Here is a 125865-nt window from a genome sequence, read left to right as displayed (position 1 = left end):
AATCGCCCTATAATGCATTGCAAACCCTTGATCATTGACTACGTCATGTGGGCCTAAGGATTGTTCTCTTTTAAGGGGCTATGGTACCCTAAAATATGGCGATGTTCATGAAAAATTCAATTTCTTGGAAATACAAGACTTAAGACCCTTGAGGACTTGTCAAAAACATTTTTAAACGATCTTGCCGAATTTCCTTCCAGAAGAGTGTGAAATTTAAGGAAAGTACACAGTAGTATAAGTTTTTTCACGTGGCAACAGCCATAGCAACGACTGTTTACTATAAGAACGTGACCAAAAATATAGATTATTTTTAACTTATATGAACGAAACTATTTAGAAAAAACTTTTAAGACATGCACAACTCAATTGGTATAATTATTTGTGAAAAGCTTTGCCTCGAATTGCCATCACAGGCTCATTCATTTCCCTTATGACAAGGAATATTTCCCACAACTGTGGTAACTTTTTACAAAATAGAACAACCATTGCACCCCCTCCCCTGAGATCCAATCTGCACCCCCCCCCCCACTATTTGTGGCTCGTTAAATGCGTAATACTTCGTGTAAGAAACTTAAAGTGCATTTTTCTCAAAAGTTTACTTTTGTGCCGACTGACTTCACACCAACATTTCTACTTTGCAAGGTTTTTAAGTAGAATTTCTGAAACTTGGGCTCAACAAAGACCAATAGTGTCATGATGATATAAACCAAAAAAATCGTAACATTTTAAGGTCTGTCACGTGACATGAGATGATTTGTCCACAGGGTGTGGTAAAAAATAAGGTTATTTCCAAATAAAGCTGTAAAAAGCACTGAAAATAAGAGTTAACTGTCAAAACTTAGGTTCATATCACAGAACAAAACAGAAACTTACATGATGTGCTTATTTGACAGTCAATTCTTGTTTTGTAAAAGAGCAGGAAGTGTTGGCGTCAATACTATAAAACACTCTTCAAAAGGCTGTGGTTGGTTTCCATAGCAACCATTTTGAGTAAAACTCTAGAAATTTCATTTCTCTTCTTGAGTGCAATAGCACACAATTGATCTTTCTTCACCATATTTAAACAAACTGTTTGGTCTATATTGAGGGTACCATACCACCTTAATGCATGGATCCTTCATACTAGTATCTGATTCAAAAGGAACTTTATTGAGTAGAAACCTTTCAAAAAGCACTTCCTATTAAATTTTATCATAGATCCTAATAAACTGCTTTATTTTCCTTGGTACCCTGATGCATTTTTTCCTTCTGTAGCTTTCAGTTTATTGGCCCCATTCCTAAAAAATTGGCTCCTAAAAAAGATCTTCAGGGGCCACTTTGGCCCTCAAGTAAAATTTTCTGGCTGAAGCACTGCGAAGTCATGTTCTCGAAACACAAACTTCAAGCGAGCGCTGATTTCAAGACCGCGTTTTTCGGAAGCCATTTGACTACTTAACTCTGATTGGCTAAGTGATTCAATCTGAACGGTGATTGGTTATATTTTCACATGGGAAGAACGCTATACGCGAAGCTGATTGGACGTATCACTTTTTTCTCATGTGGAAATATAGCACATATAGAATTCTATTTGCAAGGTTTATTGCCTAAACTCTCGCTATTTGTACAATAAAGCCGTGTATAGCCATGTATAGCCTTGTATAGCCATGTATAGTCATGTATAGGTGCCTATAGCCATGTATTGCTCTGTACAGCCATGTATAGCCATGTATAGCCATGTATTGCTATGTATAGCCATGTATTGCCATTTATAGCCATGTGTAGCGATGTATAGCCGTGTATGGCCATGTATGGCCATGTATGGCCATGTATGGCCATGTATGGCCATGTATGGCCATGTATAGCCATGTGTAGCCATGTATAGCCGCGTATAGCCATGTATAGCCGTGTATAGACATATATAGCTGTGTATAGCCGTGAATAGCCATTTACATCCATGTATAGCCATGTATAACCATGTATAGCTATGTATAGTCATGTATAGCCATGTATAGCAATGTATAACCGTGTATGGCCGTGTATGGCCATGTATGGCCATGTATAGCCATGTATAGCCATGTGTAGCCATGTATAGCCGCGTATAGCCATGTATAGCCGTGTGTAGCCATTTATAGCGATGTATAGCCGTGTATAGACATGTATAGCCCTGTATAGCCCTGTATAGCCATGTATAGCCGTGTATAGCCATGTATAGCCATGTATAACCGTGGATAGCCATGTATAGCCGTGTATAACCGTGTATAGTTATGTATAGCCGTGTATAACCATGTATAGCGATGTATAGCCGTGTATAGACATGTATAGCCATGTATAGCCGTGTATAGCCATATATAGCCATTTATAGCCGTGTGTTGCCATGTATAGCCATGTATAGCCGTGTGTTGCCATGTATAGCCATGTATAGCCGTGTGTAGCCATGTATTGCCATGTATAGCCATTTATAGCCATTTATAGCCATGTATAGCCATGTATAGCCGTGTGTTGCCATGTATAGCCATGTATAGCCGTGTATGGCCATGTATAGCCGTGTATAGACATGTATAGCCCTGTATAGCCGTGTATAGCCATGTATAGCCCTGTATAGCCGTGTATAGCCGTGTGCAGCCATGTATTGCCATGTATAGCCGTGTATAGCCATGTATAGCCATTTATAGCGATATATAGCCGTGTATAGCCATATATAGCCGTGTATAGACATGTATAACGTTCGAACGCAGACGTATTTCCTGCTGTCACTTGGTTCGGCCGAAAAATAACGTCTGCGAACCCTAGCCAGAAAACGATTTCTGTGACCTGGGAATTCTAAGCCAATCACAGTTTAGCTCAAACAACCCTAGAGCTACTGCGCGAGGTATTCGCTGGGAGCAGCACTCGAGTTTCATTCTATCATGGAATCTGATTGGCCAAGGAGAAACAAAAGTCATTACGTCACAGAAATCGTTTCCTGGGTCGGGTTCTCAGACGTTTTTTTTAGGCGGAACCAAGTGACAGCCGGAAATACGTCTGCGTTCGCAGGCTAAGACATGTGTAGCCGTGTATAGCCATGTATAGCCGTGTATACCCATGTATGGCCATGTATGGCCATGTATAGCTATGTATAGCCGCGTATAGCCGCGTATAGCCGCGTATAACCATGTATAGCCGTGTATAGCCATATATAGCGGTGTATAGCCATGTATAGCCGTGTATAGACATGTATAGCGGTGTGTAGCCATGTATAGCCATGTATAGCCATGTATAGACATGTATGGCCATGTTTTGCGGTGTATAGCCATGTATAGCCGTGTATAGACATGTATAGCGGTGTATAGCCATGTATAGCCCTGTATAGCCATGTAAAGCCATGTATAGCCCTGTATAACTATGTATAGCCGTGTATAGTTATGTATAGCCATGTATAGCCATGTATAGCCGTGTTTAGACATATATAGCCATGTATAGCCATGTGTAGCCATGTATAGCCGTGTGTTGCTATGTATAGCCATGTATAGCCGTGTGTTGCCATGTATAGCCATGTATAGCCGTGTGTAGCCCTGTATAGCCATGTATAGCCGTGTGTAGCCATGTATTGCCATGTATAGCCGTGTGTAGCCATGTATAGCCGTGTGTAGCCAAGTGTAGCCATGTATATATTGTCATGTCTAGCCATGTATTTCCATGTTTTGCCATGTATAGCAATGTATAGCCGTGTGTGGGCATGCCATATAATAGACATTTTATTAACTGAGCTTACTCAGTCTGTATGAGAGAATCTATACCTCGGTCGTGTGTAAAGACCTCACTGCGTTCGGTCTGTACTCACGAGCTCAGTGATGATTCTTCCACACAGATGACTAAGCTATGTTAATAACAGCTAAATGCAATTGATGCCTACACATGGCTAAACACAGCTATACATAGCAATACATGGCAATACATGGCTATAAATGGCTACACCTCGCTATATATAGCTATATATGGCTATAGATGGCAAAACATGGCTATAGCTGACAATACATGGCTACACACGGCTACTGACACATGGCTATACATGAATATGCATGTTTATACGTGGTAGTGATATCGCTATAGAATGATCTTTCCATCTATCTATACATCTATCTGTACATGGCTTTCTATCTATCTTTCTATATATCTATCTTTCTTTCTACATATCTATCTATACATGGCTATACATGTCTTTACATCACTGCACATAACAAAACATGGCTCTACCTGGCTACACATGGTTGTAAATGGCAATACTTGGCTATACATGGAGCTACGTGGCAATACACGGCTATACATGGCCATGCATACCATACAAGGCTATACATGGCTATACATGGCGAATCCGCTCGATTTACCGCAAAAATCCACAATCCATGCGCTTTTTAAGGCCAAATCCGTCAATCCGAAAACCTATTCACCCCCCCTCTTGAAAGCTTGCATAAATTAAAATTTTGTCCGTCTGTACTCTTATTGATGAAAAAAATGAACCAATCAGAGCAAGAGAAATTAAGCAGTTATTGTAAAAACCCTATTTATGACCAAAACGGCTGAAAAACCGTACCCTTTGGGGCCGCACATACCTATACATCCCATATAAGGGAGTACCCCCCAAGGAAAACATGTCACTTCACGATCTAAGAATATTATATTATTAAACCATTTTAAAGGTGTGCATGTAGACGAATAACGGCCATAGACAAGCACTTCATTGATCACCAATCGGCAAGGACGGCAAACGACCTTTGCTTTCTTACCTTTCCTTTGTAGAGTAGGTTTTGCACTTTTTACAGGTCTGCCGACTGATGCTTTTTGTATCTGCTTGAAACTATGTTTACTGTGTGCTTGGTCACGGCAAGCTCGGACAAGAGTTGAAGCTACCTCGTTTCAGAAGAAACGAGAAAACATTTGACAAGAACTTCGCATGGGAGAGTGCAATAATATTAGCACAAATGGTACGTGACCGTTCATTAAGTTTTTCACAAGCCAGTGGCATTGCAGTTTAATCATTTGCAGGCAGAAATTTATCATGTGTCACGGAAGTTTTTAAACAAAGACCAACACGATCTCACACTTGTGGAGAATAGTCGGAAAGATCCGAAGTGTTTAGAAAAATATGCAACATCAGGTGTATTGTGTAAACGAACAATAGACAGGGATATTTTCATACAATAAAGTCATTATGCATAAAGCTGCATGATTAGCACCATACTTAGGATCAAGGATTCAAGGATCAAGGATCAAGGATCAAGGATCAAGGATCAGTTCAAAATAAATCAGATAAATTAAATAAATTAATAGACACGATTGATTGCTCTCCTACGTGACTCAGTAAAGATCTCTCGTATGCTCTAGGGAAATAAGAGAAAATAAGCGAAATCGGCTAATATATAATAAATATAATAAATATAAATATACTAAATACTGAAAAAACCATACCACTTTGGGAAGTGCCAATTTTCGCCTACCGCGATTAGCTCCGATCTACTAGGACAGCTATTGAAGGCTGACAGCTACAGAGCGGGTTCACTTGTGCATATGCTATATTGAAGAAGAAGTAACAAACGGAAAATAATCCCGAATGTGGGTATGTGGTTCCGTATCTGACTTCCGGTTCAATTTCAAAATTCACGAAGCCGTTTTTGGCGACTGCCGGAGTGCACAGCTGAACAGCAAATTTTCAGCTGCTTTAACTTCATCTCTTCAAATTTTTGCTGACGTCATATCCTAAAAGGAAAAGCAGATGGAATGCATCTGAAGAATCACTTGCTTAGAAGAAGACGTTTTAGTTGTTTTTCCGACGGGATTTGACAAGAGACGTTTGATAAAATTGTATCGCCCCACTGAGTTGTTGTTGTGAGTCCTCTGGGGCCCGTTTCTCGAAAGCCCCGGAAACTTTTCGGGCCCGGAAAGCTATAGCAAAATCTCGAACCTAACCATTACAGAGCTGTTTTATTCACATATTTTTAATATGAACAGAGGTTCCCTTCATACAAGAAGTTTCAGGCGTATACGCTTCTCGTTTTTAGATACAGATGAGCTAAAAATGGCTTTACGGGCCCGAAAAGTTTACGGGGCTTTCGAGAAACGGGCCCCTGGTGTATACACGAAAGTAACAAGTCGAAAATCTCAAGAACACACATTGGAGAATTGAGACAGTTATTGTAAGAAACTCCATAGAAATACAGAATTAGCACGAGCTGTTGATGTAATGATGGCGGAGCAGAGAGAATTTACGTTTTGATGATCAAAGTAAACAAGTTGTGTTTCATTTTTTCGTCGCGGTATTTCTAAAAAGTTTGGGAGAACTCGTGAAAGTTTGGGAGAATTCGAAGAAGCTGTGGAAACCCTCGTCTGTCGGCTCGTGGTCCCACAGCATTTCTTGTTCTCCCAAACCTCCATTGTGTTTCTATTAAGTAATTAGGTTATGAGCTTGAGATCTCTATTGCGTGATAGGTGATGAGGGCGCAGCCCAAGTCAATTGTGACGCATAGAAATGGGAGGTCCTTACAGCTGTCCTTATGAGCCAATCAGGTTTCTAGTCCAGATTCTGGACTAACAGATTTAAACTGACTCGTCATTGGCTCGGCACTGTCAAAGAAATCGCGCTCTGCTCCAGAGGCTTTTCGCGCGGGTCACAGTAGAGACATGACCGGCACCAGAAACCGCGCAAGAAAAACTTCTGGCACCCAGGGTACAGTAATAAAAAAGCGATTGCATAAATTTTAAATCCACTGTTCCCGAGTCCTCGAATTTCCAAATTTTATCGCAAGGCGACCATTTCCGGTCCTGGGATCATTTGCGGTACAATTTGGGGATCATTTGCGGGCCTGTACAGATCAATGGAATCGATGAGAAAGGAAGAAAAAAAATCAATGGTAGATTGAATAACTTACCCTACTATAACTTTTATACAATTCAACGTGAAATGCAATTCGGCACTAAATCTCGTAAAGATCACATGAAGCTTTCCAAAGTTTGTGATACACTATGGAGACAAAAAGAAAAGACCTACGACATGTTATGACGATGACTGGCCAGGGAGATCAGGGCCGGCTTGTTCAAAGCCCGATTAAGCTAACCCAGGATTAGCAAGAATTTTGATTTCAATTTAGTTTTGTAACTTTGCGGTAAGGTTTCCTGTTGTTATCGTTTTGCCTTCTGTTTTGACTTTGATTAATCTCAAAGTACCGAAAACATAAGCAGTGAAAAACATTTACAAGAACAATCAATATATATCAGTTAATCCTGGGTTAGCGTTAACCGGCTTTCGAGTCTCGACCAACCCGGCCTAAATGATATATTTTGTCATTTGGCGAAACAAAAATAAGAGATTAAACTTTAGTGGGTATTTTTTCGTCTTTTGCACAATTAGAGGAATGGTTTTATTCTTCTGTGAATGCTGGAGTAGATCAGTCATGCTCAACAAATCGAGCAACAAGCACCATTTCAAACTTCACAATCATGTTTCTCAGAACATAATTTTCACTAAGTTTAAAATACCCAAGGACGACCTGAAACAGAGTCCTGGATTTTTAGGCGTCACGCATTTTCTGTCTAATAGCTCAACTCCGTGCTTTACTATATAAAGACACTTCCCCACTTTCGTCACTCTTTGCGTTGACGAAGTTAAGGCCTAGCGCTCAAAACGTCGGCTTCACCATATAACTCACTATGGCGGTCAAACTACCTTAACCAACTTCAGGTTGATAAACAGCTAAGTGTTTCACTGGCCCGCCGTCGCCGCTCAACAGTTTCTTTAGAAACCAATAACTTTGCAGACTTTGTTTAGTCTTGATCGGAAAGCACTGACACAAGGAAGTGAACATAGTGACAGAAAAATAGGGGACAAACACGAGCAACAGGGGAATGATTGTCTTCTCTTCTTGCTTCTTACGTGTTTATAAAAGAACAAAGTGCAGTTGATTTTTTTATTTCTTTTACCATTAGGTCCACTATAAAGCTGTAGTTTCATTTGTGGAAGAATTTAGTTTCAGGCATTTTTATTATCAATATAATTAGAATACGTGCGAAGAATACTAACACGGGTGGGATGCAAGGTTGTCAGCATATTCGTAGCAGTGCTTTGTTTTTTATAAAGAGCGTCTACATATCTATCAGACACGACAGGCACCCTTTGAGGTTTGCTCACTGATTTGTGGTACGGTTGAGTTACATACTTTTTTTTTAGTCACGTGTGCGGATAATGACATGTTATGCCACCGTAAACAAAGTAGTTCATCATTTTCCAAGAGTACCGCTGATCTGAAGAGCTATCGCTGTTGTCATCCATCTAGTCTTGAGTTTCATCAAGAAAGGTGAGAACTGAGCTTCTTTCGCGATTGAATACATCTCGGGCAACGGAAAACTATTCATTACGAAGGAACACAAACAAACAGGTATTTATTCTTTCAATGTCAGTAATAATATCAGTTTTTCCTTTCGGTTTCATGCTTTGCGTCTCCTTCGCTTTCTAATCTTTTCATCACGTCTGGTAGGGTTCTTACATGGATGGATGATTGCTCTGAACAAGAAGGACAAGGGGTAACCCGTACAAGAAGGTTGGCTTTGTCTCTTTTCAATAGTAGTAGAGAAGTAATAGAGTTTATTTTCAAAATGTTTTACTGATTTCGTGTTTGAACTCAAGTCATAGCGGAGAAAACAGATGTATTTTTCACATGGCTTTGAGCCCGCAATGGCTCTACGATTGACCAAAATTTCACTTAAAGAAGACTAGCCTGAGACAATAGATGGCACGCTGGATTATGCCACATTGCTCATGGAAAAGTTTGGAAGCACTGAAGTCAACTTGCTACCCAGCTATTACATTACAACATATGTTTTACAGGTTCTAGTTTCGTTTCCTGAGACTACAACTAAGCGCTGCATACATGCATGTTTACCTTAGACGTCTGAACAATGTGAGCTTACATTCACCGGAACATGAAACAATCAGACTTTGGTGTGGTAATTGTGATTTTATCGCTCTGTTGTGAAGGGGTTTTGCGATGTTTTAAATGACATGTTAAGGAATAGGTGGTTTCAGTCAAGTATTTTCTATCAAACACAGTGTGTTTAAAATGAGCTGATGGTGCAGTAATTCCCTTAGAACAATAAATGGCACATTTCCTGCTGTAACAAATATGTAAAGATCGTTACAGTATATATGTAGCTTTACTGTAGGTTTGGTGTGATTTGATTGCAAATAACAAAGATGGGAAGACGTCGGAAACAAATATATTTTACTACTGAACAAAGCAAAGCAATGCTTAATTTAGCAAAGAAAAACAGCTTGACAGTGCTTTGTTCTGGTTGTAAAGCATGTGAGATAGTGACAAGAGTACAAAAGAAATGCAGGGTGAAACATAAACCACAGCAAAGTGTTCCTACCTACCTCTTGAGTACTCACATCACTTCCTTGAGTGCTTCATGTAAAAAATAGAAAATTTACATTTTCCTTCTGTCTATCAAGTTATATAATCAAGGTTGGAAGTTCAGAAGAATAAGGAATGTGGTGGGAAGACAAGCTGTGTTTTCAGCGCTAAACTTGAGTATTCATATAATTTGATAGAAAGAAAAGGAACATGTTTTCTATTTTTTTTAGAAGGCACTGTGAGAAGAAGGAAGGAAAATCCCCTCTTAAATTCTTGTATGAAAATGTAAATTATCTTTGTACACACCATCATTAAGTCAACAGCTTGAGCTAGTTCTGTATTTCCGTCAAGTTAGATATTCTTATAGGCTGTTTTCTAAAACAGGACAAAACAAGGTTGAACATTTACATTTGTAGAGATTGGCTTCAACAAGTTTTAATCTGAATTTGCGGACACAGGATGATGTCACAGATCATATGATACAACTGTATCAAAACAGTATTTTGTTTTGTAAATCTTTTGAAAGAGTGTCTGAACTCCTTTAATAAAAACACACCACTTGAGGTCTCATATAGCACGCTGTTGAAACCAATGACAGTCATTTTTATACTGACAATTTATTGTTGATTATTATAAAGGCCATTTAGAAAATAGTCCAAATTAATGATCCTCTTTCGAGGCCTGGTCTGAGCTGCCGCTAACGGTACTACATTTAGGAAATAACACACTGGCTGTGGGTAAATTTGGGTGGCAGGGAAGGACGACTGGGGAGTAGGGGCCCAGGAAGGGGGCCCTCCTGGGGGAGTACAGATCGGGTGGTACCGGGGGTAGCCACCCTGGAATAAAAGTTCCAGACCTGCCTCCAGGGGTGAGGCCCATATCCCACAGTCCCGGGGGACTGAGGGAACCAGGAGGGGGAGCCCCTCCTGGGGGGAGTACAGATCAGGTGGTACCGGGGCTAGCCACCTTGGAATAGGAATTTCTCTGGACCTGTCTCCAGTGGGCTAGAGCCTTACTGTGGGGTAAAGTGCAGCTAATGGGTGTACTTCCCTGCCACCGTCCTTTAATAACAAACAACAGAAAGTCACCAAAATACAAAGTCTGTGTTCATTGCACCCTGAATGACAAGGTCTAAGGCTTGCAGAGAGACAGATAGCCATAGCCTGTAATCATTAATGGTATAATTATTATTATTATTATTATTATTATTTTTTTTTTTTTTTTTTTATTTATTTATTTTTTTTTATAATAAGCAAATGATATCATAAGTATCTACGGATATATGTTTTTCTAAAAGTAGTGGAATAGTAATGTTCACTATCTATACATGACATTCTAAATTGTAGTGTCAAAGGTTGCGCCCACTTTGTGTGTGTGTGTGTGTGTGTGTGTGTGTGTGTGTGTGTGTGTGTGTGTGTTGGGAGAGACAGATTATTAGCCTTATTCATGACGAACGTTTCTATAGATCTAAATGATTTGTTTATTTGCTGGAAGATGGTCCTAAAGCGTAGTATCAGGGGTTCAGATGTGTAGAGCAAGGGTCCCAGTCGTGGGAGGGTGGGAGGGAAAAGGAAAAATCAATGGCGAAGGATTGGCACAAACAAGAAGACTGAATACAACGAGGAGCGTGTACTTGACTAGAGGTCAGGGGCATGAGGTGGACATGTGAGAGACATGACTGGAACCATTGATACACTGTCTTTTACAGATGTAGATAACAGTGGCCTTACTTAGGAAATGAAAGGTTTGTTGTGATATCTAAAGGGGGTGATTGTTTTCAACTAGGAATCCCTGATGGACTTTGAGATCAGGAATTGGTGGCATGTTACCCATATTACTGGGATTTACTTATGCGTGTGACACAAGGTTCATAGTGTTACATGTCTTTGAAATAAAGTGTTACAATGCAGAATGTGTGTGCCTGTCTTTGAGATATTGTCTCTCAGGTCTCATTAACATTAGTTCATGGATGCCATAAACTTAAACAAAAATATGCGTGCTGACTGGTTTAAAATTGTGTTTCTATTTAACAAATTGACGTCATTTTTTTCATGCGTCTGTCCTCTTATTGATGATAAATTACATCATAACATTGTCAAAGTGGCTGGGGAACCACGAGCCACAGGCGAGTGGTTCTGCAGTAAACTTTGACAATGTTATGATGAAATTTATCATCAATAAGGGGACAGACGCATAAAAAACTGACATCAATTTGTTTTTTACAATAGCAAGACCCCAAAATGGTCAAATGCTGGGAATAAATGAGGGGAAAAGATGCTGTAAACTTGCCATAAACAAAGATAGGTGAATTTTATTCAAAATCATGGGAACATTGTCAATAGCTTTTCTCACTTTTTGATTGGCTATTTAAAAAAGTCCATAAAGTCTCATTGGTTAAAAAGTTGTCAGTTTGACAGCTGAAAGTTGGACTTGAAATCTTGCATAAATTAAAGTTTTTTCTCTCTGTACTTTTATTGATGATAAAAATGAGCCAATCAGCTTGCGAGAAATTAGACAGTTATTGTAAAAAAACTCCTTAGAAACAAAGAATTGGCACGAGCTGTTGATTTAATGATGGTGGGAACAAAGAGAATTTACATTTTGATGATTAAAGTAAACAAGTTGTGTTTCATTTTTTCGTCGCAGTATTTCTAAAAAGTTTGGGAGAACTCATGAAAGTTTGGGAGAATTCAAAAAAGTTCTGGAAACCCTTGTCTGTTAGCTTGTGTTCCCACAGCATTTCTTGTTCTCCCAAACTTCCGTTGTGTTTCTATTAAGCAATTAGATTATGAGCTCGAGATCTCTATTGCGTGATAGGTGACGATGGCGCAGCCCAAGTCAACTGTGACACATAGAAATCGAGAGCAAATAATCTAATTGTTTTAGTATAAATCTACTATTTGTTCAAAACTTTATCTAAATAGTCTTCACAGAGACCTCGAAAATGCAAAAAAAAGTGGCCATCTGTCTGTTAACAAGCACACACTTCTACGCTACTCATTATCTGTCACAGAATAGATAGCGAGTAACGTAGCCAATAAGAGAATGGCTTTTGTGATAGAACGCTATTAGATTTATACAACTACTTGATAGAAACACGGTACATGTTTTCTATTTTTTAATTAAGGTAATTCCTCAGTGTTGCATTGTGCATCCCTACTGCACACGATTTTAGCATCATTAGCGTGAGCGCATGAGCGCATGCACACATACAACTTAAGAGATTTCCATCAATTAGCTAAGCTCGACAGCAAAATAAATGCTTGTTTTCTCTTAAACAAGCACTGTAAGGTACCTTTTTTTATTGCATTAAATTAGTCTATAATTCATTGCCTTTCCACTGAATAAGTAAGAAAAATTTTTAATGTCAGGTAAAAAAATTACTGTCAAAAATGGTTATTTACCCTTTCACTTGTGACCTGAACCTTACCACCCCTAGAGGATGTACACTAGAAAGACTTTTTGTCAACTCTGATCCAAGATGTACATTTTTGCCAAGAAACACATATCAAATTGTTCCTTTAAGATGATGCAATGTATCTATGGAGACTTTTTAATATCAAATCCATGTGTTTGACTACTGATATCCTAAAACACACCAGTATTCAGAAAAAAAGATAAACACACTTAATGGGTGCCATTGCACAGATTTTTGATGCACCTTTGGTGAGTTATGACTCTTAAATGGGCACCGTACCATGTGTTTTTTTATCGCACATTTCGAATGCCTGCATGATTAGGAACAACCACAAAAAGTTTGAAAAATGTAATGTCAAGTGCTATTTTTAGGGAATCACCTTAATACACTTGTAAGCTTTAGGTTAGTGTTTTCCATATTTTTCAAACTGCTCTCAAATGGTCATTCTGTTTTGTAACAGAATAATACGCGAGTCTGACATCTTAAATTTGTGGTATATGGTACAGGTGTACCGTAATTTCCGGCAGTTTACCCGCACGGCAGATTACCCGCACCGGTCGTTTTTTGCCAAAATGAGAAAAAAGATTCAGCAGATTACCCGCACTGGCAGATAACCCGCACCAAAATACAAAAGAAAGTTATGCTAAATAGTTCAAGAACTCACAAATTTGAAGTGATCAAGCGAGACTAAGCCTTTCATGTTCGTGTCCATTTGGAATAAGATAAAAGTTTCTGCCACTTGGCCACCAATAGGGCAGTTAAAAGCACTCTCCTCAGCATTACTTTCTTAAGTTTGATTTTACAAGTTAAATATCCAATGTATTGATGTTTAAGACTTAACAGAATGCAAAGCGTTCGTTGTTGGAGCGTGCAATTAATCGATATTCATTGAGAGTTGAATGGACTTGTAAAATTCGGCTTGCAATTTTCTCAAAAAAACAATATCTCGGGATCTACTTGGTCTTAGAAATCGCTTGAAACAGGAAAATACTTTTTAAATCAAGGCAGTACTAACTGTAAATTTTCCACTGATGTGTCGAGTATTTTTGTATTATTTCTTCACTTGTCAGTGTTTTGTTTACACTCGTGCCGACAATTATATTTTTTATCACGTTCCACTAATTATGCGGCGCCATGAATTCAACAGATCACCAAGATATTTATGGTATCTCAGGTTCTACTGGGTCTAAGAAATTGCTTGAAACGGGAAAATACTCTATAACTCAAGGCAGCGCTAGCTAGGAATATTTCGCTGATGCGTCGAGCATTTTTTTTTTATCACAGTCAATGCTATTTTTTCACTGCACGCGTGCCGACAAATGTCGGCATCATGTTTCAGTTAGGCTTTGTGTTTTCCACAATAAAAGACACGTTAAAAGGTTTAGGTGAGAATTTTTCTAAGCAAAAAAAAAACTAGCTGTGAAATTGACAAGGTAAGAAAACTATCAAAACACAAACGCGTAGCGAAAAATTTGTTTGTATGGAATTTTTTTTGTATGATTTCATCCAACTTGCATCAGCTATAATCAATCAACGTTTAAAAGAATTTCATAGCAAATAAAGCACGATACAAGAGTTGATAGGACGTGTTTCTCGTTTAAACAAATGAGGCATTACACAGGTTTGTGGCAAGCGTATATTTAATGACTGTTATCTTTGTTTTATCTTCTGTCAGTACTATAATAATTACTGTTAAATACTTACGGGAAGATTAAAAAATTATCAGATAACCCGCACCACCCTATTACCCGCAGCAACAGTAGTTTACTGGAAAATTAACGCATTACCCGCGGGTAATCTGCCAGAAATTACGGTAATGTGCTCAGAAAGATGGCTTGAACACCCTTTTAACTCTGCTAACACTCAATCTGACTCTATTTGGGCAAAACTTTCCATATAGAACAAGGCACTCCTGAAAAGAAAAAAATTGAAAGATTGATTGATCTGCATTTAGTGGGTTTTGTCTGTTTTCTTGTTCAAATTGTTTGGCACTTCGTTGAGAGTTTTGTCTATTTTTAGACATTATGTTTGTTTTCTTAGTGATAAAACCGATCACGCGAGATTCCCGCCATTTTTGCTTTAGTAGCCAATCGGATTATGGCTCTCGTTCGTGGATTGGTGCGAGTAGGATATCAAGAGATCAATAGAAAGTAATCCTGATATCGAAAATAGTGTGTTTGTGCTCTTTGTACAAAAGAAGGAAAATAGCGTGTCTTAAACAGGATTATGCCTTACAGAATTGTGAGTATATCGACAATATGTTGGAGAATGTTTTGCTGTTTCGTTTTTTAGGTTAGATCCGATTTTTTAGAATTGCTATAGTCAACCCACATGTATGCCTTTGCTTTCAGTTGACTAGCTAGCTTGTGCTGATTAAACTAGTTCAAAACAACTGGTAGATCCCGTGGACTTTATTTTCCTGGTGTGTCTTCAATTCGAGTAGTACCCTGATCCGTGGTGCGAAACACAAATTTACATTGGCTTTCATGCCTTTTATCTTTTAAAGTTGAAAATAATTTAATATGATTGTTGAAATGGCATGCAGAAGAAGATAATGGTGAACAATAAAGACAATAGAGTGTTTATGTTTCAGAACTATTGGTCTAAAAGTTGCCCCCTGAAAATTTGATGTTCTTGAAACTAGCATACTTGCCCTTAAAGCTTTGGTTCTTTGGCAAATATTTGTGTTAGGAACATCAAATTTCCACAGGGCAACTACTGTATCAGCTGATATTTCCTTGACAGAAGCACTCTTTACTGTTGTTTAAACAGAAATCTCCAGCTCATCATGTAAGTTTTTAAAAGGATCACAGAGAAAATGTTGTCTAATTCTTTTTGAAATACTCCGAGAAAATAAAAAGGATAATTACTAGCTTTTGATTTTTGAAATGTAACATCTCTTTGCTGGTTTCCTTCTTATTTCAACAGCTCATGGCAGGTCTGTGTTTCTGTCGAGTTATTTAAGCAATAAACCACTCTTTCTATGGGTTTACTGGGGCAATAAACCATGTAGGATGTTGGGAGAACAGCTTTGTGAGTGTTTTCCCAACATCCCAAGTGGTTTATTGCCCCAGTAAACCCATAGAAGGAGTGGTCCTATTGCTTTTATGAAATAACTATTGAAAATGTTTGTCAAAGAGAAGAAAATTTAACGCACTTTCATGATCAAGGTTCTTATTTTCAACACATTCGTGAGATGGCACAAAAAAACCAATCACAGAAGCTGAAAGAATGAAAGCACAGACTCAGCATCAGGCACAAAATCTGCAGAGCAAAGCTACGAAAACATTTAGCGCTATAAATATTTTGGAAAAGGAAAGGAAAAGGTTATTGCTGAAAGACAGCGAGTGTATTAATTAGTTTTAAGGACCTTGATGGGAAAATGCAGGAATTCATGGCCGGAATCAGTCATCACAAAAGTAAAAAACCATGCAAAAACATGGTTTGCAAGTGGTGCAAACTTCATGTTCTTGGCGAAGTGATTCAACGACAACATTCAAAACTTTGAATGGGTTAGTTCTAAAAACGCTGCTTCTGAAATTTATTCAGAATTTATTTCCTTATGTTGAAGGCTATGAAGTGCGTGTTTCTCAGTATTTTGCTGAATGGAATTGAAGGCTACTGCTTGAATGTGTAATGGAAACTAAATTTGTTTATTGTGTTACAAATTCATGCGTTGAATTTAAACTGATAAGCTTAATGTTAACTTGAAAGAAATCTTTTACCTGCTTTTTTAACAACCCAAATTGACCATTCAATCCCAGCTGTGGTCAGAAGTGCATCCTCCACAGAGAATGGAAAGCACTGAAAGTGCTTAAACTTTCTTCTAAACTCGAGCGTAAACAGAATCGGCCTAAAATTTTGGCCATGGAGATTAAAAAAGATCATTAAACAAGCATTATATCATGACCAAATTCTGGTCCTGTTTTCCCCTACAAATTTCCCTGTGTATGTTGAATTAAGAGATGTTTGTGTTAATGATGTCTCTGTCAGTGAAAGCGAATATATATTTAAAGCTTATACATGTAATATGTTCTCACTAGACTGTTCTAAGTTGTCTAGTTCTCACATAGTGCTGCGTATTGGAACCATGTCTTTGCTAGCACAATAAATGATAGGTTTTTGGCCAATCAGAGTTTGCGAAGTATCTCAGTTATTTTTAAAAGAAGTATATAGTTTTTCAAGTTATTTTTTTGGAACTGATGCAGGGTTGCTATAGTTACAAATCATATACCATTTGTATATTAATGTTTTTATTGACTCTTTTATTAAGGAATAAACTGCAAGGAAAAAGAAAAGGGTCAACAACTCAAAGTTCTTCTAACGAGGTGGATAACAAAAGGTAAAAATGATACTTCTACAGCTGTGGTAAGATATTTTCATGTACATGATGTGTTATGTGATATATCAAACATGAAAGACTGTGTGTGACCACATTTCCAAAACAGAGGAGAGAGTTGATAATACAGTGTAAGTTTCAAATGTGGTCAAACAGTGTGTTGAGTGTTTTATATAATATCTTCAGCCCAAATTAAAGCTAAAACTAAGGAAAAAACAGAGAAATATAATCTTAAAAGACTATGCTAATAAAGATCTGATATCCAAGCAACATCATGGTCACGACTTCAACTTCAACATGTTTCAACTTGAAGAATTAGTGAAATAAAAATGACTTTGAGAAGTTGTAATAAAACTCATTATTTAATCACTGAGGACTACACTGGGTCACAACTGTGCTACACAAATCAACTTAATATTCATTTATGAAATGAAATGAATTAATTACTCACCATCCTTTTTTTTTTATTTTGAGAGATCAATCCACAAAGCTTTTTATCATTGATGTGATTGAAAGATTATCAGTTCCAAATTAAAGGGGTTAGTTTTCCCTGAGAAGAGATAGAACTTTCATAAAAGGAGGAGAAAAAGTCCGTTCTGGCTGAATAGAACTTGTTAAATGTATTTATGTAAACAATGCTAAAAGTTTATGGCTTCTCTTTTGGATTTCAAAGTCAAATCAAAGTGCACACAGCTTTTTGGAGTTGCATGGTAGTAGTCAATAATTGTCAATAATAATTGTTATTCACTATCTGTTCATGAGTAGATCCAAACCAAGCCAACCTAGGCGATCGTCTTCGACAAGCAAGCCTCCAACCACTGTCAACTGTACATACAAGTAAGTCATACACTTGTCAGGGAATTCAGGGCTCGAAAAAATATGTAAATTCCAGTTTGCCTTTCAAGCTCCTACAAGCAGCTCTCAAATTTTGCTTGCCCTGGGCAAGTCTTAGTTTACATTTCTTTTTGGCCCAACAGGCAAGTGAGAATGTAAAGTTACTTGCCCGGCAGGAAAATCTCCTCGGTCTCAATGACCTTATGGCACTTGTTTCAAGCCTTGGAATTTGTTGACTACACTAAGTTGTGTTTGTATTGAAACCATGGCTGCTCAGTTTAGAAATACATTGTTCATGCACTTTAAAATTTCTGTTACTACCAATGAAGTCATGCATTTTAGCCCTTGCCACATTCTCAATTTTATTTCTGAGACTCCTAAAATTTCAAGTTTACCATAAATATACAACAAAAAATTATTTTGTAAGATTAAGTTTTTTTCTAGCATTTTAATTCAGAGTGGATATCCTGGCTGATAATTTATTATTTCTACTGTGGTAAAAATGAAGGGTCTAGATCTTTTTCTCCTTAGCAAAGAGTAAATCAGGGATGTACATGTATGCATGTATGCAGGTTAAAATTTTCAAACTATAGTAGTTTTAATTATTTATTGGGGGGTTCTTAAAAATGAATAACATGCAGACCACCCAACCCCTCTGTTCTTTATTCTACTCTACCCTACCAGAATACCATATCAATCCCTGAACTCCTAGATGTTTTTTTCATCTTGTACTCACCTAGACATGAACACTTGATCTCTGGCTTTGTAGTCCACCGTCATCTCCACTAGGCCACACAATCCACAGTTGCAAGTTTGCTCATATTTGCTGGTCTGATAAGTTATTGGTTCCAGACTCACCCTTCTCCTTTGACACAAATTAACCTAGGTTGAAATCATTCTGACCTAAAGAACAAATTGACCTATTAAATATACAGATCCTGACTTTCTTTCTTTATTTAATACTTATTTATTTACTTATTCATTTGTTTATCTATTTTTGTGACCACATTTGATAGCAAGAATTGAAAGAACTGAAAGTGAACCCTGTGCATAAAACTGTTTTATTCTATTCTGATTAGTATGGTGTTGGCAATACTTAAACTTGCTTGACAACTAAATATAGAATGTTGATTTATTTCATGCGTTGTTTAGTTTAAGATCTCGCAGTTCATCAGCAAGTCCTCGTACTAGCAACAGTGATTGCACAATCCTCAGGTATCTAGATTGAGTCTTTTCAATCAGACTGTTTATTTAATACTTTTACTACAGATATATTGTATAAACATAGGCACCCAAGGCGTGCAAGAGTTATTTTTTTGTGTGAAGTGTCGGAGATAGGAGCATTCATGGTACAGTAATGATTTGGTTAATTCGACAAGTTTTTTTGGTTGAGATGTTACATCGGTCGTGGTAAGATAGCAAAATAGTAAACCATAAAATGTTTGACTGAACAAACTACAGTAATCTGACATGTCTCCAGATTAATGTAGATACCATCTTATTTTCTAACAGGCAATTTGATTCGTTCTTTGATACAACCCACATTGTGATTGGTGTGACACGCGCTCATGCATAACTCCCTCACTCACCGATCACATAACCCTTCCAAACCCAAAGGGAATTTTTGCTCAAAAATACTCAAGTTAATTTAGAGACTTTTTCGCATTTTCTACGAGTCGTAAGTTTACCTTTTTAGACAACACAGCACAACACAACACAACTTCTCTGAAAATAGAAAGAAAGAGAAAAAAACCTCTGACATGTTGAAAGTCTGATTTAATTAAATTGCACTTTAACTTGGTGCTGCGCAGTCTTCAAAGAACATTTGAACAGCTTTCATACTTTTCACCTTTAAAAATACCAGACTGAAATGAATGTCGTCAAATAAAACTATTAAACTGCTACTGCAGAGATGTAAAAACCATCCAGAAATGAAAGCTTCTTTTTTGTTTAATATCCTGGAAACAATAGCCGATAACTTGTCAGCTCTAATTGAATTTACTCCCATATAACAAACAAAAGTGTTAAGTTACCATTTGTTACTAAAGATAGCAAACATCTTGTGGGAAAGAGTGGTGACGATTCGTCCACTCTAATTGAATTTACTCCCTTGTGAAAAACGAGTGTCAAATTACACAAAAATATCTCGTTATATTTGCAAGCAACAAGAACAAAATAATCGTTACCTGCACTTACTATTGTAAATGTTAGAACTGTTTCAAATCTAAAGTCTCGTCCCCTCTAAAACATGTCCTAAGAACTAGAAGCAACGATTCGTGACCTCTAATTGAATTTACTCCTTGTGAAAAACAAAAGTATCAAGTTACCTTTGTAACTAAAAATAAAAATATCTCGTTGCATTTGCATACTGCTAACTCACGAACTGTTTCAAACCTCAAGGCTCATCTCGTTCATTTAACTAAAATCCTCAGCTTAACCCACAGAGAATGTCAAAGTAAACCCAGTATATGAATAATTCCTCCTCTTTTATAGAAGAATAAATATGGTCATTCTGAACTCTTTCGGGATCAAATCTTCTCACATACCATTTACCTTTACAACAAGAAATTTGATTGTAGATCCAATCTGATTGGTGTGACATACATACATCTCTCTCACTCACTCACTCACTCACTCACTCATTCACTCATTCACTCACGTACGCATGCACACACGCATGCATGCATGGTCGCTTGCTCACTGACTCACTCACTCACCGTCAACTAAGAGGGATTTTTTGTACAAAAAAATAACTCAGCAAAAGTGTACAGTCATGTAATTAACTGGTGCGATGGTAAGACTACTCTCTTTCCTTGTCTAACTTAGTCATGTTTTCATGAGAGATGTTTACCTTGGTTTTGTTTTAAGTTTACGGAAGTGAAATTTTTTAATTGTGTAAACACACTAGCAAACCTCGGTAAATGGTGGCAAAATCAAAAATAAACCAACCTAGGTTTGTCGACAGTTGAACGCCTCATCAGGGATGGTTTAGCTCAGTAACAGATGGTAACCAAGGAAAAGCAGACGTTGTTGCAATATCTTGGCAGCAAGTGTTCATGCATGCAGTGCGTCAAGAAGAGAAAAATAGACAAAGATTCCTCGTAATGTAAGTAGGTTTCAAATCAATGGGCAAAAAAGCTAAATAAACTCATGTTTCAGGGCTCAAAATTGACTTTTTCGTTTGGGAACCAGCTGACGACTAATGGAAAAATTTTGGTCGCCAACTTATTTTATACATAACCTACACAAGAACACGATTTTATATGTTACTTTGCATGCAAGAAAAGTCACAATTGAAGAGCGGAAACAATTAGAAACAAACAACACGAGTAACACTTAGTTATAAAGCTACCGTTGTTCTCAGGTGATATGTCTCTGGTCCGAAGGTGATGGTTGTCTCTATAGTCATTTTAAATGAAGCAAAGCATAAAATGTTTTAAGTCCATGGTTTTCATTGTGAGACAAACTCAGGTCCTTGCATATTTTCCCTTTGGTATTTCTTTGAAATGCCGATGAAGGATTCAAAGTTTGGATTAACCTTTTGGCTGAATCTTCATTCCCTGCACATAAAAACTCATGTAATTCCTTCAACTGATTGGTATCTGCAGCCATTTTCACAGCAAATGAAAAGCACATGGTGTCGAAGTGCGTCTTCGATCCCAGTTTTGGAAGAAGCCGCTGAAACGATATAGTGCGCTGTGAACGCAGTATCGACGTGTCGAAATACATTCAATTTTTTCGATTATCTTGTAATATTCAGACATTATTTTACTGGGGACTGAAAGGTGAGTTGTATACTAGCCACCATATCTGATTGCTTTCCTAATATAAAGATTTAAAAACAAAAGTTGTCGTGGTTTTCTTTAATTATTGGACAAAACGCAAGCCGCCAGCTGGTGACCAGTTCTGAAAATTTAGTCGCCAGTGCTCAAATTTTGGTCGCATTGGCGACCAGTGAGTTGCAATTTTGAGCCCTCTGTTTAGGCAAAGAAATCCCAGACTACTGTTTCCTGTTCATCGTCAAATGCTGTAAGCGTTTCCTTTCTGTTAGAAGCTCAGTAGCTTAGTAGCAGTGTACAGGCAGGTGCAACTAGAAGAAGACATACCACAAATAGAGAGAAAAAAATCATAATTGAGGTCTATGGAGAAGAAAAGCAAATGTTCAAATTTAAAGCGGCTCCAAATAACAAGAAGTACCAGTAAACATTTATGTAGCCCGGGCTCCATGGCAGATGTCGTTTCAGCTTTTTTGCGGGAAGAGGCTCAGTGAGATATCAGTTAAAATTTTGTCGAGGAAAAGGTTGTTGTTATTCTTCGTGGTAGATGCAATAATAAAGTGTATTATCGTTTGTCTCATGATGTAGTCACTTGAGATGTAGATCGCGATGTTTCGACTGCTTACTGCTAGTCTTCTTCAGGAGATAAGGTCGACTGATTGCACGGTATCATTTATGTCACAAAGGTCGGCTGTGATTGGTGCATTTCGATCCTCCTATTGTTCCATTGTTCCGGCAAGTAGCTGTTCCCTGAGTGGTCCGCTGTTGTACTGTTCTCCTATTGTTGTGTTTCTTAATCGAGGGTATCCATGCTTCAGGAATTTCAATTCCACTATCCCTGTTGATGTTGTTAGGGTGAAGTCTTATGTGAATAGCTTCCTTGACCCTACGTGTGTACCAGTGAGGATCTCGATCAATAAACTTGATCTCATTCCAGATAGGATAGTGGTCAGTCTCGTGGGTGTGTTCAGAAACGGCGGAGGTCTGGGTACGGACGAGTCATATATCCCTGTCATGTTCTTTGATCCTCTCCTGCATAGATCTCCCTGTTTCCCTGATGTAGACTTTGCCACACTCACAGGGAATCCTGTAGACAACACCATCTTGTTTAGCTGGATTGATGGTGTCCTTTGGTCGCACTAAGTGTGACCGAAGTGTCGTGTCGGACTTAAAGACGGTGCGAATGCCTTGTTGCTCTAGGCAGCGGCGGAGAGACTCCAAAACTCCTTGGACATAAGGTAAAACGGCGGTAGATTTAGATTCCACGACAGGCTCTCTTCTTGGGGTTGTTCGTGCCTTTGTGATCTTCTGTACAAAAGAGGAGGGATATCCGTTAGAAACAAGTACAGATGACAGATGTTTCTTCTCTCCAGCGATTACTGATGGTTTGGTCACGAGACGTTTAGCCTGGTCGTACAGACACTTCACAATACCGCGCTTTACTGACTGAGGGTGGTGTGAATCATACGCTAGGTACTGATCAGTATGTGTTGGTTTCCTGTAGACACTGGTGGTAAGGCGGCCATCAGGTTCTCTGTAAACTGACATGTCGAGAAAGGTGATCTTGTTGTTCTCGATCTCCATGGTGAAATGGATTGATGGTTGTTGACTGTTCAGGTGTTGCAGGAAGACGTCAACTCTATCCCGATCCAGGATGGTGAAAGTATCATCTACGTAGCGTTTCCAGATCTTAGGCTTGCAAGGTGCGGACTCTATTGCTTGTTCTTCAAATATCTCCATGTAGAGATTAGCAACAACCGCGGATATAGGGCTCCCCATGGCTGCGCCGTCTCGTTGTTCGTAAATCGATCCGTTGTACTGGAAGTACGTAGATCTTAATACGAAATCCAAGAGGTCTGCGATTGGAACTGGTGTAAGTATCGTGTGGTCAGCCAGGCCTGTGTCATTCTCCATTTTTTGTAGCGCGGCTTGTACGACACCCTCTATCGGTACATTGGTAAACAGTGACTCTACGTCGAAAGACACCATGATCTCATGGTCCTGGATCTCTTCACTGGCGATGGTGGAGGCAAAGTCAGTCGAGTTCTTCACTGTGAAGTTCGAGTTACCTGCAAGAGGAGATAATACGTTAGCCAAGAAAGCAGACAGGTCGTATGCAAAGGTGTTGACACATGACACAATTGGCCTAAGCGGTGTGTCGGCCTCATGGATCTTCGGCAAACCATAGATCCTAGGTGGTTGTTTGTGTCGGGGTCTGATCTTATTATAAACCACCTCTGATATGTGCCCACTCCGTTTCAGGGTTAGCAGCTTCTCAGATAGCTTCTGGGTCAAGCAGTCTGTCGGATCTTTGTTGAGCAACTGGTACGGTCCGGAATCAATTAGCGCTGACATTTTTGCGTGGTATGTGTCAGCGTCCAGGATTACGCTGACACGACCTTTATCGGCCGGAAGGACCATGATGGAGTTGTCCTCTTTTAGGCTTTTAAGAGCCTCCTGCTGTTCCTTCGTGATGTTGGGCATGGGTGGTTGTGCCTGTTGAAGGATGGTGTTGATGGATCTCCTGACTGTGTCTGTGTCTTCTGTCTGCTCGCTCCGCATCTAGGGGCCTGACTGCTGATTCAATCTTGGCGATGATCTCGGTGGCTGGGACGCTCATAGGAGTCACGGCGAAATTTAGGCCTTTCTTCAGTAAGGACACCTCAGCTTCGTTAAGGGTCCTGGATGACAAGTTGATAACCCACTTTGTTTTGTCAACAAAAGTTGTAGGAGAAACAGAAGACTGTTTCTCGCGCAAAAGTTTCTCAGACTTGCGCTGTTGATGGTCTTTGGTGGTATTAAAGACTTGCTGGGTAGTGGATTTAACCTTGTCAAGTACCTCTGCAGCGTCATCCGCAGAAAGAGCAGATGTTATGCTCTGTGCTGTTGATTCGGCTTCTTTCTTTGTATCTCCCTTGGCTCTCTGCGTCAGTCTGATTCTTTCCCTCAGGAATCTCATGGATGCTAGTTCAGCGACTTTGCGTGCTCCTCTGGTGGGAACTGGTGGCCGAACTTGCAGATCTCTTGGAACAATGTGGTTCTTAATACACCTTGTGAGAAAGGTGAGATGGTTGATATAGCATGTGAACTTGCGTGAGCAATGCTCATGTCGACGAATCAACCTTAGGGCTGTGCGCCCATATTTCTGGTCAATGTCGAGGAAAAGGTTGTTGTTCATCGTGGTAGATGCAATAATAAAGTGTATTATCGTTTGTCTCATGATGTAGTCACTTGAGATGAAGATCGCGACATTTCAACTGCTTACTGCTAGTCTTCTTCAGGCGATAAGGTCGACTGATTGCACGGTATCATTTATATCACAAAGGTCGGCTGTGATTGGTGCATTTCGATCCTCCTATTGTTCCATTGTTCCGACGAGTAGCTGTTCCCTCAGTGGTCCGCTGTTGTTAATTAGTTTCATGTAAACGGCTCTTTTAATAACTGCGGTTTAGTTACGAAACCTCGGTAAGCAGTAACCGTAGTAAACCTCTCATGAAAACACGGCATTAATTAGTCATATGTTTGCTCACCATTTCATCTACTCTACTGACTGTATTACATGAGTACTTTCCACTATTCATGAATATACAAAGCTTTACATTTAAGGAGAGTTTGGCTCGACATCACCGCGAGCAAATTGACGACAACCTGAGTTCGGCATTGGAGTAAAGACAAATTTTGTAATTTTCCAATAGTTTCTGAGCAACATTGCAGTACTTGCTTTCTGAGAAAACCTCAAACCGTCCATTGTATGCAGCCTACTTTAGTTAATTAGTTTCATGTAAATGGCTCTTTTAATAACTGCAGTTTAGTTACGAAACCTCGGTAAGCAGTAACCGTAGTAAACCTCTCTCATGAAAACACAGCATTAATTAGTCATATGTTTGCTCACCATTTCATCTACTCTACTGACTGTATTACATTAGTACTTGTCATATACAGCTCATTAAGAAGGTAATTATTAGGATACAGATGAAGTAGCTAAAACATAACGATAAGAATATGCAATAAACTGCTAACCTGCTGGTACAAATGACATTTAGTTTGCTAAACTTGATCACCTATTGAATGAAGGTCACAAATTAAAGTTAATACACCCCGGCAAGCTGAGACAAGAAGATCAAAGTCTTTTATTTACAAGTACACTGTAATTAAGTGGTGTTATGTATGTAAACTATGTACCGCCAAGTAAGGTCAGGTTAAATGTACTTGGTTCATTATGTCAGCAAACTATTTTGTTTAGTTAATCGGAAACACAGAATCAAATTTCTATTGATCTTTTTATTGTTCTTTCCCCCCCTAAAGTAGCAAGCACCTATCCCAGGAAAAGCAAGAAGCCAACAGGAAGCCTGTAACTGTGCCATCATTTGCTGCAACTTTCACAAAGTCTAAGCAAACTCAGCCATCCTTGTCAGCCATTGGTAATTTGGTGACTTCCCATTCATCTACACCTCATCTCAGTAGTTCATCTTCATCAGCCATTGGTAACTCATCATCAACCTCTAAGTCTTCCTCTCGTGGAAGACGTGCTGCATCAGCATCGTCACTCACTGATAAGACTGCAGCAACAAATCAATCCACTTCCCAGACCACCTGTGCACCATCACGAAGTTGGAGAAGAAGTGACCCGCCTGAGCCTAGCACAGGCTTAAGGCGGTCACAAAGACTTAAAGAGACAACGGGATCCTGTGCTAGCAATAGGTATGTGTATGATAGTTTTTTTGTACATTGTAACTATTCATCCATCTTCTCAGGCTGGAGTATGTTGTCTTGTTGCCCTTTTTTTGTAACTTTTTTCCCACTGCAATAAAATTGTGTATACCTCTTATTATTTGAGCTTGAGCTCCATGCTGTAAGTTATGGACTGAGCTCATTCCCTTTCAATTTATGGCCCAAGCACAATGCACGTGGGACATAAATTGAAGGCAAAAAAAACAGGATCCTAATTTACAGTTTGGACAGATTAGACAAAGTTAGTAAGATATTTATTTCTATCTTTGCCATATTATATCTTTGTTATTCTGGATACATATACTTCATCTGCTGGTAAATTATGGTTATAACAGATACATGTATTGTTGTTTTTAGTCGGCGTGGACCGCAGGGAAAGAAGCAGTCGTGGACACGCCGACAATCACCCAGTATGTCTGCAGACAAGTAGGTGGTGTAATGAATACTTAACACTAACTCTGATATAAGACTATAATTATTATATAGACCATAGAGAACTTATCTATAACTTCTTAGTTGAGAGTGCACGCTTTCACTTCAATTAGCCTGAATAACTCCCCGATTTACTCTGTGTATGGTTAGGATGCAATAAGTTATGGAATTAACATGAGGTATACTTAAAAAGTCTGTAGTCTGCAGACTAACATTTCAACTTTGCTTTTAACAGTGCACCTCAGGACCCTGGTTCTTCAGATGCAGGTATGTACAGGTACAATGTATGTGTCTCATGTAATATTACATGTACAGTAATAGCAGACTTAAAGCTGTCATGGCATAATCCATTAGCCCTGGTAAAAGAAGACACTGCTGTTGTTGTGGTCAGCTTGACATGGCTGTCATTAGTGTGTGAGAAAAGACATTTATTTTTGTACAAAGTAATGTCCGAGCATAGCTAGTGTAAGTTATAACACTTTTTCACATTAGTCAGAATGTGAATGTTTTTGTTTGTGGTATTCGTTTCATTCTTTGGTTTTGATACACACTAGTAATGAAATCCTTGACTCAACATTTCACGATTATCAATAATTATTACGGTATTTCATGCAGGCATCTCCACACTCTGATTTTAAGTGTTTGCTTGTGGTTCGTGCACGGCTTTATCACTTACATGTAACAACTAGTATTGCTTAGTAACAACTTCTCTATTTGTCCACAAGCTGTTAAAAAACTGAGCATAATGTGTGCTTGACTATCCATTAGCTAGCTATAGGAAATTATATGTATTAATTTAAAGTTAAAGTGTAACATTCAATAATGTTTACTGTTAATTAGCGTATCATTTTTTTCAGCTCATGGTAGTGTTGAAGATTCAATTCCTTCAGCTAGCGGTAATTAAAGAGATTTCTTGATTTTATTTTCTGTCAATAATCTACTGTTGCAAATATTAACTTTAACTTTGTTTTCACCACAGAAATGTTAAGTTAGCCTGGTTGTAGGTGATGTTGTGGATCAATGCTTGAAATTTTTCATACCAGTTCATTTATTTTTTCACCTTTTGCCATTGGGGAGTTCTTATTGCATCCAATAAGAAATCAAGAGTTCTTGATATTTTTTACTCCTGTTTCATTTGAGCTTATCCTCCACACCACCCGGCTTCCTTCCTTAGTCCCTAATCCTACACTTTTTTCACTGTATACACTCAAAAAATACTTGTTACATTATGTTGAGGAAAAGGTTGTTGTTATTCATCGTGGTAGATGCAATAATAATGTGTTTTATTGTTTGTATCACGATGTAGTCACTTGAGATGTAGATCGCTACATCGTGAGACAAACGATAATACACATCATTATTGTTACATTATGTTAGCACACAATGGTTGAGATAATTTAATGCATTGTAATATCAACCCAATTCAAGATTTGACTCTTTACTCAAATCTAGATATTCAATTCCCAGTATTTAATACTCAATTCTCACATGTCTATGAATCAAGAATTAAGACTTGGCTGTGAACTTACTTTTGTAAATTATACAAATGTACGTGTATCTTGATGGACGTTCTAAGCATAGAAGTATCTGACCAGTATCACAGTAAACAAACTCCCAATGGGAAGATTTTTTGCTGGGCAAATTACCAGCCTAGATTTGAGTTTTACGTGTTCAAGGTTTAGAATTTACCCCTAGTTACTTTAAACAGCATTGGAAATGATTTAACCACTGATATTTAAGTGTTATTTGCCTTGGTCATGGATGTATGTACTGATATTCCTCCATAATGTGTCTTAACTAACACAAAACTATTATTAAAATCAAAGTGCCTTTTGGAAACCGGGAGGATGGAGGAGGTCAGAGTGTTATGTAGGCATCAGGTTTAAGGTGAAGTGTAATTTGCCCTCAGTAACAACAAAATTTGCACTTTAGGTGAGGCATCAAGAAGTGAAGTGGAAGGCCCTGGCAGCTTTGAAGATATGGAGCTAAAAGATGGAGAGTTATCAAGATTGCAAGGTAAAATGCAGTTAAAATGTTTTCTATTGATACTTAACATTATTCACCAAAGTGGAGGTGGTTACATCAGTAATATTCTCCAAGAATTGCCAAGGCAAAGGTGGTTTCTTGTTTTACTATTAACTGGGCTGGCATGAACATGTCCAGTAATGGTCTCTTGGTGGAGTGTTTCACTCAGATCACTTTTTGAAAAGAAACTCTTACTAGTTCTTAAACTTTAACTCTTGAAGGTTTGAGAAACAGCTACTTTTCATTAAGGGAGAAATTTTTTTTTCAGTGTATAGAGCACTATAGTCTATTAAATGTCTTGTTTCAGAGTTGATCCACAGAAAATACTACAACATTTTTTAATGCAGATTTGAATGTAGATTTTGAAGTAAATCAGTTGTCAATATTGGCTACTTAGTAACCGAGAGTGAGATCTTTATCAGAAAATCTCAGACCGAGACTTTGCCGTATTGACTGGGCGATAGTGAGGTCAATACGGCAAGGTCGAGGTTTGAGATTTTCCCATTAAGACTGAACGTTCGAGGTTGATATGTTGTTTATCATACGGCTTTTTGCTTTGTTTTTGCAAGCCTGTAATTTGCCCCTGGGCATCATGAGAGAATAATGCCCTACAATTAGACAATCAGAGCACGCGTTATGTCGGCTACAACAGTGAGCCATATAATAAATATGGTTACTGACAAAGCATGAGGTCAAGATGGCTAGATATTGGCCAAGTTTTTTTTGTTTGTTTATGGACCGAGACAGAGTTGAAGCCCATAAACTGGCAAAAAAAAGAGCGAGGCCAATATCCAGCCATCTTGACCAAACAAGCTTGGTCAGTAAAGGATCTAATATTATGGCTTTCGTGGGAATTTTTCTTGCGGGACACAATGGGTAGTCCAAAGTGGGCAAGATAGTCTTGTCTTACCCGCTTGGGTAGCCAATCACAGCTCAGGATTTGGTTCATCTTGCCTGCTCATGGAGTTGGCCATATGATAAGAAGAAATTTATTTGTTGGTAAACTTAAGCATGGAGGCACCACTGTAAATAAATTTACTTGATGTACACCTAAAGGTGTCAGACCATCAAGGTAACTCCATGGATCATCTTTTGAATCACTGCTCCCCAGCATATACTGCAGATGAATAATCCAACTACTAGATATCCTGGGCATTAGAGAATTTCTGAGTTATGAAATGGAGGCAAAATAATGATCTATCAAACTAATAGAATTGTTAGCCATTTTGCTGCTGGATAATATAGCAAACGATTCTCAGTGACTAATAAATTCTAAAAGGGACATTGATCCTTCTAGGAAACAAGATATAGTAAGAGGTGTTAATTTATCTCGACCGTTGCTTTCCTCAAGGTTGCACATTACATTTATACATAAACAAAGATATGTGTGTTAAAACGCCTGTCGCTTTGTAATAACATACCCTATGTTTCAATTGAATCACAGCTCTTCTTGAAGCACGGGGTGTTCCTTCTCATCTGATTGGTTCACTAGGACCCCGCATGCATCAACTGCTGCATCGAACTATAAGTTCCAGCTCAGGTAAATGACTCCATGTCAAGGAAAGCTTTGTGTAGCTCATGTTTTAACATGTAGTTATATTTTTGACTGCGGATGTAATACTTAAATACAGTGTACATGTAAGCTGTGAAATTAAATAAATTAAAAGCAGCACCAATTTTCTTTCCCTGGCAAAGGAGAGGCTTCAAATGTTTCATCAACTTTATCAGAAAATTTGATTAAACTCACTTTTTCTGTTCAAAATTAAAGTTTTTCATAATATGCAGTTAAAAAAAAAAGTAGTGATAAAATCTCATGGTTGTTAGTAAATCCCAAACATATAGCGACTCTCTGAAAGGAACATCTCCCTGAAAGTAGTGATGCTCTGAAATTGGTGAAGAATATCTTACAAGCTAGAGTTTTTTTAATTATTGTTAATTATGACATTTACATGTATGATAGGAATGTTGTTTGTATTCTTCTTTAGTCCTCAACATTACTTACTTTGTAATGCTATCTCATAATACTTCATTACAGTGATGTTAATGCTTTTTTTTTTAATTGACGTTTAGGTGGTAAAGTCCAACAAATGTTAACAGGGATCCAGTCATCTGATGAGGGACAGCAGCTTCAGTCTGTTATTGAAATGTGCCAGGTAAAGCAGGGGTTATAAATTATTACAAAAAATAATTTATGCCTTGAAATTCACTCATAGAAAATAAGAATTTTGCATTGCAGAAGGGAGGGACAAGGCTACATACATGTACATTTCTTACGTTTACATAGGATATCAAAATTTGTTTTATATTCTATTTATAACTTAATTGCTTTCTGAGACTTCTTAATTAGTTTTAATTACAATTGTATGGTGTTTGTTTCAACTTGATGCTAGCTAGCAAAGTGTGTGGGGGAGATTGTAAACGTTGTAGACCTCATGCACATTCATTGCTTCAAACCTCTGAAACAGTTTTACATACACCAACTTATGATACACAGTGTAGAAAAACTGCTTTTAAGCCATGTTTCGTTTAGAAATTTTCCAATAACTAAATTACCACACAGACTTGAAATTTGGCAATTTGATCACATGGAAGTTTCCTAGATATTTTTCACTCAACAGAGAGGGATTAATTTAATTGCTCAGATAACTTCTGTGACTCAAGTTTGTATTTCTTTTCCTTTTAATGCCTTGGATGTATGTACTCTGTACTTCAGTGTGTAAAGTTGATATGCTTACATTTCCTTTTTTGTTTTAGTTCCTAGTAATGGGAAATGAAGAGAGCCTTGTTGGTTTTCCTGTGAAACAAGTTGTACCTGCTCTTGTGAGTAAATTGGTTAAAACTGGACATACAGTGCAGCAGTGCTAAACACTTCGACACTTAAATAAAGTGATTTATGTATTTTATTTTATTTTATTTTATTTTATTTTACATCTCCTGGTAGTAAAGTCAACAAAACCAAACTTCTCACATTGTACAGTGAGGCCTATAATATTGTTCACTCAGCATATTATTTTAGCACAGGATTTCAGAACAATCAAAGATGATTGCAGACAAAAGTTACTTGCAACTACCAGCAAGTGAAACAGTTTTCTGTATAAAATGTTGAAAAGGAGCTTTGATCTGAACTTTAAGGCATTGTGCTGAAAGTGTATTTCAAATTATTGTTTTTTTGAAGGTAAACTTGCTTTCAATGGAACATAACTTTGATATGGTGAGTACAGTATTCCTTCCAGTGTGCATAATTTTTTTTTGTTAGTAACACTTTGATTTAGTTAATATGCAAATTCTATGTAAGTTACAAGCAAAGATACAGACATGTACCTGGGCCATACATGGTGTACATTTATATGTTTAGACCATATGCATAGTGCAAGGTTATCTTCCTATTGGAAATTTTATTGTAGGGCCTACACTGTAGTTCTTGATGAAAAGCAGTAGAAATTGAATAACAAAAAAATTATTATTTTAAAGTTGACAGTTGATTACCTGTCCCCTGCTCAGGTCTGTCACTAAGTTTTCACATAGGGAAGTTATTGTTGGAGTAGGTGGCTGATTTTGCCATCTTTTCCTTAAGAATACAAATAGCCCAAGCCCAAGGTGTTCAAAAGGTGGATAATGCAGTATCCACTGGATAAATCATTATCCAGCAGATAGCGGGGTTTGTTTTGTCAACACTTAACCACTGGATAGCGATCTATCCAGTGGATAGCATTATCTACCCTTCAAACAACTGGGACCAGCAGACTAACTGACCAAATGAAGTAGGTGGTGATTTCTGTTGGCTAGTGCCCACTTTTGACAACCCTACCAGCTTAGCAACATTTCTTACTTACCAAAATTATTCAGTCAATTTCCTTGCAAAACCAAATGTCTTATTGCCATAAGTCTTGAAGGTAAATTTGTTAAATTACTGTATGTTTATTTTCCTACAGATGAATCATGGCTGTCGTGCCCTGACCTATCTGATGGAAGCTCTTCCAAGGTCAACGGCGGTTGTAGTGGAAGCAGTACCTGTCTTTATTGAGAAGGTAAACCAACGGTTGGCTAAAATACAGAAACAACTTGGAAAAAGCTGATCATGTACATGAATATCCAATAGAGGAGTAGAAGTAAAGTGAGGGAAGCCAAGATTGGGTCATGAAGCTTTAGGGAACACTGTTTCACTGTCTGGAGTTTCCAAGCAGTTCATCTGTTGTGTTACTGGACATGACAAACAATTTTTTTTTTTAAATGTTTGATTCTTTGAAAGTTATGGTTGAATAATTTATAGCATTCAGATTTATGTTTAAAATGCAAATGAAATAATCCTATGTATTAGAGTATAAGAAACAGATTGGTCAATTTTAGTTTCGTTAGCTTGATGCTTAAATGTATAAATTTTGTCTATTTGCTTGATGTTAGCGATAAGATGTTTGTTATGTGGGGGGGGGGGGGGCAGAAGGAGGGCAGGAGCATGGGAGAATAGGGGATGGGAAGCAGGAGTTCTAAGAAGGCAGGAATCATTTATTAAGTGTTAAAATACTGTCAAAAACAAGACCCAAAATGTTATATGACTTACATTAAGCTTATTATGAGACTTCTGGGCGGACTGAAAAATGATAATTTGCCCTTAGGGTAAAAAACTGAGGCTTACTTCCGGTAAAATTGGAAACCCTTTTACAGTGGTTACATCATAGGTCATGAAATATTGCCACTTAAGCTCTCAAAAGATGTGAGGAAGAGCGGCAGGGCTGAAAACAAAGGAAAAGAAATGCCTTAGAAGAGATTGTGCAGCAAAATGACCAGGATATGTTTTGAGCATCCTTATTTACAGGGGAAGGGAGCAAGATGGACAAGGGCGGGAGTTGGGAGAGCAGGATAGAGGAAGTGGGAGGTTCTGACCCCCCTACTTCCCCCCCCTACTTGTGGTTAATTGGTGGCATCAGTTTTAAAGACATTATTTGGATCTAGGCAGTTGAGCTTTTGCAGCATTGCAATTCATTTGGTGTTGAATGGAGACTGGTTGTGTTTTTAAACTGTGTAGTTACAAGTTATACAGTGTATGGATGTTGCAGAACAAGCACTGACAGCCTTGGCAATGTTGTCCAGAAGACATGGAAAGGCTATCCTGCAAGCTGTAAGTCAAGTTATTAACACTGTAATCATTACATCTACATGTAGTTGAGATTTAGTGGTTTTTAGAAAAAAAAAGCAAACAAACAACTGGCTAAACATTTTGCTTTCGCTCTGTTTCTCTGTAAATGTATGAATACCATCATACTGGTTAATAGATTGCTGAAAACTATTGGAGATGACTGTATAGTCATGTTGACTACATATTGCTGTCATAGAGCACTTTGCAAGCCAGTTTGGAACTGAAGAAAAGTTAAATCTTGTAAATTGCTTAGTTTTAAGGTATACTGATACACTGTAAAATGGACCTTGAGTTCATTTTGTTACTCATGAACAAGGGAGAGAACTAGTTAGTCAATAATAATAATAATTACTCCTGTTTTCACATTTGGTCAATGACAACTAAACAAATGTATGATGGAAATCTTCAATCTGAAAACACTTCTGCAAGCTATCTGAAGTTCTCCAAATTATTTGGACTTTCTTGAATGAGGCACACTGCTCTTTCCAAGATTTTATGTCAATTTCTGATGATTTGTTAAAATAAATAACAATAATCATTAGATTGAGTATTTTTAGTTAAATTGCGTTTGCATTAATAGCATAGCTTCTGTAACATCTGATGACTGTTTTCTTCTTGTAGGGAGGAATGTCAGCTTGTTTGTTATACTTGGATTTCTTCTCAATATCTGCCCAGGTACTGTATTACTCAACAGTCTCTTCTATTTTTCAAGCATCCAAAAATGTATTACATATAGGAGGCAAAAAATGTAAAAAACAGTGATCCTGGGGTTGGAGACTTTCCTCAGTCTTTACAAGTTTCAACTCTGTACATGTACAGTTCAAAGAGAACAACGAAACATTAATGCCACTTCTGTTATTTCCTCACTTATGTGGTGGTAACCCTAAAGAGTTGAACATAGGCAGGAATGGATGTTAATAAAATTATTTTTTGAGCAGGAAAGTACTTGTTGACAATTTTAAATGAATCTGAGATCATTCATTACAAAGATTAGAACTGGTTAGTGGTGATCAACAACAGCAAGTATTGTTATTGTTGTTGTTGGTGGTGGTGATGGTGGTGGTGTTGCAGTTGTCAGGAACTTTATTTTAGGGAGTTTCCTTGTTTTCCATAGTTCTGTTGCTGACTAACATGCTTTAGGGTTTAACCATTTCTGATTACATTATTGTTATTAATACGTGTGTGCCTATTTTCAGAGGTCGGCACTCTCTGTGGCTGCAAACTGTTGTCACAGCATTGGCGTGGGTGACTTTCACCTTGTTGCAGATTCTATTCCAATCTTAAGTGGGAGATTACAACATCAGGTACAGGTCCTCTGACATTAAGTGAATGTGGATCATCTGATAAAATGACTATGACATGATTGATAACAGGTTCATAGAGTGCATTTTTTATTGTTTAAAAGTTCACGTGTGTGACAGTTTAACAAAAAGATTCCATGTTGCTCTCTGTCTGTTCTGTAATGACAGATGACGTCAAAATGTGGTGAAGCAAAAAAGTGGCACATGAGCCATAGATTTTTGCAAATTTGTAATCATGGATTCAAATGTCTAAATTATGTTTGTTGTTCTTTTTAAATAACTGATCCTGAATTGACCCTCAATAACCTGAACGATAATGACTTAAGACTTTAAAAACCAATTTTGGTTCGCCTTGAAAGAAATTAACAATTCTACGCAAGTTGTATCCACAATAATTGTTAACATAAATTTTTATGAAAGTGTGCCTTCTTGGTCATGATAAAACAACACCTCCACGATTAAGTGTAATTCAAAGCCACCTTTTGTAATGTGAGCGCAAAGTCCTGCTTTCTCAAGCCAATGTTCATTTCCTTTAGAGATGAAAGAAATTGGGATTCCAATATATTAACTTATTAGCTTTGTCTGCTGTATTGATTCCACTTGCTGTGAATAAGTTGGTTGAATTTGTCTCTTGTTTTCAATCTTTGCAGGATAAGAAATCTGTAGAAAGCTGTTGTGTAGCATTTGCAAGACTGGTGGATAGCTTTCATACTAACGAGGTACGGATCATATGAATTGTAGTTTCTCTGGGACCAGGTGAACTGTCTGTCCATACTATGGAGGTGTTCATAAAGAGAGGTTGGACTGTAAATGAAGGAGAATTTGACTCTCAGCCAGTCTCCATACAGGGTCACACAAAGGTCTTTGCATATTTTGACACATTCAGGGGTTTTATTACAAGCTGTTGATGGTAACAGTTATCTAAACAGAGGGTAGCAGCGAAGGGAAATAAGCCAGGAAAGAGATTCAAAGTGGATGCAACTAAAACAACTAACAGTTTGGTCTAAAGTGGTACGAGTAATCTTTTGATCTCATTGCAATTTTGCTTAGAAAAATGAAATACTGGTACTTTCTGTAATTAATAAAACTAGTTGACATGAAGTTTGTGTTCAATATGTTTAGACTTAAATTTAAAGTTTGCATTTAACACAGTATCGAATTGAAATTTGTAAACATGTGATTGATTCACATTTATTTAATTAGTACTTTTTTGGCAGGGAGCATTTAACTTTGCTTGTATGGTAAAATTTATAGTTGGAAACACCATTACTAACAAGATGTATTTTTTGGTTTAAAAAATTTCAGAAACACCTTGAAGAGCTTGCTGCTCATGGGCTCCTCAATAATCTACAGCAGTTGGTAAAGTCTTGTCCCTTAACCTATTGTTACCATTTAGTTTATTTACATTTTTTTCTGGCTTCTTTAATTCATTTTCTCTACACAAAAGAAACATATGGAGGTCTAGTAAACCAGTAAATTATCTCAAGGTTAGCATTTGTGTCTGGTCAGAGCTGTCAAGGAAGATGCTTGTCTCTTGCAATGCCTTTTTACCTATACATACCTCCCTACATACACATTTTTATGAAATAAAAATTGTTAGGTAACCTAAGAAAAAGCTACATACTGGATAGCCAGTAATTTGATTCTAATTTCTTCTGGTTTATTTTTGTTATTACTCTTGCATTTCCAACCAGCATAGCAGTGTTAAGTGCCATGACACCGAACTAAATTGATTGATTGATTGATTTATGTACATAGTTGATGATGGCTCCGCCAGTTATTAGTACCAGCACTTTTGTGATGGTGGTTCGCATGCTGGCTGTGCTGTGCTCCAACAGTCCAGCAATTGCTGTGCAGCTGTTGAGACAAAGTAAGTTCTGTGTGTGTAACTGTCTTTATTCCATTGCTCTAACACCTCAAATGTAGCTTACGCTGATTTTCAACAGACACAAGGAAGGGCAGTTTAAGCGGTCTTCTACTGCAGTTGTAACAGGCCAAAAATACTAGATGTACTATATTTTTATAGTTCCCTTTGCTGAAACTCTTCTAGCAAAATGTATGCTCTCATAAACCACTTGTTGTGCACGTCAACATGAAGAAACTACCATTTCTCACTTATGGATGGTAATGATGTGTTTCAGATGTGTCAGATACAATTCTGTATTTGTTGCTGGGTACCACAGAGCCAGAAGAGATAGAGAATGCTGAGGTACAACCTTTTGAGATGATTTTTTCTGAACCCTTTAACCTCTTTAAATACCCTATTTCTGTAAACCTAACAGTGTAGTGTCTTAATGTTAGGAAGATGAACACTGTGTTGTCCTGGAGAATATCCATACCACACCAATGGAAGGGTTTTTGGTTTGAAGCCTCTCACCTCTGGAAATTCTTCTTAAGCTTCATGTTTTAAAAATAACAAAACATCACATCACACTCCTCTAGGTCTACTGACATTAATAACTAACAGATTTGCTTTTCATGGAGGTTGTGTCCATATACCACAAATTAACATGCAGTTCCAGAAAAATCCAAACTAATCACAAGGAAGGGTAATTGAAATTCTGAGGGATTTCAAGCCAATATTAATTATTCAATTTTTGTCTTATCTCTTGATATAGCTGTTGTCAAGAAGTCCCCAAGAATTTTTTGAAATAACTTGTTTTATCAGGTTTGTTGCTTATTCAAAGTAGTCATGTAGTAACATAGTGCTTACAAATCAAGCTGTGAAGATATTTGTAGATCGTAGAAAATAAATCTCAGTAATAATTACTCTCATTACAATTTAATGTCAATCACTCCATTCTGTTTTCAATATATTGTAGTCATGAGCAATTTCAGAAAGGTTTTGTAAGCAGTGTATCTTTAATTAGTCTATAGCCAAGGTTTCTGGAGCTCTCCAAACTCAAAGTAATTTTATTTTTTGTTGTAGGGTAAAATGCTATTGTGCGTGTGTGTGTGTGCGCTAAGTTTTAATATGCCATCTCTGATACATATGTAACCCTCAATAAATAAAACTAAAAGATTAATAATTCTACCTTTTGTTTCTATTAGTGAACTTCTACCAAAATTGCCATCAAATGGTAAGTTTTTTATAGTATTGGTGAACTTTAGTTCAAGTTTTATATGGAAGAGTACCAGTTATAATGGAATTAAGTAAAGACATGAATGATTATTGCAGTTATCTACAAACATTTTAAGCAGTTGTGAAATTTAAACCTGCAAAAAACCAGGCTTAAATGGGATTCAAACCCATGACCTTGCGATAATGGTACAGTGCTCTAGATACCAACTGAGCTGTCAAGCCAACTGGGAGCTTGTCATGTTGTGAGTTCACTTGCAAAATGGAGTTAACTTCTCAATATCACGTGCATTAAGTTACCACGAAATACATTGTAACATCAAAGAATGCACCAGAGGTATGAATAGTTACACTAGGAATGTCGCCACTGTGTTTTTAGGTATATTCTCAGTGGATGCCCTGCTGTGTAAGCCACAGCAGAAGTCAGAACAGGGATTGTGGCAGTGGAGAGATGACAGAGGACTGTGGCACACATATTCCTGGATTGACAGCAAAATTATCGAGGCTGCATATCAGAGTGGGGAGGATGAGCTTACTCTCACCACTCTCGGTAGGACATACACTGTGGACTTCAACAGTATGCAGCAGGTAACTCCTTACATAGATAAAGAAGGACAGCAAAGATTGATTCTGCTAACCTGTTTACACCAGTCTGATAAAGTAAAGTAAGAGTAAAATCCTATATTTAAAACACGATTATCGTTTAAGCACTACATGCTTGAGGGGTCGTGTATCTAATTAATTATCTAATTATCTAATTACCTACTGATCAGTTTTGCCACCCAATTCACGTCATCTGATGAAATGATTCGTAAACTCCCAATCAACGAGTCAAAGTCCAAAGTATTAACGATCACCGGAAAGTGTTTGGCGTCTAAGATCAATGATGATCTTGTTGTCACCGTTGAGGACAATAGGCTCGTAAATGTTAAAAGTGCAACGCTTTTAGGTTTGACAATCAATAGCTCACTCTCATTTGATTGTCATGTTGAAAATCTTTGCAATAAGCTTGCCTCGCGCATAGGTGTTTTGAGTAAAATCACAGCCTTTCTGTCACTTAAACAGCGATTGTTGTTCTATAATGCCATTATTCGCCCAGTAATGAGCTATGCTGACATCATTTGGTCGTCATGTGAGAAGGATCTGCTTTACAGAGTCTTGAAATTACAGAAGCGTGCAGCTAGGATCATTTTATATGCCGACCGCCTAGCCCCCTCTGTGACACTTTTCAATAAGCTGGGATGGATACCTTTTTATGAACAGAGTAAAATTAACAAATGTGCTATTTTTTATAAGTGCATAAATGGCTCTCTTCCGAACTATCTCAATAAACACTTAGTAATTAACAATACATAACATAACAGAAGCACGCGGTATGCCAGCTATAATTCTATCTGCCCTTATTATAAGCGTGAGACTGAAGGAGGCCGTTCTTTTGCTGTATCAGCAGCAAGACTTTGGAATAATGTGCCTCTAAATACCAGAAAATTGGACTCCGTTAAGTCCTTAAAAACTGAAAAAAAAAAAAAGCTATGGACCATTTTAGGATTTAACTTTTTAAATTTAAGTTAATCGTATTGTAATTAATATACTCGCGTCTCATAATTATTTTTAGGTTTTTGACTTTTATTATATTATATATTTGTATTCATAGTTTTATTTTCTGAGGGCCACAAGTTTATTAGCCTTTGGCTAATAAGTGTTTAACCCTCCTTAAATAAAGTCTTTATTATTATATTATTACATTTATTTGGAAAGTTACTTTTTTTCTGTTTTTACATACTTCCATGTAATCACTTGCATGTAGCAAGCACAATTGTTAACCTCCCTAATGAATCATCATGTGGTCTGAACTGGGAGGCAACAAGTATGTAAACATGCTAACCGAATCTGTCTACTTTGGAGATGGTGATATGAACTAAGAAGATTGGAAATAAGTGAGACAGACTACTCTGTGATTTGAACAGGCAAACAGTTTCAGGCCACACAACATGCCATATTATCTTCACTTGTTTTGTTTATTTCTTTTTGAATATAACATGTAATGTAGCATAATAGTAACTTCACAGATATGGGGTTGTCAAGTTCCTTATGAAATCCTGACGCATACTTTGTCTTTGGAATGACCAAGACGATGCTAATCTGATAGGTTAAACATTAGGGAAAGTTATCACTAAGGACAAGTTAATTTCTAAGTTATATTGATAACAAGGGGGAACACCACGAATTCCACAGGTATTGAAACAGTGTATGTTACAGCCTGTAAAATAAGCTACAATGAGGTTTTACCTACTCTTTGTCTCGTATGGTTTTAGCAAACCTGTTGCACATGAGCTTAATATCGTGAACTTTTCTCTGTAGACAAATGAAGACACTGGAACATCAAGGCAAATACAGCGATGTCCGGGAGGAAGTGAGACATCTACAGCCCCGTCCAAAACCGATGAAGCAAAAGCCCCAAGGAGTGATGAGCGTTTAGTAGTTTTATGCGAGGAAGCTGAATTAGCTTCATCTTACACTTGTGGAATGTTTTCTGCTTTGTACAAGATATTCAGCTCTTCAGTTGGACCTGCTGTTCGACACAAATGCGTGAACGCTATTCTGAGGGTGCTGTGTCATGCCCCTCCTGATCTTTTAGGTGTGGTCCTCAAAAGACATCCAATCTCCAGTTTGATAGGGGGAATGCTTCAATCAACAGACTTGAGAGTCATTACTAATGCTCTTCAAATGGCAGAAATTGTCATGCAGAAATTGCCTGATGTTTTCCATGTGTCATTCAGAAGGGAGGGGGTGATGCATAGAGTTAGAGACTTAGCCAATGGCCTGCTAGCAAATAAACCAAGTGTGTCAGATAAGAACTGTTCATCAGAGTGTCTGGCAAACAGCAGTGAAAATGAAAGCCCAGGACAGAGAGCCACTGAAAATACTTCATCATTACCAGTCACAAGGTCTGAGTTCTCTTTATTTGTTTGATGTACATTTTACCAATGGTGACAAGTTAGATTACTTGTTCCAACAGCATTCTATTGTGGGATTGTTTGTTTGCTCAGACATTTACCAGGCCCTCTGTGGCAAGCTAAGTTCTACAATTCAGTTGATATTTTATAGCTGGTGTTTTATTTAAGACACCCACCTCTGCATTTTGACTTCTGCGCATTTTCTCCAGTATTCTGTTCACATGTTGGTAACTGAAATTCGATAACTCTCATATTTTCTGGAAACGTTTCCAGGAAATTTCCATACTTTTTGCCTTCATTTGGAAAGTTCCAGGATTTTTGATGAAATGGAAGGCACCCAAGATTTTTGAAAAGTGCTCAAAATTGAAAATTGCGTGAAAGTTATAGTGGGTGTGACCTTCAGAAAATATCTGGTTCTTGGGATCATTGGAAAGAATCAACAAAACTTTTATGACATCAAAACGTAGCTCCTAAGGCGCATTTTGGTATTTTTAAGGCAATTTCATCCAATTTTTATGCCCAATATGGCTCGCACAAAATTCAAGTTTTACCAATTTCAAGTTCCGATGTTTATGATTTCCACAAAAACATTGATTGCCCTAAAAAGGACCTGATACCAAACTTCGATCTATTTCATTTTCTTGTAAGTGGTGTGGGTGTCACTTCGATACAATCAAGGGAAGACTGGTAAAAAGCTGATTGAAGATGTTAAGTATGGTCCAGAAAAAAAGTCAATATGTCAGTTATGTATCCCTTGAAAATTTTATATAGGTTCTGGACTTGAATGTTCCTGAAGAGCTCTTAATTTCTTGACGACAATCTCTTACTTCAATCTGCATTACAGGAGATTAGGAGATGTGTTGCGAAGAAAACGGTATTCCAAAAGGCCTGGTAGAGGCAAGGCGTCAAGCTTTCCTAGCACATCAGAAGTACAAGTAGAGGTTAACCGACAGCAGATTGGAGGACCTTCTTCAAAGACAATGCTTCACGAAAGCAGAGCGGCTTTTCTGGCGTCTCAATCATCGACAAGATTGAATTCAAGATCTGCACTGCTCTCAGAGAGACCAGCTAAGGTGCAGTATATGGTGTCGTTTTTTTTGACTATGTTGCTTTTACATATGGACACGTTTACCAACACATCAACGAACACGCCAGCTCAAGATCTTTGATTGGAAAGCATATGAAACTACAACTACAACAAGCAGTCGAAAAACCATCGATTACCGATCATTTCTCCATTATAAAAAAAAGTGCCGGAATAAACTCGAAATGCTACTTGCTGGTGATTAGTAACTTACATTTACCCACTTAACGCATACTGGAATGCAATCCATTTCAACTCAACTCCTTCATAACAACTTTGACATGCACGTTAACGACCTCAATCTTGAGAATGAAGCTTGATGAATCGAAACGCCGATTGACGTTACTTTTAATCTTTCTTGTCAAATGCTTTAACAAGCAACTCATTATTCCATCTAGTCATAAGCTTTGATATTAGGACATAGATATCTTTATCTACCTGTGATCATTGAGCACACATAAAGTAACACAAATGCATGTGTCATAATTATATTGGATATATTATTTCTTGAAGATGGAGGCATCTGTTGGGAGCACTGTGTCAGAAAACCGAGATAAAATTATGAATTGGATCAAAGACCAAGGTAAAACTAAATAAAAAACATACATTAATTTTATAACTGATCTTCAGATAATCGTAGCGATCCTAAAGAAAGTGCATCTTGTAATAATACAGATGTAAAACTCTTTCTTGCAGCATCTAAGTTCTGTGCTGAGTATTTTGATCAACAGAAGGGAGATTCTCACCCTGCACTCAGTGTGTTACGTCAGCTAAAGAGTGCTTCAGAAGAGTTGGCTTTAGATGTAAGTTTGTGACAGTTATCCTGTTTGCATGATTGAGCTGCCAGATGGATAATTATAAGTTAGGCATTTCAAGAAAGTACTGTGTTCAGTGCGGGCACTACAAAACGTTTTTTGAATATATTTTAATACAAATACATTGGTTACAGTGCGACTACTCCAACGAAGGGCGCCTAAAAATTTTTCGAATAAAAATCGTGGAGGTTAGGAATAGTGTTCTTACAAATTATCCATAATGACCACAAATCTGTTGCCTTTGTAATGTACAGCTTGATTACATGGATAATTTGTTTGGAAAACTATTGTTGATCTCCACGATTTAGAGTAGTCGCACTGTAAAGCTGAGGGAAAAAGTCATGGAAGTCGTGAAGTCAGTAAAATAATGTGCTGGGTCCATTGAAGGGCTAGAAACCTAACACTAACGATGATACACACAACTGCAACTTGATAAACTTTATTGAGAATATGTAGTAATTTATCTAAAGTAGTAAAAAAACACAAACATAAAAAGAAAGAAACTAATACAAATGTAATACATTAGTTGTAATCTGGTTGAAAAAAAGTAGCTTGCCAGTTGAAGTGGACTCCAATTGGCGAATAATGAAATCCTATTAGGGTAAATTCAAATATCATTCGCCTCGTTATTTGTCTGAAGGACTAAGCAGGCTTTACACTTGAAAATAACCTGAAAGGGTCCATTGTTCAAAATAATTGCAAGCAATGGTGATTAATATTTCTTCAATGAATTGATTGTTTGTTTGTTTCTTATCGCAGAAACAAAAATTTACGTCAGCACTCAAGGTAAATAATAATTATTTCGTTTTTGGTTGTTTGACACATGCTCTACTTGTGACGAGAAAACGGTAATCATGTTAAGCACAAGGATCAACACTGTTTAAATTGAATCACCTTAAAATATGTCGTTTGTTTGTGCGAACAGGAAGTCTCCAATGTGTTAACTAATGAAGACAACAGTGCCTGTGCATTTGAGATCCTTCACAGTGGACTGGTACCAAATCTCCTTAGGTATGCTGTTTAATGCGGTATGATTTGCCTCGGTTCTTATTAGATCTGGAAATTCAGTTTGTAATGCAGGTGTGGTTTTGTTTTAATTGTTACATACACGGCCAATGTGAAACAATTAACCATTACTTTTTTCTTTCCTGGTTTAATTTGTTTTTTTCAGATATCTAACGTCTACAGAAGGTAGTGACACCCTTCCTCAGGAAAAGAGACTCAGAATATTTTTTCATGTTTTTATGGGATTACCGGTAAGTGTAACGTTAACAGCCAGTAACTTTATTTCTTCATGTGGTAAGTAAGTAAGTAAGTAACTAAGTAAGTAAAGACTTTATTTAAAGAGGATTTGCACTGTTGGTGTGTTGACCTTTCTCACCCCAGCACAAAATCAATGGTAGAGTAAAAATGAAAGGTCATAAACGTCATCGTTATTTTCTTTGCTGTAGGAAACAAACTCAACTGAAGACCTGAAAATTGTGGTAGGTATAGTTCTTCTTCTATAAAATCTTAGAATATTCCAAGGGTTTTGAATTAAAAACACATCATTACTGGCTTTGGCCCGTTATATCACATGTACAACTCAGACATGTATGTCTCGCCCAATTGACAATCAGCACTGAATTCATTGATTGACTGCCCAACTCCAAATGCCTTTAGATACAGCCCCAGATGCTGAGAATGATGGAACTATCACACAACCCAAACTGGTGAAACACCTAAAAACACCTAAAATCGGCATACAGCTTAGTAAACATCATACAGCCTAAACATCATAGACTCGGTCATTAAACTGAGTTGAATATATTTAAGAGGTGAACTCTAGGTGATGAATATTTCGAGTGTTCGTGACCTCGCTAGGAAACACTTATGTGTTTAGGAGAGAAGCTTTTCAGTCTAAACGTTATTATTATTACTGTGCGAAGTAGTTGATTGGAAAATCACTTGGTGAGCTTTAAATCAGAGCGCTGATTTGGTTTTTTATTTGACAGAGTGAACCCGAAACAGCCTCCATGACTGCGTTGATACAGAAACTTCATTTGTGCATTAACCAGTTAGAACAGGTAAATGATGTACAGTAATACTGTGGTAACATCAACCTTTCTTCTCAAACTCATAATATAATTCATCAAGTTTAAACATAGGAAATCATGACCGTGGCGTTGTTTGGATATGTGATCTTAATTAGCATAGATTTGTACAATTTTATTTCTCCGTTTTCTCTTTAGTTTTAGTTTCGATTGAGAAGATACATATATCAAACATTCAAGACAGTGTTTGATCACATTTCCAAACACGTCAAAGTTCGTCAAAAATACTCCCCCTACGCGTCGTAATTTCAACTCTCTTCTCGGTGTTTGGAAATGTGGTCAAACACGGTCTTTCGTGTTTGATATATTTCTTCTCATACCAGTGCTGTACTGATTAAAAAAGGATATATTAACACGATTTTTGTGTGATTCAATGTGGTTGTAGCTTGCATATGGCTCTGTCCTTTTTCAGTAAATTGCGATTGCTTTAACTACTTTGATTTCAAAGACGTAACTCACCTGACTAGTTTTCACAGATAGCTTTTTTTCATGAAAAAAAAGCAGACGTCAGTTTGCATTTGTGGGCTATGAATGTCATTACTTGAAAAATGTTGGTTGTAAGTAATGTAGTTGGAACTTTCTTGTAGAAAGCAATGTTTATCTTAAACTGAAAGCCTGGGAATACATTCTTCCGACGAATGAGTTCAGTAACCCTCAAAGTATGAAAAGAATGAAAAGAAAACGTTATTTTACCTGTTTTTCCAGCTTCCAGTCAAAGTTCACGACACACCAGGAGGAGCTGTTGGAGCAAGGTACTTGCCAAAGTAATATCCTGTTGAGATATGTACCAAATAAGACCAGCTTCACTCAAAGGTTTGTGATTGTTGCTTTTCAGGGGATCACAAGCTCTGAGATTCTTCAGTTCTCATCAAATCAAGGTTTGTTTATTCATAAACTCAAAATATTGTCCTTACTGCTTGGCTTGCGACTTCGACGTTATTTCTTATTTTTAATCATCACCATATTTTGATAATATCCACAAAGAGAAAAAACTTTAATGTTTTTTTTGTGTGTGTGCGTGTGAACTGTGATTTTCTACAGGGTAAAGTGTAAGGAAATATTGAGATTAGAGAGAACCATAACATATTGCAAGTACCACTCTTACATATTAAAATAACATGGCTACAAAATGCGCTACATGTAGTCAACTATTGTACTGTTCTAACAGTGCAGAATATATTTTGTAATTGCTGAACGGCTGGGCTTACTTTCCAGCAACTTTTTCCATGCAAACCTTGCATTTTGAACTTTCCAACTTAGCTAATGCACTGCACTTGCTCATTAGTGCCTTCTACAAAGACACCCTGATTGCGAGGGCTTGCGGCAGTGGAAACGTGGCCCAGTGAAAATTGATCCTCTAGCTCTTGTTCAGGTAAACGCCAGCTTCAGTTTATTACTTGCTTTAGAGTGGTTTTCATTTGAGTGTCGAAAAATAATTGGTTTTGCATCAACTACACTACACGATTGGCTGAAAAAACTCGCGCTACTTTTTCATCCAATCAGAAGTAAAACCAAAACCAATCGTGACTCACTTGCACTCTTTTTCCCGCGCTTTGCGTCAGCTACATGTAATTACTTCAAGTTTTGATTGGTTCACTTGATTGTTTGTGTCCTTTGTGATTGGCTAGAGTGATTCTTTACGACACTCAATTGAAAACTGCGCAATTTTGCTTCTGACATATTAATTGAATAAGGTTTTAATATTACCTGCATCACTGATTATTACTCTTAGGCTATTGAGAGGTATCTAGTTGTTCGAGGCTATGGAAAGAAGCGAGAGGTTAGTGACAATGTGTCCCTTTGCTTGCAAGGCCGTACCTAACTTATAAATTGTAGTGTCTTCAGATTTCTTATATGCAAATAAGAAAAAAAGAAATGCAAATCAAGTCATACATGGTTGAATTGTTCATTACATCGGATTGTTTGCTATGCGAAACAATAACTGCCGTTTAAAAAAAAAAAGAAATGAAGGTGGCTGTTAACCTTGGTGAAGTGTAATGAAGCATTTTGGTAAACTGATTATTGCATGATCTGGAAATTTTCCTGTAGACTCAAACGCGAAACATTTTTAAAGCCCCTTGGCAATCTTAGCCTCTGACAGTGGTAAATGATGAAACTTGCAACTGATTTTTGCATAATACGAGCGGTGCGAGCTTCATTTGAACAATTCTACTATTTAAATCAGACTGTATGTTTTTTGGAGCAAGTTGTGTAGTAGATATCTAAATTGCATTCGAAGTTTCATGATTGGTTTGTTTTTATGACAGAATCCAGATGATGATGGTAGTGAAGATGATGGGTAGGCAAATAACGATAAACTACAGTAGCAAAATAGATGATGTATATTTATATATTTTTGTGACTTAATGATATGATAGTCATTTTAAGTCCGAAGTGTTTTTTTTCTTCCTGAAATGTAACGGCTGATTTAAACTTGTCATCCCACTAAATTCAAAATGGCACGTTTCTTTCATTACTTACTTATCCAGGGATGGCAAGAGCAGAAGTGTTGTAAATTAGTCAAAGAGACCTTTCGTTTCTACGATCTTTATTTATCCATAAAGGATTGGGATTTGCTCTTTTACAATTGTTGGTCGTTTTTTTTGTAACTTGTGGATTTCCTTTGTAAAGTTAAACTTAAGTGCTTAATTTCTCTCATAAGAAACGAAAATTCTTAGTGCTTTTAAATGATCTTTTGGTACGCCAGTGTTGTTTTTTTTTCAGCCTGTAATCAACGTTTCTTTTATTTTGACCCTGCTCGAGTAGTGAGGCACTGACCATGTTTTTAACTGACATTTTCAGGTCAGACGACGACATCGATGAGTCTTTGGTAAGAACTGTGGTTATTTATCTTGGAGTTGATCTTTCCATCAAATTAACATAGTACATGTATCTGCTCGAAGTTTAAAAGATTGTGTTTTGTTCCTACAGGCGACTGAACTACAAGGACAAAACAACTCAAGGTTTGCTGAGATTTTTATATTTCTATTCTATACTATTTTTGGTTAGTGATGTTTTCAAGCTGTAATAGACCCCTTGCATAAATGGCTGCCAATTATAAATTCTTTTGTAAGTATTAAGACTAGCCTTACTAACCTCGTTTTTAAGTTGATAATTCAAACGAATTTTTAGTCTCGAACGACGTTGGAGAGACTAATTTAAATGCATACAAAAGAATTTTAATTGGTAGCCATTTATGAAAAGGGTCTATGTTGTAGCTCACTTTATCGTAACAACACAAACTGAGCCGACTGCCATAGGTTTATGTAACAATTGGTGACTGTTTTGATGTAGGCATCAACTGGAGATTTTGTTAGGAGATCATCTTCTTCCCTACAACATGACAGTCTATCAAGCTATCAAGCAGTTTGCTCAGGTACGTTATTATACAGAACTGCTTCAAAAGTTTCTAGTTCAAGTGATTTCGTGTTATAACCCGTGAAAAAGTGACCACACAATAAGATTCCATTTCCTCTCAAATGTGTTCTGGACTCATTATCCTTGAGAAGCAAAATGAAACTTAATATTGTAGAAGCAAAGTTATCATGTCCGTTTTAACGGAAAAACAAGATTAAACTCCGTTTCCCCTTCGAACCTCATGGAATCATATTTTTTAAATTTGTATTGGTACATATTTTGTCTTGTAGGGCGATGAAGACAAAGACTTTGATGATGATCACGGTGGGATCCTAGGCAGACCTAGTATCTGGGTCTCAACACACACAATATGGTAAGGGGGGAGGAGGGGGGGTGGTGGTGGCACACAAACTGTTGTCTTATTCACTAACTGGTATCACATAAACTTTACCTCATGTTGGGACTCATAGTATCTCTGTTTTGAGCAAGTGCTTTACATGGTCTTGGGTGACTAGTACAATCACAAAGTTACCAATCTTGGCTCAAAGCTGTTTATCGACATTTTTTAATTAAGTGATTGTTGCTGTTGGTTAGACAGCGTGGCAGAGTTCATCTCCTAGTTCATCTCCTCGGTCATATTTGTTAATAAAGCAGGCGATCCGCCTTGTGCCAGTTGGAATTCGTAACCATTTTGTTGTATTATATTATTTTTACATAAAAAGCCCATTACAGTGAGGGCATAATTCAATTTTAATTTTTTTTATCACTGTCGTTGCTTCTGTTTCTACCGTTGTTTTTATTCTCATAATAACAATCTCTATACCACTGTGTCATTTTAGGTTTCGACCTCTGAGTCAAAACCAAAGGGAACAGCAAACTGTTAATAGCAGTAAACCCAAGTCTGGTGCCACTAGTACTGGTTCACGACTGTCCAGGAAAACATGGAAGGAAGATGGTGAGTATTTGATGATGCACACTGTAAATAACTGAAAGAATTTGAGCACCTATTCCTTTATCTCCAATGAAAACACCATTTTCGAGTTGTCAGGTCATCGGTTGCACATTCAGGAAGGGACTGAATAACGTCCATATGTCTTTGATGAAACGGGATCGCAGTCGTTTTTAAATTGTTTCAGGTAGTACTTGGCGATTGTTATGGATTAAATAAATTTTCTGTTTGAAAGATCTCTTGGTCTCTGGATGATACTTATCAAAAATTACGCTGTATACAGCTGTTTCGACAAAGGTTGTTCCACAATCGTAAAAGCGTCCGCGATTGGTATTATGGTTAGTAATGGTGTGGCTTTGCATGATTGAGGTTCACAGTGTTTCAGCAAGAGGAAGGAGAAAGCATGATTACAAGTGCTTGTGCTGTTTCCTTCTATCACGCTGAAACAACTCGAGGTCCTCATGCTTCAAACAAGGAACCGTAATCAACCATTACTCATAGTACCTTTCGACTTTGTTGCGTACGCTTTTATGTCTTGGTAGGACAACCTTTCCCGAAAGAAGCCCTGTTTGGTAAAGATGTTAAATAGCTCTAAAAAGAACAGTTGCAATTCACCACCTTTAGAAATTATGACGGCTTATCTTTAAGGACATGTGTCGTGTCTTTTGTATGCGTGTCGACCGAAAATATTTTAAGAACGCCTGCTAGCACGTGAATTCAAATAATTGACAAGTCAAATGAACATCCATCGAATAGAATATCAATAGAATCCGACTGATGTGATAAGTTTCGCATGCACGTGACATTTTGTTTTGAATAAGTACGTTCAACTTTACTCTTTGAGAGTTAGTATGTAAGTTAGTTCGCGAAGTTCGCGAAGAAAGTTTCGTAAGAAAGTTCAGAGAATTTCGATGCGAACGTAGATTGAGATATGATGCGTAGAAACGCATATTAAGGCTAAGAAAATTAGTACGACGCTGTGGAACTCGGAAGTAAAGGTCAGGACTCGTAACTTTTATTAATATTTGTAGTGCCGTATAAAAAGAAAATTTAAATAGATGTAGCCACCTCACTGATCTTTGTCTCTTCCAGATTCAGAAGTGTCCTTAAGTCAGCTCCTTTCGGATTGTGAACCTCAAAACTTTAGTAAGTTGAAACAAAACCTTGAACAATTTTTTAAATACAATCTACAGACAGCAAATCAAATTTGCTACCAACTTAACTTGCTGGGGTAATAGAAACGCCTTGTTGGAGCAACCTTCACTAGAATTGTTATATTCGCGGATACAGTTTTACAGTTTTAACGTTCATGTTTTTTTTGTCTCGTTTTAGCCACTTGTGATCCAAGTATCGAAGTGATTAGTCTCATGAAAGCTTTACATGTTCTCAACCTTCATTGGACAACACTTTATGAGGTTAGTGCGCCTAACTGGAAATTAAGCTCCTAAAGTTTAAAAAGGGGTCAAGTCTGCATACGAGCCGTGGCCCACCAGGCCGGAGCTTATCCCGGTTTCTGTAGCACGAAGTGACTAGGAATATTTTTACTCCCCTCCTAAATTGTGTCTGGGTCAAATGACGGTGCCAAATGAATGGAAAGTTCTACGGTGTTATAAAACCATCAAGCCTTTCATGCAGTTAGCCTAAGTTTTGGGTGTTTCAGTCTGTGGGAAAAAGAAGCAATTGAGTATTCTTGCTGTAATCAATGACTCAAGCTCCTTTAAGTCCTGGGCAAACGGACCGGCAAGTAGTCGCAAGTAGCCTCAAATTCAAACGTTAACGGACTCGCAAGTTTCCTCGCAAGTACACCTAAGACGCGAAAACAAAACCATTTCAAGGCTTTCAAGGCTATATTTCATTGGCTAATAGGTTGCTATAGCAACGAATGGACGTCACTCAACTTGCGTTGACTTGGGTGGGGTGGCGAAACAGTGAAAAACTTGCGTCGACTTGCGTGCAAATTTGATCTCGACCAAAGTGGGCGCAAGTCATCGCAAGTCAACGGAGGTGCACGCAAGGCAAGTTTTTAACTTGCGTCTACTTGCGAGCCCGTTTGACCAGGGCTTTTTAGAGACAGAAAGAAATCTTATTTTAATTTGCTTTTTTCAGGGACAAAGCCGCAGAGCGTTCTTATCTTCTAATGAATTTATCAACAATAAACTCGCGGCAAAAATTACCCGACAATTGCAAGGTAATGTTCCGTTGTTTGCGGTCAGGATGAGATACGTACCGGTATGTGAAGTTCGTGACATTTACTCTTTTTCGATTTCGATCAGATCCCATTACAGTGATAACTGGTAACTTTCCTGCCTGGGTAGAAGAGCTTCCTCGAAAATGGTAAGCTTTTGTAATCTGCAAACTAGTTCGTTTTGTTGTACGTCTCCATCTTCATGTTTCCACTCCGGTAGCCTTGGCTTTTTCAGATGGGGCTAAATTTTATTGTATCTCTATTGTTTTGTAGTAAATATCCTGTTGTTGTTGTTATTATTGTTGTTACGTTATTGTCTTTGCTGCTGTTATCGTTGTTACTCTTATTAGAGAGAATCCAGACTCATAACTCACTGACCCAAACCTGCTTTCTTATTTGTTTTATTGTAGTAACGTAATCTATATTGTTACATTGTAGTCCGTTCCTGTTTCCGTTTGAATGCCGACAGCAGCTGTTTTACTGCACTGCAATGGATAGAGACAGGGCCCTTAGCAAACTACAGGTATATATCTACTTTGTTGTACTGCTGGTGTGTTGAGGGTTTTAACAGGCCGTTTGTATTTACAATGGCTTCTTTCTTCCACAGGAGACATTACCAGAGCTTATGAATACCGACGCATCGGATCGTGTAGCACCGAGATTTGACAGAAAAAAGGTGAATTTTACAAGCCAAAGGGAATAGTGTGGGTGTAAATTCCTGTGAAGCCAGTGGTTGATTAATCCAACTCTTTATCTGCTTATCAAAGGTAGTCAATCGAAAACGATGTACTGCAGAAAGATTGAATAAGAACTGAAAAGTAAAAATGGAACCTTTAAACTACTTTTTGCTTGAGCTGTAGAAAATGAATTTGGTGTCAATTGATGTCAAACTATTTTGATTAAGTATTAATTTGTCCAGATTTATGGCCAGAATTCCAAGACAAAGAAAACATAAGTCAAACTAATTTGAAATCAGTTTGAATTAAATTGATTTTAAACTGCAGGTTATATATTCTGTGCGCATATTTGTGTGATGATGAATGTGATTGTGTTGTGAATGACAGCAGTTTTCTCTGTTGTACTCTTGTAGCACACTGTTTCTCGTGTGGGGTTGTTAGATCAGGCAGAGAAGCTCATAGGTGATCTTGGCAGCTCCCAGTCTGTACTGGAAATACAATATGAGGGCGAGGTAAGTAAGAATTCTCGTCTCCGTGCACTGCATTTGTTATTAATTAGAGATAATAATTGTTCCATTTGCGTAACTTTCATGGCTAGCGGTTGTGGAGTGAGTTCCATATTGAGCTTGCAACAAGTGCACTGACATTACAAGCTGGAACATCCAATGTCCCCGTTATTGTTGGACAATGTAACCCCGGGGGGGGGTACTTTGGGAATTTCTGGGTGGGGATGTGCCGCTGGGACTCTGGAACCCTTAGCCTATACCAGAGCTAGTTCAGCTGAATTTTGCTACCCTATACTAGAGTAAACTCCCCAAATCCCCCCATCTATCGACACTGTTGAGGCTGATTTGCGTAAATTTAAACTTGCCGATTTGATTTTTTTTATATTTTTAAGTGGCAATTCCTGGTTTCCTTAGTCTAGATAAAATCTTCAACCAACTAGTCAGTTTTGTGAAAAGTTATACCCCATTCTAGACCCAAACGCTCTGATTTATATACCCTATCCTGGAGTAAACTGCTTGAAAAACATACCCTTCACAGCGGCACATACCTATATAGCCCATATATGGCAGTGCCCCCCTCCCGGGAATGTAACCTCAAATGTCTGAAGGTTTATTAGGATTTAAGTAAATCCAGACTAGGGAGCATCTCTTCGATTTCACTGAGCGTTAATTGTCGTTTATAGGTTGGGACTGGTCTTGGCCCTACTCTGGAGTTTTATGCTCTGATTTCACAAGAATTTCAACGTGCAGACCTGGAGATGTGGAGAGGAGAACGTATGCTGCCTCCTGGAAGAACAGGTAATGTTTCTTTCCAAACTGTTCAGTCGGTCGAGGAGTCAATTTAAGCGATGGGTCTAGAACAATTCAACCACTAGCCGCCAGGATCACTTGGTACTTAACCTTTATATAAGATTTGAGAGTATTTATGTTCTGGATGATGAAAACACTAGCAAATGGCTGGAGCAAAGAAAACTTCTTTTTGATAAAATTTCTTTTTTTATTTTGCAGGGTTTGGAGATGACGTTTCTTATGTTTACTCCCCATCTGGCCTTTATCCAGGTAAACTGACATATTCTTAGCACAAAATAAATATTACACAAGTATGGAATTGTGGTTTTGCAGAATAAAGCTAGATATTTATTCTGCCGCTAGCTGGAACATGACACATGTGTGATTGCACGTCTGAATTGAGTCTTCCATTGAGTTTGTGCTCTGTTCTTTTGAGGGATGGAAAAGGGGAACGGTCGGGTAGGAGCTTTCGTAAGGTCTCGCTTGAATGGCTTCAGACCCTTTGCGAGGACACTAGAACAAACAACAGAAACAATGCCCCTAGCCTTGAAACAATAACAGCTGCTAACAATGAAAAACAATTACTAGCTTACGAGAGCTGCTACACTTCTGAGGAGGAATAGCATTTGCTTCGTTTTCCTCTATTTTTGTTCCTTGAACTAATTGTTTTCATTATTTTCTCAGCCCCAATGTCACGCATCGCTAAAGTGGCGAGCGTGACCAAGCTGTGCTCCAAGTTTCAGTTCCTTGGCAAATTTCTGGCCCGTGCCATAATGGACTTTAGAATCCTAGACATCCCTTTCTGCCAGATACTGTACAAATGGCTGCTGAATCAAGAAGGAACCTTAGACTTGGGTGACCTGGCTGCTGTGGACTCGGTGCTGGCGCAGTCGCTGACTCAGCTGCAGCAGGTGGTACAAAAGAAGAGGCAGCTCGAGCAGGACTCCTCTCATACAGCGGACAGTCGACAACTTGCCGTGGAGAGTCTAACACTGGATGGAACACCCATTGAGGATCTTGGGCTTTCGTTTGCTTTGCCTGGCCATCCAGATATTGAACTTAAGGTACAAACGTTTAATAACAAAACCCGTGACTAGTGTTTGCAATTATTTCCTTTGTATCTTTACTTTCGTGCTTTATTTTATCCTCTATTTAGAGGCTGTCTTAAGTTTTAGTGTGTTTTTTATGTCTCAGGATTTTTTTTAACACTGCTCCTAGCGCTGACAGAGTCCTTTCTGTAAATATTCATGTAATATGCTAGTGTGATGGGAATAATATTGTTTGCGAATTCTGTTCAACGTGGAAGAGAACCCTCAAGTGCTGCGTGGCTGGGATAATAATTATTAGTATCACCCAACTAGTGGACTAATGCAAATCCTGCATTTTGATTGACTACGCTACTAGAGGACTATTAGTAATAGTCCTCGAGTAGCAAAATTAGCGCAATCGAGCGTGACGCTTTCTTTCGTTTTATTCCCAAATAAATATTTCTTCAACTTGCATTTGCTAACTTTATTATTACCTTTTCTGTCCGACTAGTTGGGTGATACTAAAACAATTAGACCCTTCGCCCTCAAGGGCCACGGGTCTATAGCCCATTCGGCTTCGCCTCATGGGCTATTGACCCGTAGCCCTTGCAGGCTGCGGGTCTAATTGTTAAATAACTTTAATTGATGCTAATTTTGACATACCGTCTGAGTTCACAGTAGTACAGTTGTGGATAAGCAAAAACAAACTGTCAAATGTTTTAGCTCAGTTGTTGCTATTGATTTGTCTTTATTTCAGCGAGGTGGTAAGGACATGACGGTCACTATTCATGACTTGGAAGAATACGTTAAGGTAGCTTTGGCTTGTTTGATTGAATGGACTTCTTTTATTTGACACCCCTGTGAAAGTTTTTAATACCCAAATTGTAATGTTCTTTGTTTTCATAAAAAGTTCTGATTTTGATTCTAGATTCTGAGTTAGGCCTGGTTCACACTAGCGACATAAGGAAAAGATCAGGATTTTCCTTTTATCGTTATGTTCATGCTGTTATGGTGCTATCATGTCATTATGTCAGGATGTTCACACTGCAAACGTAACGACATAACGTCCTTCTTATGTCGTGATGTTTATGTCGCCTAGTGTGAACTAGGCTTTACTCGAATAAGCTTGATATCGAGACGAAAGGTTGATGTGAAACAAACAACAACAAAAAACAACGACGACGACGGTATTTGCTTATACTTTGTATATCATTTAATTTGTTTCAGCTGGTTGTACAGTGGACTCTTGTCACTGGCGTCAGACGTCAAATGGACGCTCTGCGTGAAGGCTTTAACTCAGTGTTGCCTCTCTCAAACCTAACTAGCTTTTCTTACACTGAGGTAATTTATCCTTATTAATACCATGTAATTCGCTTAAGGAGAGTTACATTTTGAATCAAGACGTTTTTTCTGAGATATTCAGTCCCTTCAATGTTATATCTTGATTTCTTGAACAATAGGAAAACTAACGGACGTTTTCCAGAAAGCTAGTAAAAATATATTAACTTCTTAGGTATTACCTCGTTCAACCAATCAATCTGGAGCGGCATATCCAGTGAAGACGATTTTCAGTGATTCAAATATTGCTTAGTATTGTATGAAATTTTCCTCTGTAAGTTTGCTAATCCATCAGAACTTTTGCTTATTTGATATGTTTGCTGCGACGTTTACGTTCGCGTTACTAGCTACATGTTGATAATTAAGTTGTAGATGTAAATCACACTTGCTTTGTGTTTGTTAGCCTGTGTGACTGTTTTTAATGTCGTTTACAGATGGAGCTGGTCCTTTGTGGTAATGTAGCCGAGAAGTGGGACATCAAATGTACGGTTCCTTTTGTTTTTTAACTATCTACTTCTGATGCGTGTGAATGCTTCTGTATTTAGTTCAATTTTTCAGTGGCTCGTGTGAGTTTAAGATTGGTTTTCTTATCATCGCTACTATCGTTGAAATAGAACTTTTAAAAGTCCATCTCGACGATCGTTATAGCAACGATCAATCGGTGGAGAGTGGTTTTGATATGATCGCAACGAGCGTTGAACTTTTTTGCAGCGATTGTAGTGATCGCAGCGATTATATTGAAATCAGCCTTTAGGAGTAAATCCAAGCCGCACAATTGGCCATATTCGTATTGTCGGTAATGGACTGGAACTAGCTTGCAATGGAGGCTCATGCGGGGGAATATCATTACTGTCATTAATGTCATTTGCATTTGACAAGACTCCCCACATTAGCCTCAGTTGCATGCTAGTTCCAGTCCAATACCGAGAATACGAGAGTGGTTTTATCAAGCTGACGCCAAGTCAATGATAGTTGTTATGTTGTCATTTCCCTTGGCTCCCGTTTTCCGCCTCGAAAATTACTCCGTAAGACTAAAGTTGCTTACCTACTAACTTTCATCGACGTTTTGACGATTTTTTGCTAATGACGCTGACAGTTGCTTGTACAGCATTGACACGTTTATCAAATTGTGACTCGGGTGTTTTACTGTGTAGTCACGGTCATCTTTGTGTGTTATTTCAGGTCTTGTTGAGAGCTGTAGACCTGACCATGGCTACACCCACGATAGGTGAGATTCCTGTTCCTTCACTTGCAATGTTATGTGTTCAGTTTATCAGTATTATCCACCTGCTCGCGTCTGGATGTATTTCTTTTTCAAGCCATTACGTCGATTTCTTCACTTTCTTTCTCTCGTAAATATTGATCTCGTCAGAATAGTTTGTTTATCATGGCTTATCATAGTAATGTACACCAGCTTAACTAGAATGCATGTTTAATTTGTGATCACTTTGTTTTAATTTTGACAGTCGCGCGGTGAAGATTTTGTTTGAAATTCTAAGCTGCTATACACAGGAAGAGCAGAGACTGTTTTTACAGTTTGTCACAGGCAGCCCAAGGCTACCTGTCGGAGGTAAGATGGCCTATCTAGCAGCCGCTGATCTTGCATTTGGGGTGTGGCGGTGCGTATGAGCTCTTATGGAAAAGTGGGGGCTTAATTTTCCGTAGGGCGTATTATGTTAATTTTAAGTTACTCTTAAAATGCTATAGACGCCAAACATTTTTTTTATTGTTTTGAAGTAAACAGTGTTATATTTGTTTGTTTTAGGCCTGCGCAGTCTGAACCCACCACTGACCATAGTTCGTAAGTCATTTGAGCCTCCCTTGTGTGCTGATAACTACTTGCCATCTGTGATGACCTGCGTGAACTACTTGAAGCTGCCGGACTATTCCAGCAAAGAGATCATGGCCAGTAAACTAAAGCTGGCTGCTCTGGAGGGACAACGCTCATTCCACTTGTCTTGACACTGCAGTGTGCTCTGTTAACTAAATATCAACGAGCAGAGATGTTTATCTTGAAGTTACTTTTTTATCGTTTACTGTTTTCAAGAAAGTGCTAACATTAAAAACGGAAAGTGCGTAGACGATCACCACAATGAATCGAATAATCCATAAATTAATAGTCGCTAAATTTTAGCCTCTTTGGTTAGTTCGGGTGCCGCGTCAGGAACTAACTTAGCAACAGAATCCTCATCGTGCGAAGTTGCTCATGAAGGCTAAAGACCAGTTGGAAAATATTGGAAAGAGAGAACTCCTAGTCTTTTTCACTTACTGTTCTTAGCGCCGCACCTAGACTAACGGAAGTTTAAACCGGGGAAACTACTAAATCGTGGGAAAAAATCGCTTAATATCATTTATGGTTAAAAACTGGTATCTCTCAACGTATCTCTTAATTCTGTCATACTAAGTTTTGTGATATTTATGTTCACAGGCTGCTTAATAGCCGGAAAGGAACTGCATTCAACTGTGCCGTGTGTGATCTCGTTACTTTTGTGACAGAGTAATTATTATTCATCTCAAGTTGGCAGTCAGTTTATCGTTAGCAGTAGTAATACAAAGCAGACCTTGTTGCAGTATGGCAGTGACCGAAAGAAAACACTTTTTTCTATGTCGTTCTCTCTTTTCTTGTTCTGATTTCTTTGTTTTTTTGGTTTGTTTCTTGAAGTTGTTGTTCGCTTTTTTTTATTCGCTACGGTAAGGTTGATAATGAGGGAAGTACTTTGTAATGTATATAAAAAACCTTTTTATATATACAAAGCAGTTGTACATACACGTGATGGATTGCTGCCTCTTAAGAGCTCCATCGAAAATTTGCAAATTTCTTTGATGCGCTTTTTATTTATAATCAACAGAAATGTCGTGGTAGACATATTGGAATGAGGTCGCTTTCTATAAATTAATTTACGTGTTCATGTTGTTAAGTGGAGGTTTTAATGTTGAATTTAAACATGGAGGCTTCCTGAGCTTATCCAGACTTAATACGCAGAATAAGGAGAGTTTTAAATTGCTCGTGGTCATTGTAAATAGATCGATAAACGTAAAAGTGTTTTGATCATCGTCAACGTTTCGTTTTCTTGCCGCATGCTTGACTCTTACTGTAACATTTTTGTAATTGTAAAAAGCAAAACGCAGACTAATAACAACATTAATAGCTACCCCGTATATTGATTGCTGCCATGCATCAAATTGCTTTAAGCTATGACTGGGAAGTGAATATTCTGTGTTTTGTTCGCAAATAAAAGAAACAAAAGGTACGCAATGTTTACTTGTGGCTAGTGCAAACTCAGTCTAAAAGAATGCGAGACGAATTTTATAGTTGCACAAATATAGTTACAGTTATTGAAAGCGGGTAGGTCTCAAAGGAGCTCTATTGTTTCCGCTATTGTTTAGTTAAACAAAGAGCTGTATGCATAATGGTTATACGGAAATCTTGCCCAGTAATTTTAGGAATTAGAGTTAACAAATATTACGTGTTGTTCCAGTTCTGAAAGCGACGATAAAACAATCCGACCAACGGTATCCGTGGCTGTAGCCACGTTCGTGTGGTGAATGCGAAGGGAGTCTTCCTCGTGAAATGTTACTCGTTATGACTGCACCAAACGCATTTTCAACAAAAGGTTGAAAGAAGTCTTAACAATACAGCAAGTCTCCACAACGCGAGAGTTCAGAATTTCAGACAAACGAACTGCGAATTGGAGCGAATAGATGTAGAAAGAAACGAGAACGCTGATTTTGTTGTGATACTTTATCTTGAGCCGGAACTGCAAGAAAATGCATTTTGGGGGGTCGAAACTAAGTGTTTTCTCTAAAACTGAATTCATGGAAATGTATTCACTTTGTAAACTTCGCTGGACTATAGGGTGTTAAGGATAAACAGTAAAAATTGACACGTGGGGTGCTTACCATTTAGCAAAAAAATTCCAAACATTTCGAATGAAAGTCAAATGGAAAAGTAATTTTCCGGAAAATCCGTTCGGAAATTGTAGACTATAGCTACATCCAGGGGTAGAGCGCTTACCATTTGTAAGGAAAAACGGTTATTCTGGCGTGAATTCAAATGGTACGGTTCATTCAGCTGAATTTTTTTCGGGAAAAGAGTAATACCTTCCGAGGTATTACTTTTCCAGATTCAACTGAAGTTTCCGAAAATTTCCGTACCATTTGGCAATAACTTGATGGGAGGCTCCCTGGGGCAACATTTCCGAGAAGAAATGCAAGATGGCGAATGACAAATCTCTGCAGATGTAGACCGTTTATGGCTGTAACAGATGTTTCTTTTCGTCCCCACTGTTATCGGTTTTCTTGCAACACCGCTGTGGCCTTACAGATGAGAAGGAAGTTGCCCTCTGCATACGGAAATGGGCTTTAAATTCATCCAAAAAATACGTAGGTATCGTCTGCTCAAAAAATCCCTGGATCCGATTCAAATTTCTCTGCAAATGTGGATGCTGCGGCAAAAAAGAATTAAGTCGTCCTCTTCGTCTCCAAAGAAATCATTTCTTTTCAAAGTAGTTGTCTGCTTAAACGTCCAACAGCACAGCAAACTCGGCCGCCATCTTTGTTGTTGTATAGAGATAGCCCTGACCCAGACTGATCTGAAATGCGAACGTCTCGTAAAAAGTGCCTTAAGCGCGGGTTGCTGTCCCTCATCGGCAAACTTAACTTTGCTTGTCGCGTCGTCCCTGCGGGGCGCATATTCCTGCGTCGCCTTATTGACCTAAGTACAACTGCTAGGCTCCCCCACCATCACATTTCCATGAATCTCGAGGCTCGCCGCGATATCGCCTGGTGGCAAAGATTCCTTCCTACTTGGAATGGCCGGGCGATTATTCCTGATCCATACTGGTCAAGATCCCCAGACTTGGCTCTCTTTACAGATGCGTCTAGGACCCTTGGTTATGGTATTTACTATTCTGGTCATTGGATTGCTGACACCTGGCCACCTCCTCTTCAAGGTTGTTCTATCCAATGGAAGGAGCTCTATCTTATCGCTCTCGCCTGCCTCTTTTGCGAATTTCTCGAATACTTTAAATTCTAAGAAAATCAGAATAATATTTTGGAAAGTGGCTCCCTAAAAGCGTTCTTTAGGCAAAGTTTCAGGATTTTCGATTTTTCCAACCTGGCCAGCCATTCTCGATATTTCCAGTCAGTGACTCATAAGTTTATCATCTGGTAAGGCAGTTTCCATACGAGTGGTGTCAATCAAGATGCCAAGGAAGTCCAGTGATGTGGTCGGTCCTTCCAGCTTCTCAGGAGCCAGAGGAATCCCCAGGTGTGCGGCCATGTGGATTATAATATTGACATTGTCAGCACAGGTCTTGGAGTTTGATGGCCCCACAGTGAAGTAATCATCTAGATAGTGCATGAGATCTGTAATCACGTAATTTTTTTTAGGAATCCATTCGAAAGCATCGGCAAGACGGTTAAAAAGGTATGGAGAGGAGCGCCAGTCAAAGGGTAGACGAAGGTCGACGTAGTATTGGCCTTCCCAATGAATACCAACAAGTTCCAAGTCAGCCGGGTGAACTGGACAGAGGCGAGAGGCGTGTTTGATATCAGGTTTAGCCATCAGAGCGTTTTGGCCGTGTCGGGCAACAAGAGCAAGAGCTTGATCAAAGGTGGCATAGTGTAATGTGTAGGTGTCCTTAGATATGTAGTCATTCACAGAGGAGCCATGAGGAGAGGAGAGATCCATGATGCTGCACCATGTTCCATCTTTCTTTGGTACTACCCCTAATGGGGAGCATTAAAGATTTTGAATCGGAGGCTCTTGAAAAGGACCGGCAGTGTGACCACGAGATACTTCTTTAGCCAGTGCATCAGAGGCTGCTTGAGGATGGAGTGTAGTCGACTTGAGGTTAGGAGTGACTCTGGGGGCACGAGGACCGGTGTAATCCAGGCGGCATCCCCAATGAAGGTCATGGAGGAGATCTGAAGCAAACTTCTGGTTAGGATGATTTTTTAGCTCTGTAGAGAGGTTAGGGATAACAATGGGGGTAGTAGGGGGATTGAGCAAAGGTGGTGTGGAAGACGAATCAGACTGGTTTAGGACACTGGAAGCCAGGGTGATTTCCACCGCATTCGGGCTTATTACAGATGTGCTGGAACTGGCAATTAGGTCTCCGGCAGAGGCGACGGTTGAAGTCGCGGCAGATTGACCATCTTGCATTTGGCTGAGGCTGAAAGGCTTGCGAAGGCGGGCTAACAGTGCTTGCGCTCGATTTAACGGGGTCAGGCATGGTCAAGGTAGAGGAGGCGTTCGCGAAGGGTCCTCCTGCTGAGGGACGAAATGGCTGGGTTGTTTTAGAACGTGAAGGACAGGCAACAGTGCGATGGCCATAGGAGTGGCATGTGAGGCAAAAAGGAAGAGTTTCTTCCTTCAGAATGTCGTTGTAGAGCTGCTTATTGATCGTAGACCAGGATGTGGAGAGGTTGGAGGCAGCCATGTGACGGAAGGCTGTGTCATACATTAACCAGGCAGAAGACTTGAATTTGCGGCTAAACTTGTAAATCTGATCGTGATAAGCTAAGAAATCAGAGGCTAGATAAGGGAAGCCGGAGAGGAGGGTACGAAAGTAAGGGTTCCAAGCCTCGAGCATGAGCATGAAGAAAGGCCACTGATGCGACTCTTCTTTTGTCGGGAGGGGACAAATGAGAGCGTGGAAGTATCACCAGGGTTGATGGCCAGGATAAAATTATCAGATGATGAAGAAGTATGGACAGGATACATGTTGGAGGAAAGAAGATCAGTAAAGTCAACGCACTCACGTTTTAGGTTCTTGTTTTTAAGCTTCTGTGGAAGAGGCGGCTAGTGTGGGATTGCTTTGCTGTTTCGCTACCGGAAGTAAGCTCGACGGACGTAAGCCAGGCGTGGCAGTGTTCACTTCAAAGGAGAATGGTGCCTAGTGGATTGCAGGAAGGTAGGACCCCATCTTGTTGAAGTCCATCGTGTGCTCCTGGTTAACTCGAGGCGCTGACCGGAGAGAGGAGAGCAGTAGTATTTTCCCCAGCGGGTCGACGGGACTCGGTGCATACGGGTTTAGCTATGAGAACACGAAGCTGGTCGAGTCGGCCGCTCGTGAACGTTTGTTCGGTGTTAGCTAAGTCAACGACATTCTGCGGCTGGAGGGGGATGTTCGCCTGATCAACTGTTGCGGCGGGATGTAGAGGGAGATTATTGTTGTCGTTTTCGAAGATCCGCTGGGCCAATCCTCCGTAGGAAAAAAAGATGGCGACTGGTACATTTACCCATAGTTCTAACTTAGCGCACGAAAACCTTAACAACGTTCATAAAAACGTACAGAAGAGTTACAGAATCTTCAAACCTAGCATACAAAATGTCCTTCGTACAAGGACAAATGTTGTAAAAAATTGGCTTTCTTTGTACCTTGTAGGCTGTGTTAGGTTCGCAAGGTATTGTGGTAAAATGTACAGCCGCCATCTTTTTTCCTACAGTGGATTGAGCTTTCTGCCAGTTGTTACTAGATTGCGTGCCGAGGCCAACAACTTAACAGTAGCGATTTCTTGGGCAAGGCTTATAAGTCCTGGAATGACATGGCCTTTGGGTCGAAGGTTTTTGGACGATTGCGGCGATTAGAGCGGCGACGCATGATGAAAATAGGCTCCGGGAAATAACGAGAATTACAAGGCTCGGAGAAAATACAGACAAATCGCAAACTATTGTAGCTACTTGCACTAGTGAGAGTCACGACAACACAAGGCGTTGTTCGGTATGAGAACAGGCGAGCGGTAATTATAAATGATAACTTGATATCGTTTATCTTGTATCCATTACATAATAGCAGAGTTTTGTTTAGGCTGCCTGCATCCCGACACGCAAACCTTTATGGTGGGGCGGGGTTCGACTCCCCGGTGAAGTTGGCGAGCCGGCCTCGTATGAGGGTGCTCCCCCTCCTTGGCGGTACTTTTTCATCTACGCCTCTATGGTCGGTGGACATTGCACTGCGTCCATCGTACCGCCTTAAATACGAAAAACAAGGGAGGCGCGGTGGCCTCATGGTTACTGCGCTCGTCTCCGGATCGAGCGGTCCGGGTTCGAGCCCTGGCCGGGGACATTGTGTTGTGTTCTTGGGCAAGACACTTTACTCTCACAGTGCCTCTCTCCACCCAGGTGTATAAATGGGTACCGGCGAACTTAATGCTGGGGGTAACCCTGCGATGGACTAGCATCCCATCCAGGGGGGAGTAGAAATACTCCTAGTCGCTTCATGCTACAGAAACCGGGATATGCTCCGGCCTGATGGGCCACTTGGCTCGCATGCAGACTTTACCTACCTTATAGCGTGACTACAGGAATGATACACGTGTGATATCCATGCAACGCTTTAAGGTCATTCCACACATTTGCATCGCGCATCCTTACTGCGGATAATTTATGGCGTCATTAGCGCGCGCTCGTGCACGCGCAGATTGAAAACATGACGGATTTGCCTTGATATTGAGCTCTGTCAGTTGAAAAATGGCTCTAGCTCACCAACGAGCACGGGCACCCCAATTTTTTTCCAGTCACTGTAATCAATTAATCATAAGCTTTGCGTGAGAAAAGACTGATCTAATTTCTATTGCTGAAAATTGAATAAATAAGAAAAATAGCAGATACACTGTGGTCTTTTCTATTTTGCAGTCGGTAACCACGTCAGGAAAATTGGTTCAAATTTTTAATCAAGGATTTAGCTTTCTGTCTGAATCAAACTTAAAATGTTTATTTGTGTCCGACACAATGTATTGACTGTAGTTTAATGTGTGTTCTTATGAGTCCGGGCTTACAAACATTTTACAGTTACTGGGAATGCGTCCTTATAATAAACATTAAATAATGCCAAAATGAGGGATTTTCAATGCCTCACTGCTCCTTAATGAGCATGGGCACCCCCCTTTTTTATTTCAAAATTAAAGTTATCATATGACAAATATTCAGTGGACAAAGTTTGAACAAAAATCTATCGTCACGTTTATTTCAGAGGAATTACCTTAAGTTGTCAGCTCTATTTTACAAGTAAAATTACCATTTATGAAAATCGTTTTAAGACTTTGCACCAAAATAGCGGGCATGTTTCTGGAAAATCGGTCAGAATTACCGTACATAATTATGGGCATGTCGTACTGAGAGCGCTATCGGCCGCTATCTGCATCGTGTACTCTTAAAAGAAGCCTAACATGCTTGTACAAGTCGTTTGAAGTCACTGCAAATGGGTCGAACGAGCCAAACAAAGCTGAATTAGAATTTCAGGTTTAATTGATCATTTGACTTGCGGCGCTAATTTAGACATGTTTAACCTCTGCGATTTCACCTAAATGACCTCACCATGTCTAATTTACTGTGGGTTAAATTGGCCAATCATTGCCGCAAGAGCATGAAAAGCACTCACATCGGTCATTTATTTCTATATTTCAGCGAAAAAGCGGCCCTAACGTGAGATTCAATTTCAATAATCCAGTCTGGATTCGCAAAAACACAGCCACAGAATTTGACTCGTCACTAATCTTCAGTGATACAATTCTGTCCTAGAGCTAGCTTTCCACAAGGCTTATCGTAGCTCAAATAAAAGGAAATAACTCTCCTGTATGCCCTTTGAGGCCAGGAAGACTAAATTCACCGTCTTTTCGTTGAATCAGGAATTGTAGAATTTAATTGAGTGCTTTTAACATGAAACTGGAGTCTAAATCAACACGAACGTACAATACCAAAACCACGAAGGAGAGCTGAGATCATTCGTTGGGAAGAATACAAAGCTTTTATTCCACATCTATCGTTCAAAACGATTACAGCTGTAAGCAAAATGTTGTTGTAAAGAGAGAGGGACTTACATGTAGCTTGGGTTCTAGAGTCGGTTTCGCTAAAGTTCCCTTTTACTCTTTGAATAATGGTTTACAGGCTTGCCCTATAAATTCACAGATCTGTGCGGTTTGGCACTACTGAAGAATATTTTGTATCACTCCGTGGTTGACCACTGTCAAACTCGCCATCCGATTGTCTAAGAAAGCACTAACATTCGTCAAACAGATAGCCTCTACCAGGCGTTCAGTTAGTTGGGGCGCAGTGCGAAAAACGGCGAGCGAAAAAAATAGAGGAGAAGCGCGGCGAGAGAAAGCGAAAGAAGGCGGCGTGAGTTTTTTCGAGCATTTTGATCGACACAAAACAATGACTACTATAGTAACGAAACAGTTTTATTAAAATTCGAATGTCTGAATAGGGGCCCCTGGGTATACCACAGTAATAGCACTCCGACATGGCTCTCGGTTTCTATCGGCTTTGATACTGAGTCATCTAACTGTTTTAGCATAACCCACTAACTATCAAGAACATATAGTTTATTTTACAGATAAGTTAATATATTTAAGATATTTTATATAGTTTTATTTCACTGAGAACTAGCGAGAATCAGATTGATGCCATTTCTAAAGATTGACCACCAGCAGGTGCTGTCTGTTAATTAGGCCTCCCCTGTAGAGCCAAACAGATTTACATCATACTCAGTAGTCAGTGGGTTGGTTATACTGATTAGCTACCACTAGAGCTAACAGTCTACTTGTCTTAGGAGATATCATTGACACAAAAAAGAGACTTCAAACCACTGTACATTTCTGTAAAGGCTGACCTCTCTTTAAGTACTTAACAGGTGAATTCTAAACAGTGCTTTGTCTACAAAAAGGAATCATGGGCTTGTAGCGAGTTTAAACATATACAAAATATGGTTTGTTTGGTTGATGAGTCGATTGGCACTAACGTACACTGCTTCTGACCTGAAAAATACAACAACAACAACATAATGATTTCTGTACGGTGAAATGAATTGAACAGCTGACATTAATTAACAAGCATAGCTACACTGTAAGTGTATAATGTTACATGTTCTACACAGCGATAAAACGTGATGAGCGAAGGGCAGCAGATCTGCTAACATATTTCTGAGTTTGTGATTATTATGCAAATGAATAGAGGCAAGGTTGACCAAAGGTCAGAGCGTCAGGTTTGCGTAAATCCAGGCGTAGTCAATCAATAAACCGATAATTGATATTAATCGATAACAATCGATATAGGCAGTCAATGAATATCGATGAACAAAAGAAGTTGTGAGTTCGATTGCTATCGATTGCCGATAGCAATCGATAGCAATTGATTCACCGATTGGTATAATTGATTATTATCGATTGTTATCGGAAATTATTTTTTGTCCTTTTACAAGTTACAATGATAAAATGTTTGACAAAATTTGTCTGTAATGGTTTTATTGAGTCACTTTATCATAGCCTGCATATCTTTTACAATCATCGACAGAAAAACAAGAACAGAAACAACTAAAACATTTTGGGCTTTACATCTTTACATCATGCCAAGATCCTGCTTTAGACCCCAAAAGACCTGACCGTGTTGTTCAAAAGGTGCATAACGTTATCTACAGGATAACTCACTCTCAAGGGAATAGCATGGTTCCATCCAAGGGATAGCGATTTATCCGGTCATGTCTCGTCAATAAAAATGCTGAAGATGAAGTCCTGTCTCGTATTGTTCCAAGTACTATTTTACACAATAACAAAATCATCTTTGAATAGTCCGGGTGGTTATTGTCAATTTTTTTTCAATCGATAACAATTGACATTCCTGAGGAAAGGAATTCTCAATTACTATTGATTTTTGCCAATCGATAGCAATCGATAAGGAAATTTTTCCGTGAGTTTGATTGTTATCGATTGCCGATATCAATCGATAGCAGTCAGCTCTTGTTATCGATTGATATCGATTGATTTCCGATGTAGATTTTTATCGAATGACTACAGCTGGGTTCATGCAGCTAGTGGGATTTTGTGAGAGACAGCTTGATTCGGCGGTGCAACTGCCAAGGAATTTTTGCTTCACTCCACTCTTTCCTCTGTTGAATGTATAATCAACGGAGTCGGGTTGACGGTACTAAGTGTCATTTTTGCAATTTAGCCTGAAATGTTCTAAGTTACCATTTTTTAACTATTTGAGTTCTTAATATTGTTTTTCTTAAACTACCAGTAACCCTGGAAAAAAAAAAACAACAACAACCGAATATGTTCTGCAATGAGCTCTGCAACAAGACAAGCTCATCGTCTATGATCAAATATGTCCCTAAAAGTATTTGGTTATTGTGCTGTAAAGACTGAAGTTTTACATTTTTCCACAGTTCATAGTTTTTGTTGAAAAAGTTATCAAAAAGGTTTCCTCTAGTGACTCCCAGCCAGGAGTGTGTTCTTAGCATGTTGTTAAAATCTGGGTTAATCTCAGTCTCTTAAAAGTTTTTTTTACAACCACTTACACAAAAATCCCTGCCGAAGTTTGAGGTTTGAGATCAATTTGCATCACGGTGGAGTGTTGGTGAGTTAGTTACTTAACTTTCAATGCTTCTTCTGTACCCAAGAGTAATGAGATCTGGCCAATTCTCAGTGAATTTGACAAAATGCTGCCCTGGGTATTATTGTGATGGACTATCCAGTGGAGTAGCAATTTTCCCAGCCTGTCACATTACCAGGCTCCAAATAGATTACTTCAACATGTAACAAATTAATAAAAAAACACATTCTGCTGACATACAATGTATATATATTCAGTCCTTATTCAGTCCTCTCTGGCACCTTGATGTCTCTTGGTTTGAACCAACCATTGGTCATGTATCAAAACTAACCTTTGATCCTTAAAATATTGCTTTAAAGTATCACTGAAATTTTTGGAGTACTTGACAAATTCCTTTTTGTTTCGCTCCAGACCCTGCAGGGACAAAATTGTAACATTATAATAAGGATGTAAAATGTATTCACTTCACACTGACATTTCTTAGAAAGAATGATCTTGAAATTTTAGAAAAGTTTCCACCAGAAGTTGTTTCCTTACATGTAGCTGCTAATAAAACTCAAAAGAGCACTTTTGCTAGCTACACAAAGTGCTAGTTGCTTTTCAAGATTTAATAGAATTAATTATTTTAAGTGCTTGAATGAATGCAAGCGGTACCCAAACAAATGAGCTCAACACAAGTCATATTAAACTAACAAAAATAATATACAGCTCACAGGGCTGAAATGTACATGTAAGGAATGAGTTATAAGCATTGTTTGTAGCTTTGCTCTCCTCCTCAGACTCCCTAGCGGAGGAAGAGATGGAAAGGGGAGGGGGAGGGTGCTGGGGGATGGGGACAAAGGAAACTTTCCCTTTGTACCTTTTTTTTCTCTCTTCCATCCTACATGGTCTAGGCAGCACAAAACAGGCCTCTGTGGAGGAAAGAGTTTTAGCCTGCCCTTATAAGGAGTATTAACTTACCTCTTTATACTGTGACATCTTTCCCACATTTGGACATTTCTTAAAAACCTCATTTACAGCATCTAGCAGGTCCCTTATAGCAGTTGCAATATCCCTAATATGTGTAAAACAGCATGTATGCATTCAATAATGTGATCACAGATTTTATCAAGTGGTGTGATTCTAGGTCGTGTTGGATGATGAAGCACAAACCTTATGCCCTTAATGTTTATTGTAATATCAAAGACAAACTGCCTGACTATGGTATTTAGTAATAAATGATTTATAACACCTCCTTTCATTTCCTATTTCCCACTTACTTTATAGTTTGTAGAAACTTTTGTCTATTGGAGATTTCAGCTGGAATCTTTGCTAATATGGACTTCAGGTCTACAAAAAAATATTCACAATACATTACTGGGCACAGTTATTATACCAGTTGATTACAGCCATTGTAAACAAGTGAAAAGAGTGTGACTATAATTTGACATATTCAAGGATCACTTAAATCATAATAACCTGGCTCACTATTTAAAAAATACTAGTTAGTACATGTAGATATCTAACCAAATGGCAGCTTTTCAAATACTTTAGAAAAAACTTACCACCAATAAAACTGTACATGTAGTTTAGATTTAATTTAAAGTCTGTATCAAGCCTATTTAAACTTAAGCAAGCTATTCAATTTTTCCATCAAACCACCTGTTGACAGAACCAAGTATATACTGATGTAAGTAACAAATGGTGGCTTGTTGACTGCATACCAGTTTCTGTGGCCTATTTAAGGAAGATCTTGAAAGTCATCAAGGTGGCTTGCAACACTTTCTAGCACTCTCCAGGAGGTTTAGTTTGACAGATTGATAGAATATTGCTATCACACAAATGATCACTTATTTTGGTCAACAAATTACATGGCTATTCATTGCAAAATAGGTTACCATAGTAGTAATTGATAATTTACCTTTAGCTTTTTTCAACAGTGCAGTGAACTCTTCTTCTTGTACATTGAACTCATAATCTGTATAAGAATAACACACAACATAGTGATAGTTTGTTTAAACAATACATATTCTATTTGTACCTAATCATACCTTTCTGGTACGGTTTGGCAGCATATCAGGCGAGTTTGGTCGAGCCATGGTTTCTATCTCATCAAAATACTGATGGGAAGACCAAACGAGGTACAACTAGGTATTTACTGTACCCAGATTCTGACAAGTGAGGATGATATTGTAGCCATACCAGGTCAGCAACTTGATGTTGCAGGATACATGAATCAGGACAGTAGACATGGCTTTTTATTGGCTAATCGTAAATTTGGGTTAATGGTAAATGTAACTATGATGTCCTTGTCTTGTTGTTTTGAAGCAGTTCCATTTAAAACATTTTTTTGTTGGAGATGATGGGAAATATGACTAGCTGATGAAGCAAAAGGTCAATTTGACTTTAGAAAGAGCAGACTTCAAATAATATTTGAAAACAACCAACCTCCTATACAGACTCTAAGTGAGCAAGCCTTAATGTCTGATTAGGATAGCTGTCTACTTTTGTTTGGTAAGGGGGGGGGGAGGGTAGTTAAAGGTTAAAGGTTAAAGCACAGGAAATGAATATCTTGAGTAGCAACTGGTAAACTCACCCTCACTATTCTGTGCAGCACAGAGGAGCAGGACTTCATTCATGTTCACTGATAAAGATGCTAGGTAATAACAAGATGAGCTAAAATCACACCACTGTTTACTGTACAACTAAACAAAACCTGAATCTTAAAATGTCACTGTACCAGGTATATTTAACAATTGAAGGGGTGAGTGCAAAACCAGGCTAAGTGACGATTTGGGTGAAAAAAAAAATGTTCGCGAAAGGGCTTGAATTTTTGCATGTGGTCTTCAATGTAATATAAAAAAATGCGGCCCTGTATTTTTGTCGCTGGTTTTTGCTTCGTTTTCGAGTTATAACGTATGCAAAAATACTTGGCTTTTCCTAGCCATGTCTTTAGGAGTTTATTTGTTGAACAGCAAACAGGCAGACTGTTTATAGTGTATGAAGTCAAAATCAAATCTCACAGCATATATAGAGCGGAAATCTGGGAACAGATTGTTTACATCGCTTATTGTGACGTGAGCACAACACGTGAATCAATCGAGCGTCAAATGAAATTCATCGAACAAAAAAAGAGATGTGCCGCATTAGAGCTCTGTCAACTAATATCTTAAGCATTGTTTTAAAGTACCTTGTATGCCTGCCTGGTGGCTGAGAGGCATCATAAAGTCTCGATAAACCCGTAAGTCATCAGCATGTTTTAAAGAATCAAAATGTGTTCTGAAACTTCGAAGGCAGCTGATATACCGTAATCGTGTTATCGGCGTTTGAAGTCAGATCGAGCCAGGCAGCAAAGTCCAAGAGCAGTTCTTGCCCAAGAAAAATACCCTCTGGTGAGTCGTGGCCCATTTGCCAAGTGTTGCTAGCGTCAAAGTTTGGAAAGCGAGAACTGGTTTTAGAGTGATAAAATTTGTCTTGTATCGACCGCCATGTTTTCCCGCGCACGAAGTGTAAAGACCCCTCCCGGCATGCATTGCGATCACGTTCTGCGGACGTTTCTCGAACTGGTAACTAGATTGTTTAAACATAAGAATGGCCAACAAGTAGCGATCGATTGTAACATAGATCTGTGATCCAGGTTGCGTTGATCTTATTTCAAACCGGCATGATTTGTAGTGTTTTGAGCTTCTGGGATCAGCGGACATGCAGATGTATGGAGACCCGTACGTTGCAGAGAAGGGTTAATCTGTTAATCTGTCAGCCCTATTTATAGCGCGTTTTCACGTGAAATCAACATCATTGAGCTTATAAGTTGCGTGAAATTACCATTTTGCTGTTTCCTAAGTGAAACTAGCATCCTTGCCATCAAGCGTTAACGTGAAATCAACATTTTAACCTATTTAGACCTGAAATTAACATCATTGAGCTTATGCGCTGCATGAAATTGACATTTTGCTGGTTTCTAAGTGAAACCAACATCCTTGCCATCACGCGTTAACATAAAATCAACATTTTAACCTATTTAGACCTGAAATCAACATCATTGAGCGTATGCACTGCGTGACATTGACATTTTGCTGGTTTCTAAGTGAAACCAACCTCCTTGACGTCACGCGTTAATGTCAAATCAACATTTTAACCTATTTAGACCTGAAATCAACATCATTGAGCTTATGCGTGAAATTGACATTTTGCTCGTTTCTAAGAGAAATCAACCTCCTTGCTGTCACGCGTTAACGTGAAATCAACATTTAAACCTTTTTTGACCTAAAATCAACATTTTTGAGCTTATATGTTGCGTGAAATTGACATTTTGCTGCTTTCTAAGTGAAATCAAAGTCCTTGCGGACGTGGCGGGCCGATCCTTTGTTATGATAAACCGAGCTGAGACTTCGACTTATAACAAAGGCTTGGCTTGGCTATTATAACAAAGGATCGGCTCTGTTTATCAAAACAAAGGCCTGGCTTCGTTTATTTGAAGACCTCGGCGGGAAAAGGGCGCTAGGTATTTTAATCAAAAGTGAACTTTGCCGAAAACGCTCCAAATTTCGCATGCAGTTTTGTTTAGGTATGTTTAACAATGTCCCGTAGTTTTTCCGCTAAGCTTCGCTTCGTTTTCGAGATATTGCGTATGCAGAAAAACCACTCGGTTTTCCTAGCGGCGTCTTTATAAACGAAGCAAAAACCAGCGACAAAAATACAGGACCATGTTTTTCTATTACATTGAAGACCACATGCAAGAATTCAAGCCCTTTCGTGAAAATTTTTTTTTCACCCAAATCGTCACTTAGCATGGTTTTGCACTCACCCCTTCAATTACCCAGCACAATCATGCAGAATATCACCTGGCACTGCATGTAAGCTGATGGGTCTGTAGCTCGCATGGACTAAAGTAAGGTAATGTCTCATACTAGAGCAGAATAATTGTCAACAAATTGACAGCTAGGACAAGGGTAATTGTACAGAAAGATGTTGGCAAGTCTTTCAAAACTTCCTAAATACATGGAAAACAACATATTATATTGCAGGATATTTATTTAATAGGTATGACAGATGGTGAGGATGTCCTTACCACATATGGGTATGGTCAAAATTTGTTAAATAATAAGCAGCTGACTTAATGCAGTAAAGGGGAGGCGCGGTGGCCTCATGGTTGGTGCGCTCCACTCCAGGATCATGCCCTGGCAGGACATGTATGAAAACGTGGGAAATGAAGCCATCATTAATAAATATCCTCACTGGGATCATAGATATAGTTTCCCAGAAGAAGTTTTAATGTTTGGGTCCTGAATGTAGAATATTTTCCAGTAAAACACTCATGTACCTGATTTTAAAATTTCTCCAACAATTTGTTGTGTGAGTCCTGGGATCTCTTTTTCAGCCTGATAAAAGAAATCACTTTAATTAACCTCACATTTTTTAAATTACCCAGAAATGAAATCTCATCATCACTGAAGCTTGACTCTCAGAACAGCTTGTTAGTGGTATCTTGATTTCCATGTTAATATATGGCTTGACAAGTCCAGTAAATGTAAGCGCTGAGTGGTTGAACACGTAGTGCAAAAACTGTTTTCATGATGTACATGTATTATCCATCACATACCAGTACCTCTAAACACTGAAGGTTACACTTGCTTATAGCTCAGTGCAATTTGCTCTTTTGTGGAACTCATGAACAGGTATGTGTAAGCACAATGAATAAGTTATTGAAACTAGGAGGAAAACCATGCTTGATCTGGCCCTTTGCCCCTTGAGTGTCCCAAGTCCTACAATTCTCCACCCTAAAGCCAATGAAGTGCCCCAACATGCATGGCATAAATGACTGTTTAAAAGCCAGGATTCCAGCCACTCCTACTAAGGGTGTTTGTATGTTACTGAAACTGAAACTTCAGCCATCTTCCCCTGAAATACCTAAAGAGACTTAAAGGGTATATGAATATCTTTTAGCTGCTTGATGGAATCTACATGAGCTTATGATGGGGACATCAAAAAAAGAAATGGATCTCCTTTTATCTTTACCACATTTTAGCCGTCTTACAAATATTCCAGATGAATAAAACCACACAAGGGGGAAACCTGACACTAACCAGGCCATGAGATCAAAACAAGAATATAGGTAGTATAGTTTCTGTTTATTAAACACTGGATCATTGGATAATGCAATTCAGGAGTTTTCATTGGCTTAGCCATCACGGGTTATGGGCCATTATACCATGCTCTACAAATATGGTAAGCGTACGTGTGTTTTTTTTTTGGAGCCTTTTTATTTTTTTCTATCCATTGGGGGCTTTTTTGATAAAACAATTATTCCACTCGCACTTGTTGGATATGAGATGATTATAGCCAACTCATATCCAATGCACACTCATGGAATAATTGTTAAATATTCCCTCCTAATGAATCACTGCAGTAATAAGAAAAAATGAAACAGCTAATTTCACCTTGACAAAAGCAGCTCTAAGACTTTCAACAGCTTGTTTATCGAAAAAAGGCTCCATCTGAAACAAAAGAGGAAATAAAGGTAATTAATGGAGTACAGTGTACATTATAATGTTTTGATTTTGTTTATGAGGTTTTGTAAATGGAAGTAGTGTTTGGACATGTTATTCCACTTGAAAGTGAGGGGTTCAAAAACTTTGACACCACTACATTCTCAAAGCTGGTTTCAGATATTAATATGCTTTTGAAATTTATTCATCAATTATTAGATGTAGTTTCAAGTAACATATGTAACGAGACCGTGATCAACAACAGGAAGTCATAACATTCTTAAGCAAAGTTTGCTATCACTGCCTGTTATAGAGACGTCCAATTCAATAATACTATATGGGGATTTTGCTGGTACCAAACTTTCTCAGGGGTGGAGATGTCCATAGTTTACAGGAAAGAGTCGACTGACTGGCAGTTATTATAAAAGCTAGAGCTCGACGCTAGAAGCTAACAACGTCTAAGCTTAAGCTTACTTTCGTATTATAAAGCTCTAATTTAGCTTACGCCTAAGCCCCAAAAAGAGGTTAAAAGATCTTTTTATTAGGACATTACCTCACGAATAGCTGGCTTCACAATAGTTTCCAGCGCCAGGTTTGGTACCGGGGTACTCTCTTCTCCATCAAGCGCCATATCTCCAAACTTGTTGTTGTTTTTCCTTGATCTCACATCTGACTTTCCGCCATGTTCTTTTCTCTTCGTCGTAACAGTTTGGCCAGCGGTTCTTGTTGGCTACATGAAGTACATCATGTAATGCACTATGTGGATTTTGCCAAAGTGGCAGCAATGGAGTCTGCAGAATTACACGACGACCGTCTTTTTAAAACCATTTTCAAAGATTCTTTTCAAGGTATATGTAATTAATGTTTATGTTTTTATGTAAGGTGCTAACGAAGGAAATTTCCGTCATAAAAAATAAACATAGTGTTTAGCTCAGGTCAGTACACTTGGAATCGATAACTGTAAGCTTATTTGAGTAAGCATGTAGGTAGCCACTGAGTTTCACCAGTAGAAATTCCTCCTTTGTTTAATAGGATATTACCTGTTATAGCTCAGCAAGAACGCTTTAAATGTGCTCTGTTTTCAACCAAGTGTTGAGAAATATACCATAAGCAAGATGAGTTTAACTTCCTTAATTGCCATTCATTTGTTATGATTGCAGAAACATGGAAGGATAGCCCAGACTTCACTTTATATCTTGCAGAGTTGAGTGCTTCTAGTGTGGAAAAGTTAAGTAAGTAAAGTGGTATTGAATGTTTCAGAGTCATCTGAACGTGTCGGAAGCTGAAAAGCAGGTACTCCAATTGCAGGGATCTTGTAATAGGAATGTACAGAAAGAAACCATCAAAGGTGGCATAAAAATTAAAAGATGTTAACAAGAAACAACTTTTAGGACTACATTGAAGTCTCCTAACTTAAGAAATGGATTGTTACTATATAAAACCCATTGATGGAGCATGGTGTCCGTGTGATTGCTGTTCTTGTAGATATGTATATACACTTGTAGGAACGCCATTTACATGCAGGTCCCTGTTGTTCAAAGGGAAGACAATGCTATCCTTTTGATAAATTGCTATCCAGGGGCTAAGTGTTGATGAAACAAACTATAAGCTATCCAGTGGATAGTGATTCATTCAGGTGATGGTTTTATCCACTTTGAACAACCAGGACTGTATCTTTAGAATGTCCTGTGACAGTTGTGAGGGACACAGTGTACAGTATAAAAAAGCTACAGGGATTAAGCCTTTGATCTTCATTCTATTAGCAAAAAAATTATCATGGCCATTTCCTGTTTGATTTAACTAAACAGTACCTCAGGAAAATATAGCAATGTTCAAATACATGTAGTAATATTACATGTATATGTATCTATTCCTAGTACAGTCATGAAAATACGAACTGAAACTTATTCAGATGAAGTTTTTACCATTGTTTTCACTTTGCCTGTGACTGTCTGAATCATAATTATTCAATTCAATATAGGGTTTTGTCAATCAAACATGTCCTATATGGAATACTGGTCTACTCCTTAGACTTACAGTGAAACCTGTATCCCATATCCTCTGTTAAGTGGACAACAGCTGAAGTTCCAAAATTTTATTAAAGCTTTAAAGTCAGTCGTTAAAGCGCAGTTAATGGAGCATGACGCTATTTACGTACAGTCACTAGCTTTGCAGTGACTTCCCTAAGCTTCGTTTTCGCTAATTTAGTGGCGCTCTTTAGCACTCTTTTATGCCTCTTCTTGTCCGATCCAGCACGTGCCGGCGGAGTCGGCTCGTAGTGCTGGGGAGATAAGTAAGGCTTGAGAACTGTCTACACTCTAGCACGATGCTGACCGGAGGTCAGCTCGTAGTGCCGTTTAGAGTTATGCTTCGAGGACACGCAAGCTTTTGGCCTCGCCGACTTGTCCGATCCAGTGCGGAATTAACCGCTGGGGAGATAACTTTGGCACTTGGTCACACAATGGAAGTTTGTCTGTCACGCCGATTGCGGAGCGGTGTTCCCCCCTTTACGCCATAGAACGCATGTTTATTGCTTGTGTTTGTCGGGGTATTTAAAGCATTACTCCCTAGGAACTGCAACATTAATCCCACATTTACTATAAAATAAACCTGCATTCAGCAGACACCTCTGTTAAGCGGTTGTGGACACCAATATTAAGCCATTTTGTTGCACAAAACCTGCAATAAGCGGACACTTCAAGGGCATTTTACTTCTAAAGGTTCAGCTGAGACTCCTTTAACATTGTTCAGCGATGTTGTTATATAGCTAAGTGATTATTCCAGATTGATGCATTGATTGACTGGGCATTATACTTTGCTAGTCTTTGATCGTACAATGTGTTACAAAAGAGTTAATAATTAAGTATTATTGCACAACATATTACACCCTACTTAGAGCGGACACCCTGTATTAATTGGACACTTGTGAGGGTCCCAAGGGTGTCTGCTTAATACAGGTTTCACTGTAATCAGGCAAGAGTTGGCGAACTCTTGAACAATTTTTTTTTGTGGCAGTGAATATTGTACTACTATTTGCATTCTAGGTCGAGAACCGGAACGACTGGCTGAAGAAAAGGCTCAGATTTTGGAACAGACTGAACACTTGGCTTTTCATAACTACAAGACATTTATCAAAACAGCAGAATGTTCCAAGGAGATTTTCCATGATGTAAGTCAAAAAAACCTAAGCAACTTCAGATTTAGTCAGTTCTCGGAGAATATTGTAGAGGTATCATTTAGTGCTTATTTCTCTGGCTTTATAAGACGTGAATAGATTATGCAAAATGTCCCAGAATCCAAAGTGGTCAAAGTTGCTTATTGGAGTGGTCGCTTAGGAGAGCTTTTCATTACAAAATTTAAGTCAGAGTTCAAACAGGGTTTGACCAAGGTGGTCGTAACTAGAGCTGGTCGCTTACAAGAGTGGTCGCAAGGAGAGCTTTGACTGTACAATGATTGTATCAATGGCATGCAATAAAAGAAATAATTGTTGATGCTATATTCTGCTTACTGGGTGTTATTAGCAAAGAATTTAAGACTATTACGAATCAAATTTCACAACAATGTTGCCCTCAGCAAGTAGCAAACACAGTCATGATTTGAGAAACTGGTGAACCCAAAGTATTTTTCCATGTATTAGAATTCCAAGGTACAATAATAAAAAAGTATTGGTCCAGGTATTAGAATCCCAAGGTACATAATAAAAAAGCAAGTAACAGATGGAATTTATCCATGCAGAGATGTATATGACAGTGATCTTTTCTTGTAGTTTATGTCAGTGGAGAAGCACGTTGAATCCTTGCTGGACAAGTTACCAACATTTTCAGAAACATGTAGCAATTTCATGAAGGCAGCTCAAGATATAAACACCAGGTAAAACCTTGGGGCCAGTTGTTCAAAGGGTGGATAACACTATGTATCCACCATATAAATCACTATCCAGTGGATAAGTGTTGTCAATTGGAGAAACAAACCATGCTATCCACTAGATAGTGATTTATCCAGTGTATAGTACTTATTGTACATCTTTTGAACAAGTGGGACCTGTAGTCCTAAGTGTGTTCCTGATGTAGTTGATAATAGTGCTGTTTTTGTTTTCACCTGCAGTCGTCATTTAAATTCTCTAACGTTAGCACGTCACACTCAGTTGCTGGAGATACTGGAAATCTCACAGGTGAGTCTGATGATTACTGTGCCTCTTAGCTTTAATATTTTAGCATTGAGCACTGTATATTTATACCAAAGTGTACTCATCTAAATTTACAGCTTAATATGAGTATTCTGACTGCTTGCTACCCAGTTACTAACAGTATAACAGTAAGCCTGTAGAAAACTAAAAGAAACTGACAAATCAAATTCAGTCCTTTCAGTATGACAGCACTAAAGTGTACAATATGATAAAGAAATTTGTCCAACTCTTGTATGAATCTTTCAACTGACTACAATCAATAGTTTTAATACACATAGTTTTCAATGGGGTTTGAGTGACGAATGTTCTTATTTGATTCTGTTCACAGCTTATGGACTCGTGTGTGCGAAATGGTTACTATGAAGAAGCTTTGGAACTTTCATCGTATGTTCACAGATTGGAAAAGAAGCTGTCTAATATCCCCATTATTCAAAACATTGTAGAAGTTGTCCAGTCATCAACTAAGCTGATGCTCTCTCAGCTCTTGCAGCAGCTGCGTTCAGCTATCCAGCTGCCTGCTTGTTTACGTGTAATAGGATACCTCAGGAGACTTGATCTGTTTTCTGAATCTGAGCTAAGGATCAAGGTATGTGACAAAGTTCATGTTTACTCCTTCAGTTGAGGAAGTCTTATCTGTAAAGGCTGTAAAATAATTTTAATTATTTTAATGGTTGGTACATGTATTGCAGTTATCAGCAGTTTGATATGCAAATAAGATGAAAAGGTCAATTGTACTAAATGTGTTGACCCTTTCACTTTGTTTGTATGCCTTTTTTAAACAAAAGACCATTTGACCACAGAGCCAACTGCAATAACAGCTAGAGTACTAGAAACAAAATAAATATAATAATGTTATGTTATAGGTCAATTTGTTTTTTAGGTCAGAATGATTGCAACCTTGTTTCAACCTACAATCCTGGTCAAAAGTCTTTTGACGATTTGCAATTTTCATAACATACATGCATAGTCTTTCTGCCACCTCTTCCTCCCCACCCCGAACACAATGTTGATTCATCCGAAGTCAACCCACTATGCCAACATTGTTTTTTTTTTGGGGGGGGGGGGGAGGGGGGCTTGGCAAATTAAATAATGGCTTCCCACTTCAAAACAATGCGTCACCATTTTGTCAAGTGTCCCAAGGACTTTTGGCCAGGATTGTAGTTAAAAATTTCCAACCATTTTTATTTTATTATTTTTTTTCACTTTTTGCACGTTTCTTAAAAAGATAACATTCACACCATCTACCCCCATCAGTTCCTAACCCTACCATACCCTGCCAGGATCCCTTATCCACCCCTTTAACCTGAACCCTAACCCTTTACGGTAACCATTGCATTTTTTACGCCATGTGATAAATCCTTCGGCCAAGATGGCTGGATGTTGGCCTCGTTCTTTATTGTGTGTCTATGGGCCTTGATTGCATCTCAGCTCATAACCACCACTGGTCACTTTGACCAATATTCAGCCATCTTGAGCTCACTGTTGTTCAATAACCCATGAACATGTATTATGATTAATGTATGACACCTTTTTGCTCACAGTTCCTACAGGCCCGTGATGCATGGCTGCAAAGTGTTCTGGCTTCGATTCCTTCAGAAGACCCTTATTATCACATTACCAAGACAATTGAAACCAGCCGTGTGCATCTGTTTGATATTGTTACACAGTATCGAGCAATATTTTCTGATGATGATCCAATATTGTCAATGGAAAATGAAGATAATCCAATTTATAGTAACCTGTTCCACTGCTGGATTGTGCAGAAGGTATGGACTCAATAAATGTCATAAACATGACTGAGAAATACATGTACATGTATTTCTTCTGAGGGAATTTAAGTTTATATGTAGTATAGTATAGCATAGCATAGCATAGTATAGCATAGCATAGCATAGTATAGAATAGTATTTTGTCTGATTGTTTCATAAACAACTCTTAAGATTTCTTGACATAAGCCGTGAGACCAACAAATTAAACAAGACCAACAAGTTAAATGCTCTTTTGCATGACTACAGAATAAAACAGAACTATGTGACTACTTCCATGTAGCATGAAGATGTCACAGCATAGTCCGTATATACAATGTGCTAGGTGTTTCTGTGTTAAGCTGCTGTTGAAATTAAATTTCTTAACATAAATCCATGATTATTGTTATGTTTTATTCATACACATGTATAGGTTCAGCAGTTTTTGAAAACTTTAGAAAATGACCTAGAGCGTGGAGTTGGGTCTCGTCTTGACTCACTGCTGGGTCAGTGCATGTACTTTGGACTGTCATTCAGTCGAGTAGGAGCTGACTTCAGGGGACTGCTTCCTCCTCTCTTCCACACTGCTGCCCTTCGGTCGTTCAATACAGCATTGCACAATGCCACCACCAGGTTTGTGTTCTTTCCTGCTTCATAATCTTAGAGCCACCTTAAAATATGCAAATATGTCCCCTTGCATAAACTGTCGATTCCAATCCAGTCCTAAGGATTGGAGGAACCAGATTATTCATTGATGGCAGCACTTGACTATAGCTTCTCCCCCTTGATGGGATGCCAGTCCATCAAAGATTACTTTTCAACCCTTTAAAGGTTGTCCTGACATTTCACCTATATTCAAATCAAGTTATGTTGTGGTGGTTGCTATCAGAGGATCGCAATCTTCACCAAGTATTAAGCATATTGAGACCGGGGTTTCTGTGATCTTCTATGACTGGGAAAGGGTGTTTGGCAGGAGTTTGGAACCCCACTGAAACTTTGAATTTTGTTGCAAAGTTTGTAGCTTTTACTTAAATATTGAAGACGTTGTAAAGGGTTTGAATCAATGCAGGCATCCCCCCTCCCCTTCAGTCTGAATAAGGTTAACAACCACTGCTAATTATCGTCACTTTTAGCGAGTTACCACTTTCAGAAAGGTATTGCAATTTGAGGTGGTAGTAATTGTTGTCAGAGTAAACTAAATGAGTCAAACTGTCAACTTATACATCTCTAGCTGAATATTTGTTTCTTACATGTGAGCCACAAAATGTTTTTTTGTGTGTGCGTGTGGAATAAAGGTTTAACGAAGCCATGAAGTCGTACTCACTCCAGCCAGTTCCTTCTACTGTCACATCCACAATGCTTTCCACAGCAACAGCAAAGGTAGCTGAATTCTGTTGCTGTCTTGTGATCTGTTTTTCTATTATGATCTAATGACATAAGCAGTTTTTTTAGGTGGGTTAGAGGAATATATCTGCTTATTATTATCCAACTGCAGCGAATACCGTCCAAATAACAGTACAGTACCGTACCGTACCGTAGAAAACCTCTTTGCCGTACAGGTCGGCGCACGCTCGCAAAACTTTCACGCTCTCCCTCTTTCATTGATAAATTTATTGACTACAGCAGTTGGATAATAAATCTCTTATTAGATGTTTTGGTGTGTCTTATCGCTTTATATTTTTACTCGTTGTTTGTATTATCTCGTCAAAATACGGCACATCTCGTAAAAATATACAGCGATACTACACACCCAAACATCTAACAAGATGTGTATTGATGTATTACATATGTCGCACCATTAGTTAGACAGTTTCAGAACAAAATATGTTTTCTGTTTTTGTAACGTTTATTTACAACGTTTTAAAAAAAATCTATGGAGTGATTTTCAGAATTTTTGTAAAACCTCTCAAAATGGAAAATTACCTGAAAATTGTTCTGAGAGTGATCTTAAGGAAAAAAAACATTTCATTCTTTGGATCGCAAGAAAGAACATCAACAAATTTTTCATGGCGTAAAAACATAACTTTTAGACACATTTTGGGTATGCTTTGGTTCATCTTTCAGTCCGTACATTATTTCCAAAATCTACGGCTGAGAATGTTAACGTACAGAATTGTTTTATTCTTGTATAAGTAAATCTGGTTCCCACAAAATTCACGTTTTACTGATCTCCTGTTTTTCTGGTCATCGTTTTCATAGTTATTGCAATTGCCCTAAAAATACATTATAGCAAACTTCAGTCTAATTTTAATTACTAGTGTAATTTTCACTTCGATCTGATTAAGGGAGGACTGGTCAGCTAAGAGCTTCTCTCCTCCCGAGAGGTTTGGGCGAGTGTTGTAAAAACTGTTGCACGAAAAAAACCCTTTGTGCCTGTGCGAAGGACAGAGGTTAAAAGTTGGTTAAAAATATTAGATGTGATCCGGAAAATATGTATGGAGATACGTTAAACAGGTGGAGGGCAAGTAATACCTTGAACGCAGTGTTGGGTTAAGCACATACCTTGATGGAAAAAGATATATAAAGTGATGTTTTGTTTACAGCCCGAAGAGCTTTATCCTCCAATTGAATTGCTGCAACATCCTCCTCTGGCAACATTCACTAACGACGTACTCACAGCATTCAACAGACTGAGGCACTGTGTCCCGCTGTCTTTGGTGTCAGCGGTTACCGATAGTGTCCAGTCTGCACTCAAGGTTATCATACAAACTACATGTACCTTTCATAGGTAAGCTATTAAACCTTCTCTCGGACATTGTTAAAAAATACAAGGCTAGAAATCTGTTTACAACCAATACCTTACTAACTTCATCATCAAGAGACTATGGTAGTAATACAATAACTGAATCTAATTTAAATGGTTTACTGAATTTATTTGACAGGTTTAGCGTGGATAGCTCTTTGTAATTCACCCTTTATTACAAAACAAACAGTATATTTTAGATTACCGTTAGTTATCCGAAATGGCTTTGGCTTTGTTTTGTTATGCTCTGCGCTTTGGAAAAAATGGTCACTAGCTACATCTACTTTACCAGTTTTACGCTGGCCACTTCATCACAAGTGTCTTCCCGGTCTTAGCGTCCGTTACGTATATTTGCTTCAATTTCTATCGGTTTATTGTGTCGTTGACGTTCATGATAATTGTCCACTATAACAATTGCTTTGTTCTTGGTTAACAACACTCAGTAGAGACCCACTCCAAGTAGACCAAGGTATACTATCTTTATGAGACGCGCATGCGGAGAAAAAGAGCAGTTGTATTCAACAAAACCAGTCGAAAATGGATACTTCTTGAAGAAAAACTGCTATTAATAATTGCTTGAGGGCGCGTCTCACAAGAGAAATTGGGCATTGTTAGCTTCATTTTGTAAAAATTTGATTTTCTCTTTGTTGCAAACCATGTTACGATGTTTCACGAGGTCGCCAAACCTTTTGTCTGTTTCACTTTCTTTTACAGAACAGAAGCTGCAGCCCTCAACGAAACAGAAAGAGCCACCCTGGCACATTTTTGTCAAGTGTTAGGAAGACAGCTCGTACCATACATGAGCCGATGTTTAGAAGCCTTGTTTCCGACCTCAGCCTTGAGGGGTTTGAATTGTAGCAGTTCCCTTGATGTTAGCAGCTTGCAGTTACTGTTGGAACCAATCATGCCACAAGAAACCGTACAGGAACAAGACAATCCTCGTCATGATGCTGAGACTGAAACTGCTCAGCAAGAAAAAGAACCAGGAGACCTGGTACTGAGTGAAGAAGTTCCTCCCCAAGACGAATCACGGATAGAAGTAAATGAGAAAATTCCAGACATTGAGCAACCAGATTTGACTTAAAACTACATTGTATAATGAGTAACGAAATAACATACGGATAAGAGATCCTTCGCTTATCGATAAATCAAACCGTTAGATAAAACTTGTGTAAAGATGGCTTTATTTACTACATTCTGAAGGTCTGGGTCGAATCCAAGGGCACCTGAGTCAGAGATTGAACCGCGCCAGATATGCAAAGATACTCCGACGGGAGAGATTCGTGTACCTCGACCTCGTTCCCACGGCTCCAAGAGAAAAGCCTTGGGAACGAAGTTGGAAAGGTACTTGAAATTTGTAAGAGTTACATTTAAATAAACCGAGTAAAATATACCAAACAGAGAAAACTGTTGTCAATTTTTTGTATTCCCTTTGCATGTTAATTAGGGAACATTCATAATCCATGGAGTGCTGGGCTATGACGTTATGGTGTGGGGGTCAGCCATTTTCTCGTGTAGCGGTTAGAAGTGGGGAAGGGGGGTTAAAGCCAGAGACCTGGAAATGGGAGCCATAAAGAAATGTCAGCTTACATATTAGTACTCTTCCAGTGGAAAGAGGGCTCTTAGAGCTTTAATGTAAGTCTACACATATCATTGGACAGCAGATTTCAAGTCCCTCTTCCGGTTAGTCCGTCGTACGTGACACGAAAGAAAACCGCGAGAAAAACAAAATGGCCGCGCGAACTCCTGGTGGCGAGAAGCACGCGAAAGTAGGATTTTCACGCGGTCATTTTTTCCTCGCGGTTTATGTAGAGTCTCTCTACGGTCTCACTCCACAGACTAAGCGAAAGAGGGACTACTTGTAATCTATGCATAGGATAACACCACTATGTATACCACACCGTAGAACACGAATACTGAAAACTCTGAATGCTTCACCCTAAACCCTTCAGAGGTCTGCACCTGGTAAAGTGCTTATGCTTTAGCCACCAAATGAAAATAGGATAATGCCATTGAACACAGAATGCATATAGCTACATTTTGTTGCTCGAAAATGCCTTTAGTCGATATTCCTCTTACGTTTGGGAGTGGAACTGAGCACAAAAATTAACAGTAACCTGTTTCATCAGGTTGGGATGTCCGCTATTTCTTTGGTTGTCTGTAAGTGGAAGATCTAGGAGAGGTTGCTTGGGGGACCGACCACCGCCTCGTCCCCAAGGCAACTCCCACGTATTATTTCAGTTTCAATGAGAACAATATCCTCAATAACAGCAGAAATCTATGGCTACTATGACTGCTACTGGCTACGCATGTCCAAATTATGTTTCCTTTAAAGGATTAAAAAATGCAGGGTACTTTAAGACATTTGTCTTGGGACGTAGATGAATAAACAATCAAAGAAAGTCAAACTGTGTGACAAAGAACACGCTGCAATGAAAAATAATCGAGCTTCTTTGTTGCGCACGGAGGTTACCAAAAGTCATCTGAACATGGCGTGAAAACAAGCACGGTGACTCAGACCCCCCCCCCCCCCCCCTCCCCCTCCCTTCCACACACACACACGTTTCGGTGCCGAAAGTATCTCTAGCGAAGCATAAAATTGGTTTAACCAAAATATTCCATTTCGTGATCTCCCCGAAGTACGTCAGGTTACAAGAGATTTGGGAAAATATGAGTAGAAGAACCATCCCTGTTAATGTAAAATATATCATGTTTGATCTTGTTACTATATTTCCCGTACTGAATTCGCTGTTTAATCCGCTGATTTACGCTGTTAGAATAAGATATTTCCGCGTGGCTTTCATTCAGTTGTTGTTGAGGAAAACCTTTGCACAAGCCGAGCAGTCTGAAAGGAATGCGTTTGGACGAAAACAAATTGGCGTTGTAGCTACTGCTGAACAAGTAGAAAACAGGGTTAGCCGAGGAAATGAAGTACTACAAGGACGGTTACACGGAATTGCCGGAGATGGCAGAGAAACAGTCGGAAAAGAAATATGAAGAAACGGCTCAGTAAAGCTGACTCCAAAGCCATTCACAGTTAAGGCCGTAGAACAGGCCTTAATCTTTTCAAAAATCCTGAATAAAAATTCTAGATCCTTTGAAGAGATGATCTTGTCATGCGAAAAATGTAGGAAAAAATACAAAACATATACCAGCGGATATGACCTACTAAGCGAAATCAAAGATCAACTTTGCTGCATGTCAAAATAAGCTGTATCAGTGCAAATATAAATCATGTACACAAGGGTAAATCGTAATGAAGGAAAAAAAAATTCTCTCGATTTTACATAATCCTGAAAACCGAGATCGAACAATTTCTGAAGGTTTTAAGGCAAAATATCAATTTACGTCGCGAGTTGAAAAGCTAATGTAATTTAGCGAGACTTACAGCGTGAAAATGGGACGTCGTTAAATTTTGGAAACACGTTAATTCTATTCTCAGTGTTAAATTCAAGAGATTATGGTCATTTTCTCTCGTAAATAGTGTTCCACCCTATCTGCGTGTTTGGTAAACTAAATTTCTCAAGCTTACCAGTTATCCAAACTGAAACAAGACAATTGAATGTAGCCGCGTAGAAATTTCAAGATTTAAGCTCAGGTTGAGAGGAACACTTGACGCTCAGGCTTTTACCAGAGCTCCTACATAAATTAGTCAGCTTCTTCATATTGCATTACAGCTAATGAAAAAAAAAAAAAAAATCACAAGACGACCTGAAATCTAGAATCTTCATTGTCAACTCTTAAAAAGATCTAAGCCCGAAAGTCCCCCACCCGAAAAATCCCCACCGGAAACCTTCTTCCCGAAAGCCCTCTCCGGTCGCTATTCAACCCTCGTTAAAAACAGGACAAAATATGAAAAGGAAAATGATTCTTGTCAGATAACCCCGAGCAACCGTAATATCGGCTGCAAAAAAGACTGTGACGTGCACTAAAATACAACTCACAAACAGTGGTTAAACAATGTGTCTCACGTGTGACTTGGGTTGAGTGGCCAAACGGTGAAAAACTAACGTCGACTTGCGTGCAAATTTGATCTCGACCAAAGTGAGCACAGGTCATCGCAAGTCAACGCAGGTGCACGCAAGGCCTGGCCAAACGGACTCGCAAGTAGACCCAAGTTTTCACTGACTTGCGTGTACTTGCGAGATCGTTTGGCCAGGGCTTAAGTTGAATAATACGTTTCGACTGCAGCCTGAAAAAAGTTCTAGATTTTGAGTCAAGAAATTTTCCCCAGTACATCCATCGCAAGAAAAGTATTGTTTACTATGGTACAGATTAATATCGTACAATTCATAAATTGTAATCGCTTCTATTGAGCCGTGTATTTGTAAATTCATTTTTTCCCTGGAAAGGCCAGATACATGTATTCCTTTTGCTGATATTTGCTCTTAGTTGTTTCGGCGTGTTTATCACTGTACAGTACAGATCGTTTTACACAAACTGAAACAAATCGCGCTTTTAGCGAATCCTAAACAAACCTCTACAGAAAAAAGCGTGAACAGGTGACAGTCTGCTCTATCCTTCTTACCTCGCTTGCCTCGCAGACTCGCGCGAGCGTCGCGCCCTCCACTAAGGTAGCGTCCACACTGAGCTGGAAAATATGAAAACCAGCTTCATTTCTACGGTTACGCCTCCTGTGCACACTAATCCGTCACGAAAACGGAACTTTTCGAAAACGCTCTTCAAACTGGAGGAATTGCCGGCTTTTCGCTTTCGTGTGGACGGAAAATATTTTTAAAACGGAATTTTTCGAAAACGATTGCGTCACGATAATCATGTAATTCCCTGACTTAGTTTTGCTCAAACATAAATTCAAAATGACCGGTTATTTTATTGTTGCGTTTTTAAATTTCTCTGGCGTAGTGTGGACGGAAAACATTTGATTCGTTTTCAGAGTGAAACCTCCGTTTTCAAATTCCTCCGGCGTAGTGTGGACACGGCCTAATTCGTTATCTCTTTGTCTAGTCAACTTCGAAAACAGACTTGAAATAATGCTTTCAAAACTAGCACATAATTTAGTTGACCCACATTCAATGTATTTTCGCGGTCATGTGATGAGTCAGGTGCTTTTCTGTCCTGGAATCGAGGTCGAGGACGCACCGTGTTTGGAAACTACCCTGGTTCGTTTGAGTCTGCGCCACTGTCCTGAGTCATAGTTCATTTCAAAGAGCATTTCTACCAACTGCATCTGCTATGTTCCGTCTGATGCTGTCACGGTCTTCGTGTTTTCACTCAGCTTGATGGTAATTATTGGGCCTTGATGAGAACAAAGGGCAAAGATCGCATGTGGAATGGTCAAAAGATGTCGCCTATGCACGTAACACTCAAACTGGGTATAAACTGAGACGGGACAATTAAAGATTTCAAACCAAGATAATATATGAGAAGAGGAATTATGGCATTTAGGTAAATCCGTATTCTAAGAGCTTCAATTTGTATCTAATCCCCCAAATGTGCGTTATGCCTTAGCTTTCTGGACAAATTGCTTCCATTCATGGTCATACTCTTTGCTGGATGTGTTTGGTTTCCGCAGTGTATTCAAGTTCGACATACCGAATTCCGTTTATGGAAACAAAACAAAGAAGTGAAACTGACTTTTTTTACAAAACGTGATACAATAGCTTTATATTTGGGTCCATTTGCTTCTTTACAAATGTTAATTTTAGTCAATGAAATAATCAGAAACTAATTAACGTAAACCACAAATGGTCTTGTGTTTACCACCTAATTTCCTTCAAAGAAAGGAAACTTTAATCTTTCATGACCGAAAACTGGAGGCTTTAGCATTCACGTCTGCTTAGTTAACCCTTTGAATACCAACTACGCATATGCGTAATAAATGGTCGTGCTCTTTGTACCACTTGTGACGTCATCAATTTAAATGTCATCAGATATTCTTGATAAGCAGATAGTAGTGCTAGGCTAGCCCTTTCCGCACAATGGTCAGGTTTAGATATCGACGACATTCCGACGTCGCAAATCGAAAAACAACGTTATCAGTTTTGGTGCAAAAACGGTGGTAAAATGGTCCACAACGCCTATGATTGATCAAGGTCCATTTCTAGGCTTCGCCCGTAATTAACATCCAACTTTTCACTGCAGCCAGAAAGAACATACAATGCAAAAGGTAGCCAGTGTAAAAGGGCCGAGAAAAACAGAAAGGAAAGGGCCAACAAACGAAATTGAGAACGGTTAATGGCAAAAAAAAAAAAAAAAAAGAAAAGAAAAAGAAAAAAAAGTCCAAATTTTGGCTTATGCGCATGCGCGGACTTGAAGTTTTGCTCAATTTTGTACCTAATCCTCGAAAAATCTCTCCTTTTAGTAAAAAAAAATCTTTTTTAGCAAAACTTAGGCTTATTTAGCGTCATGGCAGCTAAAAAAACCTGACTAAACGGTTAAAAACGGTATTTTTTGGCGAAAGTTTGGTATTCAAAGGGTTAATAAACTCTCGTCCGAGAGAATTAGAAAAAATATTTTCCGTGCGTTAACTTTTAAGTAAGTCATATTCATTTACTAACTTTGTTTAGCCTTTTGAACAAGATTAGTAACATACGATTTCCTCGTTAAAAGCATCTTTGTTAAATTGCCGTGTTTCAGCTGCATATTCTAGTGGAATTCCGGTTTTAGAGGCCAAGAATAATTAACAGTTATTTACCGAAGTAGAGGTAAGTATCCAAAACTTTCACCGACACGGACACTTAGTATGCGGCAGTGGTATTTTACAGAACGCCGAACGCTGAATGTACTGTTTGCTTGCGGTTAGCTTTTATTTGTTGGAAAGGGCCAAATACAATATAATGGTGTCGTTTTTCAACAAATAAAATCTAACCGCAAGCAAACATGAGTGAATCTAGCCACAACTGAACAAACACTTCCGATTTGGGGCACTTTGGCGTTCGCTGATTAGTATGTACCACAATAATTAGCAGACCAAAACATAACTATTTCTGACAATGGGACAAGTGGTCGGAAATTTCAAAATCCCTGCACGTCGTAGAATAAAATCATACTTTGTTAATCAATTCCGAGTTAACCAATCAGAACGCGTGAAAAGCACTATTCATCTGTCTGGTATATACTGATCAAAGTTAAAATTAACACTGACAATCATTTTCAAAATGTGATACAATAGTTTACTTACTGTCATACAGATGTAAATTCTAGCCGATAAAATAATCATACATTTTATTCAGTTGAAGCACAAACAAATTAGCAGTCAAGCTGTTCAGAACAACTTCTCATTCGTGAGCAACACGAACAAGCGAAAACATGAACCATACCACAATCAATAGCTCGTTACTCAGTTGTGGCCCAGTGCCATCTCTTCCTCTGCCAATTCAAGTCCCGAGAGAATCACTCTGGCTCTTCATGCCGAAATCATCTTCAGAATCGCCGTTAACGCTCTAAGCTGTCCTTTCGTCATTTTGTTGAACATCTTAGTGATGGTGACAGTGAAAACCAGACGTCAGCTTCCGACCAAATCTAACGTGTCACTTGCCTGTTTAGCCACAACTGACCTTGTTGTGGGACTTGTTGTTCAACCTCTGCAAATCGCTAGTGGTAACTTCGTGCTCAAAGGCGGGCTTGACATAATTTGCCAGCTATCCAAGATAATAAGGGCTATTACCACAAGGTGTACCATAGCGTCGTTTAATCATTTCGTTTTATTAAGTGGAGAGCGTTATCTCGCTATTAAACACTCTTTCGCATACGAGCACCTTGTTACCGGAGTACGTATCATCATAGCCTTTGGTCTGCCGTGGGCTGCCGCGATCCTTCTTCCAACAGATGACTTCTGGCCAACAAACTTACAATTTGTCGTAACATTAGTAGCTACTGTTATGCTGTTTATCTTTCTTCCCTTAGTCATTTATTTTAATGTTTGTACTGCTCGCAATTTTCCTGTGCTATTTGCGGGTAAATATCTCTATTATCATCATTACATTGTTTGAAGACAGCATCTCTATTAATGTAAAATATATCATGTTTGATCTTGTTACTTTATTTCCCGTACTGAATTCGCTGTTTAATCCGCTGATTTACGCTGTTAGAATAAATTATTTCCGCGTGGCTTTCATTCAGTTGTTGTTGAGGAAAACCTTTGCACAAGCCGAGCAGTTTGAAAGGAGTACGTTTGGACGAAAACAAATTGGCGTTGTAGCTACTGCTGAACAAGGAGAAAACTGAGTTAGCCGAGAAAATGAAGTGCTACAAGGAATTGCTGGAGACATTGAATAATTTGGACAAAGAGATACAGTCGGCTTAGAAATATGAAGAAATGGTTCAGTAAGGTCAACTCTACAGCCATTCCCAGACTTCTCAGTTAAGGCCGCAGAGCAGGCCGTAGACTTTTCTAAAATCTTGAATAAAGATTTTGGATTTTTTGTGGAGATTATCTTGCCATGCGAAAACCATAGTTAACCATGCGAAAACGTAGGAAAAGAATACAAACCATCCCCCGGCGGTATGACCTTGTAAGAAAGAGATAGAACTAGAAATCAAAGATCAACTTTGCTGCATGTCAAAATCGACTGTATCAGTGAAAATTGAAATCACTAACACAAGTGTAAATCGTAGTAAAGGAAAAAAAATATTTTCTCTTGATTTTACAAAAAGTATACCTCATCCTGAGAACAGAGATCTCACGATTTCTGAAAGTTTTAAGATATGGAAAAATATCAGTTTACGTCGCGAGTTACAACATAAAAATAAATGTATTTAGAGCAAGACCGAAGGCGTTAAAATGGGACGTCATTAAATTTCAAATACCTTAATTTTGATCTCAGGGTTAAATAGTGTTTCTCCCTATCTGAGTGTTTGTCAACTTTCTCAAGCTTACCAATTATCTAAACTGATACAAGACAATTAAATGTAAACGCATAGAGATTTCATTAAAGCTCACGTTGAGAAGAACATTTGACGCTCAGCATGTATTTAATAGCACAAAAAATAGTTAGCTTACAGCTAATGGAAAGAAATCACAAGATGATTTAAGATCTAGAATCTTCAATGCCATCACTGAAAAAGACCCAAGTCCGGAAGCCCCCCTCCCGGAAATCCCCACCGGAAGTCCCCCTTCCAGAAAGCCCCCTCCGGTCGCTGTTTAACAGACCCTCGTTAAAGACAGGACAAAATATCAAGAGGAAAATGATTCTTCTTAGGTAACTCTGGATGACCGAAATAACGTCTGCAAAGGAGACTAGGGTGTGTACTAAAAAAACGACTCACAAACAATGGTTAAACAATGTGTCTCATGTGCGTCCGTTACCCGAACAAGGACCCCTGCGTGCAAATATAAGGCGCACGGTGAATAATTTAAACGAGAGATAAAACCTTGATAACCTTTATCAGGAAAGCCGATCAGGCCACGGTCAAACGTCGAACATTAGACGAGTCAAGACTAATGCGATTTTTTGCTCATTTGACTTGGGTTGAGTGGCCAAACGGTGAAAAACTAACGTCGACTTGCGTGCAAATTTGATCTCGACCAAAGTGAGCGCAAGTCATCACAAGTCAACGCAGGTGCACGCAAGGCCTGGCCAAACGGACTCGCAAGTAGACCCAAGTTTTCACTGACTTGCGTGTACTTGTGAGTCCGTTTGGTCAGGGCTTAAGTTGAATAATACGTTTCGACTACAGCCTGAAAAAAGTTCTAGATTTTGAGTCAAGAAATTTTCCCCAGTATATCCATCGCAAGAAAAAGATAGTTTAGTATGGTATGGCTTGATATCGTATGGTACACTTTATTTAAATTTGACAATTCATAAATTATATGCTGTTCTTCTGGTTAGTGTATCTATAAATTCATTTTTTTTTTCAGGAAAGGCCAGATACATGTATTCCTTTTGCTGAGATTTGTCCTTAGTTGTTTCACCGTGTTTACCATTGTACAGTAGAGATTGTATTACACAAAATGCAACAAATCGCGTTTTTAGCGAATCCTAAACAAGCCTCTACAGAAAAAAGGAGTGAAAAGGTCAGAGTCTTCTCTACTCTTCTTGCCTCGCTCGCCTTGCAGACTCTCGCGAGCGTTGCGAATGTCTAGTCAACTTCGGAAACAGACTTGAAATAATGCTTTCAAAATTAGCACATAGTTTAGTTGACCCCCATTCAATGTATTTTCGCAGTCATGTGATGAGTCAGGTGCTTTTCTGTCCTGGAGTCGAGGTCGAGGACGCACCATGTTTGGAAACTACCCTGGTTCGTTTGAGTCTGCGCCAGTGTCCTGAGTCATAGTTCATTTCAAAGAGCATTTCTACCAGCTGCATCTGCTGCGTTCCGTCTGATGCTGTCACAGTCTCCGTGTTTTCACTCAGCTTGATGGTAATTATTGGACCTTGATGAGAATATGGTTTCTCTGCGAGGAAAGAAGGACAAAAATCAAACCAAATAAGTAAGGTGAAAGTACTAACAGTTCTTCAAGCAATGAACAACTGCAAACATAAAAGCATGGCCTCGGTATCGTGTATAAAAACAAAATTATATCAGTAAAAACCCGACCAAACAGAAGAAGTGTGAAATGAAACAGGCTGTAAGACAAAACGAAAAACTATGGCCGAGAATGCTTATATCATACCTTGGGTAAAAAGTGTGTGACTTACGCTAGTCATGTGGCGTTACTTGTCTACACGTATTTCTGGTACTACTCAGCAACAGACCATACAGCTAAGTGCATGTACGTTTGCAGGCTAAACAAACCACACAGGATTTTACAAGACCACGAGCCGTATAGCCAGTGACCAATCAGCGACATAAGTTTATAATGAGTTACTGCAGATTACAGACCTTTCAATTTTGACCAGTTCTACTTTATGAGGAACATGAAACCTTTGTATCGATTAATAGTTAAATCTAGTTGACTCGTTTCCTTCCTAATAACAATGAGTAGTCCATGGTTTCTTTACCTCTTGCGCCGGCCATAAATCCCAAAATGAGCGCCTTTTCTGCTCGACTCACACGGTTTGCATTCTTGAACATTTCATGAGCAGCTAACATTTGCTCTCGCTGAAAAACAAATGGGGGATTCTTGGTTTACAAGTCTCAAAAACCAACAGTAATTCACACACTGATAATGAAAAACTAATCTTTCATTTTGACCTAATGCATATTTGTCATTCTTTAATCAAAACTACTGAAACGTTGCCGAGCGATCAGCTCCTAAATGAACTGTTGTGCTTACGAGGAGAGAAAAGTGAAGAAAGAAACGAGCCGCTGTAACGGATATAGCTCTGGGTGAGGGCTTGCACAACGGGCTAACGCTGTGATAAGGCGTGCTCGTTTGCGCGGCGGGGGTTTGGCGGGGGGTGGGGGGTGGGGGGAGAAAGGGAAAAGAAGGAACCTCTTCCACCGTGGCGAAAAAAAAAGAGAAAGCCTGATTTGTGGATAGGATGTTAGCTTACTATAGTAGACTTTTCTTTGAGAACTAATAGTAAGGCAGGTCTAAAACAGGGTATTGATTTAAGGGTCAAGACATAATTAGGGTAGGAAAAATCACAGATTTTGGTCTTAAATAGGGTAAGGGTCTTGGGAAGCGGGCCGCACACCCCCACCCGATGTTTCTCGGAGTACCCCCCGATGAGAGAGTTTCAGTACAGTAGCGTACTTACTGTCAGGGTAAGCTGGCGCTTGTTAGCTTGTTGCTGTTGCTGCTGAGTGTTAGCAGACCCAGGGGAAACTGCAGCAGGAACTCTTGTTGAATCCGCACTGACAGCTGGGGTTGTAGAACTCGAAGAACCTGCCGCCATTGCCGCCGCCGCAGCAGCAGCCTGCTTTTGTTGTCGCTCTCTCATCATTAACTGACGCTGTTGTTCCATATGCATCTAATAAAGCATAATTTTATACAATAATTAATCTCTTTTCTCACTGGGTGAGAACCTATAGTGACTCTCCAAATCAGCACATGCGATAGCAATAAATTAAACTGCTTGCAAACCAGTGGATGCATGCCGGGAAGGAATAATTTTCAAGGCGTCACGTAGGATCCCTCAGCATTTTGTAAAGATGCACACATCGTAGGAGATAGCGTTGTGCGCCACAGGGAAATGTACGTTAGTCGTTTTTCTTACCTCGCACTTGATTTCCAGAGATCACAAAAACCAGCTCACGAAATAATTGTTAGTTTTGACAGTGACTTTAGAATTTAAACTCAAATGTCCGAGAGTTCTTATTTAGGTAAAAAGCACCATCTCTTTACCCCAAGCATTCTCGTCCCCAGAGCCACGTGTCCCTCTCAGCCGGAGGGGCCTTGGTACAAGGAAAAGGTGGCTTTGGAGACACATGATTTGATTGGCTAGATTCTTGGTCCAACATTTTCACTAATTCCACGCTGGTTTCTTTCCCATACTTAGCCACAGATTGATCTTTAAGTAAAACTGATGTTAAGGCCCCGGCAGTTAAGAGGAACAGGTGGCTCTGAGGACGAGAATGTGAATGCCTGCAGACAGTCTTGGAAGCACAGAGGCTCTCATTATCAATTATCTGCAGTGGTGGCTCGAACACTGGGAAGTACATGCAACAGAGGAAGAAAAAACAAAGAAAGAAGAAGAGCTGACCTCCAACTCTCTCTTGAGGTTAATAGTACTCTCACTGAGTGTATCTGCAGTGGAAGACTGGGTCGAGACGCTCTGTGGTGCATAAGACGGAGTGGATGATGGAGGTGCCATGCTTGGTGTTGGTGTCTCTGGGCTTGAGGGAGGCTTCAAAAAGAATTCAAAATACCATAATATTACGTAAATTCTAAACTTAAGAAAGCTAGAGGCTAAACCGATTGACCTACGGGAGAAAACTCTAGTTTACTTTGCCACACGCATAGTTGAAAATAATTAAATAAGGTTGTTAATAATAACAGGAAATATTCAAGATGTTCTAATACACTTGAATATGTTAGAGGTTTCCCTCTCATTGTCCAAGAAAAAAAAGGCATGCAGCTAGATTTGTACAAGCATTTGCTCACAAATGTAAATATTTTTATCAGGCCTCATCTTTATTAATTCAAAACTAACAATGTCAATAAAAGCCAGACCATTCTATCATTTCTTCCTTATTTCAGAGAAAATAAGTTATTTACACTGTAGTGCTTCTGAGATAAAGAAGATAATATTACATTTTCTCTCTTGATTCTCTTAGCTTTTTTAGGCCAGTGTGATGTGTCATATTCACAAAAACGTTACATAACTTATTGAGAGGATTACCTTGTTTGGTTGAGACACAGGTGCAAGACCTGCAGCATAATCTGGTGTGCTCGGTTCTGCTGGTTTAGTGTTGTCTAGTTTTTTGTGTTTTGCATCTTCTCCTTGCTCTGATTCTACAATTAATATTAAAATCACAATCACCAAGTTAGACTACATGTACCTTGTTCACGATAAATTGGAAGCTGCAAAACTGGCCCCCTGTAAGAGGTATACTGGCCTAATAGCTACACTGTAGTGTGCCAGACTCTGGTTCAAGTCCTAACGTGAGTTACTGTATTGTATACTAGGGCAAGACTCTTAAATACTCTGACTTGGCCTCTACACAGGTGTATCAATTACATGTAGTACCAGTGATTAAATGCTGGCGGTAACCCTGCGATGAACTAGCATCCCATCCAGGGGGAGTAGAAATACTCCTAGCTTCTTCATACTATAAGATACAACTATAAGTGCCAACCCAATGAGCTATCAGGCTTGAATGCAGGCTTGAAACCTGAAACCTGCAGTCACAATTCCTTCCTGCTTGAGCATGTAAGTTCAAAAGTTTTGCTTGAATGAGACTGTTAAAGATTTAGACTTGATAACTTTACCTGCCAGTTTCTTTCTCCTTTTGAGTTCCCTGCCACCTCCAATAGGCTGCTCATTTATGTCTAAAAGCTGGTGAAAATTCCCACAGTTGAAATCAAAACTACTGGAATGTTACTGGGCGATTAGCTTCTAAAGAAACTGTTGTGCTCAGGACAGGAGGCATGTGAAGAAAGAAAAAACTAGAAAGTTGATGTTTCAAGCATTAGCTCTGGTCAGGGTTTGCACAATGGGTTAATGCTAACATGTGATGAGGTATTCTCGTTTTTGTGGCGGGGGCCAGACCCAGGTTTGAATGCTCAGGTGGAAGACAGATGATTTATCTAGCAGTATTCTACCTACATGTGTATGAGTTGCATTCAACTGCATAGGTTGGTTGTCACTGGATTTGAGTATGTTTAAATCCTCTGATACACAATCTACATGTATCTGTTGGATCACTGATCAACATGGTAAACCTCAGTTCCACTACATGATAGGTAAATATCATTGTCAAATAGAATAATTACAGAAAATCTTCTAGCGGTATTTAGTGTTGAAAGACAATTTCTGTCTGGTTGAGAGCTATTTTGAGTAAGATGGTGCAAAAACGTTTTGTGATTTATGACATAATTTAGCAAAGCTAATAGCAAGTTTAGCACTTTCACGCTGGACAGCAGTGACAGATACTTACCTTTGTTCTTCCATGGTGTTTAAGCGTGGCAGCAGAGATGATGCTTCTGGATGAACCACTTGATGGAGTTGTTCTGCTGGGTGTTGGACGGAAACTTGAGGAGCTGGACATTCTTGGTGTTACTCTTACTGCGATCACGGGAAGACAAAGATGAATAAACTTAGGACCACCAAACTATTGCATGTTTACATTCACAGCAAATATCCCATGTTGTGTATGTTCTGGCTGCATTCCTTTCAGATTTGTCACATCAAGTTCAATGATCAAAGATCACTTGAATGGTGCATCAAAGGAACAGATGAATCCTTGTTCTACTGCTTCCTTTGATGCACTATGATCCAAGCACTTGATCTTGGATCCTTGATCCTTATATATCTGGATCATCCCAAAGGAATGCATCCTTTGTCTTCCACCTAACATGTTGAGTGAAATCCCAGAGAAAAAAACATGCTAAATTTCCAGGAGTTGTACAATGCATGTATATTGTACATGTAAATGGAAAGAATTTTTAAAATAAATCACATACCTAGAGATTTGTAAAGCAAAACCACAGTAACTCTGATTTTATTTTGACACTCAATTGAAAGCCTCACTAATAAGGCCACTATTAATAAATACAGCGAAACCCTGATTTTTTGAATGGTTTGAAAAATCAGCTTAAGAAATTGGGAGGGGGGGGGGAGGAAGGGGGGGGGGTTAAAATTACAGTGTTCCACTGAGGAGAGGGAAATGACTTTTCGTTCAAGTTACTGAGAACTTTGAAAAATCTAGGGTACGAGAAATTGGGATTCCAATGTATGAATTCTACACTAACACTGTATCTTCAAGCAAACATTTAGTACAACATTTATAGCAGTCAACCGATAGTAAATGGACACTCTCTTTTCAATGAAGCAGGGCAGTTCCACTTACCAGGGGCTTCAAACTTCTTGGAAGGAGATTGAAGTTTGTGTCCTGAGCTCAGAGGGGTTCCAAGTCCTTTCTTGTGAGCTGATATAGCTTCACTGGCTGAAAATGCAATGGAAATGGTTTATGGCACACTTACTTGGATACAGAACTACACAATGTCCCTGAGTGATAGATGCTTAGTAATTGTACAATTCAAGCTTTCATGCATGTGTGTTTGCTATTACTGTTGTTACATGACATTTCCCTCTATTGCTGATAGATTAGTAGTATAAAACATCAGGTAAAATTTAAGGCTTTGCACAGATGGTTGCAATGTATTATGTTGTAATAACAGCTCAGCTTAAATTTGTTTTGAGGCTTTTGTCTTTTGCTGTAGAGCCAACTATCAGTTTTCCACTAATGCTATCCTTTATAAATTTGTCAGAGGATATGAGAGATTAATAAAATTGTAGCAACTACCTTCAACCATAAACAGGCTCCCCTGAGCATTATCAAGCATTATCCAGGCTAATCTGGCTGCTTTTCAGGGCAAGTGGAGTGAAAATCTGAAAATGTGCAGTCTGTAAATGTACACTGGTTAACCTGAGTAGCAATCCAGTTAGCCTGAATAATGCTCAGGTTAGCATGTGTACAGTTAGCTCTCAATAATGATACCGGGTTGGTGGTTATTTTTTGTTTTCACTGTTTTGAGTTTAGTACATGCACAATGAAATGAAATGAAATGTAATGTAATGAAATGAAGTGAAGTGAAATGAAATAAAATAAAATGTAATGAAATGAAATGAAATGAAATGAAATGAATTGAAATGAAATGGACTGAAATAAAATGAAATAAAATGAAATAAAATGTAATGCAATGTAATGTAAATCTTAAGAAAATTGTTTTATTTTTAAATGTGTGGCTTTATAAATTGTTCATTTGAGCAGACCCTGCAACTCAATTTGGATGCCCACTTTTCAAATCTTGGATAAAAACCTGTGTCCCATAACAGAGATTCAACTACATTATATTTCTCTACATAAGAAGGATACGAATTGTTATAAGCAGCTCTCAAGATAATGTAAAGATGGATGTACCTTTCTGTGTGAGCTCTGCTCTGAGTGCAGCAGACTTTGGTTTTCTTCGAAGAGTGAAGTGTTTTGGAAGGGGAGGCTGGGGTCCTACCATTGCAACAAGTGCTGTTCTGTTTAAATACAGACATTCCAGAGGAAGGAGACTAGATCCACCATCAGGAAGGCTTGCAACTAACATTGACAAGGAATACAAGCAATAAAATATTGTAGATGATCAGTATATCCAGCCACCTGTTAATCTATATTGCCAATTTAATAGCTTGGCATTAACATAAAATGACATACAATGGTCATGTATGTACACCGGAAGACTTATCCATGTAACCCTTCTCCAGTTCTGTACAAGGTCAAAAATCAGTCAACAAACGAGAGATATATCTTCGGGTCCTTTTATTCATTTTGCTCCAAAACACCATCAGCGTTTCCACCAGACCGCGCCATTGCAGGAATCCCACGTTGGAATCAGATATGGCCCCCAGAAAAACGAAAAAAGGGCCAATTTGGCCCTTTCTTAAGATAGGTTCGTAGGCTATTTGAATCGCCAATGCAACTAACATTTCATCCTTGGCAACCAAAAATTCTGGTTTAGTCCCCATAATGGCAACTACATTTCTCTGTGTTGACGATCAACAACGGTTATTTTGTCACACAAAATGTCCTTCTAGAAAATCATATTGAAAACATTCAACATTCTAAAACATGCAACATAAGAAAAGAAGCCAATCCGTCCTTTTGCTTTGCTGTGCTGTTTGCTGCATTGATTCTCTCACATTGGAAAACTTCCAAATGGCTGACCATGTTACAAAAAAACGCCCTATAATGCATTGCAAAACCTTGGTCATTGACTACGTCATGTACGCCTAAGGATTGTTCTTTTGTAATGCACGGATCCTTCATACTGGTATCCAATTCAAAAGAAACTTTATAGATTAAAAACACTTATAAAAGCACTTACTATTAAATTTTCTCATAGACCCTAATAAGCTGCTTTATTTTCCTTGGTACCCTGATGCATTTTTTCCTTCTGTAGCTTTCAATTTATTTGTCCCTTTCCTAAAAATTGGCCCCTAAAAAAGACCTCCAGGGGCCAATTTGGCCCTCAAGTAAAATTTTCTGGCTGAAACACTGCACTATGAACCTACACTATTTATATACATGCATCTTGACTTTTTCAGAGACCAAATTTGAAATTGTTGATCAGAATGCCAGGAACAAAATCTATAGACCTGTACATGTACCTTTTTTGCTGTAATAGCAATATTTAGGGAAAGCAAATTCAATTGCAAGGTTGTTTGTATTTAGAAAGGTTCTCTCCCACTAAGGTCGACCTGTTAAATGAGAAATCTCATGAGCTGGGCTATTATCACAAAGAAACAACAAAAACTGAATTTGTGCTAAAGAAACTTGCTTATACAGTTCTGTTTCTGATAAATCAAAGGCATAAAGGTAAGCTCTGAAATATGATGGGATTTTTTGGGCCATAATTTGTTTTTACTGACAACTTCAAGCTTCATGTATGACTGGTTACGCCACTCAATTTTGAACCAATCATGAGTGCCATTATATAAAAAATGCATTACAGTAATTTATGCATTAGGTTTAGCACATTAGGAGAATGCAGTTTGAATCAGCTGCTGCTCCAATGTCTCATAATGTGAAACACACTGCTGAACTTCTCGTTGTGTGCAGTACCTAATTAAAATTGCCGAACCAAACTGGTTCAAATGCCGCTCTTCTGCCATACCTAACTCATCAGTTGGGTTCGGCAGAGAAGTGGAATGGGCCTTATTTATCATGTTTCCTTCATTTATGCGGCAGATAATTATTCTTCACTCATCAAGTGTAGTTTTATCCTTCTCAAGTTTACACTTCCTATGGCCACAGCGTCGTAAAAAAGAGCTTAATTAAAACATAAAATAAAAATAAATTAAATTGAAAACCATGGCCATACACTCACGCATGTACATAAAGCCAATAAATAGTTCATGTTTACCAGTCTTCTTGATTTCCTCTGCCACCTCTCTAAACACGGGGCTCACGTGCTCCAGATGAACATTCAGCATTCCTGTACTCGGGTAATATTTCAATATCTCTGATAAAACCCGAACCCATTCGTCTTCGTCCTGGCTGCCAATCTCAAATATTTCGCTCATTTCACTGTTCGTTTCCTCGATCACTCGGCGAGGTAAGTGAAGGAAAGCCATCAATAATTTTACTTTCACTTGAGTCTCAAGCCTATGAAAACACTCTGGGATATTACGGAGAACATCCTGAGTTAATAAAGAGCGTAAGCTACTACCAGACCACGAATCATCTGTGGATAATTTGTTATGAAGCCACAAAGCCGTGTCTGCCTGCCGCACAGACGCCATGTTTGTTTGTCGCACAAAATACTACCCCTGGGAGTGACCCTCGGGAAACTGTTTAAGGGGAGGTTTCCAAGCAAATTGGTATCTTCTGCAGTCTTCCGCATTGATGAGTATCTTTGGAACTGCACAGGTGGAATAACAGTGAGCGGAAGGGAAATTCAGAATGATAATATTGTGATTTGGATACTTCATTGTACAGTAACTTGCTTTGTTGGTGTAAAGGAAGGAAGCCAACTCTAAATGTCTTTTGGAAGACTGAAGAATCGTCTGCTGGTAAGTGACTAATTTACTAGCGCTGCCGGGCGCTCTACACCTTCGCTTTGCACGTGATCGAAGTGATTGCCGGGATGAACATAGTATGCATAAGGATAAAAAACATCAAAGAAACCTGCTTTTTTTAGTACACCTTGACGCAGCTCTCAAAGATGTGGTGTTGTTCTAAATTATTAAGCAGAAACGTCTAGTTTCTGTTGCCAACGCTGTGCGCGATCTAGTGGAACTTGTATATAACGTTTTGTTTGCGTGAATACATTTTACATGTACATGGAAGTCTGAAACTTTGTTAGCAGAGATATGTTTCACTTTCAGGGAGGAAAAAATTATATCCACATTTGTTTGGAAAACTGTTCGTTAATACGGAGAGTTTTACGTTGCTGTTTTGGCGTGAGGAAAGTAATTTTGTGACCAGTGTTTGTGTTCTGTAGTGATGGAGACAATTTGCGGAGCCGTCAACAGCGGTTTTCAAATTTACTTAATGCATAGCGTATTTCACAATACATGCTTTCCAAATTTTTGTGAAAATTCTATGGCTATTATGTTTTGCACTAAGCTTAAGCTTACAACACACACGGGAATTTTAAAAGCTTAGGTTCAAGTTCCGCTAATTCTAAAATAAACCAGATGACTCCAGCTTTTGTGCTTTGTGTTGTAAATGTTTTAGTAATTAAGGCCTTTGTTTTCTTTTTCGCGTTTCTTGTGTGAGAGTCCTTAACAGTTAAGCTGTGGTTCTTCAAGTGTTAGAAGACATTATAAATGGTTTTGGCGGTTGCTCAGGAGGATCGAGTGGGTCAACAAAATTAATATTTTATGTGACCGTGAATTCAGTCGCATCTCTGGTGCGCTTGAAACTGAAAGTCATGTAAAGCTAATTATTTCTACCGGAACATAAGCTTAACTCAAGTTATTTAGCATTTAAAAAAGTTCCTCTGTGAATTGTCTTTACATTTTAGGTTTTATTGTAAAACGTGAGGACTTGTTTTAGTGTTTAATTAATAATTTATGCGGATTTTTTTCTTTGTGAAAACCATGGCAATTCCCTATGTTTTGACAAAATTTGAAATTATTCTTAGTTCAGAACTGCTGGAAATAAGAATGACAGGGAAACACCAAATGATATGCCCATCCTGCAGTGCACCTTGCATTAAAAAACATACTTATTTAAGATAAAAAAAATAATGGTTTAGTTTTTGCATACAATTATGCTGAATATGTACCAAGTATCTGGACCTGATAATTGAAGAGTAGATAAAAACAAAGTTGTGAAATTTCAACAAAATATTAATAACTTGTTGTACACAAACAATGCTTAAAAAACCTGAATAACAAATTTTAACATAAATTTAATTTATGCTCATATCTTATTTACATTAGATACTGACAGGTACATGTATTAGTTAGTTTCCATAGAAATTCCATGTATAAATAAATACAGATAAACTGAATGCATTATGTGTCATATTTAGAGCAAGGACTTTTAGATAGTGGAAATGCAATAAAAAAAGGCCAAAGATAAATGATTTGTAAGATAGGTCCAATCTGCACAAGCAGTCAAAATTGCAATTGCCTGTGACAAAATCTGGGGATGAATTTTGTCATGACAATTTTTGTCTTGTCTGTTGCATCCACATTGACTGTGGTGAAAGTTGTCAAATTCTGTTAACACTAGTTTTGCAACACGCATGAGAAATAACCGAGATGCTAAAATCCATGACAAGATAAACACAATTTTGTTTATTTAAACGATTTTGTCCAGTTTTTACCCAGGACAAATTTGTCGGCGGTACGTTGGAAGATTTGCCTGCTTCGGCCAAAATTTGTCAAGTCGTGACAAACCATCCGCACTTGTAGCGTGTCAGTGATGACAGAAAATTTGTCTAAATGAACAACTTTTTTGCTATTGTGGATCGGCCCATAGTGAAGATGTGAACTCGAATGGAGAGGATGACAGCCTTTGTCAACTGTGGAGGGGGGATATTAATGAAGGCCAAAGAATGAAAGTTGGTTGCTAACAGCATTGTTAATTTGCACTCCATTATACAACACCATGTGCATTATCTTGTCTTGGGAGCAATTTTTCATTAAATAGCAGTGAACTCTGTGATCTTATCAAAGCAGTCAAAACAAAATTGTAGTCTGTAAAATTCTTTTATGTTGCATGTCTGTTTCAAAATGTTGTTCATGAACGTGTACATGAATTGTGACCTTTAGTTAGGGGTGAATAAATAATTATATAAACAATAGCCTCCATTTGGCGCAAAAATAGGCTTGGATATTTGTTTGTGGACATCATCTGTTCTGAGAAGCGAACAGTTTTCTGAAAGCACAGGTCGAGGAAAACTGTGAGCTCTGAAGACAAGGACAAATATCTGAGCATATTTTCGCGCCGAATGGAGGCTATTGTGTTTACTGTCTTTTAAAACTTATGCTGCGACTATAAAAGAGAAGAATCAAGGGTAGCAGAAGACTCTGTATAGGTCCAATACTTACAAAATGACTTATCAAACCATCAATAAAGCATTCTGTATGGCTGAGTTAACCTTGCCAGTTACTGTGGCAGTTCTGTTGGCCTGTTCAGTTAACATAACATTTACTAACACAAATAAGCAAAACAGAGGAGAGAGATTTTTATTGCTGACTTTTCATTAATAATTTTTTTAAATTTTGATCTACCATATTATACTTATGATGATCCTTTAATTAAAGCAAGATTTCTTTGTTAAAGGGGTTTCTTCCAGGCAGAAGACGATATGAAGATGAGTGGCGTACTGTTTATGTTTTAAACAAGTATCCTTCTGATGAACCTGATGTCGAAGTGAAGCAGAAGAGATATGCCAATAATGTGATTGTTACTTCAAAGGTTAGTTTAACTATTAGTAATTTGCAGCTGTGTAGAACTATGGTCTTGGCGCTGTACTGGGATGACTTCCAGACATTGTTTAGCATTCTGAAGGCATTCCTGGCCTTGTTGAGGCGATTTCTGATGTTGCTGCCTAGTCCGCCGTCATGCCTGACAGTGCTACTGAGGTAAGTGAATTCTTCAGTTGTTGGAAGATCTTCTCTGTTTACTTTGACAGGCAAGGGGTTTGGAACATTCAGCATCATCACTTCTGTCCTCTTCTGGCTGATCTTTAGGCCTACTTGTTGTGCAAACAATTATGCTGAGACTGGTGGTTCTTTCTTGCATGTGCTGATGAGTGTGTGAGACCAGCGCTAGGTCATCAGCGAAATCCAGATCTTCAAGGGTTGAGAAGAGGGTCCCCATGGTTGGTCCAATGTTGTCTGCGGCATCACCCAGTCAAGAGCAACACTGATGTAAGGCATCCTTGTCTAACACCAGTCTTCACACCGAAGCTGGATTCGCCGTTTCCCACTCTGCACTTGATGTTGTTGTAGAAGCTCTTGATGACGAGGATGATCTGTTGTGGAATTCCATATGCCCTGAGTATGTGCTATAGACATTCTTGGTGAATGCTGTCGAAAGCCTTCTGAAAATCCATGTAGTTGATGTACAACTGCCTCTGCTATTCGGTGCACTGTTCAGTGATGTTGCATAGAGTGAAGATCTGGTCCGTGCATTCTTGTCCTTTTCGAAAACCTTGCTTGCTCCTGTCTGAGTCGCTGGTCCACTGCTTCAGAGATCCGCCTGATGATGAGCTTGGTTAGGATCTTGCTAGGGACAGACAGAAGGGTGACTCCTCTCTAGTTCTTACAGTTGCTCAGGACTCCTTTCTTTGGAATCCTCACAATGACACCCTCTGTCCAGTCGTCAGGTAGTTGTTTCTCCTCCCATATTGCTGCAAAGAGTGGCTGAAGAATTTGTGCTGCAAACTCTGGCTCTGCCTTGAAGAGTTCTGCATTGAGGCTGTGCTGTCCTGGGGCTTTTCCGCTTTTGAGGGATCTGATGGCTGCCGTGTTTTTCTTTCTCTGGTGGTGCGGTGCTGATATCTAGGTCAGTATTGGGTTCCTGTACTTCTGCTTCAATTGTTGGTGGTGGTCTGTTCAGAACTTTGCTGAAATGCTCTACCCATCTTTCCTCCTGCTCTGCTTCTGTGGTTAGTAGCCTTCCCTGTTTATTCACAATCGGCGCATCAGTGGCTCCGTGGTACTTGCCGTTGACAAGCTTGGTGACCTTGTACACCTGTCCTTGTTCTCCCCTGCTGGCGGCCTCTTCTACTTGATTTGCCAGGTCTTCCATATAGGCCCGTTTGTCTTCCCTTATCATCTTCTTCACTGCAGGGTCTTCTTCTCGGTATTGCTACCTATATCTCTCTTTCAGCCTCTCTGATCTGGTGTCCATGACTTTCTTCTTCAGGGTTCTCCTGCTCTTGATGGCTTGCCAGGTATCTGCCGTGATCCACTCCTCTCTCGTCTTCCATCAGTGTCCCAAGCATACTTTGCTGGTCTGTGTATAGGCTATTTTGATCTGCTCCCACATGGTGTTGATGTTGCTGGTGCCGGGTGGTGTATGTTTTTCAGCATCTGCCAGTGCTTGAAACTTGTTCCTCAGTTAGAGAGTGAACTTCAAGGTACTCTTTGCTCTAGGTTCCTTTAGTTTGTTTACGTCAAACTGCTGTTGTCTTGCGTTGCCAGGTCCATTTTTCCTCAGCTTCATTTTCAGGGTTGCTGTGACAAAATGGTGGTCACTGCCAACATCAGCTCCTCTTCTGACTCTGACATCCTGCGATGATCTTTTCCATGTCCCATTCATCATCAGGTGGTCGATCTGGTTTTTGTCTCTTCCACTAGGGAGCTCCAGGTGAACTTGTGGATTTCCTGGTGTGGGAAGAGTGTTCCTCTGATCACCAAATCGTATGTCATTCAGAATTCAAGTAGCCTCTCTCCACTGTTGTTCATGGTACCACAACCTTCCTTTCCCATGGCTCTATGGTGATTTGTGTTGTCACTTCCCACTTTCGCATTCATGTTGCCCATCACTATCTTCATCTCATGGTGTGGTGTATTCTATAGCTCAGCCTGCAACTGGTCGTAAAACTCACTATCGTTGGTCGGTGCATAGCAGTGGATGATGGTGATGTTGATGTGCTTCCCCTTCATTCTGATCCTCATCAGCCTGCTGTTGATCAGCTTCCATTCCATCAGGCACTACTCCATTCCTTTCCTCAGGATGATGGTGATTCCCTCGTGGTGTTGGTCTTCGTCTCTACCACTATGTAACACCGTCTCTCCTGTGTTGGTTCTATACCTGCCTGATCCTGTCCATCTGCTTTCCCTAATTCCAAGAATGTGCAGATTGTAGCGTCTCATCTCTGCTGTAACTTGTGCCAGCTTTCCTGTCTCATACACCTTGCTCATGTTCCAGAATCCAATTCTGGTCTTGGTTTTGGTGCTCAAGACTTCCATCCTCCTGTCACTGATTTCCTTTTGGCTTTCAATTTTGTGCAATTTTGCACAATCGACCTCAGATTGCATCTGATCACACAATTCATGAAAAATTGCATAATTCATGAAAAATCGCACAATTTTAACAAAATAAACTGTTGGCTTTAATTCTCTATCTACAAAAATGCCCCATCCACACATTGCTTCAAGATGATTTGCGAAAAAGCCTCAAAAACCTCCTACAACCTTCAATTTCATAACATTCAAAGTTCAAGGCATTTCTTAGACTTTGGGGGACTGGCAGTGGTTTTCAATCTCAAAGAATTGCCTATTGGTGTAATGCAAACAATTGCTTTCTTTGCTTGGACCAATTAGTATTACTGGTATATATTGACAACATATCATCCAAGTGATGTTTATTTTGATGGCAAAATGTAGCTTCTTTCATAGAATTCAAAATAAATGTCCCTCGTGGACAAGTTTGTAGGGAGAACGCGTGCTGTTTTTTTGCCTGAAAAGACGAAATCACACCTTCTGCCAAAGTTAAATGCGAAAGATAGAGCAAGAATATGTCCCTTCCACATGGACGACAGGCTGATCAATCATCTTCGGAAGTCCGTGGTGGACAGGCACCTTGAAGTTGTCTTTTTTATTGCAATCTATGCATAGGTGGTTAATTTTTGTTCCTTTATGTTAAGTTTGTCTTTGGGGCAGCCCAAGAGTGGTTTTCTTCTTATTAAACCTAGTGAAATATACTTAATATTAGCTCAGGACAAAATCACACAATTTTTAAAATTTATCACATAGCCCTTTCTTATTGTATAATCTGCCCCGAAAATTTTGCGTCATTTTGGTTTTTTAATCGCACCGTATCAGAAGGCCCGTTTAGAGTTGTAAATCAGCCCCTCAAGCATTTATTCAGACAAGTGTGAAAAGTTCTTACATGTACATTAGATAAAGAAAATATGCTAATAAGCAGTTGCTTGGAAACTCATGATGAAAACTAGTGATGAAAAGTGAGGTTTCAATTTCTCTGAGATCATTTTCAAGGTCAAAAAGTGAACAAGCAGTCTGACTCCATCTATGCAAAGTTATTTTTATAGTGCAGAGTATTCTATATTTATTTTATCGTTTGTAGTTTTTAACATAGTCCTATTGTTTTACTTCACCTTTTGTATTTTAGAGTTTTTATCACTTACGTTTTATAACACTTAGTGCATATCTACATATATCAGTATGTAAAAAGTTCATCACTTTTTAAAATCTGAGAGATTGAAACATCATATTTTATCCCTAGCTTTTATCCTACAAAAAATATTGTATTTGTTTCTGTCATATTTTTACTTTGATCAAATAGATTTAAACTGTTATTAATTATACCAACTTCAGTAAATTTGATCCAGTACAAATCAGTACTGAATGTTGCTGAACAGTTTATTGAAAAATATATTTTCTACTGCACTATATATTGTGCCAATTTTACAGTTTCATTGACAAACTTTGCATACATGTATTTGATTTTATTATTATTATTAATTTATTGCAGTATACAATATGGAATTTTTTGCCAAAGAATTTGTTTGAACAGTTCCGTAGAATTGCAAACTTTTATTTCCTGTGCATTGGTGTGATACAGGTAAGAAAAAATAAACTTCTCTGGACAAAACTGAATATTCAGACACTGGATTTCATGCCATTTACATGGAAACTGATACAATCATTCTCTTGACTTTTGTTGTCTGAACTACAGTTGAACCTCCAGTTGCGACCACCTCTCCTCAGCGACCAGTTTTCAAAATACCAAAGTTTCCAGGTCAAATCACTATATTTGGAACCTCATATAAGGAACCACCTCTCATAAGCGACCACAACCACTTTTAGAGCTAAAACTTTCTTTTGTTTTTAACGTCCTGTAAGCGTCCACTGACAGATAATAGAGCGGAAATTGGATTACAAGGTGTTGTACATAACATTACGTTCAGTTTCCCCTAACATTTAGACAACATTAAAGATTCAATTTGTAACTACCTTGAGTACTTGGTCAGTTTACCTTTAGTTATTAAGCAGTTTATCAGAAGCAAACCTTAGTACTCTGAATAAATAACTTTGGAAAGCTTGACAAACACTTTTGTGGCTGCCTAAAGTTATTACATGGGTTTGGATGGACATTGGTGCAAGTCTCAGCAGTTACCATATGCTGATGACACAAAATTTTGATCCAATATGGTCTGAGCTCTCCTAAGCAACCACCTCCCGTAAGTGTCCACCTAGGCTTGAAGTTTTGGGTGGTTGCTTTCGGGAGGTTCAACTGTAGTTGTTCTTTTGTTATGAAACCTCTACATGAAGACATACATGTACCATGCATACATGTATGCAAAATCCTTTGTTAGTACAGAGTTAGAGAATCTGCAAGATGATCCTTGAAAGTTCCTGTGAAGGACCAATGACCTTTTTTAAGTAATAAACTCTAACAAAATAATACTGTCTGACGAACTCAAGGTTCCTGTTAAAAATGAACAGCCTTAGCTTGCAACTCTTGCTTTTGATGAAAGCTCAATTTCTTGTATAAACCATAACTTGTCTACTGCTTGCTTTAGTTATTCCGTTCTTTGTACAGCTTCTCTCACTAATTTATGTGGTTTTAAGTCTCCAAACCACATAGTAAACCTTTCTTGTGAAAACGTGGCATAAATTAAATCTTGATACATAGGAGACAGTACATGTATTTGTGAGAAATAGATTCACCTACACTGTATTCTGTTAGGTAGTATAATTATGTGCATGAGCGAGGACTTTTTTTTTAATAAACATGTACTTTCTTCTCTGTAGTTGTTAATTGACAGCCCTGTTAGTCCAGTGACAAGCATTCTTCCTCTAGTTTTTGTAATAACAGTCACAGCCATTAAACAGGTTTGTATTATCTCAGCTTTCTACAATAATTATTGTGCAACCATTTGATTTTCAGAGCTTAAAGGAGCTACATCACAGTATGTGCATCTTGAAAAGTTTAGTCTAAACATTTCAAGTTTGTCCTTTGGAATCCATGTTAATCTTTCCCATCCTTAGCCATCCTTGTTTTTCTATGGTTTCATTATTATCTCTTTCATTGGTGTTTTTCTGTCTTAGTAAACTAATATTTTCAGGTTTTCCTCAATTTAAATGTGGTTTTGAGTGTGGCCAAAATAACTCAAAATACCATGACTGAGCTCCTCTAATTCTGTCATACGTGGCTGTAATTTAAGAATTACATTTTTATAAAAGGGTTATGAAGACTGGCTTCGTCATAAGGCAGATAGAGAAGTCAATAACAGGCCAACCAATGTGATCAGGGAGGGAAGAGTGCGGGATATTCCATCCAAGAATGTCAAGGTGAGATATATGCAGTGGAACCATGTTAATTCCATCACCAAAGGGCCACAAAAGTGTGGCCGTAAATCAACAGGCCCAATGACTGACTGAGCTTTTGTTGGGCCAGAATAAAGTGGCCATGATAATAATGAGGTGGCGATATTAATGGGGTAGCTGTAAGGCAGGGTTCCTCCTGTTAGTAGTACATAAACAGTTTTCGCAACACTTCTGAAATTTTAAATATCCTCAAGAAAACCAGTTGTAAGGAAGTTATGAGCCGCACACCCTTGACAATAATTTTAAGCTGCTATACAACATTGTCTTTGTAAACAACCTAACTGGTGATATTCTGTTGTAGCTTAATATTTGTACATAATTAAATGCTTGTGTGCACATGTAGGTTGGGGATATTGTTCAGGTATTAGATGATGAAGAGATTCCTTGTGATCTTGTTGTGATGTCCTGTGATGATGCAGAAGGAACATGTTACATTACAACTGCTAATTTGGATGGTGAAACAAACTTAAAGGTACACTGTATTAATAACATCGCAACAAATTACTATTTTCCATGTTCTCTTTTAATTAGCTAAATTTTGTAGTTGTAGCGTCTGTGTGTTCTGGTACTGACCAGAGTGGTCAGAGTGAGCTAGACCTTCACTGTATACAAGGACACTTCTCATTCCAGAATTTACCTCTGTTTCAAATGTTTAGAAACAGTTTTTAATGAATTTGTCAAACTAGTTTGGCTAGTAAGATGTGGTTGAAAAATAGGGGCTTGGCTTTGTTGGATGGGTATCCTGACTGGTCAGGAGTGTTGATTCATCTGAAGTCTGATGTACTGGCCAATTTAGACCAATGTGCACCCACCAAGAGACCCAGAATGAAACCTTTCTGTGTCATGCAATATCAACAATTTTTCTTATTTTTAAAATAAACAAAAACGTAGATCAATTTATCGTGCCAAATTTAGTAAATATGCAAAATAAAGATATGGATCTGTTGCAAACTCATAAAAAATATGGGACTTCAAATTCTTATGTAACTTTGCCTATTTACTAAATTTGGCATGACAAACTGAACAGTGATGCTTATTTTTTGTTCGAATCGAAAAATCAGAAAAGCGTCGGTGAATAGTCCATTATAAATTATTGTGTACTGATCATTTGTTGTTTTGTAGGTGCGTAATGCACTGTCTGATACGGCAGGCTTACAATCTGCTGAACAGCTCTCACATTTGACTGCACGTGTGGAGTGTCAGCATCCCCAGGAAGATCTCTACAGGTGATTGCTTATTCCATATACAATACTGCTCAGAGAGAAGTGAGCATCACTTGCCCATATTTAAGGCACCCTTAATGTGAAGGAAATGGTCTGTATACATGTATTTTCTCTAACACATGCACTGGCAGACTTGTGAAAGCCTATCCTGAGTACAAACCAAAGCATTTTTCATGGCACAAACTTATTGTTTCATAATTTTACGCACAAAATACATACATCAAGACAAAAATAATTTTAAAAAAATTAGTGTCATTAAAGGCAGGGTTTGCATAGTCTGTTTGTAGCTAAAATCCCTCTATCCTTGAAAACTTCTTGAGATTTCTTAAAAATGTGTTGAAAAGTCCTTGAATTTTCTCCAGCTGTGAATATTACCGTGTCATAAACAACAAACTTTGGCATTCTTCTTTTTCTGATGTCAAACAACTTTGAAGCACTGTGAAACAACAAATATCACGGTGAGGTAAATAAATAGGTTTATTGTAAACAGATGAGCGAGGGCGAGAAGAAAGCAGCTGATTATCCAATGGCACATTCTGCTAGGTCTAAACATTGTTCTTTAAAATTCAGTTTCTCAGGTAGAATGATCATAACTCCTAGAGGAGGAGGAGAGCCTGTTGTTAAGTAAGTCATACATCTGCATTCTACACACTTACTTTTAATTAAATAATGTTCTTATAAGGGTAATTAACAAATTGGCAATAACAATGTTATGATGCAATTTATCATCAGTAACAAAGACAATATATCAGTTGGCTGGCATTAGTTTGTTTTATTACGTTAACTGCGGAAATTCTTGTGCGCTCATTGGCTAATTTTCACTGTCAATAAGCAGACAGACACATGAATTTATAATTTATGCGATGTATTAATGAGTGAGAGCAGACAATGTGACAATTTGTTATCATAAAAAACAAATTGATGTCAGGCTGCTTTTCATGTGTCTATCCTGTTGTTGACAATTAATTTGGTCACAACATTATGAAAGTACAGTAGTCTGCAGATCCACTCGGCTATTGCCTCATGGATCCACAGCTACTTTGACAATGTCATGACTAAAATTCGTGATCAATAACAGGACAGGCACATGAAAAACTGATGTCAATTTGTTAATTTTACAATTTAGCCAAAACTGAATTTCAAAATGATTTGGAAACTCACAACTGAACATCATAAACTTCAGACCGTGCACAATAACTTGAAACTTAAATGCAGAAATGGAATTTCTTGAACTGAAATTTATTCTATTCTGAATTTCTTGAAGACCCACAGAATTATTACAGATTTGTAGGCCACTCACATCAGTACCTTGAACACAGTAGCATAATCAGATTCCAGTTGCATGTCAAATGTTGTTTAATCAATGTTTTTAAAGCCAGCTGTCCACTGTCGCATTCAATGGCAACTTGTCCATCAAATTTAAAAGTTAGAATAAATAAATACTATTCAGTTCGTGTTATGTCCACATGTCATATTTAGTTCTGTTATGAATTATTATCTTCAAAATTTAAAGTGTTGTGGTGTTTTTAAAATTTTTCAGATACATATATTTGTCCTTTTCTGTAGGGCTTTAGGTCCACAAAATCTGCTTTTGAGAGGAGCACGGCTAAAAAATTCAACATACACTTTTGGTAAATAAACACCTGTTGTAATTCAATTTATAAATAATAGGGAGCTTGAGCAAACCATGACAGCAACGGCAATGAGAATAAGGTTTAACGAGCAGAACAATGGCTGTGCATAGATGTGCGCTATAAATCTTTGTACATTTCATAACTGTCCCCTGCAAAACAGCAACATGAAATGACTAAGTCCTGTTTGTCTTGAAGAACACCAGCCACCCACAATGGGTATTTTTTGGTATTTTCTTCTGGAATTGATCGCTGGGGTTACATCTTTAGTTTAACTTGGGTTACAGACCACTCAGTGAACTGAACAGACCTAGATAAAGTGCAAAATTCAAAGGTGAAATATAAATCCCTTTTTCCTCATTACTAGTGAAATGACCAAGTCCAGCTTGTTTTGAAGACCATGACCCACAATGGCTATTTTTTCATATTTTCTTCTGGAATTGATTGTTGGAGTTACATTTTTAGTTTGACTGCAAAGTTCAAAGATAAAATATAAATCCTTTTTTTCTCAGTACCGGTGTCACCATCGTCATTGCTTGAGCTCCCTAATATGTGTGCTAAATAAAATTAGCATACTGAATACATGTGATTCACATTTCTAGGTTTGTAATTCAAACAAATAGTGAATGCTCCCTGCTTACAGCTGTACTTCAATGTAGTGTCAGGGCAGTTACTGTTCATGTAGGTTGTTCTAGAATGTTATTTAAGAGGTGTGAGCCCTATGCTTATTTAGTATATATTGTACACAGCATCCAATAGGGTATTAGTATGTTGTATCTCAGTAGTTTGCACATATGCCATTGCATGTCTTGGTGAAGCAATCAATCTATCTTGTATTTAAGGACAGTGCCTACTAAATACAAAGGTTTTTATGCCAGGTTAGGAACACATGGAAAAAGTAGATCTTTGCAAGGGCTGTTGGAATCCACAAAGAAAACTGGGGGTATAACCTCACATTTTTACAAGATAATAATTATTAGCCTTGAATCTCAACAAAAATGCTGACATCAGCATTTTCTGAAAAAAGAAGTTTGCAAGACATGTTTCAACAGAACTTCTGTCATCTTCAGTTGAATGATTACAAAGCAAGTTGAATAACAAGTAGACAGAAATGCTAATTAAGACAAATAGTAACAAAAGAATGTGAAAAGGTGTAAATTGTCTTAATTAGCATTTTTTTTATCTTTATGTGAACATTCAGCGTGTGAAATGTGACATATTTACCGCCGACATCTACTATTACATAATGACCAGAGCAAAGTACATGGCTTGCTGAGAACTGTGCACTCCCTTCCCCTGGTCAGGATCAATTTGTTAGCCCGGCATTCCGCTTGGGCTTCGAATGTGTCTATGGCTTGTCCCAGCAGCATGATTGCTCAACCCGGGTGGCTAGCTTTCTTCGATGCAGAGCTGAACTGAAAGGGAGCGCTTAACCCTGCACTATGATTCAGTGTAGGTATTGGGGTGGCTGGCAGGATTTCAGTGGTTTTTTTTTTTTGCTTCGAGCGGGGGTCTGTCTAGAATCAAGTGTGTAGCCTTTACTCTCTCTTAGCAGAGGAAAACCAAAAAGCGATAACTCGCTTAAAAGGCTTCGCATCGTGCTGAGAAGCTAGATGACGATAGAAAAGACAACAAGGCATTGAAGTAAGCTTTTTATTGCAAAAATATCAAAATTTCAGATATAATGTCGATTACCATTTTTCCCCATACAAACCTTTACAAATTCAAACTGTTGTAACACAACACCACCATATGCTACAATGCGAAGGTCATGTTTTGCATAACCAAACTCTGTCGTTATGTAATAGTAGATGTCGGCGGTAAATATGTCATGTTTCATGTGCTGAACATTTGCATAAAAGTAAAAAAAACAATAATAACTCCACGCATTGTGAGCTTGGGCTGCCTGTGGTGTCTCGCAGTTGTTTTACGCGCACACTACGCCATCTGCAGGTGCATGTTTGCAGTTGGATGTCAGTATAATTTTTTTCAACAGACAACAGGTAGTTTTTCAGCTGGAAGAGGCTAACAGTTAGTGCTTAGCGATATGCTACTATTCTGGTGTTCCTGGTTCAAGCACAGGTTCATTAAACTTGGTTTGGTCACACTAGTAAAATTTTGCTTTCATTTTAGTTGTGTACTAGGTAGCACAGTTGATTGCATCACTGTTCACCCTATCGCTCATGTGACGCTTAAACCATGCCTTGCGTGATGCACAGAATGTGTGTGCACTAGCAAAAGTAGGCACTGTCCTTAATATTAAAGGTGAAAGTGAAGAATGATCATCGCAGTAAATTTTCCAATTTAAGCAATTGGAAAGAAGAAGCCTGAAAAAAATCAGGGCTTCAACGGGATTCGAACCTGTGACCTCCGCGATACCGGTGCGATGCTCTACCAACTGAGCTATGAAGCCACACATTGGGAGCGAGGCCACTTAATTGAGTTCATATCTTCCCGTAAGGAAGCCCTGATTTTTTTTTTTTCAGGCTTCTTCTTTCCAATTGCTTAAATTGGAAAATTTACTGCGATGATCATTCTTCACTTTCATCTACAACCGCAGTTCATATATGAATTATTTCATATAAACTTCACATCATTTCACTCCTTACGGGAAGATATGAACTCAATTAAGTGGCCTCGCTCCCAATGTGTGGCTTCATATCTCAGTTGGTAGAGCATCACACCGGTATCGCAGAGGTCACGGGTTCGAATCCCGTTGAAGCCCTGATTTTTTTTCAGGCTTCTTCTTTCCAATTGCTTAAATTGGAAAATTTACTGCGATGATCATTCTTCACTTTCATCTACAACTGCAGTTCATATATGAATTATTTCATATAAACTTCACTTCGTCCTTAATATTGCAGGTTAATATGATCTTCTGTGGTTTATTGTAGGTGTTGCTGTTTACACTGGCAGAGAAACCAAGGTTAGAGACAATACATTATAAATTAATCTGGTACAATACCTATCCCTTGGTAGTCTCATCTACATCTGCAAGTTGGGGTTGTCACAACCACTACAAAGCTTACTTTTTCCTTTGTGGTTTATTAAGAACCACTTTCTTTGCCTTGTTTCGTTATTACTGTTGAATGAGGTTTTTTAATTCCTTTTAAGATGGCTTTGAATCAACAACAAGGAGCTCACAAGTTTTCAACTGTTGAGAAGTATAAATAATAAATAATGTTTTTATTCTGTGAACTGTGGTAATACTTATAATTATTACATCTGGTATACCTTTTTTTTTACCATAATTAGATCTGTTAAAAAGTATTACTTGCCCAGTGAAAACTACATTTGGCAACCAGTTTCCACTGTTTCTGCAAATTATGCCATGTACATGGTATTTTTCTGTCTTGTTTGGTGTTTGTAGTTATGTGGTAAAATGCTTATAGCAGTTAACAGGGTTTCAATGTTTGTTGCAGGACAATGAATGTGTTTTTGATAGTGTTTTTGGTGGTGTTACTGTGTCAAGGAGCACTGTGTGCAGGTCTGATGTTCTGGAAGCAAAACTCAAGATCAGGGACTCCTTCCTATGTTTATTTGGAAAAACCAAAAGTCACAGTAGGTTCATCTCTGTTGCAATAAGTTAATGAATTGTGTTCATGTACAATAAGTTGTTGTTAATGAGACAGTTTATAAACATCTGGCAGCCAGTTGTAACAGGCTCATGGCCACTTGAAAATGAAATTATAAAGCTGATTCTAATCCTGATATGCCATCAAAGCATATCAAAAAGGTAAAAAAAAAAAAAAAATTGGCCAATTGACTTTGTCAGCCATGTCAGGTCGTAGTACAGTACCTCCACTTCCCATGTAATGACTAAGTTCAGAAATACAGAACTTAACCATCATGATACTATTATGATGGTAATGTTATCCCTTTAGGTATGAAGCAACTCTGGTTTTTTGAAAAAAAATATATTTACTCTGATTCATGATGCCATACTGCCCCCTGATTTAGAGGAAATTTGACAGCAGGTAATAATGGTACTGTTGTTGCAATCAACAAAACATATCCAAGACATGGCAGTGTTGTGAACCCCCACAGACATATCTCACAGAGGGAACCTAGCATTGGGTCAGGTTAAAAGAAGCTGCTGCAGTACTTTAATTTTGTTGTTGTTGTTTAGTTCACAGGTTCTAATGGTGTGCTTGACACATTTCTTGTGTTCCTAATTCTTTTCAATTATGTCATTCCTATATCATTGTATGTTACAGTAGGTAAGTAGAAATTACCAGTTTCCTGTTAAACTATGTAAAATTACCCACACGGCAAACCCATGGTCCTGTCACAGAACAATTAGCTTCCTAAATTAAAATCCCATGTTAGTCATAACTAAATATGAACTGAACATTGTTTATGTAGGACCTTATATTTGATTTTCAACTTACAGCATTGCATGCTGGACTTAAGTCATAACCTGATCTATTCAAAATGTATCCATTTCCATACATTTTGTATTGATCAAGTTATGACTTAAGCTTGTAATAGCACTCTATAGTACATTCAAGTCATAATGTAATCTGTGCTGCAGATCTTGGTCTATCTTAAAGTCAAATTTTACTTCATTCCATAAGTTTTACATTCCTATGCTTTGCCCTTAATCTTGTGAAATTCATGTGCTTGTAGCCTACACACTACTACGAATCCTGCTAGTTAAATCTTGTGTCCTTCTGCCCCAATTGGATAATTACAAATTTGGGTGATGTTACAAGTAGCATAGATATTTCTTTTGATCACGTTCACTCAGCCAAGGATGGAGTCAGTGACATTAGTAGTTTCCAGAAGAACAGAATTTGGAATTTGGGTCAATTTTTAAACTTTCCGATTTTGTTTCTGTTTAGAGCTTCAAAAATTCATTGGCGCTTTATTTTTTGCTTGGGACGTAAAAATGTACATGGAGGTAAGAACAGGCCCTAAAACACTTTAGATGAAGTCAAAATAAGTGGTCATGCCATTCGATATCTAATCAAATGATTTCCATTGCAATTTGGACTTGCTAATTTTTAAAGATTACAAAGAAATTTATGAGTGCTTGTTTATTCCAAATAAATACACACAAAAAAAGTCACTTGATCACGTAACTTATTTAATATACATGACTTGTACACGCAATTTAATTTCAATTTTCTGCACTCAATTTCAACTTTGTGCACTGTTTGGGATTAATTGACATGCTCTCAGCCAATCAGCATGCGGTCATTTTTGCATGTATTTTATCAGTCTTGAAATGGAAAATTTTGTTTTGAGTTGTTTTTTGTTGCGGCTGTATCATGCTGTAGAGATGCTGGCCACAACATGTTATTTGCCTGAGAATAAGCAAGCCTGCTTCTTCAGTTTAATCTAGACTTTGAGCAGTACAGTGAAAACCTGCATGTAGGAAGTCTGACAAATTAGGTTTTTGTATTTTGGAGTAGTTATTGGCAATTTAGGCTAAGCAGCCTTTTAAGTAGGTTCTTAATTTCTTTGAAGGAGATATCTGGGTGGATTACCAGAAAAATAAATAAAATTTGGTTTCAAACCGTGTGGTCCTTGAATATACATAACTTTATTATGAATTTTTTCTTGCAATGTAAATTTGCAATCTCAAAGTCACACCGCTAGTCTAAAATGTTTCTCATAATTTAACTGTAACCCACATACATATAAGAACCTGCTTGATTTTGCTTGGCTAAACAGGTTCTTATATTTTTGGGTATTAAAATGGCAAATTTCTGCCAGCAGGTTCTTAAACCACTAGGTTCTTACATGCAGGTTTTTACTGTACTGCTAATAAGACTTCAAGTTCATGGAGAGCTTGCTGAGAAATATTTTGAAATGAATTTCATGTTCGTCCTGTTTCTTAGCATTCCAGACTGTATATCTGTAATGTAAATACATTTCAAGGGCTTCTTTTTCTTTCTGTAGGAAACGGATGAGCGTGCCATTGCCAATACATCAGATCTCAATGAAGAATTGGGACAGGTAGATGCTGCGGAATCTTATGTAGTGCCAAGTGTTAAGTTGTTAAGAAGACTCTTTCTTTCTTGTTCATGGTGGTTAGAAAGAAAGAACTAGCAGTTTATTGGTTATAAGGCGTTAGCATAATGTAGTTGGTGATCTTTTCAGTTAACAAGCAGTATAGGAAAAAAGAAAATTAATTGTTAATTTTTATGCCACAATACAATAAAGACTGCTTAGATGGTCAGTGCACCTTATATAGAGGGAAGTTGGTTGCGAATGCAGTTAATGATATTAATTTTTTTGCCAAGAGTTAGATCAGTCACTGTTTTAGGACTCTTAAATCCTGGCATGAATTAAATTACCCTAACATTGCTATAACTACACTGTATGCTTGGAAACTTACCTCATAAACATAAACAGATTTTTTCTCCTTTCAAAAGAATTTTGTTTGTAATCCATTGAAAGAAAATAAAGGTAGTTCTTAATGTGTAATTGATCGGCAAAATTGAAACATTGCAATGTTCTACGTTACATTTTATTAGATTGAGTATGTGTTCACAGACAAGACAGGGACACTGACAGAAAATGACATGCAGTTCAGGGAATGTTCCATAAACGGCTTGAAATATGTGGTGAGTTAAAATTTGATTTGTCCCCTGATTTGTTTTCTTTTTTACCCTACGTTCATTGACATGGGTACTCTAAAGTTCAAATCCCAACTAACGATTGCCAACAGTTCTCTGACTGTTGGCCGACTGCAGCTCTTTAGTCTGAGTCCAAAACATAACGAAAACTGAATGAAAACTGGCTGCCGACTGTCGGCCATTTATCGGCCAATGGTTGGCCGACAAATGGCCACCAGTCAGCTGACAGCTGGCCAACTGACGATCAATGAAAAAATCAATTACTTTTACCGGGTATTTTGGTTGTTGTCATTCATAATTATGTCTATAATCAACGAATATTAAAAAAAGATGCATTGAGTTAAGATCTACCATCACAAGTTTTGAACTGGTCTATTTGCCGAGAGGCCCACTAAGATGTTTGGCAATGCAAATTAAGGTGGGGATGACTTTCTGTTATAGAAATCACTCACATACCATTGTTGGTTTAGGTTTGGTGTTTTGGCGGAGGCATACTGCCCAGTCTTTAGAATGACGCTTTTGAGCATTTCTAGTTCATGGTAACTTTTGTGCATTATTTATTTTGTTTTAGGAGTTGAACAGTCAATTGTTTGTGGCAGATCAGACTGATGGTCCCTGTGTTTCTATTCACACTGTAAATGTAAGTTGATACTAATATCTTACGTCCTTAACCTGACAGTCATTTGCATATTAATACAACAAGACAGCTACATTCTGTAGAACCCAGTGTTACAGACTGAATTAGTTATCACTGACAGTGTTTAGATTTCTTTGGAGTAATTTTTAAATGATAATTGTCTTAAAACTATTACCAAAGTAGTCACTCTGGTCAGTCACAAAGGCCACAGACAATCAATGAACCATTCAAAACATGTAACTGATGCAAAAGATGGGTAAACAAGTGTCGCCACTTACGATTTGTTTCGGTTTTGCTTCATTTCGTTCGTTTTTGAGGATGTAGAGCAGTTTTCAATTGAGTTTTCGTAAAAGTAGTGTCTTGTCAGTCAAAGAACACAGATAGTGCGTGAACCAATCAAAACGCAGAGCAAGTACATGTTATTGTAGCTGACACAAAAACGCGGGAAAATGAGTGGGAGCTACTTACAATTTGCGTTGGCTTTAGAGGGGCTGTTCATAGTCTAACGAAAGCTAACATGTTTTGAAAATTCTTAAATGTTTTACGCTGGTGGTTTTCTTTCAGTCAGAGGTCATGCAGTTTTTCTTGACGCTTTCTCTGTGCCACACTGTGCAAGCTTCAAAAGAGACTGGTCACAATTCTATCTATGATTATCACTATCAGGTAACCTAGCCTTCCTTGTAGTAAATACAATATTCTGGCTGCATGTAATTTAACAAATTGACGTCAGTTTTTCACGCGTCCGTCCTGTTATTGGTCATGAATTTCGTCATAACATTGTCAAAGTGGCTGTGGATCCATGAGGCGATAGCCAAGTGGAGCTGTAGACTACTTTGAAAATGTTGTGACGAAATCCATTGTCAATAACAGAACAGACACATAAAAAACCGATGTCAATTTGTTTCTTACGATAACAAATTGTCAAATTGTCGGCTTTCGCTCGTTGACGCGTAGCATAGATTATAAATTCATGTGTCTGTCCGCTTATTGACAATGAAAATTAGCGCGCGAGAATTTCTGCAGTTATCGTAAAAAGCTTATTTTTCCATGAAGTTTTATTTGGTATAGTATTTTTCTTGTTCTTCATGGTCAGGGGTTCTTGTAGTTTAAACCACTTACATTCACAAGATTAATCTTTTATTATATGGCTGTGTCTCACAAGAAGTGGGAACTACCAAATTCACTTATTTGATTGGTTGAAAACGATTTAGACCGTGGTCTAGATTTTCCCATCTAGACTGGCATCTAGACCGGTTACATTTTGCGGTGTAATTGGTGCAAACTAGAAATAAAAAATATTTATTAATAAGAGTGCCAAAAAGCCTGATGAGAAAAAACATAAAGAACACGAACAAACTTTGACAGATTTAAGTTCCGTTCATCGCCGTTCACAAGCAAAATGTCAGCTGGTACAAACCAGTTACATTGAACGAATTAGGTTTTTCTTGTTTGTCATGTAATAAACATCTTATTAACCAAGCCTAGTCGGTCTGTATGGGAGAATCTTCACCTCGGTCGTGTGTTCAGACCTCACTGCGTTCGGTCTGTACTCACAACCCCGGTTAAGATTTTGCCATGCAGACCTCCTGCTCGGTCAATAAGAGCTAAGTAATAAACAATCTCTATGATCTGGTTTAGGCGTCGTCTCCAGACGAGAAAGCTCTTGTGGAGGCAGCCGTTAGGTAAGTTGTTTAACTACTAGATAATATGCCGAATGCTATAGAGCGGTTTTCAATTGAGTGTTGAAAGTAATCAGGTAGTTACTTTGGTTTTGGTTTTGGTTTGACTACGGTTTGAGATTGGCTGAGTAGTCTATTTGGTAGGCAATTCGTTTGGTTGTCTTTTGACAGCACTCAATTCAAAACCGCTCTATGCTCGTTAATGATTTTATTGTTTACACAGAACTATTAGTACTGTTATGTCTCTTACTTAACCCGGTCGTGATATTTAACCATCACCCTCACTGTCATTAGTTCAATGGATACCAAGTGGTACATAGCTTAGCTGTCTTTACGCAGAAATTTAAGGTTGCTGAACACAGTTTTTAATACCTGTGTTTCATTCACCTTTTTCTCTAAAACCCTTGATCCTTCGCTCGCCAAAAATGGCAGCAAGCAAGTCAACAACACAAACTTTGGTTTTTTGATGGTTAAGCTGACGTATGTGCCGTTGCCATGGCAACATGAATAAATATAAACAGGCCTTTAAAATCGGGTTTGTTTATTTGTGGAAAAACTAGTCATTAGATTTTCTTTATAATCTGCATGCAACAAGCTTGTAACGATTCTCACAAGTCAACACCATTTTGCTAATAATTTAACAGAGAGATCTTTAATTATCCCTGTTTAACGTTGACTGGAATATCAATTATTTTCAATACTCAAGTTATTTATTTCCTAGAGTATTTTTCTGCCAAATTTCGTGAAATTCTAATGAGTGGTTCTCGAGAAATAGGCGTATTTCCGAGAGTGCAATTTTTCATTCAATCGCAACGTTTTGACTTACTACGCATGCGCTGCATTTAACTGGGTTCTTTCGGTAACAAAGAAAAAGCTGAGAATTGCTAGGTTCTTTTCATCGTTACCTTTTCTAACATATCTTGGTAATAAAAAACTAAAGCCATCAATACACTGCGTTCAATTATAGAGAAAAATAGCACAGATAGTGCGGGTGTTGAGTAAATAAAACGATCGCTCTATTGACAGCACGTTTGTTTTTTGCAATCCTTGTGCGGTTCGGCCACCTTAATTCATTGATGTTTCGTTCCACTGTCAACAGATTTGGTGTCACATACCAGGGAAAAGTTGGTGATGATATTGAAGTCCGAGTTGATGGTTTAGTTGAGAGGTTTGTGAATCTTATTGTATTATTAGACAAAATTAGATGTGTTGCAATTGTCTCTTTAAAAACATGAAATTAATGAAATGTGATGTATTTTAGGTACACTCTTCTCCATGTTCTTGAATTTGATTCAACCAGAAAGAGGATGAGTGTGATTGTTAAGTCACCGAAAGGTATGTGAGACTTCAGTACATAGTCAGAGTTATAGTGTCGACAGAGACGACAACAACAACAACAACAAGAGCAACAACACCAACAGTTGTAAGATGTGTGTATTAAGAGATTTAGAGATTTCGACTGCATCATCAACAACAACAGTTTGTTTAGACAAAACAGAGAATGGAGAGTTCTATGCCAAAACATGTGTATATTTTAACTGACAAGTGATTTGTGTCGCAGATGAATATGTGATGTTAGTGAAAGGAGCAGAGACAGCTGTGTTGGATCAACTGGCCTCTGGTCCAAGAGATATTACTCTTGATCATGTCAATGAGTATGCAGTGGTATGTAGACTTGTTTGTCCTTACTAAACCAACCGGCAAAACTAGGAAAGGCGATCGTAATGATCTTGTACAAACCAGACTTAAAACAAAACCACTCGATGGGTGTTTGTGATTTGCTTCTTGAAAGAACGGTGTTAAACTCTAGTATAGTTAAAGACAGAACTGGACTTCACATTTATAAATCAGCCATATCCAACAGGTAGTGAAATCACTGATCTAACAAACTGTTTTGGCTCTTTTCCTTAACGAAGGCATACCTTGACAGTTATGCTTTTCAATAATCTGATCTAGGTTGGGTTATTTCGTTGTTTTTAATAGAAAGGACTCAGGACTCTAGCTGTTGCTCGTAGAGTACTTTCAGAAGATGAATATGTTATAATGGATAGAAAGGTAAGTACAATGTATACATTACCACACTCGACACAGCCTAACTGAAGTATTAGGTTGTGGAGTGATTATCAATACCAACAAAAAAACTAAATAGTAGTTCTGCGAGAAACCATTCTTAATTTTGACTGGCAGAAGGTGTGATCTTCAGAAAATAGATCCTCTCCAGCCAAAACATAAAATGAAATGCAAAAATTCCCAAAATATAATTACGCCGGATCGGAGGAATTTAAGTTCAGTTTAGTACTTGGGATTCAGTTAAACGTACATGTAGGTTAAAATGTCCTCTCATTTTATGATTAAAATACAGGCTTGTTCCTTTTATTTTCAAGAATTCGTATTGTTATGGAATTATTTGGCCTTTGGGTTTAATGTACATCTCGTTTTAAATTTCTTGTTGTTATGGTCAAAAAATGTCTTTAAGAGGAAAACAAAAGAAATACTTTTTGAAATTCTAGCTTCAGAAGACTGTTATATTGATCTTCCAGAAATCGTTCAAAAAGTAAAACTGAATTTATTTTCCTCTTAGTATGTATTCATTCATATCAATA

General features: G+C 38.4%; 6 protein-coding genes and 2 pseudogenes across 10 annotated transcripts in view; 5 read left to right on the top strand and 3 right to left on the bottom strand.

Annotated features, from left to right (window-relative positions):
• The first annotated feature begins 8201 nt into the window (after positions 1-8201).
• On the top strand, positions 8202-61483 carry LOC145492975 (E3 ubiquitin-protein ligase TRIP12-like). 3 transcript variants are annotated; one of them, XM_081472352.1, is made up of 60 exons: positions 8202-8384; positions 8484-8546; positions 17051-17119; positions 17882-17953; positions 19103-19165; positions 26035-26427; positions 26815-26883; positions 27125-27156; positions 27747-27785; positions 28822-28905; positions 30359-30454; positions 30985-31067; positions 31669-31734; positions 32090-32125; positions 32847-32942; positions 33938-34030; positions 34670-34723; positions 35245-35352; positions 36000-36068; positions 36655-36708; positions 37108-37219; positions 37491-37558; positions 37968-38017; positions 38401-38429; positions 38808-39016; positions 40790-41376; positions 42230-42458; positions 42983-43052; positions 43166-43272; positions 44044-44070; positions 44210-44295; positions 44456-44540; positions 44736-44768; positions 45279-45350; positions 46083-46129; positions 46213-46255; positions 46663-46749; positions 47110-47157; positions 47645-47676; positions 48180-48207; positions 48309-48340; positions 48672-48753; positions 49025-49107; positions 49574-49689; positions 50776-50829; positions 51016-51098; positions 51790-51871; positions 51957-52017; positions 52307-52391; positions 52476-52544; positions 52959-53057; positions 53735-53849; positions 54060-54110; positions 54525-54904; positions 55626-55679; positions 56096-56209; positions 56641-56689; positions 57389-57434; positions 57673-57776; positions 57972-61483. In XM_081472352.1, exons 2-60 carry the CDS (start codon positions 8497-8499, stop codon positions 58166-58168), a joined length of 5631 nt encoding a protein of 1876 aa, XP_081328478.1. In that variant the 5' UTR covers positions 8202-8384; positions 8484-8496; the 3' UTR covers positions 58169-61483. The 3 variants fall into 3 exon arrangements, with proteins under 3 accessions (XP_081328478.1, XP_081328477.1, XP_081328479.1); XM_081472351.1 differs by having other exon boundaries at positions 26032-26427; XM_081472353.1 differs by lacking the exon at positions 19103-19165 and having other exon boundaries at positions 26032-26427.
• Positions 39023-40783, top strand: LOC145493010 (uncharacterized; annotated as a pseudogene).
• On the bottom strand, positions 61350-61898 carry LOC145493624 (uncharacterized). The gene has a single exon (XM_081473109.1). The coding sequence runs from the start codon at positions 61896-61898 to the stop codon at positions 61350-61352; it is 549 nt and encodes a 182-aa protein (XP_081329235.1).
• A 4131-nt stretch (positions 61899-66029) lies between these two features.
• On the bottom strand, positions 66030-75726 carry LOC145493016 (programmed cell death protein 10-like). The gene is made up of 9 exons (XM_081472422.1): positions 75561-75726; positions 74960-75016; positions 73843-73900; positions 71116-71175; positions 70441-70497; positions 69800-69869; positions 69501-69594; positions 68872-68954; positions 66030-66967 (listed from the first exon to the last, which is right to left on the bottom strand). The coding sequence occupies exons 1-9, from the start codon at positions 75636-75638 to the stop codon at positions 66880-66882; spliced, it is 645 nt and encodes a 214-aa protein (XP_081328548.1). The 5' UTR covers positions 75639-75726; the 3' UTR covers positions 66030-66879.
• On the top strand, positions 75690-86203 carry LOC145492989 (conserved oligomeric Golgi complex subunit 8-like). The gene is made up of 11 exons (XM_081472387.1): positions 75690-75855; positions 76168-76239; positions 78052-78176; positions 78774-78877; positions 79112-79178; positions 79522-79779; positions 80735-80959; positions 81372-81571; positions 82234-82318; positions 83482-83666; positions 84396-86203. The coding sequence occupies exons 1-11, from the start codon at positions 75690-75692 to the stop codon at positions 84763-84765; spliced, it is 1857 nt and encodes a 618-aa protein (XP_081328513.1). The 3' UTR covers positions 84766-86203.
• A 4500-nt stretch (positions 86204-90703) lies between these two features.
• On the top strand, positions 90704-91919 carry LOC145493623 (uncharacterized; annotated as a pseudogene).
• Positions 91920-92414: 495 nt separating this feature from the next.
• LOC145492141 (negative elongation factor A-like) lies at positions 92415-102484 on the bottom strand. The gene is made up of 10 exons (XM_081471476.1): positions 102106-102484; positions 100116-100283; positions 99042-99137; positions 98130-98257; positions 97462-97528; positions 96872-96984; positions 96233-96376; positions 95288-95500; positions 94586-94685; positions 92415-94038 (listed from the first exon to the last, which is right to left on the bottom strand). The coding sequence occupies exons 1-10, from the start codon at positions 102482-102484 to the stop codon at positions 93821-93823; spliced, it is 1626 nt and encodes a 541-aa protein (XP_081327602.1). The 3' UTR covers positions 92415-93820.
• An 88-nt stretch (positions 102485-102572) lies between these two features.
• Positions 102573-125865, top strand: part of LOC145492979 (phospholipid-transporting ATPase IF-like) — a 45580-nt gene continuing 22287 nt past the window's right edge. For all 3 annotated transcript variants that reach the window (XM_081472364.1, XM_081472367.1, XM_081472363.1), the window contains exons 1-23: positions 102573-102754; positions 105483-105617; positions 109647-109736; positions 110930-111010; positions 111362-111469; positions 111849-111977; positions 112628-112731; positions 113299-113352; positions 114295-114359; positions 117254-117285; positions 117474-117523; positions 117782-117920; positions 118489-118579; positions 119204-119262; positions 120267-120323; positions 120845-120934; positions 121518-121586; positions 122148-122246; positions 123222-123265; positions 124362-124430; positions 124524-124597; positions 124824-124927; positions 125246-125317. In XM_081472364.1, the coding sequence (XP_081328490.1) occupies positions 102722-102754; positions 105483-105617; positions 109647-109736; positions 110930-111010; positions 111362-111469; positions 111849-111977; positions 112628-112731; positions 113299-113352; positions 114295-114359; positions 117254-117285; positions 117474-117523; positions 117782-117920; positions 118489-118579; positions 119204-119262; positions 120267-120323; positions 120845-120934; positions 121518-121586; positions 122148-122246; positions 123222-123265; positions 124362-124430; positions 124524-124597; positions 124824-124927; positions 125246-125317 (1848 nt within the window). In that variant the 5' untranslated portion in view covers positions 102573-102721. The remainder of the gene's footprint in view (positions 102755-105482; positions 105618-109646; positions 109737-110929; positions 111011-111361; positions 111470-111848; positions 111978-112627; positions 112732-113298; positions 113353-114294; positions 114360-117253; positions 117286-117473; positions 117524-117781; positions 117921-118488; positions 118580-119203; positions 119263-120266; positions 120324-120844; positions 120935-121517; positions 121587-122147; positions 122247-123221; positions 123266-124361; positions 124431-124523; positions 124598-124823; positions 124928-125245; positions 125318-125865) is intronic.

The sequence above is a fragment of the Orbicella franksi genome, chromosome 7, assembly GCF_964199315.1.
Source record: "Orbicella franksi chromosome 7, jaOrbFran1.1, whole genome shotgun sequence".
NCBI classification, from domain to species: domain Eukaryota; kingdom Metazoa; phylum Cnidaria; class Anthozoa; order Scleractinia; family Merulinidae; genus Orbicella; species Orbicella franksi.
Note: the sequence above shows the minus strand (reverse complement) of the source record. Positions and strands in the feature narration are given on the sequence as shown.

Excerpts from the sequence above, each read along its gene's own strand:
- LOC145493016 (XM_081472422.1), bottom strand. The coding sequence starts at position 75,638 with ATGGCGCTTGATGGAGAAGAGAGTACCCCGGTACCAAACCTGGCGCTG. Across the intron at positions 69,870-70,440 it reads ACTGTTGAAAAAAGCTAAAG|ACCTGAAGTCCATATTAGCA; the intron begins GTAAATTATCAA and ends ATTTTTTTGTAG. Across the intron at positions 66,968-68,871 it reads CAATATTTTAAGGATCAAAG|GTCAGAAGCAGTGTACGTTA; the intron begins GTTAGTTTTGAT and ends TGTATTTTTCAG.
- LOC145492975 (XM_081472351.1), top strand. The coding sequence starts at position 8,497 with ATGGATGATTGCTCTGAACAAGAAGGACAAGGGGTAACCCGTACAAGA. Across the intron at positions 17,954-19,102 it reads ACTGTCAACTGTACATACAA|TTTAAGATCTCGCAGTTCAT; the intron begins GTAAGTCATACA and ends TGCGTTGTTTAG. Across the intron at positions 57,777-57,971 it reads CCCAAGGCTACCTGTCGGAG|GCCTGCGCAGTCTGAACCCA; the intron begins GTAAGATGGCCT and ends TGTTTGTTTTAG.
- LOC145492989 (XM_081472387.1), top strand. The coding sequence starts at position 75,690 with ATGTTCTTTTCTCTTCGTCGTAACAGTTTGGCCAGCGGTTCTTGTTGG. Across the intron at positions 76,240-78,051 it reads TTCTAGTGTGGAAAAGTTAA|GTCGAGAACCGGAACGACTG; the intron begins GTAAGTAAAGTG and ends TTTGCATTCTAG. Across the intron at positions 78,878-79,111 it reads GCTCAAGATATAAACACCAG|TCGTCATTTAAATTCTCTAA; the intron begins GTAAAACCTTGG and ends TTTCACCTGCAG.
- LOC145493624 (XM_081473109.1), bottom strand. The coding sequence starts at position 61,898 with ATGGATCTCTCCTCTCCTCATGGCTCCTCTGTGAATGACTACATATCT.
- LOC145492141 (XM_081471476.1), bottom strand. The coding sequence starts at position 102,484 with ATGGCGTCTGTGCGGCAGGCAGACACGGCTTTGTGGCTTCATAACAAA. Across the intron at positions 97,529-98,129 it reads AACACCATGGAAGAACAAAG|CTTTTAGACATAAATGAGCA; the intron begins GTAAGTATCTGT and ends AATTTTCACCAG. Across the intron at positions 96,985-97,461 it reads AAGGAGAAAGAAACTGGCAG|AATCAGAGCAAGGAGAAGAT; the intron begins GTAAAGTTATCA and ends TATTAATTGTAG.